The sequence below is a fragment of the Perna viridis genome, chromosome 6 (genome assembly GCF_037379345.1).
Source record: "Perna viridis isolate PV_CMFRI_1.1 ecotype Kerala chromosome 6, ASM3737934v1, whole genome shotgun sequence".
NCBI lineage: Eukaryota > Metazoa > Mollusca > Bivalvia > Mytilida > Mytilidae > Perna > Perna viridis.
In genome coordinates, this window is record NC_142450.1 from 15,827,966 (window position 1) to 15,972,144 (window position 144,179).

The following is a 144,179-nucleotide window of genomic DNA, read 5'->3' on the forward strand; positions in this document are numbered from 1 at the left end:
TTACAAGCTCCATCGGTTAGTTAAGTTTGTGTGATGTCTTGTTTTCCTTATCTTCAGTTTTCATATATAATACGTTTTATTCAGTTAGTTACATTATGAATGTAAATAGTATTTGTTTCCCGTTTTAACCTTCTGACCACTTTTTTTTGACATATTTGATCTGTCTTATTGTGGAAGCTTCGATATTGTTTTGCCGACATTTCAATCGTATTGACGACACGTTTATTGACAGAAAACGATGAATGACTACTACAAGATGTAAAGTCAAATTAAATCCATCTGAGAGTTAAGAACTGAAAATAAGCGTATGATACGGCAGTCCCTAATTGGAAACCTACTGATGAATATGTTGTTAAAACAATCACTATAAAGTACATAGGAATACAGAATTTGAGATCATAATATCTAACAACTTCAAAGGTTGAAGCAATTTTAATAAGGCATTCTTCATAATATGATGCAACATGTATAAAAAATATGCTAAGAGTGTAAAGTAACATAATTACTAAGAGTAATCAAGGGAACCAAGGAATCAATAGAATGCGAATCAGGGACAAAGACCAGACATGAAAAAACAGATATACACAACAAAGAACACGCAAACAGTGCTTAATCACACATACAATTTTTTGATAATATCGCACACACACACACACACACACACACACACACACACACACACACACACACACACATTTGCATGTGCACAGCGATATATTAAATGAATATTGAACATTAAGGGGTAAAATGGTAATGCATAAAAATAACCCCAAGAAGAATATGTGCTCTAATACGACGTCCTTTAAAGGCTTTGAGACAACAGCTGTAGTTGATTGCAGATTGCTATATGAACATCACGTGACTTATTCATGGGCGTGACTACTGTGTGTGTAAATTACTGCCCTCCTTAATCATGTAAACAAACACGCGTATAATTTCGATGTGTATGAGCTCTTTGCATTCATTTCAGTATTCATATTTAATAAAATGTTAAAAGTTATATTACAGTCTGTAAAAATCACTTACACACGTACACGGTAGCACTGGCCGCGTGCCACGTGCGCCATAATGTAAGAAAACAAAAACAATACAATCGTCAGTGAATGAAACCCTGTGTTAACACTGTGACCTTATAATGCAAACAACTATTGTTATATTTAACATCGTTCTACTAAATTCGCCCTTTCTTTCATTGTAAAAAATACAAAACAAAGTTTTTACTGGCTACCATTTCAACTGAGATAGCGTTAAGTAAACAGCCAAAATATGGACAAATATGGCGGGTCCAAAGTTACCATAATAGGTTATGAAAATGTATAAAAGTATCGTAATTGTCCTATTAGAATCAAAATAAACCACGGAAACTTCATTTTATCATTGTTTTACCACATGACGATAATTTATGCCGATATTTTACCCCTCACTATCGCTCGGGAAAAAATAATACGGTATAAATGGTCCGTCCGTTGAGGTTCCGTGATTCATGTCTTAAAAAATTCTAATGAAATGTACAAATCACAAACTACAATTTATAATCAAACGATTCGGGTCATGTGTGCACATGTGTGATTACATTCATGCAATTTGAATAATAATAAATAAACTACATCAAGAAATCTGCACTATTACTTTCATAAGTTGAATTAGGCAAAAATGTTCAAGGCACGAAATAAGTACATATATATATACACTTTAAATGTCACAATAACTTAATGCTTTTTCAACAAATGTCAACAAATCGACGTCTTTTCCGACATTTCTTTTTTTTTATATTTCATAATTCATAGTTTTTTCTACGTTTTGTTTTTAATAGGTGGTATAAAACACATGCATAACATTTAGGGGACTCCCTGATGCATCAAAAAACACTTTGTAATGCAATTTCAAATTTACTCAGAAAGATGATTACGTTATAGACAAATTGGTACCTTTTTTAAAGGTAAATAAATGGCAAACTTTGGGTAAGCATCATAATTTGAGCACAACCAAATTTGCATAAATGTAGTATTTTAGATGAAACCTAGTATGTAAACTGTTTTTTAAACTGTTCAAAGCTTTATCCCTCAAAAACTTTTGCCCTTATAATGTACACCTTAGGACCCTTTGTTTTATATATATTATCTTAACTTTCTACAGCAGTCCTTTTTGCACTTAATGATCTCGTCGATTGCAATCGTTTAGGTATATGTTAAATATGTATTATCTAAGACTGTTGTCATGTTCTTTTATTAGATATTCATTTCATGTTTTAACATCGTTGGGACTTCGTCAGACACTTCTATATCAATTTTATTCATTATTAGCTAATGTAAACGCTTTGTAAGGAACACATTATCAACAGGAATATGCTTCGCCAATCGTTTCATGTATTTCTGCTTCTACGAATCACTATGATACTTTATTTTACTCTATATCAACTTCCATACTGTACATCATACAATATCCCTGTATATATAAGCAAAGAGTCTTCAACATAAACCCCATAACGTTAAAAATAGAAAAAAAAGGCAATAACTCCAACATGGCTTAACGGTTGTGGAGATGTATGCGAAAAACTACTTTCAGACCCCTATGGTCTATGTTAGTAACAGCGGGCACGTTTTTCGACAAATCAAAAAGTTTGGTTCCAATTGGCCAAGTAGTGTTAGAGGAGCTTAAAAGTAAGCGATCTATTACAATTGGTTTAATAGTGATCCATGAAAGATCGCAATTATAGTTGCACGGATCGGCTCAGGTACTGTAACTGAAACTCGTGGAAAAAATTTTTTTTTTTTCTCAAACGTCTTCAAAACTGTCCTTGATTCTTTAAAATCATGAGTGATGTACAATAGAAATTCCCACTAAAGTATCACTATTTTCACAAAATTGAAAAAAAAAATCGGCAAAATATGAGATTTTAACCAATTTCTACACATTCTTACTTCTTTAACATTTTCTTTTGTGATTTTTTTACCGTGGAAACATGAATGTTACCAGAAAATCACCCATAACATGTCTTCCATTGAAAAAACAAAAAAAATCATGGGTGTTGGCATAGAGGGTTAAAAGAGGAAAGGTGGCTTAGCATTTATTTTCAAGAAAACTGATAAAATGTTCGATAGTGTTAACTTCACAGCATTGTTTATGTGTGAACTATATTGTTTTATAAGTAATTTAATGTTAACTTGATGAGTTAATTAAATGAAGACAGGATGTAAAAAAGACACTCGTGCCATATTTCTCGATCGGCCCGTTTACAATTTTAATGATCCGAACATTGATATCCTTCTTTAAAAATCACATTTTTGCTTAGACTACTCATTGAAACTGTTTGAAAGTTGGTTAATATGTTCACAATAATTCTGTTCTAACGGTTGAACAGAAAGAATATTTATATTTTTGAAAGTAACAAGAGCAATTCGCCAGGTCCTCCACCTCGCAACAAAAGTGAAATTTTATGGGATAATATTTCCTTACCCCATTAACTTTTAACTGTCCAAGTGTGGTGAAATTCTATGACGACGTTCACAACTAACGCTCTGGAAATCAATTTTCTCCCCCGAAATTACATTTTGTTAAGTCCATGTGACGTTGACCTTTAATCTACTGACCGAAAATTCAATAGACGTCTTCTGGTCCCCATTAGCCTTCCACTGTCTGAAATTCTATGAAGACCTTTTCTGATGGCACTCCAATGACTTACTTAAAATGGTTCGATCAACAATCTACGGAATAAGGATTTCTTTTGATTAATGTAACTTCCGGTTTTAAGTGGTTTGGAGTAGACCAACAAAGAGTTTGGAATGTACCTACATGTGTGAATATAAATAAAGTTGACGAATTTATCTCGATATTGAATTGGCTTTATGTGACCTTGTTTTATGCTAATCACCGTCGATACAGCGACACATTTAATTGAAATCATATCTCCGTTTTGGTTCTGATCTATGAATTATTTATAGAATTGGTAATTTAGAGACTTTCGAAAACATAACCTAATCGAAACACCATCTTAGTGATTGATTTATGTGATAAGAAAGTAATAAGAGGAAGGCGACACCTTATGTGCTCCCAAAGAAACATATGAATTCAAACACCTGTCCTTTCATAATTTTTGTCAGCCCTGTCATATTTAACTTCAACATTGGTACAAATATGTCATGATATATAGTTTTTTATTGTCCTTAACCATTCTCCTATTGCCATGGTGTGAAATATATGTGGGCCAAAATGTCCTGCTTTGGTAAATAACTGTGGTTGACATGGTCCGAAATGTCTTAAGGTCGAATTGTCACGTATTGACGTCATTTTCATAAACATTCGTTTCGATGTTTTGACCATCCATATCTTACAAATTCGATTTTAATTCAAGCATCGACGCTAATTTATGTTTCCTAGACTGGTGTGGGCCTCAGTCGCAATTACCAAGTATACGGAAATGAAGCGGCTATTGTACTGTTTTTAAGCACCTAATTTAGTATGCACAAACCAGATATTAATGATTTTTATGTCCATAAGTATGCAGGACCCAGTTGATTATACAGCCATTTAATAATATCGACATAATAACTAACCCAGTTATTCAAAGGTACACGGTAGATGAATAAAAACATTTTTCCCCAAAATACTTGACATGTTTAGACGGATCAGTAACTAAAAGATAAACAAATACTTTTTTTTTGTTGAGTTGATTTTTTCACATACGCATGCTTCTGTTAAATAAATTGGAACGACATTTTTATATGTAAAGTGTAACACTTTCTATTGCCATTTGTCGAATTATCTCCCTTCATGTATTGTATGCTTTCTATTTTTTATTTAAATCGCCTATACCCAGATCAATATATGAAAAGATCATAAGGGTTTTGACTTTTTGAAAATAAAAAAAAAGTAAAAAATCCCTTTTCTTTTTAATGCTGTAATTTTATTAAAGCATTGCATCCCAAAATGGTTTTAAGTAATCTTTAATATGTAAAAAAAAAACCGCAAAAACTTACATTTTAGCAGGGTGTGCACACCCTTTTATTTTTATTTTTATTTGTTGCAGAGCCTTTGTTAGAGTTTTAAAAATGGTTTTAGGTAGGCCAATCAACAAATTCAAATGCAAACATTTTTTCAAACGTTATAGTAAACCTCTTTTAAAAATAAAAAAAAAACGAGTTAATGCTTAATGATAATCTTACAGTGGTTACACACCACTACAAAAAAATAGGACGCTGCCTATGGTAGAGATTGTTCATATTTTAGAAAAAATCTACAGAACAAACAGCTTTTATCAATCAACACATACAATGTTTTCAAGTTAGAAAGTTATTTATGTGTAACGATCTGTATTGCTGAGAACACTATACATTTAACTGTCTGTAAAATCAACCGAATCAAACCAAATCCAGATCTATAACTCAATGCCAATTCATATACAGTCTATATGTTTTTTTTCTTTTTTTTTATCTCGGTAGTGCAACAACCTTAGACAAACTAAGATTTGTTATGACTTGTGAATATCGCAACATTCAAAAGTACAATCAAATATATTCCTAGCACCCGGACGATAGATCTAAAAGTCACCTTGTCGAGTTTTTTTCCAAATTAACTTAGAAATTCAAACATTAAATATTGGAGTTAAACAAAATTTCAATCTACTCTGATACCATTATATATACTATCAGTTTTTTTTTCTATTAGATGCGTGTACAATGTATATGTATGCTTTAACTTTAACATCATACAATTAACTTTCCATTTCTTAAAGGCATTTTTTTTCTCACAGTTTCCTACCATTACTTATCTTTTGTAAGCCTTAAAGTGTGTTTGACTGCTATATTCTAGAAAACCTTTCTTAAATGACAGAAAAACAAACAAACAAAAAAAAAAAAAAAAAAAAAAAATTAAATAAATAATGAAAAAAAAACAGCATGCAACAGGGAAAGATCCTTTTCTGCGTAAAATGCTAGACAATGAAATTTGTTTGCGTTTTCATCACCTATATTGTGTTCATTTGCTTTTCTGCTGCTTTCATTACCATGTTTATAATTGTTTTTTCTTGCAGTCCTGGACAGCCTGCATGCCATTCATCTGAAAACCCTGCAATTTTTGACTGTCTTAGTATAGTACTCGCGACTGATTAAAATTATTTGGTAGTGTTTTCAAACCTTAAGATTCGCTTAAGATGGACAGATGGAGTATTTTCAAGCGTTTGCATCGAAGCAAATTTAGTTGCATAAATGAAATCGTAAACATTTGTATATTTTTGCTACAAGAGCCGTATCAGGACGATGAGTAAGTACTTAGAGGTGGTCTAAAATATCGTCTGCATGCTTTTATTTTAAATATATAAAAGACGTTATGAATCTGACATTTGTACGTATGCATGATATGAAAATCCCAGACACCAGAGGGTAAGATTTAATTGTTCTCTACTGAGGTTTTGCTAGGTATTTGAGTCTCAATCAGATATAATCAATTTACAGTCATTCTTGATTAAATTATTATTCTAAAAGAGTTTGTAAACACACATTGGTAAGATTAGGTCGGTCACTAACTTTTGAAATTTCGTTTTAAAGAACATATTCGTAAATCATTTGGTGTTTCGAAAAAAAATATGTTGTTCTTGATAAACAAATCCACTTTAAATCCACTCTGTTTTCTTAAACATCGCAGAAGGGCAAACGTGTGCTACACAGAAAAGCAGGTTTGCGATACGCTTGATTTTTTCAGTAAAAACATATATGTCACATTTAGAGGAGCCATTTTTTCAACAAGTTGGCATTCCAATGGTCTCATCATATTTCTTCACAAATGTAAATAATCATCAATAACAATTTTATTCTACAATGAAATTCTATTTATTTTATACTGAATTTTATTGCCTACTCCAGAATTTCTCTGAATATTGATATGTCGGGTTTTGGTTCCAATTAATAAGATATCAATAAAAAAGTATGTCTTGCGTCCTGAGGAATACCACAAATCAGACCTCTTACAGCATTGTTATTTAATTCATGCATACAACAAAAACCTTGTACAATGTCTAATTTGTTTTACCTCTTTGGTGATACCAGTTACATTGTTTACATTTACGTGCGAGTCCGAATGAAATTCAGACAGTCTTATTCGTGGTATAGAAAAAACCAACCGAACAAACTAAGCTTTTCTTGTCTACGTTGACTATACTTTTGAATAAAAATAATCCTTTCCGTATTCAGATTTGTACTTTTGAGAAAATCATAAAAACATCTACGAAAATCAACCAATTAATACCGAGTCGGGAACAGTAACTCTTGCAAAACGCCAATTCATATACTGACTTTATAATTTTTATCTTAAAAGTGCAAGAACCATATGACTAACTGAGACCGGTTTTGTTATCTGTAAACATTAGAGAATTGGAAATAAAAGGGAGTTTGGCGGGATTTTGACAGGCATGAATCAATTTACCCTACCGATGCACCTGGTCCATGCTCCCAGTTTAGAGTGGAGTCCGAGTTGCTCATTTACTTTTGTTACTTTGTATGTATTATTTTAGTTACTTTATGTTCTGTGTTGTGTATGTCTGTTTTCCATGTCTGGTCATTGTCCCTGGATCACATTCTTTTGATTTTCCGCTAGAATTTTGATTTCCCAGATTACTCTTTCACATTCAATCTGATATGTCTTATATTTATAAAGACTACTACTTAATAACATATAAATTTAAGTTTGAATATTTTACCCAGCTACACGTTGTCATAATTCTTTTGTTATTCCTACATAATTGATTATGTTCAAATCCCCTTACACTTTCAATTCAAAGAACCTTCGGTTTTATTAACATTTCACTTTTGATAATTGAATTGTATCTAATATCGATGAAAATGACAAAAAAGTTAAATTCTTAAGTTCAAGTTACTAATTTTTATTATTTGCTTATTAAATAAATGTATAAAAAATGTAACAAAAAAAAATGTAATGGCGATTCGATTCTCTATCGATCACTGTCCAAGTACAATATTTTTTTTTTAAATACATAGCAGATGATATTTTGTTATTTTATTCCGGTTACTCAAAGAAAACGTTTTACGGGTTCGTAAGAATTATAAACATGAACAATTAATTCTGATTCTAAGCCACTTTTTGAAACCCTTTTGGAACCATATGTTTTAAATCTCTTGAGTCGTGCTTGTAAACATTTAAACATTATAATTATGCTTTATGAGTAAACACATGATCAATGAAGCTATTTTTTGCAACATTTTAAAGCAATACATTGTACAGGAGATTGTTCATTTAAAACTAATTGCCAACTTTATAGGTCTATATGATGAAATGTATAATTATTCATGCCAAGGAGATAATTCACATGTGAAATCCAATAGTTGTTATTTGATATAATAATTCAGTGTCATAGACAGAGTTATTTCTACAGTACCTTATATATATACATATATATATCATTATATCCGTACCATGTTCGATCATCACCATTTTCTTAGTGCTCCAATCCTTTGAATTATACAAATTTACAATTTATTTGAATCCTTTTTTATTTAAAATAAGTCATGTCAAAGACATTTCCGTACAAACATTCTGGTGACAAGCCCTAGTGAATTATGTCATCAGCAAACTGTGTTTCAGATGCACAAATTTAACTGACATTGTTTAGAAGACTAAGTTCGAGTTGCACACTTACTTTTGTTACTTTGTATGCATTATTTTGGTATTTCATACTTTGTTGTGTGTGTCTGTTTTCCGTGTCAGGTCTTTATCCCGGGATTGTGTTCTTTTGATTTCCGCTGCAATCTTTGTTCCTTTGGTTACTCTGTCAAGGGTTTGGCAGCCGATAGCATAAAAAAGGTATTAGCCGAAGAAAAGGTCAGTCTCGAGGATATGAAATGAAACATGACATAACTTTGAATGTAGAATATGACTCGATTGCACTTGACCTTTCCACAGTTTACAATCAAGAAGAGGCATTAATACCGTACGCTGAAATGAAAGAGAATCCTTTGCCCATAAAACAGTGGGAATATCTGATGGGTAATTTCAAGACATCCATCTTCATATTCAATTGTGATTACTGTTTCCACAACCTCTTTCACCAGACTCTTTGTGGGCCATAAACGGAGTACCTTATATTTATATCAACTCTGCCTTGAACATAATTTCAGTCATATGAACATGGATATTGCATAATATAAACAGGGCGTAATTTACCGTATGCAGATAAGACCGTGTGCAGATATGCACGTTTTGTTTAAACTTTTTGAATACATGAGGTCCGTCCCTCATTAGCAAAGGTTAGAATCATATCATTTAGTAAAATATGTACTTTCGTTGCCGACAAATCCTCTTTTATTGCGGTTCATCCACAGATAGCCTGGAATCATTAGGCGAAACTATATGGATTCTTCCAGTTTGAAGGGACACGCTTGGTTTCATCACCAATTTCTAAACATAAAATGCTTGCCACATGCTTTGACAACCAAGATGCTGTTGTTGAAGCACGTGACAACTATGTCCGGGTAGAAAATCTACTTGCCAACTTTCTACGTTTGTAAAAGAGTAATCAAGGAAACCAAAATTCCAGCAGAAATCAAAAGAAGTAATCCAAGGACAAAAACCAGACAAAAAATTATTGAAATATGTTTTTCGTAAAAACATATTGAAAGTGCTTTGGATTTCAGCCATGTAACGTCATTCCGACACGTAAATGTTGTAACTGCTCGTTAATCTTTGTTCAAATTTAGTCATATTTTGAGACAATAAAATAACAATAAGATAGAGGGTTACGTAGAATTTTCAGTAAATAGCAGAACTGGAAACTTGTAAAACGGAATAAACGCCTTTAAACATAGTGTAAGCTAACGCAAGTTATGTACAAACGACAGACTCTTAAAGTATACTTGAAGGAAATGAGTTCCCCGCATGGAAAGAATTGGGATTGATTTTACATACGATTTGGACATAACTTTTTGGAGATCTCTTTTGGAGCTGGCATGTTAGTTATCTGCTAGTAGCCTGTAGTTTGTACATTTGTGTAATTCATATTCATTTTCTTTATTTCCGTTGTAACAAGGATCTCAGACCTTTTAAACTGATCTTTAGGTGTCCGTAATTGTGTAAGACTTTTTCCACAGTGACTAGATTTTAAAGGTGAAGGGTTGTGATCACACCAAAGTATTTCAACTCAGCCGCATTTTGTGCGCCTATTCCAAGTCAGGAATTTCTGGCCAATGTATGTATTGGTTCGTTTCACCTTCAGTTTAATTTATGTTACATGACTATATAGGGGCAACTCTTTCGCTTTATATGTGTATAATATTGATGGGGACATCTGCAGCATGCCCTTTGGTGTGAGGGCTTCCTCGTCGTTCATTGGGTGGCCTTGGGTTGATATTGTTATCCAGATGGGGTTGTTGTCTCTTTGACATATTCACCATACCTATTCTCGTAATATACCGGGTGTAACGTAATGTAACGCCATGTGCACTAATAAGTTTACAGTTCATGTTTTATTATAATCAACAGTAAATGCGATCATTTAATATCAGATTTTACACATGGCACGATTTTCTATAGCATTTATGTTGACGACTTTTTTAAGGAGTGCTTATTTTGTATTTAATGGTGAGATACAAATATTTGAAAAAGAAATCAGATTGTTTACATATTTTAATTTGGAAAAACGTATTTCATATCAAATGAAATACATTTTTTTTAGATTTTTGTTTTTAGTTTTGTAAATTAATATTTGTCATCCGGGAAACACACCAAAATTATGTCAGCTCGTCAACTGTAAAAATCAGATGCTGTTCGTGTTTATGATATAAAATTGATAGACATCTACATTTTTATATGCATTAAATTATATCTAGCAACAAGCAACTCCATTATGTATGCAAATGTGATTGCATCTTGTGTGCATTTAAATTAAGGTGTTCTTTTAACTTATAAAATTCAATTATGTTTAAAATAACATTCTTATAGAAGTTTCATTCTTTTTTGTTTGTTTAATTACCCGTGTCTGTTTAAAGTTTACAACCTTAAATGGTTCAAAGCACTTGGTCTATGTCCTCAACTTTTGTCAGATTGTTCTCATCAGTGAAAAGTTACTGTGTTGATTTTTCTTCGGAATCTTGATCTTGTTGTTTCTGATTGTTTTCCGGGCCTTCACGTTTTATTTTTGGTGTGTTATATCACTGCAAAACGTATGTACATATGTTAACAAAGATACATCTCGTCCTAATGAAAGATAGGAATTATAAAAAAAAAAATTAAAAAATAAAAATAAAAACAAGCAAACAAAACTGTATCAAATTATACAAGAGAACCAAATACAGCATTTTTTAAAAATAAGTTTGTTTGATCATATAGAAAATCAATATACATTATGTGTATTGTCAAATCATTGGACAAATATTTAAACACAGACATGCATACACACTTTATACATAGAAGAGGCATGTAAAAATCTTGAACGTTCACAAACACGTTTCTTCTAAAAATTTACCTAAAATGAAAGGGCGACACAATCACGTATTGAAAAACAATCTCAGAAATGCATCAACTTCTATTTCGATTTTATATGAGACAACTGATATCTGAAAAGCGTCCAATGAAGAAATAGGAGTTAAAATAAATTCCATTATAGTATATCATGTGTTCGGTCCGGCCATTTCTCGTTCCGACTTATTACATACCATGTATAAAACATAGGATGTTTTCGCTTATTTTTTTTTTGTAAATGGCAAGTAAAAGAGTAATATATACAATGTGAACGGAACTGCATATATTATTTTTTGATATAATCTCATGCCAATAGAAAAAAAGCAGGACTGTGGAAATTTAAAAAAAAATGTTTTAGATACCAAACAACCAAACATCTCAATAGGCAACATACCTAACTTAAACGTTAAGAGGCGGGGTTTTAAAAAATATATGGTCGATAATTGTAACCTTTACACAGAAGAGTGACGTTGTACCCGGACATTGAAAAAGACATTGTTTATACATATATATGAACTCAAGTCATTGACGATGCTCAATATTCATGGATAAAATGTTCAAATTGGTTTCCTTTGTGCTTATAATTTCATTTGAATATTTGAAATTGTGTAGCTGTTTCGATTTTTTAAGTGCTAGCGGGTAAGAAATAATAATATTATTTTCCCCCTGTAATAGGTAAAAAAAACACCTTTTTTTTGGTTCAAAGCTAAAAATATTAATGAGTTTTGTTGTATATCAATAATATGTGATCAATTTTAAATTCAAATGATCTGTTAAAATCGTTACCTAAAGCTGTTGAACTATAAAGTAATAATTATTTTAAAATGATAATGTAGTATCCATAAAAATTTAAAAAATCTTGCCATAAGAAGGTTTCATTCTTTTTGTGGTTGTCTTTCAAACGTAAAAGAAGTATTACAAAATATAAAAAATGTGACTGCCTAAGAGTATCCATTCCTTCAATGTTATGTTATTTCAACGGCGACTCGGTTAAACTTCTCTATACGCTTTCAGATTAAAACAATTCGTGCAAAAGTACGAAAGACTGTTCAGCTTTTTTCACAGATAAGTAAATGATGTCGTGTTATGATACTTTTTTGCAAATAAACATTCAATTGCAAAAATTGTTAAAAAGCGGACGAATTAAGTTTAAATGCATATGTTTCATCACGACAAATACAAAATTTGTAAATGCAGCTACACGATAGTCGTGATTAAAGATCATAGGAAATTGTCGTAAAAGGTAATTTAAGGAAAGCTATATAAAGTGATTTTAAAAGTTCAAAAATTTCAGGCCATTACACGACGCGGTATAATTAAATATATCCTCGATATGTTAGTGTGAAAAGGTTGGTCTTAATTCATCCATGATCTGAATCACTATGTAAATTCCTCTGTTTAGTATGAGAGTACAAAACTACAATTATACCTAAATATGTTTGAAGAATGTGAATGGTAGAATATACCAAGTAGATGAGAAAACCCTTAATACACCAAATCCTGAAAGTGTTATATTTCCAAAATTAGATTTGGAAACATATTGTTTGAATTCTCCTGTCAACCATAATATATTACAAATCCTGATAAATGGCTGTATATATTTAAAAGCAAACGCCAAAAGAAACTAGGAAATCACTTTTAGCAAAAATCCATAACTGAGAACATTCTAAAATGGTCTAGATATTTTTAATTGAAAATTTCCTATTATAAAATCTGGACGAATGCGATTTTGTGACGATTTGAAACACCTATTATGATATTTAACAAATTAAAAACTAATTGTGTAAGTATGTCATGGTATTTCATTTCTCCATCACATTTCTTAATGGTTTACGGTCATATAAGTACGGTGCCTCTAATACTACAGGTTCATTTTTGTTATATCAGATGAAGATATAAGCTGAGGCTGGTGTAACTAGTAAGAAGACGAAGTTAAATATATTGATTTTGTCAAGTAACAGACTCAATGCCTTTTGCAGTTTTACATCAATTAAGCTTACGGTTTATTCATAATTTAAGAAAACGTTGGGACGCGAGCTGTATACAAAAAAAAAAACACATCCTTGCTTTGTTGTATTACCTTGGTATTACAAGTTAGCTTCCTGTCAGGCTAAAATCAGGCTGTAAATGCTTCTAAGATCAAAGGTTAAATACGCATTGATAACCATTATGGGGACTTTGCCGTCTATAAATGAACATATCACAGAAATGTTCAGTAAATCTGAAGTACACAGAAACCGGCCTGCTTCAATTAGATATCACCTTAATTCTATTTAAATCCAATGTTTTTAAACCTATGTAATCGAATATTTTTTATTTATACTGGTTTCACAATTAGTAATAATAGATATGTATACATACCACCTGTAATACTTTTGCCATGCAAAAGTTAACAATTAAGGGTTGGTCATTCTAACCTATAAACGTATTTTTTTATGCTTTTGTTATTTAATGATAGGTGTATGTTTTTTTTAATTAAGTGTTTTCCTACCTTGTTCATATGTTTTAAAGAGAAAAAGTCGAGAGGAATGAAAAGTTGAAATGTGTAAAGACGCTTTTTGGTAACTTTTTATCAGTGCGCAATATTTCAGTTCTATAATTAGAACATTCCGCTGATAAAAGTCTGATATACATAAGTCATTTGATACACTTCATGGTCATCTACAGCCCACAAATGAAAAAAAGAAAATACAATGTAAACAAACCTCTTTCTTTCAGTGATCTTCTATAACTCGATTCTCTATTTGATGTGTGCAAATTAATTTGTTACTTTTTGTTAATACAACGATTTGGCCGATAAATGCTTACCGTTTTATTCGAGTTCTTCTCCGTTTCGAAGGTAATACTTTTGGGACATATCAATTATCAAAACTGAAATACTTTGATGTTTATCATTTGGATATTTACCTATAAATTTTCTTTACAAACGTAGTTTTAACATATATTTCAATCAAACGCAGTAATTACACACTCCACTCTTTTATTGAAAAAAAATCACTTTTTTACTGACATTCAATAATACATACTTTATTTTTTTCCTTTTCATAGAATTGTGTAAAGGTCTATCAAAGTTTTTCATATACCTTGCTCATGTCTCCATTCATGTCTCAACTCATTACATTTACATTACTGCAGACATCAAAGAATCAATTACTGAAATATACCACATACAACTTATTTTCATTTATGGGTAATTGGAACAGCCGTAAGCTTAACCATAACTTCTGAATTTACAATAATTGCCATTTTAAAATATCATAATTATTGACCTGATTAATATATATCCATAAAAATATCTATTTCTGCTAGAATCTTGGTGATTTTTTTATAACTCTTAGATAACAATTTTTTCAAACAAAATTGAATGACGCATTTTTCATTTATGTGAAATGAGTAGATCTGATAAAAATTGGAAAGGCCAACAGAAAAAAACTTACTGGGACATTACCCTTACACCGAAATCATATTCACAAACTGAGAAGAGAGGGGAAAAATCAAGTACAAACCGTTAATAATAAAACTTATTGCGATGTACCTGATGGTACAGGCATTTAAAAGACGAAAATCACTTTTTTAGGCTAGTCAAACCTCCTGCTTCAATAGTGACCATAACGTAAAATACAATTGTTTATCACTTGACAATAATGCAATATTTTTTTTACATGTGTCTGCTGTTTGTTTTCACCGGTTCCATGCATTCTTCCAAATATAAATACAAATGTTTACCAAGTCACTAAAAGAAAAATAAAACATACTTTTTGCTTTTTTATTCAGGTATGAAATATTAACTGGAGTCATTAATAATTTCATAATGTTTATCACTTAACTTATGTGCTCAGTTTGCGGGACGAGCTGTTACACATCATATATATATATATATATAAAGCCCTTTGTATCATGATAAATTTTGACAGAATATGTGGCAAATATGTCCGGGCAGAAAATGCTTGGTTTCTTCGCCGTTCAATGACGAAATTTAGTGGCCTTGGAATGATATTTTCATCCAGATAGGGTTGTTGTCTCTTTGACATATTCACCATTTTGTCATTATATACGGGTGTGACGTAACGTAACACCATATGGACTGATAAGTTCACAATTCATATTTTATCATAATCAACTGTAAATTTAATATCCGGTTTTACACATGGCACGATTTTTCTATAGCATTTATGTTGACGACTTTTTGAAGGAGTGCTAATTTCGTATTACATGATGTCAGACAATTTTTGGAAAAAAAAACAGTGTTTATATATTTTGTTTTGAAAAAAAAACGTCTTTAATATCTAATATAACTACATTTTTTTAGATTTTTGTTTTTATTGCTGTAAATTAATATTTGTTGTCCGGAAAACACACCAGAACGAAGTCAGCTCATCAACTGTTGAATTCAAATTGTGTTCGTGGTTATTAGATAAAAGTGATAGATATCTACATTTTTATGCATTAAATTGCGTCTAGCAACAAGAAACACCATTTATGCATCTTTTGTTTTTTTTAAATTCAGGTGGTTTTTTTTACGTGTAAAATTTAGTTATGTTCAAAATCATCATTTCAGAAGTTTCAATTTGTTTTTGTTTTTGTTTGTTTAAATACCTATGTTTTATTTCTGTTTAAAGTTTACAACCATACCATGGTTCAAAGCACTTGGTCTATGTCCTCAGCTTTTGTTGTGGTGCAGATTGCTCTCATCATTTAAAAGTTAGTGTGTTGAATTTTTCGGATCTTGTTGTTTTTCGGGCTTCGTTTTATTTTGTTGTATTATATCACTGCAAAACGTATGATTATATGTTAAAAAAGATATACATCCCGCCCTAATGAAAGATACAGTACAGTTAAGTATGAAACAACATCATTTGACAAACATTTGAACATAGGCATACTCTTTATACATAGAAGAAACATATAAAAACCTTGAAAGCTCACAAACAAGTTTATACTAAAAACTAACCTCGTAAATTAAATTCTTTGTTCGATCGGACTCACATGTTCATTGGTGGCGTCACGATATCGCGGGATCAGAAACACCTTTTTTTTCATATATGTGTTAACGTCCATAGTTTTCTGGATCATTGATTTCATTTTACATATTTTGACTTCCCTTCTATAGCGCTTCTTTTTTAAAGTATATGAAACATGTGCAATATAATTGTTTTTTTATACCTTATTAGCGAGCAAACATCTGCAATACGTGTTACATTCTAACTTTCAGAGAAGAAAAAATATAGCTGGTAAAATAAAAATATTAAAGAAAACAAAACAAATAAATAAATAAATAAATAAAAAGTCCCATGAAGAAACAGGAGTTAAAATAAATCCCATTGTAATGCAGGACATGTTCGGTCCGGCCATTTCTCGTTCCGACTTATTACACAGATCTTGTACCGCAGAAATTAAAAAAAAATTCAGATGCCAAACATCTCAATTAGTAACACTCCTTATTCAAACGTGAAGAGGCGGTATTTTAAAAACTATATGGTCGCCAAATGTAACCTCGTCACAGAAGACTGACGTTGAACCCGGACATGAGAAAAGATATTGTTTACACATATATCTGAACTCAATTCATTGACGATGTTTTATATTCCTATATAAAATGTTCAGACTGTTATCATTTGTGCTTATAATTTCATTTGGATATTTACATTTGTGTAATTGTTTAAGTGGTAGCGGGTAAGATGAAATTATATTTTTTTTTCCTGTCATACGTAAAAAAAAACAAACAAAAAAGGCTAAAAATATTATTGAGTGTTGTTATAAATCTATAGTAAACGATCAATTTTAAATGCAAATGATTTTTTTAAGTTGTTTCTTAGCGGTGTTGAACTATAAAATAGTAATCATTTAAAATGATAATATAGTATCCGTAAACAAAATTTTTGCCACAACAAGGTTTTGTTCTTTTTTTCCATACGTAAAAGAAGTATAGTTAAATATAAGAAACTTGACCACCTAAGTATATCCATTCTTTCAACATTTTGTTCTTTCAACAGCGACTCGATTAAACTTCTCTGAACGCTTTCAGATTAGAATAATTCAGTAATAAGCAAAAGAAGAGAAGACTGTTCAACTTATTTTCACAGATAACTAAATGTCCTCATGTTATTATGTTTTTTTGCAAAAGATTTACATTCAATTGCAAAAATGATTAAAAAGCGGACTTATCTTTATGATAGAAGAGGCAAAATAAATTTAAATGATATGTTCCATCACGACAAATATAAAGTTTGCAAATGCAGCTACACGATAGTCGTGATCGTGATTAAAGATCAGAGGAAAATTATATATGTAATAGAACATTGTCCTAAAAGGTAATTTAAGGAAAGCTATATTAAGTGATTTTAAAAGTCTTAAAAATCAGGCCATTACAGGACGCGGTACAATTAAATATATAACTAGAGTCCTTTGTCCTTTATAAAAGAACATATCACAGAAATGTTCAGTTAAACCTTTTACAAAATCTGAAACACACGGACACCGACCTACTTAGGTAGTTTTTATTTGGACATTTACATATAAATCATCTTACAAAAATAAGTTAAACACAAATTTCTATCAAACGAAATAACTACCCACTCCACTGTTTTATAGACAGAAATCACTTTATACAAAATTGACTTTTCTTTATTAATTGACATTCCACAAAATGTACTTTCTATTTTCGTTTCCATGCTATTGTGTATAGGCCTATCAAAGTGTTTTATACACCTTGATCATTTCCCATTCATGTCTCAACTCATTTTATTTACTTTACTGTGGACATCAAAAAATCAATTATCTGAAATATACCACATACTGGTACAACAAATTACCATTTTAGAGTAATTGGAGCAACTGTAAGCTTAACCATAACATCTGAATTTACAATAATTTCCATTTTAAAAAATCATAATGATTGACCTGATTATACCCATTAAAATATTTTCTTGGTTGATCTTGGTACAATCAGTGAAGATGTTTTCAGTAGAAAACACTGAAACACGCGAGTAGTAGTGATCTATGGGCTTAGTTCCCATAGTTCCACGACTCTCATTGCTAACAGCTTAGCATTCGTTCAAGTCCTTTGCATATTGCATGTCACAGTACCTATATTGGGGAACAGAGTATTGAGAAATAGGGAACTTGGAATGATACACGACGAATGTGTCATAGGGAAATATGATGGGGTGAAATATAAAAAAAAACCGCAATCTTAAAACATAATTTTTGATGTATCAAAAAAAGAGTATTGCAGTAATTGAATTTTTAATATGTTTAATCTTCTTCTTTTGTCTACCCCAGGCATCACGGCGGATGCTTCACGAATAGCAATGGACGCTTACCGTACGGTGCATCTGGTTTAAGCTCCAAGTTGAGTCTAGGTTACTCATTTACTTTTGTTTCTTTTTACGTGTTATTGTGGTTATTTCAAGTTCTTTGTAGAATTAAATTAAAATGTCCATTCCAAATGTTGACTAATTAAGTTTGTCACCGAAATGTTAAATTACTTTGGTAACAAATGTATATTTATATCCAGTTGCATGTTTCGATACCTCTATGTGTATTGTTTTCTAATATAGTACTAAGTGTGCACATGATTACGCAGATTTTTGTTTCGTTTATCGTTGTATTGAATAGTTGGGATTTTTTTTATTTCAAAAGATCAGTATCATTTTTATTGAATTGTTGTAATCCAGCACACTCTATTTCCAAACTGCCTAATATATTTGGTGTAATTCTTTACATACTGACTATCTAATGCAATTGGATTTATAACCTAAATTGTGTGATCTATTTCGCATTTCGCATGATCACTGACATTTTGTTTAAATCATTTCTTGTTATCTCTGGGTTTCTGATTGGATAAGGGATTAATTTTAAGACCATCCATTTATTTCCAACACATGGTTAAACAGCATTACAAACGTTACCAATCGATTTCGTTTGAAATAAACCCCAAAATAAACCAAACCTATTAACGGTTTCACATAAATCTGTTTATTTACTCCATTTGAATATCGCCAATAAACTCACTTTGTAACTATTAAATTTCAACATAAATCTTACTATACTGTAATAAAAACAAATGGGTCATTTAAAAAATATCTCCGAAAAAAGAAAGTTACTTTATCACTAAATCAATCCAACACCTTTGTCATGCATGATGAATGCAAGTTTTTCAAAATCGAAATCAAATTAGGGAGATTATACGTTTTTTCAATTAGTTATAGCTGTTCTACTAAGTCGAATATCTACGATTCGAGGTGTACGATTTGTTAACAATATCTAAATGATTTTTTTAACAATTTCTATTATATAACCCTTTTTTAATATTACTTAGGATAGTTTGGCCTTAAACTGTTCTCTAAATGCTTGGTAAAAGACGTATCAAAAGATGCCTTAGAAATTAGTGAGGTGTTTTCTCTAATGAATCTTGTAAAATACTAGTACTTTGTTTTCTAAAATTAGTGTGGAATGTACAAAGAAATCCAACTGAACTCTTTAACTTTATTATGGATGTATCAATACATATTTTGTTTCCATGTTACTAGTTTAATATTGGATTGTATGTAGCAAAAGACATTTACGCCAGGAAAAAAACGGCACGATGTATTAACGGCAACAAGGGCATTTGTCGGCAGAAAATAGTTATGCAAACATAAACGCAGATCAAAAACGCGTTTGGCATAAATAATGCAAAATAAAATCTTAAAGAACAACCAATTTGTACTTTTAGTATATTTTCTATCATTTCCATCGCCTCGGTAACGCCCACTTCCTGTAAACACACTTTTTGTAATACGACAAACATTTGTACTACATTTTGTAAATAAAAACGTAAGTGCATGCTTGATAGTACATGTTAAAATAGACATGAATCTGACATAAAATTGAAATAAGATTATTTTCCCTTACCGAACAATGCATTACAAAGTTTTTAGACTGTATACATACATGATCACCCCTCATAAAAATAGAGTACGTCTGTGACTAGTGGCCTGTTTATATCTTTAACTATATATCTATATATAAGGGAGACAAATCTATTCCCTTAAACTATCTCTTACCAGTTGTGTGGGAAAAATTATGGAAAGAATAGTTTATAAACATGTTTACAACCACCTCGTCAGTAATAGTCTAATCTATGAATACCAATCAGGGTTTCTACTGCAACACTCAAATGCGCACCAGCTATTAGAATTGTACAACACAGTTCTGAACTGAATGGAGAATAAAAAATACAGTTGTTTCGTCTTCTGCCATTTTTCTAAAGCTTTCGACAGAGTTTGGCATCGTGGTCTTTTATGTAAATTAAAATTGTATGGTATTAAAGTAAATTATTAAACTGGTTAGAAAATTATCTTTCTTGTAGAAACAAAAAGTAGTGAACAAATCTGCGTCCTCTTCCTTCGCTACTGTTCTAGCTGGAATCCCACAGGGATCTGTACTGGGACCTTTGCTATAAATGATATCGGGGACAAATTATCGTCTCTAACGAAATTGTTTGCAGATGCCACGTCTTTTGGTTACTCTAATTCCAGTCTTGAAGACATAGAAAATGTAATTAATCACAATTTAAGAGAGTTGAATGATTTGTCCTCTAAATGGCTTATGTCATTTAACCCAGATAAAACTGAGATTATGCTCTTTTCTAAAAATGAATTACATGAGCCTTTTGCTGTCTCATTTAATGAGGTGCAAATACAAAATATATTTACTCATAAGCATCTGGGAATAACATTTTCTGATAATGGTAAATGGAACACTCACATTGATAACCTTATTCTAAATGTATCCAAACACTTGTAAGTACTACGAAAATTACAATTTAGATTAAGTAGAAAAAATTCTCGGTAAGTGATATCTTGTCTTTATACGCCACATCTTAGGATATGCCAGTGAGGTCTGGTATAATTGTGGTATCGCGTACTCTAACAAGCTGGACAATTGCAATTAGAAGCCACGAGGATAGTAACAGGTCTTCCAGTATTTACGCAATGTAGATACTTATACCAACAAAAAGGTTGGGAAAAATTGTCTGAAAGGCGAAAAAAGAGAAAATTACAAATGTTTTACAATATACAAAATGGCAATGCTCCAGGCTATCTCCGCGAACTTTGCTTCGGACTATCTCCGCGAACTTTGCTTCAGGCTATCTCCGCGAACTTACACCCCCCCATCTTGTTCAGAGTACAACAGTCTACCCGCTACGGAATGGATCTGATATTATATTACCATTCTGTAGGTTATCAGTAACCATATGCTATAAGAGAATGGAGCCGTTTAAGTGAAAGACGTGCGAAATGTGAATTCAGTATCAAGATTCAAATGTGCAATCCGAAGCAAAAACACCTTGCATAAACTAGACTTTCCACAATATTTAGATTACGGCCCATGTAAATTAAATATCTGTTTGACCCAGCTACGATGTTCTGCGTCTTTCTTTAACTATGACTTACACAGAGTCCATATTGTAGCTGATCCTGCGTGTAGTTGCGATGCTCCCATTTAAAGTGTCTTCCATTTTTTTTCGAATGCCAAAAATTATACAGAAAACCGTATTACACTATTCGAGAGTTTACGCTTAATTCCTCTAAGAATGGATGTCTTTTTTATTTGATTTGTTTAAATTTTATTTGTGTTTTAAATGCTTGAATTACTTTTAGTGCTTTATATAAAAGCTATTGCATGAATGTTACTTTATCTGCATTTTATGTTTGCTTTATATGCTTTAATTTTACTTACAAATTGCTGTGCTTGAAAACATTATTTATTCTTTGCATGATGTGCTTATTTTCTTAATGTGTTATATGTATTATGCTTGTCATATATGTATGTCGGATAAAAGCTCTACAGAGCTTATGTTGTTTTGTTATATGTATAATCTACTTTTATTGAATCTTTTATGCTTATGCTTTATGCTTTGTTTTACTGCTTATCAGGGGCAGTACTGATCTAACATACGAAGAAACTATACTTATGTTTGATAGTGTCTTCATATTTATTAAAAGGTCAAAAAGATTTCTGACCTAATATTTTGGAGGTAAAATCAGTGTCACGCAAGAACAGCGCATCCACCCGTCCACTTTATGTTTCTCTTTAGTTTTGTACATATATTTCTGAAACTTTGGTGTTTTTTTTCACCTTGTACTGGTGTTGTAAACTAAACTATCTAAAACTATTTAAAACAAATTTCTTACAAGACTAAAATTCAATTATTAAAAAATTGCAATTCGCATATGTTAGCGTTACCTTTTGATTACGATGGTGTGGCAACTTTATGAATCAACAGTATTTGTATAAGTAAGCAAATACTTACACGGACTTTATACAGAGAAATAGAACAATTTGCTGTGCATTTTAAACACGATTTTGGAATCAATATGGTTATAACATCGTTTTAATTTTGTAGTTTCAATATGCTCCTCCCCTTTTCAAACATAGTTACTCATCTATTGAAGTGTCAAATGCCGTTTAATTAACTTCATTTGTATTCGTTTAACAAGTATTGCCCCTTTTTACATCCCTTCATTTCATGGCCTTGTTCTTTGAACTCAAGTTAAAATCACTTGATTTGAAATAAATTTTACGAATTTCTATAACTTTATTTCTGAAACTTCAACGATTTAATTTCGAATTAAATAGTTGTCTAAGCGGGTCAGAACGTATTTAATGCACATGGTAAATTTGTTTGTTTAGATCTATAGGAAAAAACGTTGGAATTATTTATGATAGCTTGTGAAAGTTGTGAATTCGCAACCCCTTTAAACTTCTCATGCATATTGTAGCTAAAACCGATAATATGGTAAAATAATCAAAGACTTTGGATGACATAGATACTGAGTACAATAGATTTTATACATACTACTCTATATTTTTTTGAATGTTTGCAGCCATTTGCGAACTGAAATCTCTCCAAAACCCCACCAGAGCATCTGTTTTGCTTTGGTTTTCCATTTTTGCACATACTAAAAAATGATATAAGTTACATTTGCATTTCTAACGAAATAATATGTGGATTTGATATTTCAAAAATAAAGAAAATTTGAAATAGCACTATACTGGATTCGATCCACTGAAAATTCAAATCAAATCGGTCGTTGGTCAGCCTTATCGATCAGCGATCATGCAATCTTCGGACATCGATCCATCAAATAGTTGGGCGGATCGGTTCAGTGACTGTAGGGGTTTTAACTGAAAAGAGTAATATATTCAAGCTGAAAACAAAGAAAAATCTTATCAGAAAGCCATTAAGACAATGGGCAATACATATAAAAATAAACAAAATGATATAACAGGAATGCACACAGAAAAAAAAACGAGCAGCACATAGCCCATTAAAACCGGAAGTAAACAAATGTGTTCTGGATGGGTTAATAGCTTGTTTTGTTTGTTTTAAGAAAACAGTCGTGCTGTGGAACGTTTTGCAGTTCATTTTACCGAATGCCAAATGAGTTATGTTTCTTATGTATTTTGTACTTACATATGTAAACAATAAAGATTTAGTTTTAAAAGGTCAATTGAATGTGTTTCTTTTTCTTTACGCACTACTAAACTGAATACTATATTCTAATCTCCTGTGAGGAATAGTTTGTCATAAAAAATCTATCTATTGTTTTTACATTTGCCTTTAATTACAGAAATAATGTACATACCACGACGAACTATATCAAAGTGAAGTACACCGTGAGTTGTAGTTTCTGGAGTTGGGGTAGATGTACCAAATACAGGTTAGTATACCACATATCCAACAGTAGAAACACGTACGAGAATTTAAAAGAGGACAATTTTTACCACTGAGAAAATTAAGAGAAAAAGAAATGTTGAAGACATACACTGTAACGCAACACAGGTATTACCCTTGGGTTTCTGGGGATGTCTCATGTCTCTACCCATTTCATGGCCTTTTATCTGTCACGTTCTATCCTATCCATTATATGTCTTTTTATTTCGTTATTGTCTTATCCATCTACACCATGAAAACTGATTCGTTCATCGTGTCACTGTTTTCTTTCCTCTTACTCTATCCCGGACTTGACTTTTTATGAGCAACTCGGTGTGGGTGTTTCTAGAAAAGTAGAGGACGCTTACCCTACTGGTGCACCTGGTCCATACTCCCAGTTTTTAGTGGAGTCCGAGTTGCTCATTTGCATTTGTTACTATGTGTGTATTATTTTAGTTACTTAATGTTCTTTGTTGTATATGTCTGTTTTCCATATTTGGTCTTTGTCCCTCGATTACTTTCTTTTGATTTCAGCTAGAACATTGGTTCCCTTGATCACTCTTCCTAAATAATTAATGACTTTTTCTCGTGTCTTTGTTTTTATTTTTTTTTTTGGTGTTCCAAATTTCATTTTCCATTGTAGATTTTACTTTCACCATTTTAGTTTTTTTATAGTGTTTATCCCTTTTCAAATGAACGTTTCTATTTCAGTGACGTAAAAATTATGCTATAACATCAAATGTTCATTTCTAGATCATTGTTTTGAAAGTGAACAGTTTAAAAGAGTAATTAAGAGAACCAAGGTTATAGCGGTAATCAAAATAATGGAATCCAGGGAAAAAGACCAGACATGGAAAACCGACGTACACAACAAAGAACATAAAGTAACTAAAATCATACATTAAAGTTGGGTATTTGATTATAAGATCAAGGGAAAATTCTATATTTATGTTACAAGATATGTTTACTTTTTATCCACAGGACAAATAAAGAATATTCATACAGCTGTAAAACAGGATGGAAACAAGAGCAATTTTACTCACCTGGCTGTGATCTAGGTAATGCACTTTTAAGTCGGCAATAATTGCAATATTTATTCTACTGCAAAGAAACAAGAAAATTAACTCTAAACTCGATTTTTTAAAGACAAAACTCAACCTGTTTCGATTATTGCAAAGGAGTAATCAAGGGAACCAAGGTTATAGCTGTAAGAAGAAAAATGTAATCCAGGGACAAAGACCCGACATGGAAAACAGACATGCACAACAAAGAACATGAAGTAACTAAAATCATACATACAAAGTAACAAAAGCAAATGAGCAATTACCAGGTGTACAGATAGTATAAGCGTCCTCTGCTTTTCTGGAAACATCCGCCGAGTTGCTCATAAAAAGTCAAGTCCGGGATAGGCAAACGAGGAAAGGAAAACTAGAACACGTTGAATAAATCAGTTTTCATGGCGCAGATGGATACACCATAACGAAGAATGGAATTATCACTTTACTTAGTCCTTAACATATGTTTCGGTATTTGGGGACAAATCTTGTTTCTTTTTCGTCAAAAACTGAAATTTGGTTATAGGCACACCCGAAAAAATCAAATAAGTAAATTCATGCCATTAGTCATTATATATCAGCTTCAGGTCCGGTAGTTGAAATGGTGAAATAACCAAAAAGATGGCAAATAAAAAAAAAATTCGAAGATTTCTCCGTTATTAGGCAAGACACATCAATATAACTTTGCACACTTGTGTTTCAATGTAGCTGGAGCATTTTAAGACCACTAGTAAAAATCATGGAGTTTCCCTATAAATGGTAAACATTGATTATGATTATAAACGCACGAAACTATTTCAATTTTTAATTAGATAAAATATATATTGGTAAAAATTCAAATTTATTTATTTTACACATTTTTAAGTTCCTTTTCATTGTCAATTTAAAGCGAGTGGTTAGTTAAATTTGAAATCTCCTAGCTCCCCTATACAGAAAACATCAATACTAGTGCCTCCTTATTTTTACATTGTTCAACAAGCACTTTTATTTTTTAAGTTTAAAACTTTTTGGCTAACATACAGAAATATAGTACTTATATATATCTTGGAGACTAGAATATGAACACATGATTTTAAAAACGAACGAGGAAATGTTATTTTTACTGTTGCGTTAGTTCCTTTTCGCAAAATGTATTACTAAAGGTATTAATTTTAACACTGTATATAAACTTGATTTGATACAAGTTCTGTTCTGTTGTATTTTTTGTACATGTAGATCTTAATGACGCAAGAACAATGAATTTCCGGACAAACTGGCGTATAGAAATGAGTACATTGCGTTGAAAAAAGTGCTGAGCATACCTTTGTATTTAATTCTTTCTATTTGTGTAATAATCCAGGCAACTTTCTTAATTTAAGTCCTTCTTTCGTTTTTTTTTTTTATTTCAGCAATTTGTGCTGGTAAAACCGATCAGACTGGTGCATGCAATATTTATTACTCAAATGATTATCAGTACATAAAGGGTAAAGGTATGAAACGGAGTAGTGGCGGAATATGTTCCGCTCCAGAACATTGCAGTAATTGTAACGATGGATTCTACTCTGACGGTAGTTATTGCAGAAGTGAGTATGATTACCTTTGTTATCACCGACTTTGTATTCTGCCTCATAACTTAATTTATCCAAGGGAATTAAAACGAAGCTAATTTATTTTGGCGTTAGCAATAAGTATCAACTGTTTAGCGACTACAATTTCTCTAAGCAATATATACGGAATTTATAATGAGGATCAAACAAAATTATCTTAAAGCCGAATACTCGACCGGGACATAAAACATTAGTATATACCTAATATGCTTCTATAAAATGTTTAATTAAATACTTTTTATGCAGGCAGAGGTTCTATTACAAAATCAGCACCTACTTAAAGAGAATTCTGAATATCATGATTACAACTATACCACTACAAAGGCGTATCCATTTCACTGTATAATATCGTTTTTTAAAGACAAATCTATATTATTCATAGAACTATAAATGTTTTGCATTTACTTTTTAGTATGTAAAAATATTGACCATTGTAACCACAGACGCTGCACCAGTAGTTCTGATCAAAAGTGTATGTGGTGTGATGGAGAAATTACAAACAATCCTTACAAGAGAGCTTATACCAGGCACTTAGATATTACCAAATGCCAGCGTAGGTCAATTTACACTGATATAACAACTGAAACAAAACCTTTTTTTTTAATTTATGAATATTAGAATTCTATGTACTAATCTAAAACCATTTTGTAAGCATTATAGGTTATGATATTGTTTTCGTTCTGAGTAAAAGTTTAATTTTAGAGGTTATGAATTATGTAACATGTTTTTACAATTGGTACATTTGTTCAGTAAATTTAAACTTATTTTTTCCTGCAAAGAAACTAAAATCAAAACTTTCCCCCAGTTCAAATCGGTTTAAAAGTCTTGAAAAAAAATAAATACATCGGTCATTCACTCTACGCATATGTTGAAATTTGTCTAGTCGCTAGAACAATGTATATTCAACTTTGAATAAGAATTTGGGGTGGCGATATATATAAACATTGCTATACATTTCGCTACATATATGAGTTATTTGTTCGAAAATTCTTTCGCGTATTGTATGACATTTACAGAGGTAATAATATGCTCATATATGATATACTGTATGTGTACACACATTGAGACGTTCGGGTTTCCTGCACCCACGTTTCAAAAACTACACGATAAACGAACGCTCCACACGTGTATTCAAACGCACGGTAAATAGACAATAAAAGTGCTCTGACTTGACAAAACACACGAACACAAAATGATGTACGAATATTAAAAAAACCCAGAGCAAACGCATGAAAAACCATACATTATACTTTCTTGGAAAGCCAAAACGCCTCAAGTAGTGTATTTATTTACAAACTATTGTATTCCTAATTGATTTTAATATCGAACTTTACAGAGGCATGCTCGTGGAGGAGCGACAGTACCAGATGCTATCCAGGGACATGTGCAGATGAACTTGCCACTAAATGTACCTGTGCTGAAGATTTTAGTGGCAGTCATTGTGAAAATAGTATGTAAAACAGATATAGAAAAAATGCGATACAAGAAAATTTGTACCTCATACCATCAAAATGATTTGTGAGGTACATTTTTCATGGTGGATTTTGTTTGAAAAAATGTACATAATACATTAAAATCTCTCATTAAGCTTGAATAGTACAGTTAGTAATAAGAATTATCTATAAATAAGTCCATTTTCAGTGATTTCATGCTCACAAAAATCTCATCCGTCAACCCATCAAATACGTATTAATCCGCTGGCTTTTAGTGTCTATTTACTTTCCAGGATGTGAAAAAGATAAGGCTTGTACATCTATTTGCATAACTAGTGACAGACAAAAAAAGAGAGCTTGTTATGCGATGCGCAAGAAAAAATACTTCATACAAAAACAAAAAATATGGAAACAAAAAAAAAAAAACGTTTCTCAAGGATTCTGACCAATCCGTTACTTAATACTTAGTTCAAGTTGGTCAATTTTTTAAAACTCCACCAAAACATCACCGAAACCGTTTTATACATATACGGTAGGTTTATTTTTCATGTCCTATATAATACGAGAATAGTTTTAATGCGAACTTTTGAATTTACAAAAACAAAAAACAAAGACAAAAACAAAAACAAAAAATAATAATAAAAAAATAAAAGGAAAACATTCTTTTTTAACTTAAACTGATAAATAACGCTATATAAATAAAATTTTCTTTTCAGTTCTTAAAACTCCTGCCATAAATGAAAATTACTGCCAGTTTTCTGACACACAGGGGTATAATGTTGTTGAAAATGACGGGAACTATATAAAAGATGACTATCCTATCATTTGGACAAATTTTGTCGGATACACAAAAATAAAAACAAAGATGTCAGCCAAGTATACTCAGCCATCTGACAACCGGGATTCCACACATTATGTTAAAGATTTTAGTGTTGGTATTATAGAAGAGAAAGTAACACTTACTTATTACAGAGGTATTATAGCTAATATTGACGCATGTGCTATGCATAAGGTCACACATTATACACCTGGTCATAATATATGTGTAAATACCTCTTAATTTAAACAAGTATTTTAAATATGACATTTTTGCATTTGTAAAGGAAGGCAAAAAAAAGGCGAAAAGAAGTAAATCCATATCCTACATAACGGACACAGGAGAAGTTGTCAAAATTTATAAAATGAACTGCAGAGAAAGAAAAGGCAACTAAGCGGCGAAAAAAAATGTCGATGTGTAAAATCGAACCATTCACTTACAAAAAAAACCCAAAGAACTTTTATGTCAGGTTTGTGAGTAAAATCACTTACAAAACAAATAAAAGTCCGATTTTACACATCCATGAATTCTGGATAAAACAGGACTTTTATTTGTTTTTTGAGTGAATGGTCCGATTTTACACATCAAAAAATTCTGGCAAAATAGTGTTTAATCCTTACAATTCTAATCCCTTACTGTCTTAAATACAACAATAGTTTTTTTTTTTTTCTTGAAGGCTCATTTAGTGAAATTGACACCCGATACTGACATTGCAAATGGCGGCATTCAACCGACAACGTGACATGGTTGTCAATTTCAATATTCAAAGTATTTACGGGCTTCTGATAACTATATTCTTTAAAAAATGATGTTTTGAATATACAATGTCGAAATTGAATGGATTAAAGATTTTAAGGCTCTATCTTTTGTCGAAACGATGGTCATGATCATATGTGGTACACATATTGTTTATGATATGTAAATAAAATATACACTGTTGTAAAAACTGTCATCGCCGAGGTCGTAAAAGGTGAACAACCAATCATAATGCACGAAAAATGCTTATGCTAATAAGATTGGAATTATATTTTGTTATCATGAACAGGTAGTGTGTAACATCAACAATGAGTTATTTGTGCACTTAGAAGTTGAATAGGTTGCTGCTATGCAGCGTCCTCTTTCTGTAAAAACTGTGACAGGTGCTGCTGGTGGAACAGGACATGCTTTTCCGATGCACCTGATATCACTCTCGGTTCATCATAGGGGTCATATAGCAAGTGCTTTAGTTTTTTCCTTTGTAATTGTATTTCATTCGATAAACGTTGTGTATGTACATAGCACATGTTTCTTGTCCTTGGGTTTGGCCATGAGTTTGATTTGGCGTCTCTGATTCGACCCTTTATTTCGATGTTTCGGTGTATGGTTTGCCGGTGTATATTAGAACAATAAAAATGTTACGACAAATGAATAGAAATAAAGAGTCTCCAAATGAAAATCAACAACGAATTTGATCCTTTTAAAGTTGGTTAAGATATTAGGTAGATATATAGTAGAAGGTCTGGTGTTCTTATCTCGGGGTATTTTTGATGGGATGAAAATTAACACTAAATCGATATTGGTCAATGACAAATGAGGCACACTCAACATTTTTACAATTCAGTTGATTGACTTCCTGGCTTAAGGATTTGAGTTTGTTGAATAAGCCCAATAAGAGTAATAGAAGGAGAAGTTTAGTACGTAGTGCAAAAAAGAAGTAAAATAAAGAAAAATGTAATCCAGAAGCAAAGAAATAAAAAGAATGTAATCCAGGAACAAAGACCAGACATGGATAACAGATACACACAACAAGAACATAAAATAACCATAATTAAAACATACAAAGTAATTAAAGTAAATGAGCAACTCGGGTTTCACTAAAAACTTACACCAATTTAGTGCCAATACATTGTGAGTCATAATTACATCTTTATATATTCAGTTAATTCATATTTGATGTCCCAAGGAAGACTTAGATTCTCGAACAAAGGATCGAGAAAAAAATTAGAATCTTGACTTTTTGACCAAGTGGAATAAAATGAGTGTACTGAAAAAGAATCCAAGTACATTTTTTGGCGACAAATTGATACGTAAATGGGAGGTATAAAGGCACCTGAAATCATTCATGAAGTTGATGAGTGGAAGGGGTGCACGGTTGACTCTCTAAACAAATGGACTATTTTATATAGAGTTTTATAATGAAAAAAAGAAGTTACATGTATATAAAAAGGGATTCAGCAGACTAAATATGATATCTTTCGCTTCCATAAAAATGAAGACCTTTTGTAATCGAAGTATTATTGGAATCATAGTAACTATACTTTGAAAATATTCCCATTATCTCGAAGAAATACTAAGACAAACTTGATTTACAGAAACACCACCGTGTACAATGTACATATGGTTCAAACCATTAATTTATATTCATATGTAAGGAAATTTATCACCTGTTTAATAGTCTATTAATAAGCTTTCTCTGCGATGACATGTTCGTAAAACTGTTATTGTCATCTGAATCCCCTTTTCATCTAGATTCCATTTTCTTTGTTGCAATGTAGTAAAAAATCCACCATCATTGATCATTTGCAGTTATGAAAATTAGCATTGTATATTTACCACAATACGGTATGCTCTTTTCCCCGCACGCCAATTGTGTTGAAAAAAAGGTACTGACAAACACACTGTTAATTATATTGTTTTGTAAAAAAAATGTAATATTATATTCCGTTTTTTTTTTATACAAATGGAATATATATGATTAACGGTGAAAATCATTGTAGGTAGTAATGTCTTAGGAGTAAAGAAGAAGACTTGTAATGGAATGGACAAAAATACACCACTTAATAATAAAGAGTGTGATTTTAGTTTTAATTCCTGGTCAGGCTACCAGCATGATGACAAGTAAGTTATAGCTGTCAGCGGGAATTTTCGGCTTCTCATATCAAAGAAGACTGGGATATTATAATTGATTAGTACATAGTCATGGTGTAATGGTGTCTTCTTCGAATGACAACAAAATTATTTCTACAAAAGTTTATACAATTACAACAGGTATTTTATAATTGTTAACCTGTATTAGACTAAACGAAAAGATATCAAATTACGTACATATTTATCTCAGGTTTTTGTTGGTTTTCAACACATATTTGTTACTTAGAATAAAAAAAAACCGAATATAAATGAAAAAATGTATAGTTGAATTATTAGTGGTTCTGCCTGAGAAAATAATTAAAGATTGATTACTAAAAATTAACTGTTTGTTACAAGAAATTATACATTAACAGTAAAAAAAAACAGATATCCAATGATATTACGTAGTAATTAATGAAATTCATATTTTATTGAATTTTTTATTTTTTCTGATATGTAAATTAGCCTTTGGTTTAAAAAAAAACTTGTCCCTATTACTTTAATATGATATGAAGATGACAATCATGTTACCACATCACTTAAAAAATCACTTAGTCGGGTTTGGACGAGCTTACAGTAAATAAATTATGCGTGTGCATGTTAATTTCGGTCATTCCTCTGGTTTTGAGTTGACTTCTTTTTCAAGTCGGTACGAATAAAAAGATTTCTGCAGCAAAAACAGCTTCGGACAATAAGGGCTTAATCCAAAAGACTGTCTAAATGTAATAGTGTTGTGATATCAAAAGGTGTAGGGACATTAAGCTCTGAATATGGCCCGAAATGTCAATTTCATTGTTATAACATAAACATTATGGACATGATAATGATGTTGCAATTATACGTCATTTAACAAAAACTGCAGTAAATTGTACGTTTTGATGGGTTTTTTTTCGACCATATTTGCATCCAGAAAACGATGTCATCACCCAAGGAACAAGATTAAATTTTCACGTATGATAGACTATATAATAATGAATGTATTCAGTATATATGAAGTTGTTTTATGTGTGTGGAAAGCATTTCCTTGACAGAAATATTACAAGCAAAAACGTTCAAAATTCTGAGCGTATTTAAATTTGGCATACAATATACTTCTTTCATCAGTGGTAACATCCCTTCAGCACCTGCGTATCGAGTGTTCATATAACAACTCATACATTATGCCAGAACTTGCCGAAACTGCGCAAACTTTTTGTATCGCGCTAAACTTCTAACAAATAGGCTTCTGGAGCAGGGTTATGCTGTTACAAGATTGAAGTCATCACTACAGAAGTTTTATGGTCGTCATCATGAACTCGTGGATCGCTACGGTGTATTCATCTGCGCCATGAAAACTGATTTGTTCAACGTGTCATATCTTACCTTTCCTTTTTCGTCTACCCCGGACTTGTCTTTTTTTAGCAACTCGGAAGGTGTTTCCAGAAATGCAGAGGCCGCTTACCCTATCGGTACACCTGGTCCATGCTCCTAGTTTTTTAGTGGAGTCTGAGTTGCTCATTTGCTTTTTTTACTTTGTATGTATGTTTTAAGTTACTTTATTATCTTTGTTGTGTATGTCTATTTTCCATGTCTAGTCTTTGTCTCTGTATTACATTCTTTTGATTACCGCTATAACCTTGGTTCCTTTTATTACTCTTTGATTACCGCTATAACCTTGGTTCTCTTGATTACTCTTTGATTACCGCTATAACCTTGGTTCTCTTGATTACTCTTTCGAGCAATTTATTTCTGCTTTGATTTTAATATCAGAATTTTAGGAAATAAGAGCATGTAATGCCCTTCTTAATTCATAAGGTATCTTATGGCTTGCATTTCTGAGACATCTTTTTTTTCAAATTTTAGAGTCATGTTCGAAGTGTCCTCAACCAATGGAGGATATGTAGTGATAGCTGATAGGGATGCCGATCCCTTCGACAACGTATTACATAAACATTACTACAACGGTCAGACTTTGACGAGAGACTTTGAGTTCCATTGGGATTTGGTTAACCCATACCATTGTTCAGAGGCGTCTGGATCGTCGTGTGCTGCTTTTGTTTCATTGATAAATGGTGATATTGTTGAAAATGTAAGAACAGTAATGGCATGTTTTTGATAATTTTCAATCTCCGAGTCCTACATGTATTTTTTTATGAATGGCTATCGGGTGTATTTGACACACTTTTATTGTCCGGCGATTTAAAGAGTTCTTTTCCAACCGTTAATACAACGCAACTGCGGACCATATAATACATGCCTAAATTAATTATGGTTTACAGATATTGCTTGCATATATTTTAACAGTTAAGCAGATATTTTTTCGCCTTTTCATTTAAGAAAATTTTGAATATTAATGACTTTGGCTAATTATAGTGCTAACTATCAATCTTTCTGAAGTTTCGACTATCAGATTTTTACCATCGACTCCAATCATTACAGATTATTAATTAATATCATCTGATATTGGATTAAAGCTTCTGATAGTATTAAACTGTAAAATTATTATGTCAAAAGTTGAAGCTACACGTACATTGCTCCTTTGTGACTAAACCCCACAAGGAGACAATAACTATGGTAGCTGAATTGGTGACTTTTCCCAACAAAGTGGTAAATACCATCATCATTCTGTTCACTCAAATGAAATTAAAAAAAATAACTATCATTGTCATGTATTGCTTTTGAAATGTAAGCTAATCTTCTTTAACTGCAGCCCCATTTACATGCACAATTATACATACCTGTACGTATTATTTTTATGGTGATTCTAATACACTCCAAATTAGTAGGAAATGAATCTTGTTTGTCGTCTTTTAAAGGCAATATGTCCATCCATTGTGAAGATGTGTCAACAGAAGACTGAATATTGACCGTTTGCTTGATTAAAAAAAAACTCCCTTCAATACTATTTAAATACTAAGCAATTTTGCTTTTACACACATGCCTAAATTTGCATATGTGCAATTTTACTCACATATGTAACATGTGTACATGTAAATGGAACTTAAGCTCATATTTCTTTTTTAGCCGACAATTGATTTTACATGGGATGGCTGGGCAGATGATCTATCAGGTTTATATTATTATGAATACGATGTGTTTGACTTGGGACGTGATGGAACTTCTTTGATTGATGGAGCTGGGGCTGGTGGGAAAAAAATTGATTCTGTTACGAATATAACAACAGCTACAAATTCGGTATGTTAGTAACCAGGTAATATAGTATGTATGTCATAATTTTGTATCAAAAATCGATTTTGAAGTATACGTGTAATTTGTTTCGTTTCACAAACTGTTATACTTTTCATATATAGAATGAGAAGCTTATTAATTTAGAAAATGCGTCTGTTTTAAGGCATCAATAACGCTTACAGAACCAGGGATGTACTCCCTCCATTTGGTGGCGTATGACAAGGCAGGCAATCACAAAGTTGGCAGAAATTTGTTCTTATTTGATGATCAATCCGTTGTTGACATTGACGATTCTGCTGAACATACTAGGTGTACAACTGCCTCTAAAGACACTGAGTACACGTGGGTTGTCGAGGATACTTCTGATATAACCTTTGTATGGCCAAGTCGTTTCATGAATGTTCGCCATATGAATAACTTTTGGTTGAATAAAGTGTTGACTTATGGTCCAGTCCCCGGTGTGACTATTTATGAAGATTTGTATGGTAACAGGACCAATCATGCCATTAAGAATGTTAGAGGTGAGTTCACTATTTTATGATATTTTAAGATGTGTTCAAGATGTGAGTTACTTTATATGAAAAATAAATGAAAAAAACAGCATGCCTCCATCGGGCTAACGTCGGCTGATGTTTTTGTTTGTTTGCAATTGCATGGCGTTTGCAAGACGTTTCCCTAAAGTAACAGTGCTTGGTAATGGATTTTTTCTTGATTTATTTTTACCGTAACGGGTTATATTTGACAAGCAAAATTAATGCTAAAGCATGACGTTTAAAATTTTAAGTATTTCAACTGTATGATGTAGAAGATTCTACATTGGCTCCACGTTGGTGATACTAGGTATATTAAAAATAACCATGAATTTCATGTTCCTCTTTAGATAGTACAATACAGTTCGGTCATTTCTGAAAATATGGTCTCATTTTGTTCAAATAAAAGTGTTTTTAGGCAGTCTGCATCGAAATTTCTAGTGTTTTGTCGTAAAAAAAGTGCATATTCTTGAAATCCTTTGTATGTGTATGTTCAAGCCATTTATAAGTAATTTAGTGATTATTGTAATAAAATCCAGTAGCCATGGTAAAATACTGAGAAAAAAATATTACTGATTTTTAGTACAAATCAGGGGTGCCTTTTCAAAACTAACAGACAAATACTATGTTTTATAAATTATCAGGCACTTAGACACTACCACAGGATGAAGGCATGCATGGAGTAGGTGGAAAAAGGGTAAAAAATTGTAAGACCCTTTACGATTCATTCCCTCACAATTTTAGTTCCAAAAGTTTGTGCGAAATAAGGTATTTTGAAAATCAGCCGTCTGATGCTGAGGAGAGAACCTAATACGGCAGAGGACTGAAACATACCATTCTTCATTTATATCATACCTGTTTACCATTACATATATTACATCTGTCTATTTATAAATGCTTAACTACATTTAAACAAACTTCAAATTTGTGAGCAGACCGTGAGCCAATATTGAACTAACGTCGAAACAACATTGGCAAAAAAAATTGCCAACACAGCTTTTATATCATTCTTGATGTAAAAATGGATGTGAAATTCAAGGAAAGTAAAATAAGATGGAAAATCCGGAATAATTTTGGAGTATATGTTACGTTTGCCAAAATTGGCCCAACCTTTTTTCATGTACAGCACTTTTTAGCTAACCTGGGTCGAAGGGCAGGGAAGCTGTTGTCATCACTTGATGTCCGTTATCGTCGTAAATAATTTTATTCAAAACTCCTCTCTTCTTAAGCTACTGGACAAATCGGAACAATGCCGTTAGGTTGAGCAAGTTGTAAGAAGTCTAACGCGATACAAAACGTTTGAGTAGTTACGGCAAGCTCTGGCATAACGTTTGAGTTGTGATATGAAAACTCCATACCATGCCGTAACTATATATGCAGGCTTTTTTTTTTATCGTGTTTTAAGTCTTACAATTAGGCTTCTGGAACAGGGTTATGTTGCTACCAGACTGAAGTCAGCACTACAGAAATTTTATGGTCGTCATCGTGAAGTCGTGGATCGTTGCGATGTATCCATCTGCACCATGAAAATTGATTCGTTCAACGTGTCATTGTTTCTCTTTCCTCTTTCATCTACTCCGGACTTGTCTTTTTTTAGCAACTCGGAAGGTGTTTACAGAAATGCAGAGGCCGCTTATCCTACCGGTTCACCTGGTCCATGCTCCCAGTTTTTAGTGGAGTCCGAGTTGCTCATTTACTTTTGTTACTTTGAATGTATATTTCAAAAACTTTTTTATGTTCTTTGATGTGTTTGTCTGTTTTTCATGTCTGGTCTTTGTCTCTGGATTACATGCTTTGATTTCCGCTAGAATCTTGGTTCCCTTGAATACTCTTTCAAAATTGGTCATAACATTCCGACAGTTGACTGTATGCATGTCCAATTGCAAGGTCACCAGATACAATGCCTTATTTTGGCAAATCCTACATTTACTTTTTCACAGCTGTGGTTGATTATAAAGTGGCATATGATGTCTTCAGCGGCCCAACAACCATGAAAGATACTCGTGTTTCGACCTCGGTCCCTGAACTTTACGATCAACAAGAGACACTGTCTGTTGTGTGGGGTGATGGTGACCGTTTGAACATGACTGTAGTGGCTTATGATGTGTTGGGAAAAACAAACCAGGAGAGTGTTACAGTTTACAGAGATGCCACACCTCCAGTTATTAACAACCTATGGCTTACCAAAGGGGACAGACTAAATATTTCTGTCCATAGCCTGGAGGAATTCAATGAAATGACGTAAGAAAATGAATTTATTGAGAGTATATAAATACATGTAATTGAAACTAACTCTTTAACCATTCAAATGGTCCATATATTACTCTATAAATTGTAAAATATCGTCATCTGGAAATGATCATCTCGAACAATTCACAAATTAAAGGAATGCCTACAGTTGTAATACTGAGTACTTGATTACCCTTACTACTATGGCAAGCCAAAGTGGACAAAAATGAGTATTTTCTATATTAAAAAAATATTTTTTAATATTACAAATTCACAGTTTCTAATATTACAAATACGATTTCTTACATCACAAAACATTTTTTAATAACAAAAAATCATTTTCAAATGAATCAAATCGTTTATAATATTAAATATAATGATTTTGTAATATTACAAATTCATTTTCTAATATTACAAAATATTTGATTTTTTGTCCACTTTGGCTTGCCATATACTACCATCTAATAGAAAATCGACTCGGATACTACTCGTATCTCAGCGGTGCCATATGAGTACGCCTGTATACGCCTGCTGGTTAAAAATACGCCTGCAGAAGGAATGATGGCCGGTATACCTGTAGTACCTGCATAGGTCGATATTTTATGTTTATTGTTTATTGTTGGGGTTTAACGTCCGAGCAGCAATATTTCAGCTATATTCAGACGATGAACATGAAATTGATGATAAAATGAACATGAAATGATGATGAAATGAAAAAGGGATGGGACACAAGGACAATGGGGTCGACAAATTTTGATTGCCACTGGAAATAGGGAGAGGTGGGTAGGGTCGGGCAATTTAGCCTCCTGTGGCGGAGCCCTATTGTTCCTACTCCTATCGAATACCACAGTAGGGTTCTTTAACGTGCGAGGAACGTGGCATCTTTCCCAACACAGTGCACCACTATGGTTTGCGGTCAAGTTTTTCGTATTATAGCCTGACAACCCCAGCATGTAACACGCCAGGGGTACCCCATTCCACCACCTGGGGCACACATCCCAGCTCTGTGGGCAGAGCGCCCTAGCCCCGGCTAGGGTTCTGAACACTATTTACTCGCCTTTTACGACAAGCTTAGCGCTGCTGTGGGCCTATTCTTTTAACACTCGGACCTGCACGGGGCCGATGTTTTATGAGATGGTGGTGCAAGACATTTTCCATCAATGAATGGGCCCAGAAACTGACAAATAGGATTTTTAATCAAATTGCCAAATATCAATATGATACTCTTTGAAACACATGTACAGCATATCTAATCCCAAAAATTAATGGTATTGTACATGTATAATACAAGAAGTACTATCGAAATTGGAAGCCACAGTTCTACAATGTGCAATACAGTCAGTGTTTAAAAATGTATTTTCAAAGACCTGTGATCAAATTACTGGTCTATGGTCCATCGTATTTTGAAATTTGTTATACAGCAAATTTTGTTATTTATGACAAATTCTGACGAATTAGCTGGAAAATAATACATAACGAATCATGCCGTATTATTGGTTCTCGAGAAAAAAAGTGGGGTACGTGGTCGAAACCATGGGGCCCCTAGTGGCTGTGATATTCTGTGTAATTATAACTTTTTTTCGTAAATGATCCGTTTTCTATCGAAGATTAAAGAAAAAATGAAACAAATATAAATCAGAAACCTGCTCTGTTTTAAGATTTAAACGCACACCCAATCACAATTTTCACACCCAATGGATAGGAATAATTACAGAAAAAGTCATTATTTCACTTAAAGTAATCCTGTTGAAGTGAAAATTAACACTCTTCTTAATCCTTACTTGCACATGGAAACAATATTAAAATAACGCTGCGACTGTCAGCCTTTAGACGAGTGGGTCGAAATGACATTGAGTTGTTTCATTCTCCTGTATCTCACCTCCCTTTCCCAGTATTGAAACCTAGAAAGACAAGGTAATCTCATCTGGAATCCATTTCTGGAAGAGTAGTTCCCAAAGAAAAATATGTTCCAAATTTCCAAAATATTATATTAATGGTAAGATACTCACGAGGGACTGGAAACATTGTCTATATATTTGTACTTGTACTTTTTTTGGGGTCAAGTACAGTGCATGGTTAAAATGTAAATTTGTAAGATGTAGGAAACCTCTCTTCACTCTACTGCAGAAAATTTGTCATATTGAAGTCGCCTCATGGACTTCCAAACAATGGAAACTGTAATGGTCCTCATGAAGGGTTTCATGATGTATTATTTTTTGATTATGTATAAAAAATCAATATTTTGTAATATTTGAAAATGAATTTTTAATATTACAAAATTATTTTTCAATATTAGAAAAGATTTTTTAATATTAGAAATTCATTCCTGATTTAGTGATATTATAAAACATCATACATTTTGTATTATTACAAATTGAATTTGTAATATTAGAAAGTCACTTTGCAAAATTGGTCACATTTTTTAACATTACAAAATGATTTTCTAATATTAAAAAATTGTCATTGAATACGACAAGTCCATTTTCTAATATTACAAAATCAATTTCAAATATTAAAAAGTCGATTTTTAATATTAGAAATTCAATTGAATTTTTAATATTAAAAAATGATTTTTTTAGTATTAAAAAAGTGTTTTTGATATAGGAAATATAATTTGTAATATTAGAAATGGACTTGTAATCATGCAGTCGACTCCCTAAAAGTGGATTTGAGTCCTACATGTCCAGGTACCTATCCTTGTCAGGTGTTTCATAGATTTTTGTGGAATATTGGACTTTCCTCCCCATGGCCACTAGCCTGGCAACTTTGCTAGAAGCTCACATTAGCCAAACGGTCGTAAATCTCACTGTTGAGTAAAAGGGCTCCTCAGTGCTTATGCTAATTTTTTACTTGTACACACGTACATTAAATAAAATTTACTTTACCTACCTTTTCCTTTATCCTTATTTTTCAATTATTTTCTTTGTTTAGGTAAAAGTGCTTATAAATAGACAAATTGCTACATTGCATTTATAATCATTTTTAAATTGCATGTAGGGCAAACTATGTTTTTGTGATTGCAGGGTTTATTTTCAACAGAAATTTGTAATTTATAATAATATATTGTTGTTTTCTGTTGTTGTGATTTCTTACATGTACCATTCGATATTACATGTTACATAAATAAGATATATTGATTTTGAAATTTTAATTACATTAATATGATACAGTTAAGTTATTATTTTGTAGGAAATCAATGACTCAGTCATTATTAGTTTATTAACAAGTTTAAAATTGTAAAGATTTTATTATTATTATTATTATTATTATTATTGGGGCACAATGTTTACAAATACATGTACTTTATAATAGAAATGCTGTCCTGATGACAGTAACATATACTCTTTGAATTTTGGTATTTTCTGTTGACATGACTTGACTCTGCATCATATTGGTGGTGGCCCGTGGTTCTTTGATTTTCTTACGTAGAGAGGAAGGGCCAAAGGCACATGTAATTGAGAATTCAAGTATGAAATTGGGACTTAAGGTAATAATCTGTAAAGGGCGCGCTGGACTTAGTGCAGGTGGTGTTATATCTCACAGCGGTACGAGTTTGAGTCCCGCAAAGGGAACGACAAAAATTTGCTTTGTAAATTTGACAGTCCTAACATCGTTGGGAATTTTTCAGACCTTCTATAAGTTTACGTTATCTTTCCTGTATAGGAAGGCAAAGATTTTTATACATATTTAAAAAATGATTTATAATGAAATCCTTCATGAGGATCATTACAGTTTCCATTGTTTTGAAGTCCATGAGGTGACTTCAATATGACAAATTTTCTGCAGTAGAGTGAAGAGAGGTTTCCTACATCTTACAAATCTCCATTTTAATCATGTACTGTACTTGACCCCAAAAAATACAAGTACAAATCTATAGACAATGTTTCCAGTCCCTCGGTATCTCACTTCTAATATAATATTTTGGAAACTTGGAGCATATTTTTCTTTGGGAACAGCTCTTCTGGTATTTGATACCTGATAAGGTCTCACTATCCACTTCTAACGTTTCCATTACTTTACATGTTAAAAAAGTAATTTTCAAAGTTTAACTGTGAATTCCCAGGACAAATGACATCTTAAAGTTGCATTCCATTGCACAGCTTGGAAAATAAGGCTTTCAAATCATTATGCTAATGGTACCATGATTGTAGAAATTCTCAAAATTTACTTGAATAAATAATACTGAAAATCCACATTTTTACTTTTTCTGCTGACTAGCACCTTGGAGGCAAATTACTCACACATATAAACAATATTCATACACTTTTGTAGTAAATTACAAATATGATTTTAAAGTACACATTATCAGCTTTATTTTGGCTACTTTTAATCAGAATACACACAAATAATGCACTTACAATGCATAGGTCTAGGTTCAGTGTGTTTTTGGTACTACATAGGAATGGCCATTTGTTTCGAAAGTTGTTAGTGAGACCTAAGATTTCTCTGTCTTTCAATTAAAAGTAACCGTCTGCTTAAAGATTAACTCCTCTGCCTTTCTGTACTCTTTTTCAATCCAGGGTATTTTTTAGGCAAAGTATCAAGGTAATGGTTTTCATAACAATGTTTTTGGTTTGTATATACAGTTTGTTGAAGGCTTTTTCTGTTTCAGGTAAAGTATTACTAACTGATATTGATAAAATGAATAGAAACCGAAAAACAAAAAAAAAAGAAAAGAATTAAATTTTGCTTTAAGCCTGTTCCTCCACTTCTGTATACCAGGGTATAACCTTTTATTTTACACTTCAGGATAGAATGGGAGGCTTTTGACATACACAGTGGTTTAGATAGTGTTAACTGGAGACTGTATGACCACAAAACTGGAGATGAACATGGATATGAAGATATTGTTGCCCAGGGAGAAGCTGTGGTTAGTAATAAACTATGAAACATTGATCAGAAAAATTTCCACATGTATGTGTAGATGTCACATAAACATGGACAATATCAATAGTTTAAAATTCCAATTTTGTGTTTTTACCATTGGATGACTGAATTTCCTCATGCATGTACTGAATAAATTGTTTTATATTTATTGGAAAAAGAGGTTATACTAACTGTTTAAAAATGCTGTTTAGACCAGAATTTGAGCACTCTCTTTATATTTTTTTTACAATATTTGGAAAATATAAACGTTTTTCATAATGTACTGGGTTTGGTTGTTTATCGTCAGTACTAACCCTGTATTAAAATGCACTGATCATTTGATTTAAATTCAATCATACTTGTATGACTGATCAGTTGTTCAGGATTTAATATACATGTATCTCTAAAAATATATCAAGCAATGATGGAAACATGCCACTTCTGTCTATTTGTACTATTTTTGCAATTTTAAATATTTGGTTAAATACTTTGCAATTCTAAAATAATGTATTGGAGTTTTTGAAAAGGGAAGGATAATCCAGATAAAAAGGGTTTTCTAGCACATTAAAGTCAATAAAAGGAGAAAGGAAATATTGGCCTAAAATACAACTATAAATTGATCATCAGGTTTCTGAATATTTTTGCATGAAAAGGATGAAAGAATTGCTTAAATTTAACGAAAATGAAGAAATTCTGTTAATTTTTTTCAGTCATATGTTACTAGGAAATGTTGTCCACACCCAAGAATCAACTTCATATTTAGTGAATCCATTCAATACTACATACATGTATTTTATGATATATGAAAATATAAGGTTGTTTCTATGGTGTAGACCGTAATAGATTTAGTTCAAATTCGTAAGATTGTTAGTCACCATAATTATGTAGTTGATCATATCGGGTGCCATTTTGATTTAAACAAATTCACAGGAGTTACGTACGGGACCTGCAGTTGTATTTGTACAAGCAACACATTGTGGACACAATAATAAATTCCTCAGAAACCGCTCAAAGGATTTTGTTCAAATATTGTTGGACTGTCAGTCACTATACACATGTATGTAGTTGTTCATATTGTGCTGTGATTTTGATTCTATTAAATTTACATGAGTTATGGGACTTTTGCACTTCATCTTCTTTGTGGCTTGCAGGGTGCACATGGCAATCTTGTAAACAGTTATAATGTAATTACAACGGAGTTGATATTTTTGGGCTGAAATCATGACCCATTGCCTCTACAACTTTGAAGCATATCATGCAAGCATTAATATCTAAATGCATTTAGGGAAAAATGATGAAAAAGGGCAGGGACTTCTAAAACTGAATAAAAAAGGCTTTCTAAAGTGGTCTGTCAGGAATACTATTAGATATTGAAACATCTGCATGACATATTCATGCAAAGATTGAGGAATGTGCCCTTCTGTTTTGGCAATTGGGGATTTCATCCAAAGAGGGGAAAAATGAAATATAAATTAAGTGTTTTAAGAAAGACATGTTTCTTACTTTTGTTGTTTAGTATAACATTAAAGCATTTTGCTAAAATAAGGCAAATTCATGACCTTACAAATGTAGATAACACAATAATTTCCTATTTTACTGTAATGCATAATCTTTTTTGTTGTTTTTTTCTTTAAAGGATCTTGATAAATGTCAGACCAAGTACAGCTCATATGCCAGGGGAGCTAACTGTTACTGTACTGCTTTCATGGGTTGCTTCCATCGTCATTTTCAAGTAAAACCAAAAATAAATAAAAATGGAGGACTAAAAGTTGGTAAAGACAGAGGAAACCATGAATATGATTATTACATAGAAGTCAGTGTTACAAGTAAAGCTAACCTAACCACAGTTCTTACTAAAAAGGTTGGTTTTTATGACATAAATTGGGCATTAGAAGGAACACCAACCTGTCTGTCTGTTTGTCTTTCTTGTTAAACAGTATGTGTTTTTGTTCTTTTTTTGGTTTAAAATAAAATAATTAAACTCAGAATGTAATATCTTTTCTGACTGGTTTAAGTTTTTGGGATTATATCATTTTAGGAACAATTTTACCCTCTTATTTTGATGTCCTATACATCATTGTTTGCAAATTTATAATCATTCAGTTTAAATAGAAAATGAATGATGGAAATATTAGTTTCTTTCTACTGAAAATAACATAAACATGCATGTGTGGGCAAGTTATACTTCAAGTTACTCCTACAATGGCCCCGTGCAGGTCCGGTTGTCAAAAGAATAGGCCTGCAGCAGCGCTAAGCTTGTTGTAAAAGGCGACTAAATAGTGCTCAGAAACCTAGCCGGGGGGCTAGGCGCTCTGCCCACAGAGCAACTAAGATGTGTGCCCCAGGTGGTGGAATGGGGTACCCCTGGCATCTTACATGCTGGGGTTGTCAGGCTATAATACGGAAAACCTGACCGCAAACCATAGTGGTGCACCATGTTGGGAAAGATGCCACGTTCCTCGCACGTTAAAGAACCCTGCTGTGGTATTCGATAGGAGTAGGAACCTTTGCGCTCCGCCACAGGAGGCTAAATTGCCCGACCTTACCCATCCCCCCTTTTTCTAGTGGCAATCAGAATTTGTCGACCCTGTTGTCCTTGTGACCCATCCTTTTTTTTATCATTTCATGTTCATTTTATCATCCATTTCATGTTCATTGTCTGAATATAGCTGAAATATTGCTGCTTGGACGTTAAACCCCAACAAACAAACAAACAAACAAACTCCTACAATGTAATCAGTTGGAATTCTTTTCCTCCATTTACATGTGATTTGTAGCTTGCCAGACAACCTCTAGCACTACAGGAGTAACTTCAAGTGAGTAGTCCACATATTGAGGTTATTTTTTCTGTATTTAGAAAAGATTACAAGCTTTCCTTAAATGGTGTATTTCACAACAAAAAGTGTTGATAATACATGTGCAATAAATACAAGTTCAGCTTAGTATTATGTATTATGCAAGATAACTAAAGAATAAGGTGGACATTCAATATGTTTTATCAACTTTCCCAATCACCTAAATTATTTCAGAAAGATCTTTATGTGGCTAGAATATACTAATGAGAGATATGTCTGATGTTTAGGAAGTACAGTTGAGTTTGAGTTTTTTGCGTACTTTATATCGGAGAATTTAATACAATTTAGTTGACTATGCAATTAATGGGAGGCGATGAATCAGTTGATTTTGAATCGATGTAGTGTTAGACCTGTTTATCCCTACAATTTCAGCACAGTTTCTATAAATTTTGACTGCAAGTTACACTCTACAAATTGTGAATTGCTCCATAGTACCCATGTTAAAATGACACAAGATTAAAAATTTAACAAATCATTTTCATGAAATACCACTGAAAATATGCTTTGTCTTAAAGCATTAAACAGGTGTGTGGTGCTATGCCATAACAATGTGGTGTAAAATGCATCCATGTACCATTTTCATTTCTTTACTCTTGTGAATAAATGTAATGAAATTATGATAAACCACTATAGTTGAATTCCATTGAATAATATTTCCTACCACTACTGATCAATGTACAAGCAGTTTTTTTTTTTTACAGTTTCCCAACCAGAACCACCTTCTTTATTTTTATTGGTTCTCTAATTACTTATAGAAGTTACTGAAAACATTTCTTAAGGTTTTGACAAGAAATGAACTTATTACTATCTGCATAATTCTGAGATTGGCCTGTACTTATATATGTAGCTTCTTAATATTTATTTTCGTTTACAATGTATATCATAAATAAGTTTAGATATAAGACCATTGAAAATAATATCAGTGGCGGATCCACTGTGAAGTGATCTGAATTTGCTAGGATGGTTGGGGCATGCATCTTTCCAGCTACATGTATCTTATATTATATTTTCTTTTCAGATTACTATAGACATTAGCCCACCACATGCTGGAGTTGTCCATGATGGTTTGCCATCAGAGAAGGAGATAGACTACCAACAGGGACTAGAACTAAAAGCTTACTGGGATCAGTTCTTTGACAGAGAGAGTGGGGTCTTCTTTTACCAGTATATCGTTGCAGATAGCTGTTCTAATAAGACTGATTTTAATCTTAATTTAACTTCAAATCCTGATGTAAGTATTGAAATGTTCAAGTTGATTTATGATTATATGTAAGAAAGAACAAAAGACTAATGATTTACTGAGGCTTATTGTAATGAATTTACGACCAACCATTTATCCAGGTGTTGAAAAGTTGCTGATTCTGACCTATGTATGTTTGTTTGACAGTGATCCTTGTTTTTATACCATCCACTTGCAAAGTAAGGGGTATAGTGATAATAATGTCCATCCTTCTGTCTGTCCTCCTGTCTGTCCTTCTGTCCGTCCTTTGTTTTGTCCTGTCCATCCATCTGTCTGTCCTTCTGTCCATCCTTCTGTCTGTGCTTCCTTCCTGTTAGTGTTCTAGGATTTTTCAAAACTTTAGGTTTCCACAGGAAAACTGTAAATGAAGATTAACTTTCCAACACTTAAAGTTTGCTTTCGAAACTTAACATATCCTTTCAAAAATTCAACCTTTCTATTTGCCAAAGGGAAATATATTGGGCATAATAGTCAAATTTCTCACACCAAATTTGCACTTGCCCTGAGTGACAGGAAAGTGGAATCCTAGAACACTGCCTTCTTTCCGTTACACAGAGAGGTACCCATCTCTTATCTGTTACTCCTTCTACGCTGCTCTATGGAATTCAGTAAAACACATAATCTTTATTTCATATTCCCATTCTGCACCTCCTATTTTAGATTTTTATCGAAGTAATTTTGGAGTTCAAAAAGTGCATTTTATCAAGTATATGTATAATTTAATGAGCATTGCTCACAGTTTTTTAATATTTTACCTGCATCATTTGCACCTAAGGTGAAAGTAGGTCCTGTAGTCACTTGATTACTTCTGTCATTCATAAAGAATGCTTTTATCTCTGTAAATCAAAAAAGTTTTTTTTTAGGTTTGGATGTTTTAAAGAAGGGGCAAGACAACAACTTGAAATTTGAATCCCCTGAAATAGTCTGTGTTGAATCCTTTTGGGATGAATATTTCATGAAAGCTATAGATATGACTCTATCATTTAAGGGCAGGACATCTTTGCATTCTTATATTATTTAGCAGGATTAGTTGATCCTAAATGCAAATGAAATGGTTTTATCATCAGTCATCCATAAAATTTAGGAAAGTTAAGCATGTTGTGTGCAGATATTGGTTACAGTGAAAAGTTAAATGAACTGAACCCCCAACATTTGGACTTTAAAACTGGATTGGTTTAGACAGATGTTTGGGTCACCATGTTTCGGTATACATTTCAATTGATATAAAGTTACTTTAGAAAAGTGTCTTGTTTAGACAGGTTTTGAATTATTTAGTTAGTTTTGACAGATTTCACTGTATTTTTCAAAACTTGGATGAATGTAATTTGAACCTGGTCCAGAATAGTTCATTAATACTAAATTTTTTGTAGACTTAATCTTACCAATAAATTACAGATTGTAGAAACTTACAACACGTTTGGAACCCATACAGCCGGCAGTGATGGTACCTACTTCTTCACTGTTGTAGCTTACAACAGGGCATTAGACCCCTCTGACCCAGTCTGCTCTGATGGTGTAACGGTTGATAGTTCTGTGCCTGGTGTAAAAGAAGTTGTTGTAGATGGCGCTTTGATCACAGGAGGTCTTATTAAGGACTCGACCAGTACAGATTACTACATATTAGGATCTGATCGTGTTCGAAGGGAGGTTGTAAATGTAACTGCTGACTGTGTGTAAGTCTTACAGAAAGTTTTATAGTAAACTTAATGAAGAAACTTAATATTAACGAACAGGGTTAATTCATTGAGTATTGCCTAACTGTTTAGGGGTAAAAATATGAAAAAAGAAAAAAAAATTATGTGTTTCTATTAAGATAAGATGATATATGTGAAAAATATGATAGTAGAAATTGTTTTACACCATAAAGTTATAATTATGTTGGTAACATGCTATTTCTGATATTTGTTTCTCATGAACAGGAGTAAATCTACAGCTCTGACCAACATTGATCTGTTCCCGTTACAAAGAGATGTGAAAGGTGATCCTGTAAAAGTTGATGGCGATGTTTTCTGTAGTAACTCAAGCTCTGCTCCAAGCAGTATAGGATTATCATTATTCAAATCATCAATGGTAAGTATATTAGTTATGAGGTAAAGTAATGAATGGTAAGCATTTTGGTGAAGTGGTGAGGCCATAAATGGTGAGTGTATTAGTTAAGTGGTAAAGTGATAAATGGTGAGTATATTGGTGAAGAGGTAAAGTAATGAATGGTGAGTATATAGGTGAAGGGGTAAAGTAACAAATGGTGAGTATATTGGTGAAGAGGTAAAGTAACAAATGGTGAGTATATTTGTTATATGGTTAGGTAAAAATGATGAATATATTGGTTAAAGACAAAAAACCTGAAATTGAAAAAAAAGAAGATAAGTTTTTTGCCAAGAATGCTAGCAAGAAATATGCAACTAATGGAATGCTTGAAAAACTACAAGTATTCACAAATTGCTTGTATTTAATGAGTAAAGTGATCATTCATACTTGTAATCAAACATATTGCACTCAAAAATCACTCTTTAAAGTGGTTTCATTCACAAGGATATGTGCTAGTTTACAAATGATTGTTAGAAAATTATGATAGATCATGTAGATGGATTCATGGATAAACACAAATTCAAGTGAATAATGTGTTAAGTTTTGAGGTTTGTAAGAATTCGTAAGAATGATTTTTGTATGTGAAGTATTAATAAAATCAGCTTTAATGAATAGAATATATATATATATACACATATGCCTTCATGGTGGAGATTACACCCTGCTTAGAAAAATGAGAAGTACATAGTGTACTCTTACAACATAAGGTGATGGCACCAAGTCAGATAATAGTTTGCCAGACAACCTCTGGAATTCTAGTGTAGCATTAAGTGATAATGCTATCCATACCAGTATGTTCATTGGTCTGTTCATCAATCCATTCCCTGTTTTTATCTGCAACTTGCCAAAACAGATCAATTGTATTTGAGTAAACTGATACTTACAATACCCATGTGCATCTCCTACTGGTATTTTGTTTTTATTTTGACCACTGTATACAAATATATAGTTTAATAGGTAATTTTCTCAAATACATATATAGAAGAGTAATCAAGGGAACCAAGGTTATAGCGGTAATCAAAATAATGTAATCCAGGGACAAAGACCAGACATGGAAAACAGACATACACAACAAAGAACACAAAGCAACTAAAATCACACATACAAAGCAACAAAAGCAAATGAGCAACTCAGACTCCACTAAAAACTGGGAGCATGGACCAGGTGCACTGGTAGGGTAAGGTCCTCTGCTTTTCTAGAAACACCCGCCGAGTTGCTCATAAAAAGTCAAGTCTGGGGTAGACAAACAAGAGAAGGAAAACTATGACCCGCTGAATAAATCAATTTTCATGGTGCTGATGGATACACCATAATGATCCACAAGTTCATGATAACGACCATAAAACTTCTGTAGTGATGACTTCAATCTTGTAGCAACATAACCCTGTTCCAGAAGCCTATTTGTTAGAAACTGCATAATGCACTTTGCTGGTCTGTGATGTTAACACATTGTAGATATTTGATTTTCCAGATGGAGATGTCATGGACACCTGTAGATATCCCTGCCAAGGTCTATGACTATCAAGTTGGTTTCTCATCAACACCTGGAAGTGCTGCCCCAGATATTATGAGTTTCGAGTCGACCAAACAACATGCTCACCACCGAGTGATGCATGGAAATGTTCCAGATGGATCTCAGTTTTATATCATTATCAAATCTATTAGTAAATCCAACGTAGAGGGTTTAACAGTAAGTCTGAATTAAGTTCTGTCGGACCCTATTAGATGGGGATCCAGGATTTCAGTTTAAAGGGGATATAAACATAATCAAGTTGCCAAAATAAAATAACTTCTTCAGCTAGAATGACCAAACCACAATATGTAGTGAACACAAAAATTTCTAAATTACGTGGATATTCTACTTAGCTAAGTTCTGTTTTACTTCACTTATAAAGTATTCATACATGTATGTACTTCTTTATTACAGACCATTGGACCATGTTTCATGGACACAACACCCCCAGATTTTGATGACACTAATGGTGGCATTACTACGACACTCTCAGGGGATTACCTTATGGCAACTTGGCCCCCAGCAGCTTTTTCTGACAGTGAAGAATTGTTTAATCTCGATTACCAGTTTGCCATAGGTAAGACTACTGTGATGGTACTGGGTAATGGATATTATTAGTTTATATCAATTTTATTGTAATGACCAAATTTTGTTAAACCTTTGATTTTTAAATCTTTGGATTTTATTCTTTAAGTTTTCCTGAAAATCAGCACTAAAACATCATAGAAGTTGTATTAATAGCAGTTATTAACTTTATCCATTCAGGTCATAGTCCCTATGGAACAGACGTACAGAACTTTGAGCCTCTACGAGCAGGAGGGTCCTGTACTCTATCTACACCCCCATCCTGTACAGCTGCCAAGATCTCTGATTTAGACTGGTACATACATGGACATCATACTTACTATATATCTGTCAAGGTGGAAAATACAGCAGGACTAAATCTGATCCAGACATCTGAATCATATACCCATGATGTACAGTTACCATCTATGGGTGTGGTCATAGACTGTAATACACAGGTAGGCTCCTAAATGTAAATCAGACTCCAGATCCATTCATCCATGATGTACAATTACCAGCCAAGGGTGTAGTTATAGACTGTAATACACAGGTAGGTTCCTAAATCTATATCAGACTCCTGATCCATTCGCCCATGATGTACAATTACCAGCCAAGGGTGTGGTCACAGACTGTAATACACAGGTAGGTTCCTAAATCTGTATCAGACTCCTGGTCCATTCACCCATGATGTACAATTACCAGCCAAGGGTGTGGTCATAGACTGTAATACACAGGTAGGTTCCTAAATCTGTATCAGACTTCTGATCCATTCACCCATGATGTACAATTACCATCTAAGGGTGTAGTTATAGACTGTAATACACAGGTAGGTTCCTAAATCTAAATCAGACTCCTGATCCATTCACCCATGATGTACAAGTACCATCTAAGGGTGTAATTATAGACTGTAATACACAGGTAGGTTCCTAAATCTAAATCAGACTCCTGATCCATTCACCCATGATATACAACTGCCTTCAAAGAGCATTGTCATGGACAGTAATACTCCAGTAAGTTTACTCCTAAATCTAATTCAGAGACTTCAGATCCATACACCCATGATATATATAACTGCCAATCAAGCGGGTGTGTCTGTGATGCACAAGTAACTTTCCTCCTACATCTTAACCAGATCTCATATACAATGTAACTTCATTTACTCCAAAATAAAAAACACCATCATGGCATAGATCAGGATCAATTATGACATGTGTTCAAATGCATTACAGTTATCTCCATTCTTAACCAACTGTTAAATAAATCTGTGAAAATGGCAATTAAAAATTTAAAAAAAATATGTCTTTGTATGCACACACATCAATCATAGAAGTAATACCTTCAAATGTTCAATGTTATCCAATGAAATTCAATGTGTGAAGTGTTCTGAAAATTTTAAATGCTTTCTATGTGTATTTTGTATTCTATGTTATTATTCTAGACATTAAACATTAAACATGTAACATCAACATCTTCATGATCAAATTTATTTATTTTCAGGACTTTTCAGCAGATATTCCACTGAAGGCAAGTTTTTATATCAATTTTAAACATTGCTTTGTGAAGACCCAGGCAAGTCCTTTTAAAGTTAAACAACAAAAAAATAATTTTAAATTTTTGTTTCATATCAATCATGGTTTTGACTCTTTATATGCATTGGTGATTGTTCCACAACATGGCAGAGTCATTTAATGTTCCCTTAGATGCCTGACTTTTTTATCTCATTGTTGGTCTCAATGAAGCATGCCCTTTTTTTTTTTTATCTCAGAAAGATTTTTGAATTGATGTTTTTGAATTATTTATTTTAGGATATAGAAGATGAAGATTTTCAGGCTGATACAACTAGTATGGCTGCTAGATGGTCAGGCTTTGCTCATCCACATGTAGATGTCACATACAAATTCAGCATAGGTACGACCTCTGGTGGCAAGGATGTGATTTCTGACAAAGATGTTGGTTCTAGTTTATCTCATCAGGAAACTGGGTTGAGTCTTACACCTTATCAGGTAATAATAGTCAAGCATTTTAATACATCAAGGTATTTAGAAAGGTTCTGTCTGTTTGACTCTCACTACTTTTAAAAAAAACTGGCTGATTTTATTGAAACCTTTAGGATATTTCAGTGCAGAATTAACCTGATCATGTCAATTTGGCATTTTAATTTGATAATTTTGTAGAAGTTAGTAGCCTAAGATGACGTTTTACCATCAAACTAAATTATGGTTACATAACAGATCTTAATTTATTCACGTCACATGAAGGAACCAAATTTGTTCTGGTCCGGCATTCATTTGTCAAAAGAAGCATTTTGAATTATGAAAAAAAGATTTAAGACCAATCAATATGATTTGGACATACAGGTTTGAATAATTGATATGCAGTATTAACCTCATCAACATGCCAAAAGTTGTAGCGTTGATATGATATGACCAATTTTGAAATGCTATTTACGTGTAACAGGGGAGTCATCATAGGCTATGATGATGTTCATGTAATTTTAATCTCTAGTTTACAAACAACAAACTGACAGATAATTGAATGAACAACCATGAAAAACATCTTCTTTAATTCTTCCAAGTAACAATAGAAAACATCTCCAAGCTTTATTCTTTCACAGCATTATGCTGTGACATAGATAAATTTTAAGAGCTATTTAAATGTTCAAATGTTACAACATTGTCATATTTGTAATATAGCAAAGTTGGTTAAGGCTAAATTGAGTAACCTTATCTTTAACTTTTGTAGAAATATTTTGTTACCATTGCTGCAGTAACCTCGGTAGGAAGTACTGTAGGGTCATCTGATGGTGTTACCATAGTAACAGAAAATGATGCTCTGGCAGGAGTTGTTATTTATGATGGAGAACCATGCAATACCACAGGTAAGTAAACAATGGTTTCTTTATTGTTAAAGAAAAATATCTTGAAGCTGGATCCACATTTATATCTTGATGCTAAAAAATAAAGTAGTGTCTAGGGTGTTTCAAGCATCATTATGTCTGTCTGTCTGTTTGTTTGTCTGTAAGTCAGTCTATGTAGCATGTTTACCAATATATTTTGCTTTCATCGATAACATTGAAATGGCTTTTAAATCAAACATTTAAGACTCATTTCAAAGCATGCAAAGTATCCCAAACTCGATGTTTACAGTCACAACAGGAAAAAGAAATGACTTTATGAGGAAACATTGTGGCAGAACTACATTTGTAAGTTGTGAATTTATTAATAATTAGAATATTTTATTTTGAAGATTTTTTGTTCAAATGTTCTTTTTGAACTTAAAAATGTTTTTGATGAACTATTTAGTTTCATGATTTTGATTTTTTGTAGATTTGAACTTGGACCACCATGAAGTTGTAAGTATAATGTTGTTGGCAACAGAATGTTATTATACTTTACCCAATACATCAGTTGGACTAAAGATAAAACTCTCAACACATTTTTGAACATTTTTCAGTAGAATCCTATTATTAATTTGATAAATGCTATAAACTGGGAAATTTTCACACAGTTTATTTTGCAATAATTTTCCAAATCATAAACTTACATTCTGTGAAGAAACATTTGGCAGTTTTATTTCCATGTCAAAAGTTTTTCGTGGGATTAGCCCCCCGTGCAGGTCAGGGTGTTAAAAGAATAGGCCTGCAGTATCGCTAGGCTTGTCATAAAAAGCGACTAAATAGTGCTCAGAACCCTAGACGGGGGCTAGGCTGTTCTGCACACAGAGCAACTGGGATGTGTGCCCCAGGTGGTTGAATGGGGTACCCTTGGCGTCTTACATGCTGGGGTTGTCAGGCTATAATATGGAAAACCTGACCACAAACCATAGTGGTGCACCGTGTTGAGAAAGATACCACGTTCATCACACGTTAAAGAACCCTAGTGTGGTATTCTCCTGGAGTAGGAACCATAGGGCTCCGCCACAGGAGGCTAAATTGCCCGACCCTACCCAACTCTCTCTATTTCCAGCGGCAATCAAAATTTGTTGACCCCATTGTCCTTGTGTCTCATCCCTTTTTTATTTCATCATCATTTCATGTTCATTTTATCATCAATTTCATGTTCATCGTCTGAATATAGCTGAAATATTGCTGCTCGGGTGTTAAACCCCAACAAACAAACAAACAAACAAACGTGGGATTAGCATAGATACAACTGACCACACATATTTTACTGTTTACAGTACTTTGAGATTTTATAAATTGATTTTCACAGGGTCATTAGCCAAGGTCTCAGAGTCATTTTCTACCTTTAAAGGGAATGCCCTTGATACTTGCATAAAAATATGTCTTAAGATAAAGAACAAGTGACGTGTATCACTGATATATCATTTCTCTGTAGGATAACCGTCTACACTGCCAGGATGATAGATCAGTACAGATGTCTACTAATTCACTAAAGGCCTACTGGACTGTACGATCAGATATTCAGGCTTATACTACTGATGCCTATGTTGCTGTAGAGAGAAGATCAGGTGTTGGAAGTAAGTGCAGTCTGATTTGCACATTTCTCTCGACAAGCAAATATATCATAGCATAGATGAATTAACTACAAAGTTTGAGGCTCTAAGGTAGAAATTGCAATGTTTATTTTCATGACTGTAGAGAAAGGTTATCAACTGTGTATTGAGATGGAGTGTGTTCTTAATCCTTACAAAAACATCAGTAATAAATAACTCTTTCAAATACATCCCAGAGTTAATTATTTATTGTACCATCAAAACACAACTAATAAATAAAATTGCTTACTGTCAACAACACTATATATTTGTTTTATTTTCTAGTGATTGTTTATTGTATTCATAAAATTGTTGGAATGCTTTGAGTTTGAAAAAGATACATCTTGTATTGCAAATCAACCAATAAACATGTCAGATAAAGAATTCTCTTTATTACAGACACATGGTTGCCCTTCTATGATTATGTCCATCTGTCAACAGTATTTGATGTCAGCTTGGATCACTTGACACTCAGCCCTGGCATTATGTACAGAATAACATTGAAGCTGTGTGCCAAACATTTCTGTTTTCAGCCAATCAAAACTAATGGTGTCATGGTGATAGCCAATCCACCTATATCAGGGGAAATAACTGTTGACCATTTCAATATTACTGAAGGTGGTGGTACTGAAAAGGTAATGTCTGAGATTATGGATAAATGAGTGTCAAAAATGTAGTTTTTGCAGTCAAAGGTGCAAGTTTTAAAACATAAATAATGCAAAATTGCAAGAAGAAGGGAATTGTAATCAAAATTCTTTCATTTTAATGTATACAGATGGAAAGTGACAAAAAAAAACATTGGACAGATATGTTGTCGTTAAAAAATTCCGTCATTTTGTAAACATCTTCCTGTATAGTTGCTTTTTAGAACAATAGGTCAAAAGCCAAGGTCACCATTTCTTAAAATGATCTTTTTGAAGTAAGAAAAACAGACCCTAAGTATATCTTTAATTAATTTTTAGACATATATTATAGACATATTTTTAAGCTTTATTGCTGATAGCACATTAATATGTTCTTGATTTTTGTATCTTCAATAAAATTAAATACTAGTACACATACTAAAATACTATCTAACTTTAGTGAATCCTTTTCGTGAAACAATTAGGCAATCAATAATGAAGGAAAATGAATCATGAAATAATCTATTTCTTCATGAATACATGTTTAAGAATTCAAGGCCCAGTTTCATTAAATATCTCAAATTGAGAAATTCCTCAAATACTTCCTCAACTTTAATTTTGACTAATCAGATCAATTGCTACTCTAGATTTTAGAAAAAGACTCCAGTGACTTCAGGAAATTCTCAGTTTTAACCTTTAAAAGAACCAAGGCCTGATATAACATCTTTTTTTACTTCTTATTTTAGAACTGTTTTATGGTTAAGTAATGAGATCAATCTTGTTAATTATTTCAGCTGAAGGTCTCATTCACAAAATTCTATGACCCTGACATTGAGGACACAACAGAGAAATATGCCGCTGTAGACAGATATGAGTTTACCATCACTGATAACTCAGTACATGGAAAGCCTTACATCATGTGGACAAAACTGGTTAATTTTACTACCAATGGAGACCAGGTTTGTAAAGGAAGAGTAGCAAAAAAAACTTTTTCAAAAAATTTGTAACAAAATACATTACATAAAAAAGAGATGATCTATACATTGAATTAATTTCCAAACTTGGAATTGGATTAGTGATCTTCAGTCAAGATAAATATATGATTTGTAACTCACCATTCACATTTTCAATAATACATGTATATAGTTGGCCTTTTTTAACTGTTATTCTTTGTAAGAATCAGGCAGTGGGTGAAATCTTATTCAAAATGGTATCTGAAATGCAGAAAATGCATTCATTTCTTTTTAAAGTGTCTTTTAAGGTATAAATAAAATGAAGTGCATTGCAATTTCATTATTAAGGGGAGATAATTTACTTATCTCCTATTATTCTGTTGTAAATTTGAACTTGCATATCTGCATTCTCTGAGACTTATAAGACGCCCAAACTACCAATCATCTTCAAAAGACCATAAACAATAAGCCCACATTGTCAAATTTATGTGTTTTTTCTGAGCATGATTCATTATTTTTTTTCTGAGTATGATTCATTATTTTTCAATTTTGCCTGATTCTTACAGATTCAAGGACTTCTAAAACTTAAAATAGTCCTTTCTTTAACTCATCATATCATTTTCAAGTGAAGTGCAACTTTTCAAGGAATATATCTTACTTTTGACATGTATACACCATTATAGTTCATTATATAAACTTTATACCTGTGTCTTTTAAGCAACTCTTCACAATTCATATGTCTATTTAAGTGCTTGTAACTGAATTTAATAAACATTTTGTATATTTTTTTTCTTCATGAATATTCTTTTCTAAAAAAAGGGGGTTGGCATGTAATGTGCTTACACACAGCTCGTTAATATAAAAATAAATTTTGTGCTCAAGTATGTATTCATTGTAGATATCATTTAAGTATGATTTAACTGGAGAGATGGACTTTTCTCGATGTAAGAGAATTTCTGTGAGAGGATATAACTGGGTCAGTCAATATTCTACTGTGTCAACTGAGATAAAGGACTGTGATGCCTATAATCCTATACTTGTTACACCAAATATAGTAATTGATGCAGTGGGTGCTCCAAATGTTTTAGGTATGTAACCTGTTAAGGTTTTCATAAATTTAAAAATCCCTTTGCCCATTGAGTTGCACATTAATTCCTTTCTGTCAAAAATATTGGATAACTCGAACCCATTTCAAAGTCCCAGCAATACCTCCATTCATTATTTAAAACATGATATATATACAACACACAAGTGAAATGAAAGGCATCACAAGGTGCCTTGTAAAGAGAAGTACATGTGCATGTACAACAAATGTTGTCAATGCAGAAAACAATTGTTGACCAAACTACTTTCGGGTTTTACTAGACCTCAAGTAACTCCAACCTCAGAGAGTAATAACATTTTTGCCTGGTTCGTTCGACTTCAACTTAACGAGATTTGACTATCTTTATTCCATTCCATATTATGTTCATGTAAACACTCACTTATGAATATCATTATTGATTTTTACCTGCATTTGTACAATGTTGTACTTGCCTTCTATTTTAGAAAGCCTGGGTACTTCTCATAGTAATGCTAAAAAGGAAATCAGGATTTTTCAGTAAAATTTTCATTATCATGATATGATTATATTTCATGCACATGCATCGATTGTAGGGGACTTTTCAGTTTCTTACTGTTAGTGCAAAAAGGCCTCATGGATTTAATGTCATCAAATTTTCATCTTATCCTGAATTCAGATTTTTAATGTGACCAGGCCTACTTCTTTTATTTTTGATATCACCTGGCAGCCTGCTTACACCAAGTCATGTGTTATTTGATGGCATTAAAATGAGTAACGAATGTTGACAACATGCAATATGTCAAAACATTGTTTTATAGATAGCGTAGGTATGCCAATATACCTAGAACAAAATGCTTTATGGCTGGAACCAGACAAAGATTACACACCATACAAGAATCTCATATCTGCTGTGTGGCCAACGTTACGTCACAAAGATTATACCTATGCTGTTCTTGATGCTAAGGCCATTGATGTCACCACATACTATCGCCAAGTCAATCAGCTGAGTCTCAAGAATCCCTGTTCTCATCCAGATAATATTAAATGTGGTCATACAAGTATGTAGAACAAAAAACTACATGTACTAAGGTATACATGTTATTGTCAGGTTTGTAAATATTATCAACATTGTGGAGCAAATATTGCCAAATGTCCTGAAAATGTCTGACACAATGTACAACCTTAAAGCTTACTTGGTTTAAAAACTTTGGTTCCCTTGATTACTCTTTCAAACTTATTAACTCACCTGGCCGTAGGCCATGTGAGCTATTGCCATCACTTAGCGTCCTTCATCACTGTCGTCGTCATCGTTGTTAACAATTTCTTCAAACATCTTCTCCTCTGAAACTACTGAATAGATTTGCATGAAACTTATAATGACTGTTCCTTAGAGTATCCTGCACAAAATGACTATGGATTTTTGATCGGTGAAAAAACATAAAACACTAAAAATAGAACATAGGGGTCAGACAGCAGGTTTTTGCGTATATCTCAAAAAATGTTTAGCCAAATTCTGACACAGGTAAAAGTATTCAACATGATGAGATCTATCTGTGGTCAAATTTTGGTGAAAATCTGTTGACCCATGTTGGAGTTATTGCTTTTTTTTGGACGTTTTTTGCTGTTTTTGATGTTATTACTTTCAAAAATCTTCTTCTCAAAAACTACCTTACAGAATCCAATGAAAGTTGGTTTTTTTAATTTTTTGGTTATCCCTAACAAAATGACTGTTTGGATTTTTGATCTGTTAAAAAACATTGCTACCATTCCTAAAAATAGAACATAGTGGTTGTACAGTAGTTTTTTGCATATATCTCCAAAACCGTTAGATTTGGACAATATCTTTCAATTGTTGAAGCATCCTTATTATAAGGCCTACAAAAGTCTCTGAGGGATCAAAGTTGCAGACAATGCCATATAAGGGTTATTGCCCTTGAGAGGTGAAAAATGACTTTTTTTTAAGTTTTCAGCCTATATCTTTAAAACTATGATATATAAAATGAAACTTTCAATTGCTGAAATGATTCTTATTATAAGGCCTACTAAGTCTCCAGGGATCAAAATTGTCAAGACGACTCCATATAAGAGTTATTGCCCTTGAAATTTTAAAAATTATGTTTTTGCAGTTTTCAGTCAATATCTTGAAAACTATAATAGATAAAATGAAACTTTCGATTGATGAAATGATCCTCATGATAAGTCCTACCAAAGTCTTCATGGAGTCAAAATTGTCGGACAACTTCTTGTAAGAGTTATTGCCCTTGAAAGGCAAAAATTTAACCAGATGAGCGATTCGGGCTCCTGGGAGCCTCTTGTTTATTTTTTCAAACCAAAAATGTTATTTGATCAGGATCATTGAATAAAAAAAAATATGCAACTACATGTACTAGCATGTCTTTTTTTCAGGATGTCAGTTTTTTACCATCTTTAATTTTTTGTATAGTTTAAGAAGCCATGAAATATAATGCAAATCATATCAATAAACAATCTCATCTTAATGCTTCTTATTCCAGCCAATGGATTTGTAAATGTTGAGTTTACTGGTAATGAATTAGTACATGGCACTAGGTACACAGTTTGTGTGTATGCACCATTTAAAAAAGTACAACATACAACATGGGTTGAAGATTTAGATGAAGTAAGAGCCTGTAGTGACGGTATCGTGGTTGATTTCACTCCACCATCAGAAGGACGATTATGGATTGGGGACAACCCAGATGTCAGATATCAGGTAATTTCTTATCTATAAATGAGAGACATGATAAAAAATTCAAAGCTTTGGACGAAGAATTCATAACTTCCAGATACATGACTTTCAAATCCATGTAACTGAATAAAATATAACTAGAAGTAGAGGTGAGCAGCTACCTTTAAATGGTGGCAAACAAAGAGCAGGTCTATTTTTTTTAAAAGGGATGACATATTTTGTAGATGTGCTTGTACATGTACATGTATAATATCCCATTTTATGGTATTAATGGGGCGAATGGGGACATTTGGTTTATGAAATATTTAATTAGTACAAGTTCTCAATCGAACCACAAGTGAACATGGAAATTTTGTGTCCCTCTGGCTTGGCATTATGAATGCAACCCCTGGAAACCACTCGAAAAAATATTTGTTAAAATTTTGTAGGAATTAAAATTTGGGATGGAGTAAACTGGAAGTTCATACTTTTCAAGATGGTAGTGGTTTAATTTTGTCTTTATAGGAAGATACATATAAAGATAATCATTTTGATTATCTGTACATTTGTTTGTCTGTCTGTCAGTCTGTTTTATCTCAGACTTACGTGTTTTGAAGAACATTAACTTACTTCAAACCGTTTATCCGGAAATAAAAGACACTGTCAATCTGCATTTGAACCATATTTTAAGGATACATTCCTTCATTCAACCCTTTTGAATTGATCTTGCAAGGATATCATAAAAAATGCCAAAGCATGACCAGTGTTATCCAAGGATTTTTTGTTCAAGATAACCTCTTAAATGTGTTGATGAGTCAGTTTTTCTAATTTTTAATCAATTTTCACACTTCTTGACTGGTGTGAAAAAGTATTCTCATCTCTAGAGAGTTTTTAAGTTCTCAGGGGTTGACTGACCGAAATAGAATTTGTTGTTGTGTAATTGTATTGCATTGTCTATAAATAATCTCACTGGTCGAAAGCAACGTTGTTACGCTTCAAACTTTGGTCTCTAATAACAACTATTGACATCATAGATAGACGATAGCTAGAATTTCCATAAGTAAACAGATTCTGAATGATGACAATTTGTTTTGAAAAAAATTTAAAGAATCAGACTACAAGTTTAGCTCATTGATTATTAAATTTCTCGATAAATCAGTTTTCATAGTTTTAATATCTTGGTAAGCCTCGATATTAAAAGTATGAAAATTTATTTTTGTCAATGCGAGAAAAAGAAAGTTTGGTAAGGACCCCTTTTCACCTTATAATTTGTGCATTTTTAAAAATTTGATTAGAACTGAATTCTAGGTAGAAGTAGTATAGTAAAATGGTCACAAACACTGAATACAAGCTGTTTTTGATGAGATTTATGACGTTATTCCAGAAATAACAGTATGCATTTATGTAACTTTTATAAAAACCATAAACTTCTAATTTGTTTGCAAATTTTAAATGGTTTTTGAGAGGAATGGAAGTGGCCACATATTTGTTCATTCAAGATATTTTCACATAAGTTGTAACTGACAGTTATACACAAAATATATGAAGCATGAGAATGAACACACATGTGGCTGTTGTTAAAAGATGAAAAAAACTGCATAAATTCTGGTGCTTTTCAGCCTTTTTAACAGATATTCCCAATTTCAGCCAAGTTTGAAGGGTACATATAATCATATATGTTCAAATTATTACCATAAACCAATCAAATTAACTATAAAACATGTTAAAGAATTGGAGCAGCATCATGAAATTTTCCTCAGGTAGACTTTGATTTTGGGGTCAAATTTTTCCCTTACTGAACCAACTCCTTTCCATAATCAATTCGCCATCAATGTAGATTCTATATTAACACATACTTTGTCAAATATTTGTCTTGAAAATATTGTTTTCTTTACAGACCTCTTCTACTGATTTATTTGTGACTTGGGATGGATTCCATGATGTAGAGGAGTATAACACAGGACCACATGCTACTGGTGTAATGACATATAAACTGGGAATAGGTATGTGTAGAGGAGTATAACACAGGACCACATACTTCCAGTGTAATGAAATATATACTGGGAATAGGTACGTATAGAGGACTATAACACAGGATCACATACTTCTAGTGTAATGAAATATGTACAGGGAATAGGTATTTATAGAGGACTATAACACAGGACCACAAGCTTCTGGTGTAATGAAATATGTACTGGGAATAGGTACGTATAGAGGACTATAACACAGGACCATATGCTTCTGGTGTAATGAAATGTATACTGGGAATAGGTATGTTAAGAGGACTATAACACAAGCTTCTGGTATAATGAAATATGTACTGGGAATAGTTATGTATAAATTCTTAAAATAATGAAATATATACAGGAATAGGTACATGAAGAACCTTTTAATGACAAAATATTTGCTTGGAATAGGTACATGTATACAAAGAACCTTTAAATGACACATATACAGGAATAGGTACATAAAGAACCCATAAATCATGAAATATATATACTGATAAAAGGTATGTTTGTAACCAATATATGTCTGGTGTGTTTCATGAAATGGTTTGAGTTAATATTTGTATTATTGGCTCACCTGGCCAAAAGTGACCTTGTTGTGGACAAATTTTCAAAAATCTTCTCCTCTGGAACTGCTAGACTGACAGATTTTAAACTTGGTATGATTGGTTCCTAGGGTGTTCTGCACAAAATGATTGTTGGGATTTTTGATCCATGAAAAAACATGGCCGCTGTTACTAAAAATAGAACATAGGGGTCAGATGACAGTTTTTTGCAAATAACTCAAAAATCGTTGACTTAAGCAAATTTTGGCATGAATAATATTGTTCAGCATCATGAGACGGACCTATTCCAAAATTTTTAAAGTGATTCGTCAACTGATGTAGGCGTTACGGCCCCTGAAACAGTTTTTTTTTCGCATTTTTCGCATGTGCAACTTTGAAAATCTTCTCAAAAGTTGGCATATATGTTGCTAAGGGTATCCCACACAAAATGACTGTAAGGATTTTTGATCCATAAAAATAATTCAAAAATTGTTGCCTTTAGCAAAATTCTGGTTCAGGTCATGAAAATGCTATTAAAATCATTGCCTGCATTTGACAATTTAGTTGATTCTAATTTAGCCTGTCTCATTCCTCAAATTTTTTCAAATAAACAAATGGTTAACAAGGTGAGCGATTCAGACTCTCTTGAGCCTCTTATGTATATCTTAAAATAAAGTTGAAAAATGATTGATAATAATTTTAAATGCAAAATTAAGAGTTATTCTCATTATTATTTGTAAACTTCTTTTTGATTAAGAGCTGCCTGTTTAATCCTTAAAAATGTTTCTGATTTCAGGAACCACCCCAGGTGGGAATGATGTGCATGCCTTTGAAGATGTTGGTGTGGTACAGCACAAAGCTCTACATAATCTGAATCTTCAGAATGGATACCAGTACTACGCTACACTGAAAGGTATGGATATATCATAGGTTTTATGTGAAGTGTGGACATCAGAATGGATACCAGTACTACACTACATTTAAAGGCATGGATATATCATAGGTTTTTTGTGAAGTGTGGACATCAGAATGGATACCAGTACTATGATACACTTAAAGGTATGGTTATATCATAGGTTTTATGTGAAGTGTGATCATCAGAATGGATATCTGAGTACTACTCGACACTTAAAGGTATGGATATATCATAGGTTTTATGTGAAGTGTGGACATCAGAATGGATACCGGAGTACTACTCGACACTTAAAGGTATGGTTATATCATAGGTTTTATGTGAAGTGTGGACATCAGAATGGATACCAGTACTATGCTACTCTTTAAGGTATAGATATATCATAGGTTTTATGGGAGTTGAGGTCAGTAAGGTTAACTAAAAAGGAAAAAGAAAGGGGTGTTGTTAGATCATATATGCAGTCCCTGAATTTAATCATTATTGAATTTAAATTTGATTAAAGTGATTTCCTCCTAGGATTGCATTTGATGTTAATTGTGATATCTGCTAGATTGTCAGATGTTTTTTTTTCTAATTTCAGCCATTGATTTTGCCAACAGAGAAAGGCAAGCTGTGTCAGAGCCTATAACTGTGGACTATACATCCCCAGATAGATCTAATAAACCTATAACTCTGGACAATGCTCATATAACATCTACCACTGAAGTCAGTCCATGGTATGTATACAGTCCCAGATAGATCTGATAGACCTATAACTCTGAACAATGCTCATATAACATCTACCACTGAAGTCAGTCCATGGTATGTATACAGCTTTAGATAGATCTGATAAACCTTTAACTCTGGACAATGCTCTACATCTATCACTGAAGTCAGTCCATGGTATGTATACAGCACCAGATAGATCTAATAAACCTATCACTCTGGACAATATTTGTATACACTCCTTGAAACGATCACATTTTCCATTTTAGCGTTCATGCATCGTTATTGTGCACTCGCACATAATTTTTCCTTTGTTTAAACACGCAATAAATGCATGATAGAAGCGTTTGTGTAAAGGTACATTAGGAGCATTTGTGTAAACTCATGATGGGAGCATTTGTTTAAAGGCACGATAGAAGTGTTTGTTTACTTTTGTACATTTCCTTTATTCATATGTTATTTTTAGATATATTTTTTGTATTTTCATTAATTCTATTTTCTATTTTTTCTTTCTTTCTTATTTGTTATTTATTATTTTTCTTCATTCAATTATCATGCATTTAAATGCAAGCAATGAGAATTCATGTATCATGTGTTGAAATGTAGGCTACATGTAAGAGCATTTGTTTATCATGTGTTAAAATGCTTGTTGGGAGTGTTTCTTTATCGTGCATTTAAATGCACAAGTGGAGCATTCATTAAAACACACAATAGAAGCATTCATTTATTGTGTGTTTGTTGAGCATTTATCGTGTATCATGCATGCTGGAAACTTAAATGTCTCAAGGAGTGTAACATCCATCACTGAAGTCGGCCCACGGTATGTATTTCAGTTATGGCTACCCACTACTTTCTTTGAGAAATTTAGTGGAAGTTGTGCCCCTTTGAATGGAAAAAAGATCAGAAATGTTATTCTAAATCATTTTGTCAACCTAACTCTGCAGATTGTTTTATAACTCCATTACTTTTGTTCATTCTCATTATGTATTACCTTTTTTTCCAATGTGATTCCTACTTATTGAATAAAAAGATGGAGTAAGAATGGAATTTAATATTAAAAACTCATAGGGGAACGAGTTTACATTCAAAAGTGAGAGGTTCTTGATATTTCCAAGTTTCAAATCAATGTTTCTACATGAGGAAAACCAAAAGTCTAAAGTGAAGTGTCAATGATAGTTGTTATAGGCCGAGACCCTGGGTAAATGAAATATCAAAGGGTCTTTGTCAGAATTTAAGGTCCCAGACATGACCCAAAATTCTTGGTTAGGATTAGTTTCTGACAGTTGTATATGGATATAGCTTTGTAAAACAAACGACTGTGAAAGTACTTTAATTCATGTATACTAATTTTCTTGGATTAGGGAAGAGTAATCAAGGGAACCAAGGTTATAGAGGTAATCAAAAGAATGCAATCCAGGGACAAAGACCAGACATGGAAAACAGACATACACAACAAAGAACACAAAGCAACCAAAATCATACACACAAAGTAACAAAAGAAAATGAGCAACTCAGACTCCACTAAAAACTGGGAGCATGGACCAGGTGCACAGGTAGGGTAAGTGTCCTCTGCTTTTCTAGAAACACTCACCGAGTTGCTCATAAAAAGTCAAGTTAAGAAACGCATGTTTTTGGTTTAGGTTTTCAATAATCCAGTACAGAAATCTCCTTTTTGTTGGGAATCAAATTTCATAGTTTGAACTACCCATGAAAACCATGAAAAATTCAAGTACCCCAAGAATAATAGTACTTTCACAGTAATCTATCCATTGATAAAAATCAGCTTGTGTACACAAGAGGTTATTTTGAAAGAGTAACTGGTGTCTGAGGTGTATAAACAATATAGCATAAGTGCTTAGAGTTCTTAAGGAGGTCTCATAAGGATTTTAGAATTTGTGTGAAACAAAAAAATTGTTGTGTATCTACACTGAAAAAGTTTTTGTATGACTTAATTTTATATCACCACTCAAGAAGTGAGTGGTTTATTGGAAGAATTGTCTGTCTTTCCTTCTATTAGTCATTACTTCTGTTTGTTTGTTTGTCAATTTTTTTTTTCAGGTCCCAATTAATCAATAGATTTTAAATTTAGTGTCTGTGGTTTTATATTGATAAGGCATTTGTTGTGTGTGATTCTGGTTACTGTCCTGAGTGTCAAAGTCCTGTTTTATGGGAGTTTAATTATATGGAATGGTAGAGAAAAGTTTTGTCACAAAAATCTTTGCTGCCAATAAAGGAATTGGTTTCAAATGTGATATCTGGCTTTATATAGATGGACATACAGTCTTCCTATATGGGTTGGGATATACCCAGCACAACAATATTTGAAACTACATTTTGTTCCTTATTTCAGTTGGAAGGGTGTGTTTACAGATCTACAGAGTGGAATAGACTATTACATGTGGTCTGTAGGGTCAGAGCCGGGCTATACCGATATGATGTCGTATATTAAAGTAGTGGATAACGAATGTGGAATCACAGATGAAAACAATCCACTTGATCTGAAGGATGGGCATTATTACTACATTAATGTTAGGGTAGGTCTAACATTTCAGGCACATAAAACTTGAATTTTTTTTACTATATTATATTTATCTGAAAGTACCAGTAGCTTATATTATTCTTGTAAGCAGCAAGGTTAGAAGCTGTTTAAGAAAAAAAATGACAACATGTATTAATGAGATTAAAAAAAAACATGTATAGTGTATACCTGTAGAGATTTTGTCTCAAAACAAAACTTAAAAAAAACTCCAAGAAAACTGAGGGTGCATTCATGTGAAATGTCAATTTTTTATATGCCAAAAAGGAAGTAATCATGAAAAGATATCAAAGCAATATCCTTGGGAAATTAACAGGAGTTTAAAAACGTGTTTTTGCCTTTTCTCTACATAACCATAAAAACCTGCTGTACCCATTTTTTTATTTCATTTTTCAGAAATTTTTTTTTCATTAATGAAACAAAAAACATTAAACAACAATATGGGTTGTTTTAAATCCAAATTTGGGATTCTGAATCATGAAATACATATATTGTTTTGAAGCAAGGAAAACACCTGAACATTGTAGATAGCCCCCAAAATCAATCTTAGTCTTTACTTTGCGGTATACAACATTCTGTTACAATATTATAGAGATCCATGTTCATATATAAGTTTTAGTTATGAGTTATGTATTCTACATGTTCCCTGAAATGTTTGCTTTTATAGGTTTCACAACTTACCGACCCACAGTGAACATCAATTCAGTGTTGCAAGTTCAAACAAACATTATTTTATTAGTTTAAACCTTACTTGTCTTTAATGAAACAATTCCCTTGCAGGCATTCAATAAAGCAGGGTTATCTGCTCTTGCTACATCCTGGGCCTTCAGGGTAGATTCTACACCACCTACAGCAGGTCATGTATACGATGGAGAACGAAGTCAGTTGACAGGAAATGAAAAGGACATTGATTTCCAAACTGAGACCAAAGTTTTACATTCGTACTGGGAGGGATTCCATGATTCTCATTCTACTATTAGAGAGTATTACATTTCTATTGGAACATGTCATCAGTGTGAAGACATCCTTCCTGAACAGGCTATTGGTATTTCTAATGGTGGGTATATTTCTGCACAATAAAACTATGACTTCCTCATTTTGGATTGAATATCATAAAGGCATCTACCAATTTTCACACATCCTTTTCCACAGGATACCATTATGCCCCTTTTGTAACTTGTTTTGTTTTTCATCTGAATGACTTGCTTTCATTGCAAACCTTTTTGTTTTTCCATCAGAATGACTTTTCGGATTTCCTTTTGCAAAATATTGACATTGTAAATAGTTGACTAAGGGGATCAACTGAATTTAAAATGTATATTTTTGTCCTCTGTGACACATCGCTAGCGGACATAGAAATGCCAAGCGTCCATCCATACATCCATGTTTTTCACACTTTTTTTGTAATGCTCCTACCAAATAAGTTTTTGGTATATAGTTTGTTATGTAGATTTACAGATTAATTTCGGCTTTAGTTATGGTTAAATGATTTTTACTGAAGTTACGGCCCTTGGACTTAGTAAATTTCAATGAATTTACAGTTTTTCCGCACTTTTTTTTCAGTAATGCTTTTACCAATTGATTTTATCTTTTGTATGTTGTCTTACTATGAGAAGTTACAGATTAAGTTTGACTTTGGTTATGGTTAAATGATTTTTACAGAAATTACGACCCTTGGACTTAGAAAATTTCACTGAACTTAATGTTTTCCACACTTTTTTTGTAACGCTTTTATCAATTGATTTTATCTTTTGTATGTAGTCTTACTATGAGAAATTACAAATTAAATTATGGTTGAATGATTTTTATGGAAGTTACGGCCCTCGGACCTATTCCGCACTTTTTTTGTAATGCTTTTACCAATAGGTTTAATCTTTTGTATGTAGTCTTACTATGAGAAGTTACAGATTAAGGTGGACTTTGGTTACGGTTGGATGATTTTTTTAAAACTTTTTTTTATGTGGGGGACTTTGGAACGCTGTTCTTTTTTTTCTCAGATGAAAAAAATTAAAATCAAAATTAATGCTTCATTTAGAAAATTTAAAATAAATTCTTGATAAAAATTAATAACTATACAATATGTCAGTTCTTACATTTATTTTGTCAAGTTTAAAGAAAGATTCTTATGATGAATGTCTAATTTTCCAGATTTTATTTTAATGCTCTGCATGTCAAAATAAAGATACATGTACTTCTTTCATAATAAGTACTATGTCTATAATATAAGGTAAAAATTCTTTTTCATGTACATTTTTTTGTGAGTGAATTATTTTTTAGTGGTTCATGCTAAAAACCTTAATATGACATTACAATGTATTTTTTACATTTGTTTTACTTCAATTAAAGTTATGTCAAATAAAACAATATTCTTAAGAAAATTAACTTTTTTGTACCAGAATTATATTGATTTCAGATTTTACCCTAGAAAACATCCACCTTGGTCCGGGCCTGAGGTATTATACCACAGTGACAGCCTGTAACACTGCTGATATGTGTACCACTGTGACCTCTGATGGAGTCATTATTGATAACAGTACTCCAACAGCTGGCTTTGTACAGGATGGAACTGGTTTCTATGACACAGAGTACCAGTCTATGAGGTAAACAGTATACAGCTTAAATGATAAGAGATCCTCATTTGTTTTTATGTCATTTGATATTGTTTCATATAAAAATACTAAACTTAAAACAAAGTAATGTCCTAGTGTTTTGCTTTGCTTTTTGATTAAGCATTTCAGTCCAACTAAACTGTTCATTGAAATTCAAATATTTGAATAAAGCTTTTTAGGGTTTGAAATCTTAATTAATTTTTTTTCCTTTAACAAAAGTTCCAAGGAGGGTAATATACTGGTGTAGTGGTTAGTGTGCAGGGCTTAAAGTGACAACAGACTGTAGGTCAGGAGAGATATTAGGTGTGACCTGCCGTAACTTAAGGGTTTCACTGATTCTCCTACATGAAACTTTTTCCTCCCTAACCAAACTGGCTGTCTTGAAAATTGTTAGGAAAAACTTCATGTTCTACTTTCCTTCTTTGGTTTGTTTAAGGCCAGGATATTGTTAAAATTTCCAAATGATTAGTATTTAGACTTGAGAAGGTCAAATAAATACAGAACAAAGGCAGGGTTGAAGTCAAGTCAGAAAATGTCACAGTGAGCATTATAAGGCGAGATGTAATTTTCTCTCGAGATTTTCAAATGGGACATTCTTTTGTTTGTACCTGTGTCGTTAGTCAGTTTCATTGCACTTCATAATTTGCAAATGCTGATATTTTTTAGTATTGGGGCAGTATCCAGAGATAGAAAATATTATGCAGTATGAAGAATGGAAAAATAGATGAAGTTGTTGATAAAACTTGCAGGTTACTCATTTACTGGTAAAAAGTAGACATAAAATCATGTTATAACAGTTGACATGTTGTATTATGTTTTCATCAAGATCTTCATAAAGAGTTTCCAAGGATGACAATATACATGTATGATTACTATTTTTCCCAAAATGTTATTAACAATTTGCGTTTTTTTTAAGGAATTACATATCAGCCAAGTGGAGAAGTTTTGATGACCCTCAGTCAGGTTTAGCAAAGTATGAATGGAGAGTTGGTACCAAACCGGGAAAGGAGGATATTATCTCCCCTGTAGAACTTCATCTCACACAGGTGGCAGCACTGTTGAACTCCACCCACAAACTTGTCAACCTGCCAGTCAACCAGAGAATTTATGTGACAGTAAGAGCTTTCAACAAAGCAGGTATGCAGATTATTTCCAAAAAGATGATTAGTTTCTTTACATGTACTAGTAGAATTTAATTCTCAACTGGCCTTACATGTAATACAAATCATCTATTGATAATGCTTTACTCAGTTTAAAAACTGAACCTGTATACTTATTTCTTATCTACTTAGAACAGGCAACAGAACACTAATCTACTCTCACCCTTTGTTACGTATACCAATAACCATATGTATATATTTATTGCAGGTCTGTGGTCAGAATCCTCCTCCAATGGTTTCCTGGTAGATGACTCCGCCCCTATTATAACCACACGCCCTACATTCTCAGAAGACTTTGGTATAAATGGATTGACACAGATCTATAAGACTTCAATGAAAGTTGAATGGGAGGTTAAAGATGAACAGTCTTATATCAAGAGACAGTATCTATCTATCAGTTCTCATGTTGGAGGGGAGTTCATGCTGTCTTCTCAGTTGGTAAGCTGATCATATTAAATTGACAATATTTGGTATTGAGAATTAGTGTTTTAGATAATATATTGACATTGTGATCCTAAACTGTAAATATTTCATAGTTTTTTCGGTATTTTGATTGTTGATTTGGCAAACCATGAAATTTGGTTGCAAACAAAAAGAAAATTTTACACACCGTTTGTATGATGGAGTTGTCAAACACATGAATTTAAGAATCTACAAACTGAAGTATTACTGTGTTTCCTGAAATTTCCCTGATGTTGTATTTTTCAAGGATTTCTCCTGTTTTGCATCATCAGGAATCCTAGTTCTGATTTGACACAAAATATAAGGAGCATGACCTTTGTTCACTGGTAATGTAAGCAACTCTATTTTTCAAAAAAAAAAATGTTGGCAACTTCTAACTTAAAAAAAGGATACATGTGTTGAAGTGATACTGTGCTGTATATTTTATTAATCTTAGTTCTCCCTCCTCAGATGAATGGTATAGCCAGATCCTACGTATTTACTGGACTAAATCTACATGATGGAGTTACTTACTATGTTACACTGATATCCTGTAACAGTGCAGATATCTGTGCCATGAGTTCCTCTCAAGGAATGTTTGTTGACAGTTCTCCACCATCTAGAGGTAGAACTTTTACAAGCCTTATGAAAGGATATTTAACTTTCTTGATAGCATTGTTACTAGTGAAATAATAATATTTTTTGTCTTTTAGATATATATTTCTGTATATTAGTTTTGACTCATTGGTATTTACTTTATTAATCCAATAAAAACAGAAAAGCACCTCTGTCATCATTATTTGTCCATGAACAAACAAAACCATTATACCAATTATGGGGAGTAATTTAACAGTCAGAAATGCTTCCTTCCCTCATTAAATAGCCTTATAAGCAAGAAAATAATTTTGAATTGCATGAGTAAACAAAGGTTATGTCTCCATTCAGGGATGTTTGCTATCAGTACTGACCATGCATCAGATCCTGACCTTGATCGACATGAACATGGATGGATGACGTATGGTATTAATGCTGTATATCTGGCCTGGCTTGGCTTCAGTGATATACACTCTCAAATAGACCATTATATGGTTACTGTTGGGTCCACATACATGGCAAAGGATTTAACTAAGGTTAGTTATCAATGAAAATATACGTGCTTTTTTGTGACCTAATTGCACCTGTTACATGTATTGGTATTAAATTTTATTTTCAAATTTCTTAAAAATCAAACAGACTGTATTAATTTTTGCAGTTGTTAATTTTTTGCGGATTCTGTAAAGTGAATGTATTTGTTGATATCTATATTGGCTGCTTAAAAAATGATTAGTGTCATATATTTTTTCATCCTTTCAGTCCAACCCAAAAATATTGAAAATTAGTACCCAGCAAAAAAATAATTCTTTTACAGTACTAGTAATTATTTACTGGATAAACTTACTAAACAGATATGAAGGTATACTGTAAAAGTATTCATTTATGTGGTGTACTTATTTTTACAGTGGACAGAAAAGTGTAATAAATAGTACCATAAAAGTAGTACAAATGTGTTTAACACAACATAATAGCACTCATGCTTTTTTGAAACCATGTAATTGATGCCTGCAAATGTATTCACTGAACAGAACTCACAGATATGTTTACTTGACAGAATCTGCAAAAAATTAAACACTTACAGTTGACTGATTTCTGAAATAACAAATAATGTTTGTAAATTGCTTTAATTTTTTTTTTAGGACCATACAGTACAGTACATACACAAAGATACTGACACAGATCACGGAGATGAAGGGAAGGTCCAGTTGTATGAAATAAAAACAGAAACACTTACTAATTATGATGTAGTGTTTATAACTATCTGGGCTGTCAATAAGGTTTAGTTGACTAATTATTATCTCTCAGTCTTTTCAACAATGCCTTCATTATATAAATCTGTCTTTCCCTCATAGGCTTCATATTTCGAAGACAAGTTTTACAATTATTTGGCCAGTTAATGATTCATTAGGGGATATTAATGACTAAGTAATAACTTTTAAATGGAATGATCATTTACAAAGTATAGACTATGATAATGTCTGATCAATGACAAGTGAAGACTATGTAATTTTTGATCAATGACAAGTTTAGTGTATGTAATGTATTATCAATGACAAGTTAATACTATGTAATGTCTGACAATGACAAGTAAGTCTATGTAATGTCTTATCATTGACAAGGAAACACTATGTAATATCTGATCAATGACAAGTTAAGACTCAATAATGTCTTATTAATGACAAGGACAGATAATGTAATGTCTAATCAATGTCTGATCAATGACAAAGTAATAAATATTTGATGACTGAACAATGACAAAGCAATGATTAATTAGTGGTTGTAACAACAAAGTAATGCCTTCATTTTTATTTGAATTATGACTAGGCAGTGGTTATTTGGTGGCTGGTCATTTACAGAGTAATGGCAATTTGTAACTGGATTTTGATATAGCAATGACTTCTGTTTTGTGATAAAATAATGATCAGTTGGTGGTCAATAAATAATGATTTGTGTCTTAACCAAAGCCAAAATAAATCTTAAAAGATCTAAACCAGACTTACATATATTGTATCAGTTTAGAATGCAAAGATCACTTGATTAGACCACACATGTTCCTAAAGTAAACAAATTCTTCAGCCTTACAAACATTCAACATAGATATATTGTACTATATAAAGAGGTGTACTGGTTCAATGATTACGATGCTGTGTTTCAGCAACTTCAAGGCTGTGGAAAGGGGAAATTCAGCAGTTTTAACATTTTCAGGTTGGCCTACGAAGTGAGATGATCCACTCAGCCTTCACCAAAACACCACCAACGACTCTAGATCTGGTCAGAAGATGTGATGCGTTGTCATGTGAAGGTCACTGTGTCTGTGCTCCACAGGATAAAAAATGTCCCTATCAACCCAGTCTGGGCAGCTGTGTGGATGTGTCTGCAAGTTAGTAGAAGTTTTGCCTTTTAGCTTACCAATTTATCCATCTATATATATATATACATATTTTACTATTTAATTTTATTTTATAAAATTTATAAATTTGTGTTTGTATAATGTATATAGTGCTGTCCTCATCCGTAACATCATCAACTTCTTCCACAATCACTTTTTTCATGCAATAACTTGAGTGTTGTTCAGTTGATCTTTATAAAGTTTTATAACAAGGGTGTCAGTAACTAAAGTGATGTTGGTTTTATTTTGGAGGTTATGACTCCAACTATTTTAAAATAAGGTGCCCAAGACAGGTATTTCATATAATTTAAATAGTGTGGATGTTTATAATATTGGTCCACAATATTATATGCCTGAATGGTCAGACTGGGATTAGATTTGGTGGTTAAGACCGGAACATTTTAGAAATTAGGGGCCAAAAAGAATGGCCAGAAACAGACAAGATGATAACTTGGCTATTAACGAATGGACTGCTTTGAAATTGTATTACAAGGTGCCATTACACCAAATGAAGACTTGGATTGACCTGTATCAAATTTGAATGGTGAATCCATACTTGCCCCAACTGTTCAGAGTTCAACTTTTGTGGTTATACAAAGCTGCACCCAGCAGAGCATTTTATTTAAAGCATAAAAAATATGATAACTGATACCGTAGAACTGATAATGAAACCATAGTATTAAAAAATGGAATAAAAAATCATGGATAAACAGCAAAAAACAAAAATGCGTTTAGAAGGCATGCTATAGCTATATATATATAGGATGAAAGGTAAAAACAAAATGTAAAAAATAAAATATGTTTGTAGATATTTTCTCAAGCACACAGTACTCCTTGCTACATATAGTTGATACCAATGGATACTACACCAGTGATCAGGCTGTGACTGCATCAGATAATGTACTCAGAGCTGTCTGGCTGATATCACAACAAAATCCTTCCAAACCAAAGTGGTAAGCTACTGTACCTGAACCCATTCATGCTACTATAATTAATATCGGTCATCTATTGTCTATCAATCATGGATTAGCCACACTGATTTATGAAAGTGATGATCTCTTCCATTTTTCACCACTGATGAACACTGATTGGCTCATATATTTTAAGGAATGGTTAATTTTGTTTTTCCATTTCACCCAAATTATACAGAATAAAATAGATGTAGTCATGAATTTGATTACTTCGATTTTATATTTGCTTTTTTTTAAAAACGAAATACAAGTGGGCAATATTTTAACATGAAAATGATGCCGTTAATACTGTTAAACTTCCTTTTTTCTGAACTATTGGAGCATTGTTTGACAGACAGAGTTATGTCCCTTCATTTTTATTCAAATTTAGGTTTGCAGACTTGTTTTAGATATCTGATTTGTTGTCCGGTGAAAATAAGTTGCCTTCAGTTTTAATTTTGTTTTGATCATATAATTTAAGACAGAGTTGTAGGCTTTGAACGTTTTAATTTCTGTCAATATGAGAATAATGTCTAGTGAAGTTCAGTTCAGTCGGAACACTTATTTTACATTTTTAATGTATGTAGGTATGAATGGAGTGCAGGTTATGCCAACAAGTCTTCACCACAAGGAATATTTGATCCAGCTGAAGAGAAGGTATGGAGGGATGCAGGGCAACTGACTGAAGCTGTGTTTACTGTACCTAAAGGTAAAAAATGCAAATACCAGATTTTTTTTATGAAATGTTTGATACAGGTGTGGATCCACAAATTTTTAATAAAAAAGATTTTCAGGATATCCTAAGTAACATACAAAAAAAAAAACTTCATTTTCCAAAAACATTACAATTCTGACCCCGTACAACACTTCTGGTTCTGCTATTGTGAAGGATGAATTTAAAAAAAAAAATGTATTATTCTGTGCAAATGAAGTTTTCGGGGTACATAGATCTCTACCTTTTGTCTGTCTGTCTGTCCACATTTCTTGTTAGTGCACTAAAAACCACTAAAGGGTTTGTAGGAATGACATCATATATTCGTATGTAGACGAAATGAAGGAATATGATTATTATTGGAGGACTTCGAATAGAAATAAGTGACCTAAAAGGTTTTTACTTATAACAGTTAAATCCATTTGCAGGAGGTATTCTCTTTGTTAGCTTACTCACAGTATTTCTAATTTTCCTTTTAATTTGAAAAATACTGTGAATATTTTTAGGTTACATTATATATTGTTTCTTTCTTAAAGATCAAATTGATCCATTTAAATGTTATACTTTTACTACAGTTTGAGGGATTACGGTTCAGAGTGAAAATACATCAACAAATTAGTGTAATGTCGTGATAATTTCTTTTTTCCCATTGTAAGAGTTATCAAGGGAAACAAGATTCAGCAAAAATCAAAATGATGTAATACACAGACAAAGACCAGACATGGAAAACAGACACAAACAACAAAGAACATGAAATAACCAAAATAATACATAATGTAATAATTGTCATTTTTGCCCAGCTAGCTCATAGTGGCTTAAGCCCATGTCTTTGTAAGAGACATAATTTACTTATTTTATTTTTCAGATAAACATTTACTTAACAACGCTCTAGTCTATGCTGTGTTTTTAAGAGTCTGGTATTCAGCTACAACATATGCTGTTTTTGTTACTGATGGTATAATTGTAATGACACAGGCTCCTGCTTTAGCAACCGTCAGAGGATCTGCAGTACGTGTCAGCTATTGTTTGTTATCTATCTTTTTGTCATAGCATGACTTGGTCTTTATTTTCATGATTTTCACCTTTAGTTAAAAAATGATTTACATAAATTACACACTTCAAGATAAATTAACTTTTATAATCAAGGGAAATTACTTAGTATTCGCTCAGCTTTAGAAAATTTTGTAGAACCGGGTATTTGAAATATCAAATAGATACATGTACATGTAGGGCAGTCAAGGGAATTATTTGGTTCCAAGGCAATTTTACAAAATCAATGAGGAATGAATTCTTTTTAGAATTTTATAGTCACAGATGCATATCAGGTATGTGACGGGGGTGATTCTTATATTGTTCATGGTGAGAGTGGTGCCATTTTTATTAAAATGACCAAAAGACGACTACTTTGATTCAGATGTAATTTTTGTTATGTGTCAAATATTTCACTGCATTCATGATCAAAAGCTTTGTAAAGCTTAAATACTTGTCCCAACTGTTCAAGGTTTGACCTCTTTGGCTATTATCAAGCTGTGCTGTGCAAGGCATTTTATTTCTAATCATTTTAGTGAGTTAGCTGTATAACACCAAGTTTTACAGATTTTAGTATTTTGAAATGTTATTTCAATTTATCTGCTATTTATTTTGGCAACTTATAATCAATTTTCACATGTATTTTATAATGAAGGGACATAATCAGGCTGATTTACTTATACCAGCAAAAATGAATATCTTTATATAATTTAATGACATACTTTATTTCCGTTTTGTTAATTAATAATTTTTAACTAATAATTCTGAAGGGAGGTCAGTTAGCTGGCAAGTCTTTGTACTTTGTCTTTTGTACTGTATACTGTGATTACTTTAAAAATGATTTTTCAGTTACTGTAACTATTTAATTTATGCTATGAAGTATTGCTAAAACAAACAGGTTACAGAGAAAGTTCAAGGTACCACAGTAAAGGATGATGATTATATGAGAATTGGTAGACCTATCTCGTACACATGGAAAAATAAATTCTTAAAGGCTGAAGCTACAATAGAGAAATACAGACTCTACCTGAGTACTTTCCCAGGAGGTTTGTAAATTGTCGTATAATTCAGATAGATATGTTATAATAAAAGGTTATGCCTGTTTTAGTTGATTTATTTTTATGCTTATGAAGCATCTTCTTTAGTAAAGTACAATGGTTTCTGTTGGGGTCAAAAAGGCGTTGCAGCCATAATGATCAAACTTGCACAGATGAAATCTTAAATGATGAAGAATGTACGTTTTAAATTAGAGTTCAAAAGGTCAAAGGTTGATATCAATAAAGCTAGATATTTTGAAGACAAGGACCTTTACCCTTTGTCTTATTGACAAATCAAAAACATTAACTTGTATTTAATTTTATTTTTTATTTAAGGTTATGATATTCTAACAGTCAATGAGGTGATCCCAGGAACAGCTACAGGTTTTAACATGTCCAGAATCAACCTGACACCTGGTGTCAGATATTATGCCAATGTCATTGCCTATAACTACGCTGGTGCCCATACAACATCTTCCTCTGATGGATTCATTGTAGATCATATAGATCCATTTGATGGAATTGTCTATGATGGATTAGGTATAAAGCCTAAAATTTATTTTTGTATAACTAATTAACATTAAGTTTTGTTAGCTGATATTGGCAATAGTTGCCTTCCAGAAAGAAATTTAAAGAGGGAGGCTGCAAAAGTGATAAGGATACTTTTTTCTGTTGTTAGAAGCCAGAGAAATGAAGATGGGTGATTTATTTGTTTTCAAAATCAAATTGAATGGCAATTAAAATGGGTATTGAAACATGTGGTATAACCTAAAAACAAAAGCAATTTTTTTTTTTAGTTTGTCTTTTAAAATAAAAAAAAATTACCTCTCTATTTAATATACTTTTTTTTTTAACTACAGGGATATTGGACCAGGAATACAAAAATTCTTCTGATACCGTTTCTGCTCACTGGCATGGGTTTGTAGACACTGAATCAGGTATCCAGTCCTATTTCTGGTGTGTAGGGGAGACAACTTTTGTACACAGGACATATGAGAAATCTGAATGTAGTATCTTACCTTGGACAAATGTAGGGCTCCATGTGTCAGCATCTAGAAATTTGTCCTCTGAAATATCACAAGGTAAGATTTGTAAGGAAGATATGTTTTTTATTGGAATAGAAAAGGGAACAGATGTGTTGAAAAAAACACGGTCGTATAACTCCTATAAAAGTAGTAAATACTTACAGAGGTCACAAAAAGGTCTTTAATAAGTTTAAACACACCTTAACGTAAGCTCCAAAAGGCCCTGACAACATAAGGAATAAAGTCCATAATAACAGAATAATGACACTCCTGCAAAATAAACTAAAAAGTCAAATGGCACGAAGACATATTAATGACCAACATTAACAGTAGGGCCGAATCATTAATTTCTGACCAAGTATTTTGTATCATGCTACAAACTACTGTAGACAACTTGGAAATAGTGGACAAATATAAGAAATTGATGAAATTAGATTAAGGCAACAAAAATAAGACGGAAAAAATTAATGTTTGTATATAAAACCTTAGGAAATAGCAAAATCTTGTCTTTTCACAATGATTGAAAAAAGTTAATTATCACTATTTTGTTTAAAATCCCTTTGATCTTGCTATACAATAATTTTCAATCTTACACCAGTCGAGTGAGAATAACAATTATTGCTAGTTTCTATGTCCTTGTGTGACATACAAGCAACAGTGTAGGAATATTTTGATGACCCAAATAACCATCTGATTGTTTACTGCGTATGAAATAATGTATGAAAATATTGTGGCAATATTTTCTAGTCTGCAATGGAAAATGATTTAATACAGTAAATTACCCAATTAGAAAGAATAAATCCTAAAATTAATGAACAAATTTTAAACACGATCGTCATAGTTAACCGATTTAAAAAAAAAAATTATATTACATCTGCACAACATACGTGACGTCAGGTAGCACGTCACTGAAAAATAGTCTTGAAAGGAAATTTTGCAGCGTTTATAAAACTTACATATATAGGTCAAAGAAAACTGAAAATAAAAGAAAACTATTACCTTACAATTCAGCAAAACAGCGATAAACAGATTATTAAATATTTTTTCAACTTGTGGGAGTTTCTCATGCATGAGAAACTCCCTCTTGTTGAAAAAATATTAAATAATCTAATAATGTCAAAAATCAATATGACGCTTTTATAAAATGTAGGCTGAATTTTGTCTATAAGTATTTTTTTTTTCAGGTAAAAAGATATACAATAAAGTGTATGCAATAGATGAAGTTGGAAGGAAATCATCTGTAAGTGTATCAGATGGTGTTATTGTTGACAAAACTCCACCAATAGCTGAAAAATTTATGCACAATGACAGAAACATTGTTGACAATCCATCTTTTGAAGATACAGGAGGTGATGAGATAAAATGGGAAAACATAAGTACTACAGATATATGCATGGTATCCAGTAATTACCATCCATTACAATGGATACCAAACGAAGTATCTTGTTTAGGTGTAGTCTCATCTGATGTCAACTTGGCCATTGATGGGCGGTCATTTTTATACATCCGTGGAAGTGTTCATCAAAAGCTTTTCAATGCTACCAAAGGCACATTGTACAAAATATCATTTTACTCAAGTCATTTGCCATCTGCTGATTCTGTCAGTGCAAATAAAGAAGGATTTCTAGAACTTGGGGGTGTAAAACATGTTTTTCTAATTTATACAAAACCTTACAGAAAGGATGGACATTTAGAGAGTTCGGGTCGGGAAAAAATTTCTTGGCATCTCCACACATTTTATTTCAAAGCAACAGAAAACATGGTGAACATTTCTATAGGTAGTATTGATGTGACAACTGGAATATTTATAGACGACCTTTCTGTACAAGAAGTGACCTTGACAATAGCTGCTACCAGGGGTCAAGTTATTGGTCATGTGGTTTATTTACATGAATGGAGTTCTATTCATGGATCATGGAGTTTTGTTGATCCAGAGGCACCTATAGTGGAATATTCATGGGCAATAGGTAATCATTTAAATAAAGATTAAAGGTTTTATATACCTTGTATGAATAGTTGCCAAAGGATATTGGACTGTTAATGTCTTAAACAGACATTTTTTTATAGATGTGTTATCAAACATGGAACGTACATTGCTTTGAAAAAGCTAGGATCGAATTGAATTTCAAGGTTATTTGTCAAGGTCACAATAATGCTAAATTGTTTCACCAAAATGAAATAACATCATTTATAAGGTAATTGATCAAAGATTAAGGTTATGAAATTCAGTCAAGTCAAGTCTAATGAACTCAGAACTTTAACCTTTTTCTTTTTTGCAAAACAGGTTATACTGCTGGTGGTACACAGATACAGCCTTTCAAAAGCGTTGGTTTGATGAACTTTGCCTTCAACAATAATATAACACTCATTCATAATGCATTAATATATGTGACGGTGATTGCTACAAATGCAGCAGGGTTAAAGGGCATATCTTATTCTGACCCAATACTAGTAGATTTGACCCCACCTGACATTAAGTTTGTCTATGATGGGGAAGGTAAGTAGTAATACTGTTGCCTTCTGCAATCTTCAATATTTTTTACCATGTTGACTGTATGGATATGGTGGGCATCCTCACACACTTAGTTTTGGTGGTATAACATGAGTTATTTTTATGTATCTTCTTCATTAGTGGGGGTCTCCATACTGTAAATGCATTTTCCATTGTCATGGTGATAAACAGACTATGGTGTGGTTCATAATAAACAATGCTATTTTTTAAAGTTTGACAGCATGTATTTATCATTTTTCACCTGCTGTTGCCTTTTATTTATATTATGCTATCTAGGAAAATTTATCATTTTTCTTCATTAAGTGTGAAATGTCACAAACTTAATATACACATCAAGCCAGAACAGGTGAAAGTGTTTAGAACAGTCTCATAATTACCAAGGTATTTAGCCTTCTTCATTAAGTAGTTTATTGTCAAGTCTAACTATATTTTGTCTATAATTGTCTGTGTGTATGTCAGATTTACTTTGCCCCAACAAGCAAATGTTTTGTTGGTAGACCTTGTTTATCAGCCCACATATCTAGTAAGAACAATTCCTTTAAACCGAATAATAAATTGATGAACATTTATAGGTAGGTTCGGCCTCATTGGTTGGTGTGTTTGAAGGAATGTAATTATTGTATGATCACCAAAGGGAGATAATCCAATTCATTGCTTTTAAATTTATGTATATAAAGCAGGGATATTTTCATGTGAAAACTTTCATCAAGCATGTGCACAGTCTTCTAAAGACCGTGAAAGTACTATTGTTCATGGTACCAATTTTCATGGTATTTTGTGGATAGGCCAAAACACAGGAAACCTCAAAACCGTGAATTCAAGAATCCATGAACTTGTGTTTCTACCCTTATCCATCAAGTTAATGGTATTCATGAATTAAAGAACTTTTTTACCTACAATTTTCTTCTTTGAAACTGTAAAAGTACATCAGATCAGAAGATAATTCCTGGTATAGCATGATTTAGAAATATTTATCAGCATCATTCTTTTTATAGGTACTGATGAAGAAGCTTGGGAGTTGAATGAAGTGATTGCTAACTGGGATGTAGAAGATCTGGAGTCTGGTATACAACAGTGTCAATGGGCTATAGGTAAATTGAGTTATCTCCAATGTCAATGGGCTATAGGTAAATAGAGTTATTATCCCCTATCAATGGGCTGTTGGTAAATAGAGTTATATCCCCTATCAATGGGCTATTGTCTCAATTACAACTTACTGGTCAAATGACCACCCCTATATGTAATATCAAAACCACACTGAACTAAAATATATGTTTTAAAATTGCTTATTCTCTGTGTATGTTATTTATGTTGATCAATAATAGTCAAAATAAAGCTGAGAATTTGTACTTAAGATCAAATTTGTAATTTACTACAAAAGTGTATGAATATTGTTTACATGTATGAGTAGTTTGCCTCCATGGCAGAAAAGTTAAAAATGTGGATTTTCAGTATTATTTATTCAAGTAAATTTTGTGAATATTTCTACAAAATCATTTTGATAAATTTTCTTTCATATATCATACTGAAAATCCATACAAATTTTCAAGCTTTCTGCTACTAAACAGTTATTTCATATTTAAGTGATTCGAAGTCTCAATGTTGTATGTCCATTTAAGTACTTGAAATACATGTACATGTATATATACGAAACAGTGATGTTTAGTGTTTCAGGAATGATTTCTAGTTTTTCGTCTAACTCAATAAAACCTTGTTGCTTTGTAGTTTTCTCATATTTTCAAAATCTCTTTCAGAGTGCACTTATTGTACAGCTAGCTTACATTTCTCACACTATTCATTTTATTGAAAAGTGGAAGTTTTAGCCAGAAATTAGGATAATTTCATGTATTTATTATTTCTCTGAAACCGTCCTGAATTAGTACTTATGTTTTTCAGTATTCACATGTGATTCTTTTTTTACATTTTATGAAAGCTTGGTTTACATTTTATGTTATAAATTTACATGCAATTATTGGAAGGCTAAATATTCATAAATTGGAAGCAAAGCAGAGATTAGAATGTGATAGCTTTAAAAACTCATCATAACATCAATTTAATCATATGTTATCATTTCTTAAAAAAAATGTAGGTTACAAACCTGGAGGAAATGACCTTATGGCTTACATGCCAGTAACTGCAAATAGAGGGTATAAAGAGTTCTCGTACGATGTACTGACTGGCAGAATAATTTACACTACTCTTAATTGTGAAAATAAGGCAGGACTATTTTCTACATTATCGTCCAATGGAGTAAGGATCTCAAACCAGCCACCTTCTGTTCTGACTGCAGAAATTATGATGTTCCCTGTATCTCATACAGAATTCACTCCTGATAGAGGTTTCCAGGGAGTGAATGACAGCTTGAGGATGAAGTGGACAGGTTTTACTGATGATATTGGAATTGAGAGATATAGGGTAATTGAAGTTTTTGTATATCTGGCTTTAAGTGGTTGTATATAGTAATCATGATGTACATCAGTTTATCTGTCTACACCATTTTCATTAAAAGTTTTCTATGCTGCTACTTTTCACAGCTATTTGATAGTTTTGACACAAGCCTAAAAAAATAATCAGGGGAACCAAGGTTATAGTGGTAATCAAAAGAATGTAATCTAAGGACAAAGACCAGACATGGAAAACACACATGGACGACAAAGGACATAAAGTAACTAAAATCATACATACAAAGTAATAAAAGTAAATTAAAGGTATGCCATATAGTGAGAGATTTTTCAAAGTTCAAAGCATCATCAAGTTCCAGTTTTATACACCTTGTTTTTGACCATTTGATTTTAATGCAAAATTTCAGTCTTCTCTGCATTGCAAGTAATTAAAAACAACCAAACTTGATATTTATACTGACCACTTTGCAGGAGGTATATTATGATCATGCAATTAGGTGTCCACCTTCAACTCTTTGATACTAATTTCTCTCACTTGGAAACTTCATATCACAGCTGCTTAATATTTTGAAAGAAGTTCATTGAATACACTACACCATTTCAATGGATTTGATTTCAGTCTGAAGTGACATTGATTTCCCGTTTGACAACTTTTTAGCTCACTTGGCAAGAAGGGCCGTGTGAACTATTGCAATCACTTTGTGTCGGTAGTTGTCGTCATCCTGTGTCATTAACAATTTCAAAGGTCTTCACCTTCTTTGACAATACCAGACCAATTAGAACCAAACTCAGTATGGTTCTTGCTTAGGGTGTTCTGCATAGAAATGATGCATGATTTTTGATTGGTTGAACAACATGACTGCTGTTACTAAAGGTAGAACATATGTGTTGCACAGAAGTTTTTCACAGATATCTCCTGAATTGTTAGGTTTAGCAAAGTCCTGACATGCAGATTAAAATGTTCAGTATGATGTGATCTTCCTGTGGTCTTATTTTTGTGTTTTGTGTGAATCTGTTAAGCCAAGTTGGAGTTAATGCCTCTTTTGACATTTTTTGCTATTTGTAATATTGTAAAATTTTGTGAAAATTAATATGATTTATCTGTAGGTATGAGTGCAGGTATTATCATGCAAGAAAAAAACATGGCTGCTTTTAAAATGGTCTATAGAGCCTCTAGTTTTATATTTTGACCATATGGTTTAGTGGTTTTGAGAAAGGGCTATTCTCAGGACTTTCTAAAGATATTCAGAATTTGAATGAGCCTTTAAATTGGAAGCCTTATAATTTTCTTTTAGATGGAAGGGCCATTTTTAGCCAGAAGATCATATGGCCAATGGCCCCTTGTGTTCTCAACCTATGATGGTTACTGTGTATGGGGTATTTAGTGTCCTTTAGCTTGCTTATCTCAGTTGTTCTACTTTATCTTTGTTATAATAGAAGTTTTACTCTTTGTTTTCTTGTATGCTTAATTTGATTTTGTTAAAATGAGTGTTATTGCCACCTTTTTTTAGCTCACCTTGCCAGAGGTTTTTATTGTTTATTGCATATATCTCCAAAATTGTTAAGTTTAGCCAAAATCTGACTAGGTGAAAGTGTTTAGCATGACGAGATCTGTTTGCAGTCAGATTTTCATTGTAATTTGTTAAGCATGTTTGAGTTGCCCTTTTTCAACATTTTTGTTCCTATTTTTAATGTAATTCTTTTAAAAAATCTGCCCTTCTAACACTACTTGACCAATTGGAACCAAACTTGGTATGAATGTTTCTTGGGGTATCCTACATAGACCTGATTTGGAGATTTTTGATCTGTGGAAAAAAATGGCAACCGTTACTAAAAATTGAACAAAGGGGCCAGACAGTAGTTTTTCTTATATATCTCCAAAACCATTGAAATTATTTCAGTTGCTCAGTTGCTGAAATTACCCTTATTACAGGGCCTTCAAAAGTCTTCAGGAATCATAGTTGTCAGGCAACCCTTTTTAAGATTAATTGCCCCCCGTTTTTTTTACAGTTTACAGCCAATATCTTGAAAACTATAATAGATAGAAAGAAACTTTCAATTGCTGAAATGATCCGCATAATAGTTCTACCAAAGTATTCTTGAGTCAAAATTGTTGGACAACTCCTTATGAAATTTATTGCCCTTTAAAGACAAACTTTAGCAAGTGAGTGATTCAGACTCTTCAGAACCATTTGTTTACAAAACATGAGCATAATATTTTTTTCAGTACATTTATTCCTGTTTTTTTTCTCATATGTGTTGCAGTGCTAAACTCAAGGTTCTCTATGTGGTGTACCCAGTACTTTGAAGAATTTTGCACAAACAAAAGCTTACTTGACAAAAATTTAATTTTATGACAAAAGACACTTCATATGTATGAAACAAGCCTTCCATATATATATGAAATTATCCTTTCTGTAGGTGAATTATAAAGGTGACAACACCAATGAGCTTATGTTCTTTGCTGATGTTCAAGATGTCCTTTATGCACATTTTACAAAGATGACTTTGACAGAAATCAGCCAGAACTTCTCCATACAGGCCATTAATAAATTATTCAAGAGAAGTGACAAGGCAATTTCTCAACTAACTGTTGATACTACTCCTCCTAGTGTTGATGGTAAGTTCAAATATTTTTGATACAACCCTGAAAAAGGTTAGATAAACATTTATGCAATTTTGTAAAGTATTTTCAGTTAAATGATTGAGCATGAGTGTTGATGTTAAGTTCAATGCACATTGATATGTGTATTAATAGTGTGTGAGTATGTTGACAGCTAGAAGAATGATAACCTTTCTTTAGTGTTTGACTGTAAATTGAGACTGAGTGTTGTGAGGTGGCTGGATGAACATTGATAGAAATATTATGTCTGGAATTAAAGCTTGTACTTTTGATTCTGTGCCATAGAATTGTTACAGTCAGTAAATTGATGGATTGATGGCTGAAGATTGAACGATCCGTGAAAGATTGATAATCAATGACAAATGACCAAACTTATTAAAAGCCGATCTCCCGTTGTTCCTGGTTTTTGTCATGTTGTGTGAGACATATCAGAAAACCTTGAGCGATGCAAAATTGGCTTTTTATAAGATCACCCAATTACTAATCTTATTGTAAACTAATGGATGGTTGATCCATGTAAGCTTCAGAATTGCAGAAAGGTAACAAAATGCTGTTTTAATTTTACTTCCTGTATGTCATCAGAAAAAGCATCTGTAATTGAAAAAAGTAACCTAAATTAATGTCTTAGTTCATATCATTTTGTAAATTTGTGTGAAATGGAAAAACGAAACAAACTGATATGTAAACTATATTTACTGACCAGCCGTCAAGTGATGTAAAAGGAAGAAATCACTGGTTTTACAAATCAGGTAGACAGATGAATGACTGATCAGTTTGAATGACTGATCTGAAACTGATCTGTGATCAATAATGAATTGCAATTATAGATGCATAAGTTGGTCTGGTAACTGTAAGTAGGTTAGGAACTTTTTTTTAGCAAGCTGGCCATGATAAGGCCTATTTTTTTTCAAGATTCAGATTGGTATTATAATGATAATTTATTTCTGATTTGTGAGCTTCCATTATATTATATTGTTTGGGAATCCAATAAGGAGGATACAGAGACTTTGAAAGGACAGTGATTGATGTATTTTTGTCACATTTTTGCCCAAATTTTGCATAAAGTGAATAAAACTTTCCAACAAAAGGAGGAAGGTCTGACCTCTTGATCTGCCATCATCAATAAGATTTCTGCTACATGTTACAGATTATTTGCTTTTATCAGTACGTATGTAGTGGTTGGACAAAAATCACCTCAGAGAACACTACTGTTGAAAATAAATTTGTTGAAATTTTGTTAAACAAAAAATCATGGTTGCCAGTAGATTCTAGCAATAATTTGTTTGCCTTAGAAATTATTAAGAGAAAGATGAGTGAACATTGATACAACTCTCAATAGTGTACAGCTGTTTTTATTGAAAACCATAAACCACAATTTGCAAAATTATAAAAAATAATAAAACACTGAGGCCTTATTTCTTATAATTCACTTGGTATGACTTCTTAGTACTGGATCAATTTAGACTGCTGAATTTTCAATAATGTTTGTTTTAAGTACTTGTATACAGTTTATTTTTGGCTTTAGATCCTTTGGGTCTTATGCTGCAAATTCTGACATTTACATGAACCAATTAAATCTGATTAAATCAATGATCAGATCAGTCACCAATCATTGGTCATTAAGTTATCAAATGGTTGCTCCAATCAGTTCAGGGATTGTTGGAGTAACTTGGATGAACATAGTTTACATTGATTTTAAGTTTGTGCTTTGCATTGAAAAAGTTGTATGGAATACAAATTACCATACAAGTTTTGTAAATCCCTGCAGAAATAGTGTTGCTTTTTAGTGTAATGATTGAAAAACATGTTTTAAATAACATCTTTTTACAGGTACTAAGTACATGGATATTTCCTGGGTAAATCAACAAGTCATTGTGTCTTGGGATCAGATATTTACTTCATTAGGTGATATATTCTACGAGGTGTCAGCTGGTTCCTCAAGTTCTGGTGTTAATATCATACAATGGCAAGAAACCAACCAGACCAGTATAACATTTGGTATACCAGCATCTGTATCAACAAAATCAGGGTTACCAGTCTATATAACTGTGAGAGGTGTGTCTGATGGAGGATATTCTGCTGTTAAAACAGGAAAATTTGTTCTTCCTTGATAAGATGCGTAACTTTTTTTTTTCAGCTGCAATTAGGAATGTACATAATAAAGCTTAAATATTGTTTTTTGAGTAGATGTTTAAATGACCTTGATATTAAAATAATGTTTGGGACTATATGCATGGCTTGCTGTTAAATCTTAACAAAAAAATTTGCAAAAATATGCATTTCTTAAAACATATGGTTGTATAATGGTATCATGCTGTTGTCAGTATCATTCTCTGGCATCTGTAGACATTTCTTGTCTGGCCAATAACGATAACAATTTGAAATGCTGTCACAAGGTTCCATACCACAGATGATGTTTTATACCAGTACCTACCCCAAATGTTCAGTGATTGACCGCTGCAGTCACATCAAGCAGTGCCCAGTGCACCATATTATTCTCAAATGATGAATTATCAGTTGACTTTTTGACTTTGCATTTTGTTAATTCACATATACCTGCTTTTACTTTTAAAAACATAATGTCTGGTTTTCCCAGATCATAATTAAGATTTTTTATTACATTTACTATGATGTATTTTAATGAAATATTGAATACAATATAGTTTGTAATTCAACTTCTTTTTTTATATGATATATATTAAAATTTATAATGTATGATATTTAAAGTTTTTTTTGGTTATTGATTTATAGAACTATTTAAAAAATCATTGAAAAATAATGCCTACAAGGGAAGTAAATGATTTTTAGTGGATTTATTTACATATTGTGCTGTATACCCCCTGTACCTTTATGGTTACAGCTTCTCTAAACTTGTACTAAAAGATGATTTTACACCATATGTACTCTAAAGATTACTGAACTCACATTGCTGTTTTGATTCTGATAATTTAATTCATACGTAAATGATTCCTTATTTTACCAACTAAAGGTGATATACATGATGTATGACATTTCGCAGCAATAGTTTTCACTTTTACTCTGTTCTGAGTAATTTCAGCTTTCAGTCAATAAAACAATTTATCAATTTGTATGTTTTATTTCAGACGGTTCCATTTCAGATTTACAATTATTGTATTTTAAATTTTAAATTGAAATGATTCGTAGAGCAGTCAAATGATTTATCATTAACATCAATAATAGAAGTAGGACATGGCAGATCAAATCCCCTGAATCCCAACTTGGTTTGATTTTTTTAAAAATTGTGTTAATCCTTTAGGAAAAAATGACAAGCACTTATACACAGTAAATTCTGGAATTCTCTTATATGCCTTATGCCCAGTGGTAAATTCAGGAGGTTCTATGGGTTTGAACTGTCTCTTTTGTTTATTTTGTGAAAATAAATTAGGATTTGGACAGAAAGGAGCAAACAATAGACTTGAACCCCCTCTGGAAATTTTATACAGGATTTATTTAATTCAACTATGATATCAGTGACAATACACCAGGACTGATGTCTGAGTAACACAAGATATGTCTGTGAGGTAAATTGTTTGGCTACGTCTGGCATGAATTTGTTAGTTCTGTGACCAAATATTGATACATTGTGATACAATCCGTCCAATATATTTAATACTGTGATCATAGTGAAACATTTATATACATGCTTTGTATTGTTAAATAATTCCTTCATTACATGTTAAATATTTTTGTATTTGTTGATGATTCCTTCCTGATTAAACTTTCTTGTTGCTAATAAAAACAAACTTTTAATACATTTGTTTCGTTTTTTTATATAGTGGATGAATATTTTTTTGTTCCTTCTTAGTATTTAATAGAACTCATGTGAGCTATTGCCATCACTTGGCGTCCATCGTCTGTGGTAGTCGTCGTCGTTAACAATTTTTCAAAACTCTTCTCCTCTGAAACTACCTAACCAGTTGGAACCGAAGTTAGTATGAATATTCCTTGGGGTATCTTACATAGAATTGATGTGGGGATTTTTTATCCTTTGCAAAACATGACCGCCGTTCCTAAATAGAACATAGGGGTCAGACAGTAGGTTTTTGCATATATCTCCAAAGCCTATAACCAAATTCTGATGGGGTAAAAGTGTTCAACATGATGAGATCTATCGGTGGTCAAATTTTCATTTTGTCAAGCCATGTTGGAGTTGTTGCCTATTTTTTAATGTTATTTCTTAAAATCTTCTCCTTTGAGACTACTTGACCCATTGGTACTAACTTGGTATGAATGTTCCTTGGGGGTATCCTGCATAGAACTGATGTGGGGATTTTTTATTCGTCGAAAAAACATGGCCGCCGTTACTAAAAATAGAAAAAAAGGTCTGACTGTGTGTTGTTGGCATATATCTCCAAAACCGTTAGGTTAAAAAAACTATTTCTATAGGTGAAATGACTCTTGTTATAAGGCTTTCAAAAGTCTTAGGGATCACAGTTGTCAGGTGACTCCTTGTAAGAGTAATTGCCCTTGAAAGAGGAATTTTTATCAGTCGTTAGGCAATATCTTGAAAACTATAATAGATAGAAAGAAACTTTCAACCGCTGAAACGATTCTTATGATAGTCCTACTAAAGTTTTCTTGAGTCAAAATTGTTGGACAACTCTTTGTCAACTATTTTGCCCTTTAAAGACAAACCTTGATCAGGTGAGCGATTCAGGCTCCTGGGAGCCTTTTGTTTTATTCAACCGGAAAAACAAAATCGTGAAAACCTGTAAATAACAATTGTGGAGTGAAGTCAAAAGCTTATTATTACGAAAGCTGTACGTAGACAAAAATAACAAGGAACTTTTTTTATAACGAAGATCGCGCTAAAGAATAAATAGCTACCTCAATTAAACAAATCTCGAGATCTTGGTTAAAATTAAATTGTCATCTCGATAAAATGAATTGGTTTTATCCTTATCTTGATTTATTATATTGAGATCATGATAAACAAATTTGTTATATTGCAATATCGGTAAAAATATAGTTATTCCGATAAAAGGGAATGGTTATATGTTTATCTCGATTAATCAAATTGAGAGCATTATCAAACAAATTTGATATCCTGAGATATCAGTAAAAAGTAAATAGTTATTTTGATGTAATGTAATGATTATAGCGTAATCTCAGTTTATTACATTGAGATCATGATAAAGCAAATTTGTTGTTTCGAGATAACGATATAGTAATCCAAATTACCACCTAGATAGCAAACTATGGATATGTATTTAGGAAATTTCTTTTTGCGGTTTTCGACATAGTTCAGCATTTTTATCTCGTCATATTCACACTTTTCGAAGCAACTGGTGTTTTGTTGCATCTCAGTGTGTAAAACCATTTGAACACACAGTGCTACTTTTTCTTAACCTTAAGTTTTGGGTCGAAGAGAAAACAGAGGTCAAAATATTTTCGTCAATTTATCGATTAAAATCAAACACTGTTTTCCTGAAAACTCATACCGGCTGTGTTTATTTCTCTTGCTTTCTCAAGCTACAAATAAAAATGGTTCGTGTTATTATATTTGTAAACTCTGCAAGTCTTAAGCTTCTTAACTATATGTCGAGGAAACACAGCTAAACCGTTCATATTTTCATACGACTTCTATTTTTTCCGGTTTTGTTAGGGTATCACACAGTCGTCACTTCGTCTTCGTCTGCGTCTTTAGCATCTGTTAACTTAATTCGTTTTATGATAACTTATCCAATTGAACACGTAAGGCCTAGGGGACATGGCTGAAGATCCTATAGTTTTTGGAGATTTTTGCCCCATCCATGGAAAAAATAAGGGCGAGAGGACAAAAATAGAATTATCAGTAGTATTGATAGAAACAATTTATTGCTATTTCGAATTTTATTATTAAGATGTCATTATGTCTCTTTTGAAATTCTGTATGTTACAGTGTAGACTTATCTATATCCGGTTTGGGATGAAAGGAGTGCAAATTGGGCCACTCCAAATACAACAATTTTTTAGGTACCTGATTAACATCCCAGCCTCCGTTTTTCAATCAGACTTCAGATATATCTTGTGGTTTTAGAGTAATAAGGGACCAAAGAAGCCATGCCTACCCCTCCTTCCCCACCAAAAAAAAAAAAAAAACACACAAAAAAAACCCTTTTTTTTTAGCTCACCTAGCCCTGAGGTCATTCGTTTCTGTTTTCCGACGTCTTCGTTAACACTATTCCAAAAATCTTCTCTGAAACAACTGAGCTAATTTGAACCGAACATGGTATGAAGTTTTCTTAGGGTATTCTGCAAAGAAAAGGCGTTGGAATTTTTTCACCATCGAACACATGGTCGCCATAACTAAATATAGAACATAGGAGTCAGACAGAGGTTTTACTCATATATCTAAAAAAACTGCTAGGTTAAGACACATTCTGACTAGAGTTAAATTTTTTAGCACAATGAGATTTATTTCTGGTAAAATTTTAACGTAAATCTGATAAGCCATAATGAAGTTATTTCCATTTCTTCGACATCTTTTTGCTTTTTTCAATGTTATTACTTTTTTAAAAAATCTCATCAGACAGTATTGGACAGTATTGGACAGAATTTAATAATAAAAGAATAAAAAATTATATCATTGTTTCATAATGTTCTGATTAGTGAATCATTATCTTACTTATTGTCGAGCCTTCACACCTTTTTTCTCTCATTTCTTTACTACTGACAACTCCCATAGCCTTTAAATTAAATACATTTGAGTATTCTTTCCTTATGTGGAACCCTAGCCTTTTGTTCAGAATACAACCCAGACTGCCAAATTCTACTCATACCTTTACGATCTGACGGCGTTGACTGTAAAACTCGGCCATTCTCAGCCTACTCATTATATAACCATATTTCTTACTACGAATTTAAAATTCTAACCAAAATACAAATCTAAATTTTGAAATCAAGACTTATCTCAGACATAACGGTTACTCTGTCAGAGTAATGAATATCCCACCACTGTCATCAATTGTGTCACATGTACCGAGCGTTTACATTAAAACATTTTGTTTCTCATTTCTAAAATTTTCAAAGGGTTTTCTCATGGATCTTCATTTCTTTTTTAGTTAAACACTCCTCCACATGAGAACAGTTAAACACGGTGATATATGTATTATATATTCAAAATTAAGCAAAATATAGTCAATTCGAAATATAAACTCTTCAGTGGGTATGGTCAATGAGTTCCTTAAAACATCACTTATTGATAAAATTGCTTAAGTCCAAATAATACTTAAAAGACGCAATTAACTTGCTCTCTTTCGCTTTGCGTGCGACTTAATTTCAAACAGGTTACTTAAAACTAAATTCTACTTCTCTTCAGAAGTATCAATTTAACACAATAAACTTTATATCGCAATTTAGACAATGCCTAAGCTCTATGACAAATCTGATTAAAATCAGCCGTCAGGCAATGTAGTGTATTCTAACAACTGATTTTAATCATATTGGCTCTATGACCACAATATCAAGAAGAGAGAAAATTACTGGTTGCAACGTCTTTTATATGCCCAGGTCACAAGAACTTGATGAAACAGTATATTAACGCCAAAGGGGTGCAGGCAAATTATCGGCCATACCAAAGAAATAATGGGTTTATCCATGTCAAATTAACAAGTCCAACTTATTGCATTTATGAGCAACTCGGCTGGTGTTTCTAGAAAAGCAGAGGACGCTTACCCTACCGGTGCATCTTGTCCATGCTCCCAGTTTTTAGTGGAGTCCGAGTTGCTCATTTACTTTTGTTACTTTGTATGTATGATTTTAGTTACTTTATGTTCTTTGTTGTGTATGTCTGTTTTCCATGTCGGGTCTTTGTCCCTGGATTATATTCTTTTAATTACCGCTATAACCTTGGTTCCCTTGATTACTCATGCAAACAATACAACTGAAACCCAACTGCAATAATTAAATACAAAATTAAAATAACTACTTTACCAATAGCATTGAATCTCTGATATACTTTATAATGCAACACAAGTATCACCTTAAAATTGTGTAGTATTCCTTTAGGAGACTGTATAAAGAATCATCTATTTTTATGGTTCTTGCAACGGTCAGCGTAATTATTTCAGCTGATGTTTTCGTCTATAATAGCCGTCATATAATTTATCTAAATTTAAACCCAATTGGCAGCTGATCATAGATCAATGTTAATACAATTCTATGTGCAATTTGTTTAAGATTCATTTTATAAAATAAAATTTATTAAGATAAAATTGCGCTTTCTGCTAATTTTTTGTTGTTGATATTTTAGCTGTATGGTTGCAGAGTAAAAAATGTAAAAATGAAAATTAATACCTATATAAGTAGCTTGTAATAGTGAACAATATATGATTTGAACTTTCGAGAATATAGAGTCAGGTTAAATATAAATAAACCCACATGCTCTAAAGCGCCTGGCTCGATAATTAACATGCCTTTTTTTGGCAATGTTTTTTCTTGTATAACAACTCCTAAAGCTTAAACCTAAGGAAAAATCATATCAATTCTGTCCATTAGTTTCTAAGGAGACATTCGCTTAAAGCAATAATAATAAAATTATTGACAAAAAACTTCGAAAAAACCAATAACTCTAACATGGCTTAAAAGATTTACACAAAAATTTGAGTACAAATAGATCTCATCATGCTGAATGATTTCAGTTTGTCAAAATTTGGCTAAGCCTCCACGTAATATTTTTTAAAGATGAAATGCGAAAATTTTCTGTCTGACCCATATGTTCTTTTTTTAGTAACAGTGGCCTTACGCATGTACTGTAACGGATAAAAAACCCAAATCAGTTGTATGTAGAACACCCTAAGGATTATGCAAACCAAGGTTGGTTCTTTTTGGTCTGGTAGTGTCAGAGGAGAATATTTATGAAAAAATATCATTAAAAATAGCGGGAAAAACGTCGAAAAAGGATAATTACTTCAAAATGACTTGGCAGATCAACACACAAATTTGACCAATAATAGATTTTATCAAGTTAAATATTTTTATGAGGTTTTTTTTTGTTTGACCTAACGATTTTAAAGATATATGCGAAAAACATCTGTCTGACCTCTATGTTCTATTTTATGTAAAGGTGGTCAGGTTATCAGCGTATCAAAAATTCCCAAGAAAAACAAAGCCGCTTTTACAGATATAAAGTGTTGCATATTAAGCCAAATTAGAGATATCATCTCTATAGAACGAACACATTGTCCATCGACCTTAACATTTTTGCAAAAGTTATTTTATTGTTTCCGAGCTTTCAATGGATAATATGATTTGTATATCAAAAGGTTCAGATAAGGAAAAATATATATGACTCATGTTAACAGGTGTTCGATAAAGGCTCCTGTGAGCATCTAATTTATACCGCATTAAGTGTTAATCAATTTATTCAGTGTCATGTTATTCATGGCTATTTATAAATAGGAAATAGGATCAAGTAAAGGAATATGAACTTTGAGAGATGATGGTAAGACAAATGTATTCGATATGAAAATGTCCAAGTCTTTGTTTGATAAATGAAATCGGGTTTTAAAATTTAATGGTTCCATATATATTATCTGAGTTTTATTTTTAGCGTTGTCATCAAATAAATTTGATTCTACATTGAAATATCTGGTAAAAACGGATTTTCATACAAGAGGTGGTAATGATAAATAAAGTCTGAAATTGTCTTTTCGGATAACAACAAATGACTACATTACTTTATAAACAGCATTCAGTTGTTTTGAAGTAGGATCTAAAAATAGTGAATGGTATCTTTTGCTTAAACAATTTTGAAACACAAGGAAAACTTAGACTATCTACACTCACGAAATGCTATGGATATAGAAGGATCACTCGATGTTAAGGCGTAATAGTAGCGAATTTCCTTTCACCACTAATAGTGGAAAGACTTTGTCGAAGTGCGAAATCGTTTGTAAGGAAGATAAAACTGCAGGTTTGTTATAAAAGCATTTGTTAACTGCTCTTTTAGATAACAACTTAATGTTTCAGAGATTTTAATAATCCAATACATATGCCATTGCAAGAAAAGGAAATCTTAGACACCCGAGGGTGAGCTACCAGGTGTGAAATATAGGTTACTTAAAAAAAGTCATTCGATGTAAACAAACAGAAATAATTCTCGATAACATTATTATTAAAAAGAATGAATGTCTTACATATTGGTAAGACATGATTATTCAATAACTCTATTTAGATGTGCAATTTTTCTCAAGAGAGCACAAGTCATGTTCATTATATAGTATATTTTAACAATACTTTAAGTATCTACTAGGAATATATATGAGTAATGAGTTTTATTGAGAAAAAAAACGGGACATTTAACGAGAGGGAATGTGATCATGAAAACAAATCAAGAAAAGCGTACATCGGCAAATGTCAAAGCCATACAAACGCACAATAAACACACATTTGATGTAGGCACGATAATATTACCACATATTTCAAACATCATTCTGCTAATTACATGAATTAAATGTAAGCATCATTTAAGGATACTTAGTGCATATTTGAAAATACCTGAAACCCCTTGTTTCGCAAATGGTAGAAACTCTGGGTGAGAGATCTTTTTCTTCGCTAGTGTTGGTTTTTGGTACTTCTTGTAAATAATTCTTATTTCGATTTTGATCTTCCTATGTACTTGATTCTAATGCTGCTGACTCCTTGAAAAACATGTGTTGCATATCGAAGTTTGCTAAATATACGATTGATGTTTTTGTATTTACAGAGCACATGCTATATGTTTACTATATGTATATGTTATATATAAATTTTTCTAAGACGTTTATAAAACATTCGGTTAACCTACATAAGCCAAGAGTAATCAAGGGAACCAATGTTATGGCGGTAATTAAAAGAATGTAATCCAGGGACAATGACCAGACATGGAAAACTGACATACACACCAAAGAACATGAAGTAACTAAATCATACATACAAAGTAACAAAAGTAAATGAGCAACTCGGTCTCCACTATAAACTGGGAGCATGGACCAGGTGCACCGGTAGGGTAAGCGTCCTCTGCTTTTCTGGAAAGACCCGGCGAGTTGCTCATAAAAAGCAAAATATATATAAAAATAAGATGTTAAAGTCATGAGGGGCTAACATAATTAATGCTGACCTGTTCTGCATGATCTATGTCCTTTGTAGTTTGATTTTACAAGAAGTAGTTTCCATTGCTATTGATTGTTTTAATTTTGTACATTATTTCATGTATATTAAATAAATAATACTAACAAAAAAAAACAACCAAAAAACAAAAACAAAAAAAAACAATAATAATGTACGACCAACCGCCAAATGATAGATGGAAATACATCGCACTTAACAATTTGGATCAAGTTACCATTTTGTTTAAATGCATTTTTTTTAATGAAATGAAAATTATACGGAAATATTCTTAACTATTTGTTTATTCCTTTGAAAAAAAATGGTATGATACAACCCCCAAAAAATCAATTTGAACAGCTTAGCTTTTCCACAAATTTACTTTGCGTAAATATCTCCCGGTCTAGTACATGTTTAAGTGAGTTTTAATTAGAATTACACATAAATTGACTGCAACACATTTAATACATATATATTTCAGATTCTGCCATACCATGTGCTTTTATATCTTATATAAAAGCAATTACCATCCGCATACTTCCTTAACCAGTAAAACATGTAGTTCATGATTTCGATTTTAAACTTTTGAGACACAACTATATAAACTGTATATTAAATTCACACTTTACTTTATCGTATGATATTTCTATATTATTATAGTTCCAACTGTATTTCGATTTGTATTTGTGAGAAATCAATATAAACAAGTCAACTACGACATAAATAAACCACATTAAGAACGATAACAATTGGAGCGTAAACCAAAAACAATTTGCACAGCTTTCTTGGCGTGAGCATCATTACTTTCAGTACAACGTAACACTGCTAGCTCTCTATCTAGACGAAGTTGCCCTTAGCAATAGCATCCTATGATTCATACCTTGAATAAACTTGTGTAAGACATAGTAATTACAGAAAAATGTTTTTAAAATTACATATATAAATTGACATTACCACGACTTTTATATGCAAGTTAAACTTGTGAAGTGCAGCTTTGCAATTTTTCGTGGTTCTAAATGTCATCAATGTGTTTGTGTTATGTGTAGTAACTACATCGTTATTGTTTTTTTTTTTTTTTTTTGTTTTTGTTTTCTACGTAGCTTGTAATAGATCATGAACTAACCCATGTTCCATACAAAAATGTAGGTTATGTGCCAATAGTATTACATTGTATTCACGTGTATTGAATTAAAACATCATGAAAAGTATTATAGACACAATAGAAGAGCAAATATATTTCGAAAATTAGAATAATATTCTAATTTTGGCAATACGTTTGAACAAAAATGGTAACAACAAAATTACCGAATACTAACCAATTCATAATCAAGTCAAGTCCAAAATAGATATTACACCACCGGAGCAGCAATTGTTTATAACTACTTTATACATTTGCTTGCAACCACCTAGAGTTTTGTATCATACAAATGAGCCAGATGGATATAAGCAGACTTTAATACGCACACTAAGGTCACACATGATAATTATATGATATACAGTGACTGCTTCTTATATAATGGATTGTGACTACTATATGAAACACTTTTTTCGCCTTTCCTGTTTCGTCTTACCTGGACGAGCAACTCGGCGGGTGTTTCTAGAAAAGAAGAGGACGCTAACCCTACCGGTGCAACTTGTCCTTACTCCCAGTTTTTAGTGAAGTCCTTGCTCATTTACTTTTGTTACTTTGTATGTATAATTTTGGTTATTTTGTGTTCTTTGTTGTGTTCGTTTGTTTTTTCATGTCTGGTATTTGTGACTGGATTACATTTGTTTGATTTCCGCTAGAATCGTGGTTGGCTTGATTACTCTTTGCTTCAAAACCTAATTGGGTTAACATTTATTAGAACTAAAGTCCAAACTTTTGCAAACAAAAATGAATATAATAAAATGAAAGTAGTGTTGTCCTCAAATACAGAATGTAAAAAACATGAAACGAAGCTATTACAACTTCTGCAATAACAGAAACATGAAACATATCAACAGGCAAAATATCAAACTTAAGATGCCCCTCCTCATTGCAATAAAAAATACAAAACAGCTACTAACAGCCTAAATAAGAATCAGGCAATATGTAAATCACAGTGAAATAAAACAAAAAAGTATTTCTATGAAATAGACGAAAGAACGAACTGTTGTTTCAATCGACTATAAAAGTTGTGCCCACTTTGTCAAATTCAAATTAATTTGAGCATGATTCACGTTTTTACAAATTTGCCTGATTCTTACAAATTCCAGGACTATATTGCATGCGGGTATAGGAAATCTAAACAAAAATTCAAAATTGAATGGAATAATTTCTTATATCGATTTAAATTTTATGCTTTCATTCATCACTTGGAATTATGTTGGAGAACATTTAAAAGATTATATCTTCAGCAGATTGTGTCAATTACCTTAGTATTTTTTTTTTTTAAATTGTCTTGTCTTCCAATATTGTAACAAACAAGTTAATATTAATGAACGTTTTTTTTTCTTAACCTAAGCAGAAAAAAAATTATCTGAAATATTTATGTACAGTGTATTCAGAAGGAAAGAGTAAAAAATGGAACCGAGATTCTAGCGGAAATCAACCAAAAGCTAAAAACAAAAACAGATATGGGTATCAAGGAAAGAAGTTCAAAATGCACTGGATCAATTATATCTATGAATTTATATTCTTTATCATTGTCCTTATTATTATATTTTATATAAATAAGACATAAAGGATCTACAGACTTAAAAAAATAAGACTAAAACTGCATATTGAATAAAAAATCAAAGGGAATAACTACCAGAAACATGATAGTTCGATTCCATTGTTTTATGCAAAATAAGCCTTTTTTTCAAATATGTACATGTATGTGATAGAGAAGACTACAATTTAAGCTATGCTATTTTGCACCGATGAAGTTTTGTTTTTTTTTGTGGATCCTAAACAATTCGAAAGATCTTTTGGAGACATCACTTCAGGACCATTATAAGAATATAATAGCATTATAGCCTATGATTTTTCAACACTGTATACTTCTATTCCCAATACTCAGTTAAAATCTCGACTAAAAACATTATACATTGTTGTTTTTTCAAAAAAAAAGATGGTACACCTAGATACAAATATATAGTTCTTGGTAGGGATTCCTCATACTTTGAAAAAATATTCCAAATTACCTTCCAAATGTACAAAGGAAGATGTTTACAATATGCTGGAATTTCTAATCGACAACATATTTGTCCTGTGTGGTGGACGTGTTTTTCAACAAACAGTCGGCATTCCAGTGTGAACAAATTGTGCTCCTCTACTTGCTGACCTATTCCTTCAACCTTATGAGGGTGACTTTATAGCTGATCTGATACGAAAGAAATAATATCTTTTGGCTAGACCCTTAAACTCAGTTTCTACTATATAGATTATGTATTATCTTTAAACAATTCTAATTTCGGGGATTCGATACATTGCATCTATCCCAAACAACTTGAGATAAAGCATACTACAGACACTGTGAAATCGGCCTCATATCTTGACATACACTTAGAAATCGATCGATGGTAAAGAAAAACTATTGACCAAACTTTACGACAAACGTGATAACTTTTCATTCCGAATTCAGGTCTTTGTCCCTGGATAATATTATTTTGATTACCGCCATAACCTTGGTTCACATGATTATTCTTACAGAGTTACATGTATCTCCCTTAATTTTGAATTCTACAGTGCATTCGACATAAATTGTATCTCCTATGAACAAGAGTTATATGAAAAACTGAATGTTAATTTCTGTTTAATATGGCAATTCAAACAAAATATCAAAATAAAAAATATGTAGGCTTTTTACCCATGTATCACATTTGCACGATTCTTAGCTGGAGTGCTACTTAACTTTATTCCAAACAGTATCCAAGGTAAGCCAAGATTTAAATCATAGATAGTAAAATACTTATTAAGTGCAGCCAGAATTACTGCGATTAGTGATTCATGCATTTCTTAATCCATGATTAGAAATCCTTCAGTAGACCTTATATAAAAATATTCAAAATAAAAGTGCAAATGAAAGTAACACTTCAGACTTAAATATTTTACTCTACAAAAATACGGGAAAATTACCATTTTCTTACAGAGCAGATAGGTGATAATAGTATTGCTGCATGGGCATATTCTAGCAGGTTTGCGGTGAATAATGTTGGAACTCAGGCTGGACATTCGGATGAAGGAGAAGTAAATATCCACAGTGGTAGGTTCTCATATAAATTAACATTTATAATCTCTGTAGTATAATTGCCGTAAGTAAGAACAAAGAATGAATGTTGAATGACATCATGAGCAAAAATACAGTAGAAAACTCATATTCAATATTGAAATATTATTATGCAAAATATTAGTTAAAGGCGTCATCGCCTTGACTTTTTATCAAGAGACGGTTGTGGTCTATTTAATATGAGACAAGCACAAATGCAGTTGTTTAAAAAGATACGAAATAATGGCTAAAAACAAATGTATATAAAATTTACAATAAGTTATCTTATTGCATGGTGAACATTACATACCCTTCTCCAGTCAAAATGTTTTTTTTTTTTGTTAATTTAATACAATTCTATATGGAACTGGGAATTGGATTCTCTTTTAATGTGTATTATTATTTCGTTTGTAACATTTCTGCATAGAAGTTGAACACCTGTACTATGAGTAGGAAACATATCTCATGCCATAGCCTACATTTATGTATTATCTTTGAAAAAAGGTTTTCTTTAGAGAACGAAAGCCTTTGGAAACACAAATTAATTATATTTGATCTTTTTGTTTGTTCGTATCTTTTTAGACTTGCAGTTGTTTTAAAGAATTTTTTTTAAGAAAACAGTTAGAAAAAAAATCAAATGGAGATAGTTCATAGATTTTGCATCAATAATTTTTAAACGAAAGTGTGCTTGTTTGATGTGTGCATGGAATTGTACTTAACCTCATGATATGTGATAATGTTGATTGAAAGAAATCAAAAGAAACTTTAAATTTCGATTTTAAACTTTTTCTTTATTCAAGATAAGATTTTGATAAATTTCAAATGTGTATGATAGTTCATTTTGAGGTTATTTTTTTGTAAGGTTCTACTTATATATTTCTCTATGAAAATGTCATAAACATGTAATTTGTATAAGTAATCCCTAAGATTTCTTTCAACGTCATATTGATTTTTTACGTGTTTGTCTATAGTGAAAAAGGTGAAACGCCACCATCCTAAAACTCTATAAAACTAGTAAATACGTACAGAAACTAGCAAAACTTCTACAATAAATTTTAACACACTTTCCAGTAAACTCTGAAAGACCCCGACAGATAAATTAATGACCAACATTGACATAAGAGCGTAATCATTCATTTTCAACCAAGTACATTGTGTATAAAGCTGCAAGGGCATCAAACAACCTGGAAATGGTAACAAGCATCTGAAATTGACAAATTTAGATCAAGGCAACAAGAATCAGCGAAAACAGGCTTTATTCATAAATTATTTGTTGACAATTTCGAATTTGATCAAATAAATCGCGCGATCATAAACAACGCAGGGCAAATATGTTTACTCGAAGATTTCAGAAGAAATAAAATGTATATCTCTTATAACTTAAGTTTAAAAAATGTATAAAATGTATAAATGCATACACAAATATATATGTGTATGAAATCACGACGCTTCCAAATTATAGAAAAAATGAGTTCAACCGACAAAATCAGTATATATTATAGATAAAAATGTATTAACAGTCACTGTAGTAGTCTCAAGCAACGAGCCAAGAAATAAAAACAGTCAGATTGCTTACGATTTGGTTATGCTTTAAGAATGATCAGTGATGCGTTCCAATCAAATCTGACATTTGACAAAGAACATAAGATATCTAAAATCATACATACAAAGTAACAAAAGCAAATGCGCAACTCGAACTCAACTGAAAACTAGGAACATGAACCAGGTGCACCGGTAGGGTAAGCGTCCTCTATTTATCAATAAAATGACATAACATTCATATTTAACGAGTATAGGGAAAAGAACCGAATAAAGAAGCACTTAAAACCTTGACTTACAATTATAATAAGTATGAATATATAGATAATATACTCCTATATATAGAGAAAACATCGACAAGTTGTTTTTTTTTCTGTATGCCTTTAGAATTGTAGATTAGAGGCAGTTTATATTTACATTCAATCTCACGGTTATTAGACATATGAAAAAAAGAAAAAGTACATTTTCATGAAAATAAAATGCGTTTGTTTGTTTCGCGCTTATTCATTAAGTCCATATACAATGCAAACATTGCTAATGGTAAAGTGACTCAAGGTATAGAAAAAAACATGCTTTTTCAGTCTATCTATGCTATCCTTTCACATAATGGTGTTCATTTCTGCATTCAGAGCTGCACTGAAGATCATACATTTTTCTACTACTAAAATCAACCAACTGAAACCAAATCAAGAACGATAACTCTGGCAATATGCCAATTTCACTTGTATTCTATATAATAATCCTCTCAAAAACGCAATGACCAAATGAAAAACTAAGACTGGTTATGTAATCAGTACCTGTTTTTGAAAAAAAGAAATGAAACTGTATTCGGTGAGTTTTTGATATGCATGAATCATATTCTGTCTGATTTTTGGAAAGACTGCTACTTAAAAAAAATTGTAATTAGTTACTAATGTGCATTAAAGTCTAAATAGAAGTTTCACTGCTATTCGTACCATGTTTTCTGTCTCGACATACACAGTTTGTTGTGTCATACACATTGTGGCTTTATATCGATATGCAAAAATGCAGTTGAATTTACAGAAATCGTTTAATGGGTTGAGGAGGACTAATTCATTTATAGTATTATTTGTTACAAATAGTTCAGCAGATATCTGATTTTCATACTCCACCATTTAAGTGTAAGTCAAGAGATGAAAGATTTTTCGTTCAGTAAGAAATGTTTTTCTCAAAAGTATTTGATAACAGTAAAGTAGGCACAAAATCAGTCAAATGATAATCAGAATGCTTAGCCTATAGAGAACTCGACCTGTTATAAATATTTGTGGTGTTTACTGAAGTTTTCTCTTAAATTGTTGAACACATACTTTTCTCATTTTAATAATTTGATAACATATACATGCATTTTCTTGTATTCTCTTTTGTGGTCGAATTTTCAGTATATCATCGCTACCGTAAAAAACACAATGACACGACTGTACAATGTACACATGTGCTAGCAATTTAAAATTTATGATTTGTTTTATATCATTGTCATTCATAACCAAGTCCTACGGGTTTATAAGAAGGGATCTATGCTTCTTCATTAAACCCGTTGATTAATGCTTCAAGGACGTTCTTCACTATTACTGGAAAACGACATACGCAGCGGCAGTCATTTGACAGTCTTTTTGAAATTCTCTGACATTATTCAAATGACACGTCGTATGACAATTGGACAACGTCGGTTAAATCATTAATATTTTCCCGACTTGCAAGATTTTTGCTTTTTCTGATAAGGGTGGCTGCAGCGTCTAGAGTAAATTATGAAAGTCAGACGCTGTTTCGGAGCTTGCCAGCACTTTTGTCAATTGTCCAATAAACAAGAACTGACTCTACGTCGTTTTTGCGGTTTTATAATTTAAGTTAACTTAATTGAAAAACAACTAATTCACAGTCTTTTGAATCAATCCTGTACTTTGCAGCAAGACATTTTGAAACAACGGTATCAGCGACTCTGTAGTATGCGTTTTTTTCTTCAAAGACATGTCTCATTCTTATTTATGATATTGTAGGTTGATACCTTTTGATGCAGCCAATCTTACTGAGACAGTACTAATTAAACTTCTGATAGGATTTGTGATTATAAACATAAATCGTCATGACAACACACAAAAACCTCATATTGTACTTTTCACGTGAAAGAATTTGGATTATATAAATATGACGAGAAAAAAGATGTTTTAGGCGTTTCGAATGAATGTTTCCTTAAAGACGACCATTGTTGAACACATTACTGAATATACTATAGTTCAAGGGCCACATAAGAAAACCACCGAAAACCCTTGCAGAATTTATAGGACTACTTTGAGCAAATAAAATACATAAAGAGAATGAATATGAAGAGTAAACTAAAGGGACATCCCCACTGTGATAAAACAAATGTCAGCTCAGGGCAACCCATTGGTCTTCAAAAAAATGACAAGGAAACCCTCATACCACAGAACAGTTTGCTGCTGACCCCAAAACGAATTCATACCGAGGAACAGCAAAACAGTTGCCCCTATATATTCCACCACCAAAAATAAACTGAAAGTGAAAACTTACGATTTGACAACAATATCATGTGATATCGAAAATGTTGATGTCGTAATTGCCAGTTTTATAAAGATTTCTTTCGCCAAAATCCGAAATAATATTACAAATACGAACAAATCGAACCCATTGTGATATTTAAACAACACATGATGGTGACAAGGTGACTTCACCATCTAAAACGAATCGTAAACAAAGAGGGAATGAAAATCCCCCCTTTTCTAGTAAATTTTATTATAAAGATTACCATTATTGATATGAGTACTTATATAAAGAAACGACCATTCTTTTATATCAATATTTGCTTTATTCATAGACAGTTCTGCAGCATATAGTATTGAAGTCGTTGGTGTTAAGAGCCAAAAATATTGTCCAAACATCTGAATATGTTATTACATTTATCTACCTAATGTTGTTAACAAGAAATTTGTTTTTCTTTTCTAGCGATAAACTGCTATTCGTAAAAAAACAGAAAGGGGTAGAAATAAGTGGTTCACAATTGGTCCTATGGAAATTCCGACTGCTTCACGATAAATGGTTTCGCCAAAACGTCCAATTCACGTCGTTTTTTTATGTTTTCGTTATTAAAAATAATCTAACAATTTCGAGCAAATGTATTAACACCCGATTTATCAAGAGTAAATTTGATAAGATATATTATTTTTTATAATTTAATGTCATTTAAAAAAAAATAAGTATTTAATTTAGAACACAAACCAAGTCAAGCGCTTCAATTTTAATAGTCTTGCTTTGACTGGTTTTTTTAATTTTCAAGAGGTCGGTTACACCTAAAAACGTCAGAAATTGTAATTAAATGTGAAGTCTTTCAATTGCTTAAATCAAACAATGCATCAATAAACATTGATAGCATTTGCATAAATCTAAGTGTTTTCAGTACATTTTCGAGTTGTAAAATATTCAGGATGTATCTCGTTTTATGTTTCTCTTTGCAGCTAGGTGTTTTCCTGGACCACAAGTTGTAATTAAGAAGAAACCCCAGAATATGTTTGAAGTTATAATATTATTTGTAACAATCAATTTTAGAAATACTTGTGATATTTCATCACCTGATTGACAATTCTGTTAAATATCTAATTTATCGAATACATATATGTTTCATCAGAACAGAAAACTCAGGGGAAGAACTTTTGCAAATTTGATATACATAATTTTAAACAAGGTTAATTTTGTGCAAAATTAAACCCCAAAACAATTAAAAGTCTGAAACGCCCCTTTTTCTGAAAGACCTACGGAACCCCTTATTTGAAAAAAAATCCCTAGATCAGCCACCTGTATAAACTTTAGAACACCAATGGTGAGTAACCAAATGCTCGTTAAACCTTTCTATTATATTACTTGTGGAAACATTTAATCATAGAGGAGACTGTAGTGTATTGAAATTCATAATCTTCAACGCTTTTGTTGTTCAGTTCTTGTTGTAAATGGTGAATGATTATTGAAAGCGCCATACATATCTTTCAAAGTCGTAAAAATATGGAAACAAAGCTATATCTGATGATTGTTAACTTTATTCTAAAATGTATTCAAGGTAAGCATATATTTACATAACAGGTAATGACATATTGAAATAAAAAAAATAATAATCAAAAATAATAAACTCCGGTCTTAAATTAAAGGAAAATATGGTATGGAAGCCACTTTTGGTCAAAATTTAAAGCCAAATTCAATAATAACATTTGATTTTGTTTAATATCTAGTCAGATTACTTATATATTTCAATCTATGGGATTAATAAAAAAAAAAACTTATATCCGTAAATATTTATAGTGTTAAAGAACGAGTGAATAATTTTCTTACAGGGCAAGATCTAAAGGACCTCTGGATTCATACAAAGAATAAAAATGACAATGATGCGTGGTCAAATGGCTACTTGTACTATACAAAATTGTCTGACTATGATATATTCCCGTCAAGATATCATGAATTTAATTTTAGGGTGAAAACGTATGGTTCACAATGCAAAATGGCGTTTGTTTTACTCTCGCCCTCGACAGAACTTGTTTCAGAGGAATATTACGAAATGTTCTTGTCAGGTGTTGGACATATAGCAATACGTAAGAAATTATCTCGTGTAACTGACCATCAATTTAATTACGACGAAGAATCGTTTACATGTACAGACTACCGTAATTTCAAAATTAGTTGGAATTCAGAAGGACGTTTTCAAGTGATTGCTTCAGATGACATTATTGCTTTAGATTGGACTGACTCATCCCCTCTCGCCGTGAATGGTGTTGGGATTAAGACTGGATATGGAGATGAAGGAGAATGGATAATCCACCATAATGGTAGGTGGTCGTTTTAGTATAAATGTATGGTTTTAAATTCCATTAAATTAAATTAAATTGTATTACACTATCCATTAGAATCATGTACTAGAATCTGTAAAAATCGCACAAAATTGATAAGATAATATCACGTACATGTAATACAAATGTAATAGCTAAATATCTATGATGATATTTAATACCGGCTGCAAAATGAACATATAAACCATGAAGTGAACGAATATTCGACAGTATCAAACAAATTTCCACATGGCTATGTAAGGTGCATGTACAAACAGAAACAAAAATCAAGAAATTGTTTCAGTCCTTAAATGAGCATGGGCAATTTTTTTTTAAAAGCAACGATGAATCGATTAGGTAATCACTGATGATAACTTTGTGTACACGAATAATAACCCCAACTATTTAATGCAAATCAGAAAATGTTTTCCTCTAAAACGGAATTATTACTAAAACAAAGGTAAAAAATTGCTAAATAATAAAAAAGTATACTTTAACGTTGACGTTATATATTTAGATTTTTCCACAGTTTTGTCAATATTGTTATCCTTATTTTTCTTCTTGACATTTAATAATGTGAATGAAATACTGTTCATTTCGTACTTTAATTTTACATGTTTTAACGTTATGCCATCTTATAAACATGCATTTTTTTCATGTTTTAAAATTCTGCACCACTTGCAGTGGGTTCATATTTTTTTGGCAAAAAGGTAGATATCTAGCTACGACATAGAGCGCAAATCTAAATTAGAGATATCCTTAACGTGTTTTTTTTTCATATTTTCTGAATAAACATACGTTGCTCATATTTAAATAGAAAATTTATTCAAACGTGAATAAATCTATAATCACAACAATCTGATTGTTTGTTTCAGGAAACTTCAAGGGTTATTACTGTGGAAAGGAGAAAACACATGGTAATGTTTCTTTGTTTCGGGAAACCATTGGCATTCGAATTCTTAGCTGTGCTGCCGAATGTAGTAAGACCGTCCAATGTCTTGGTTTCAACTACAACTCGAAAATGCAGCATTGTCAGTTGATCAAAACTGGAAAGCTTGTTTCTAGTACCATATCAGTTCAATGGAAATTTTATACGAAGTGTTTGGATGAGAAGAACATCTGTCAAGCTTGTTTTAATGTTTAAACCATTGATTTAGTACATAAATTAATTATTGCGGTGTTAATTTCTGCGATTTGGAGAAAAATCCTGCATAAGTTATGTTAAAAAATCCGCAGTGCGATTTTTTTATTATTGTTTTTTCACTTCGCAGTAGCTATTCACTTAAATATAATTTCAATATAACTAGCAAATGCATTTTTTGTATCTCAAATTTATTTTTTTTATCTTTTAAAATCTCGAAGATGACAGTTTTTTCATCAGTTAACATTCCATTTACATATCGTTAACAGTCATGTCTACCAAAAGACAGACCCGAATTAAGGCGTAAATTGGCATGTTCTGATTTATTCTATTCATTTATATCATAAAACAACAACTGTACAGGAATATGGTTATAAATAACCTTTATTTACGTCGTAAATTTAAATTGACAACCATGTCGGTTGAAGGCCACCATATCAGAATGAAAGTCTAAATAAAAATAAAACGATAAGATTTGGATGAGATTATATATAGGAATGTAATACTGTTTTTTTTTCCTAGAAATAATGCAATTGTAAAATCGAATCATTCTCTCAAATAAATGATATGAAAGTATTCTCTTCTCCTTGTTTTGTGAGTGATTGGACTAATTTTACGCAGTACTGAACCAGGTACGCAGTAGATAATTTCATTTGCTTAGTTTATAATTTCAGGTACCAACTGTTTCTTCTTTTTGATTATTATTTTCAGTTTAAGGAATTTTTGTTATTACTTAATTTAATATGTAGGACTCACAAACATGTCTGATCTCACAAACGTGTCCGATGATATGTCACAAACCACAAATACAGTGTCGAAATAATAGACCTTCTCCATTCTTCATGAGCAAAGGAAATGACCTTTGAACCCAACAGATTGATTTACTGTCCGATTGGAGCAACGGATAGCAGTAGACTTCAAATTCAAGTATCTAACTTATTGTAATCGTGTTAAGTACAATTAATAGTGGTACCGCGCTGTTGGAGGAGTAATCAAGGGAACCAAGGTTACAGCTGTAATCAAAATAATGTAATCCAGGCACAAAGACCAGACATGGAAAACTGACACACACAACAAAGAACATAAAGTAACTAAAATCATACATACAAAGTAACAAAAGTAAATGAGCAACGCGGACTCCACTAAAAACTTGGAGCATGAACCAGGTGCACCGGTAAGGTAAGCGTCCTCTGCTTTTCTAGAAACACCCGCCGAGTTGCTCATAAAAAGTCAAGTCCGGGGTAGACAAGCGAGGAAAGGAAAACTATGACCCGTTGAATAAATCAGTTTTCATGGTGCTGATGGATACATCATAACGATCCACGAGTTCAGGATGACGACCAAAAACTTCAGTAGTAATGACTTCAATCTTGTAGCAACATAACCCTGATCCAGAAGCCTATTTGTTAGAGTTCTAGCGCGATACAAAAAGTCTGCGTAGCTTCGGCAAGCTCTGGCATAACGTGTGAGTTGTGATATGAACACTCCATACGCAGAAGCCGAAGGGATGTTGCCACAGATGAAAGGAAAGTTGACAATTCTGAATGAAAAATCATCACGTTTGTCGTAAAGTTTGGTCAATAGTTTTCCTTTACCATCGATTTCTAAGTGCAGGTTAAGATATGAGACTGACCACACAGTATCTGTAGTATCCTTTATCTCAAGTTATTTTGGGTAGATGCGATGTATCAAATCCCCGAAATTAGGATGGTTTAAAGATAATACGTCATCTATATAGCGGAAACTGAGATTGAATGATCTAGCCAAACAATATGCTTTCTCTCTGATCAAATCAGCTATAAAGTCAGCCTCATAAGAGTAAAGAAATAGGTCAGCAAGTAAAGGAGCACAATTTGTTAACATTGGAATGCCGACCGTTTGTTGAAAAACATGTCCACCACACTGGATAGAATGTTTTGGAACATTGCTTCTCCGATATTTGCTTCTCGGTTGTTGGGAGAAGTCTTGAACAAAGATGATATCAAATGAGAACCGGTATATCGTTATAGTATTCTATTTTTTGTTTATTTTTTTTAGATTTAATTATAAAGGATTCTTTAATTGTTTCTGCATTTCAGCGATAACTTTTATTGTCAGCTAGTCCTATTCCTGACATGCACTCAAAGGGTATATTCCAACCAACAAAAAAAAAAAAAAAACAAAACAAAAAAAAAAAGAGAAGCTCTTGATTTCATGAGTATCCACAGTTATGTAAGTGTCATCAGGTCGTTGCACATTTTGTTAGCAAAACAACTGCAAAGACATTTGCAATTTAGACGCATCTTTTTTGCGACTATAGCTTTGATTTAGTTTAAAACTAAAATATTTAAATACAAACTTTTTAAGATTATTCAGCAGCTCTTTGTAATCATTTCTGTTTTGGTTAACTATTCTGCGTATAATATATATATTGTATACAGGTATGAGATTTTACAACTTAAAATTGTTTTTGTATGTTTGTTGGTTGGTTGTTTTATGTCATTACAAAACGCTTCGGGACTGGAAAATAATTAATATAAGTCATACATTATATTAGTCACACATATTTATTGGGAAGACATTAAGAAATTATCGTTTTTCTATATGCTTCGAAAAAAAAATTAAACGGTTTTGCTAGATATTAGTAAATCAGAAATGGTTTTGGGATCGAATTAAACTTGCTTATGAGAGGGACCGCGTCATTGTATAGTGTACTTATGCCATTTCCAAGACGTGAATGGATGACGCATTATTATCGGACCGGATTGTGACATTGAACACTGCTTTGGAAACAGACATGAATCCAAATCTATTCTCACATGATTTTGTTGGACACATAGCACTTATTTCTTAAGTTAAGTTAATCACATATATTTATTCAAAAGTTACGGCCTTCGTAATGGGTTTTTAAGACCACATTCACGTGTATTATATTTTATTTTGGTTGAAACGACTTGGAACTTTAATTCAACCTTTTATAGTATACACAAATGAAAATAATCGGTTTTTAGTCATCTACTTACATTTGTAGCAATGTTTTTTTTTTTTTCAAGTTAATTGAACATAATACGGCTGTGATATGTATTGAAATGCTCTTATTTCATCCATTATTTTTCATGATGAAATATTTTAAACCCTATACGGTTTGACGATGTTGTATCCAAACAGCTCTTGCAACATTTTTTTTACCTTTTTTTGGTCCTTAGTATTATACTATCCGAAAAAGTTGCATGTCAAAAAATGATCTTGCTTTGTTTTCAAAATTTAAAGTTTATTATTACATTAACAATTTCCTACGTGACTATATGCTAATGCCAAAGACCAAAGGTCCCTGAAGAGATTTACAAATCCAGTAGTTTACCTGACCTCGAAGTATATCAGATTTTATTTATCAAAGTTATGTAAGTAAGTAGCATGGCAAATCGTACACATTATTTTAGTGTATATTTTATATCATACTTTAAATTGTTTGTTTTGTTTGTCTGTTTTCATATCTGGTCTTGTCTCTGGATTACATTCTTTTGATTTCCGCTAGAACATTCTAAAATACCTTCAGCATTGAAGCTTCATTTCTTGTATTGCACATGTGAGAACCTATCGATGATGGATTCGATTTAAATTTCTCTCTTGATAATTTTGGTTTTGAGTACTTCATTTATACAAATAGTTTTTAGATTTATATATTCCTATATTTTTTTCTTCTAATGCTGCCTATTAGAAGTTACTCCTAGAATCACATGTACATTCTTTCGAAATTTGCAATATCAATAATGTGATTTTTTTTAATCAAATAAAAATCATGTACTTTTAATAAATAAAATATTTTATCCTTGTAATTGTTAATGTTGTTAACTGCAATTTAGTTTGGTATTCTGCAGGCAATTTTCATTCAAGCATGAAACTACATTAGTTTTTCACTAAAAACTGTAAATTAAATACAAACTAGTCTCGAATGGAAATCTTATCTCAAACATCCTACCAATAATGACAATATTTGATTCATTAAAATACTGTACTTGTAAATAATTCCTATACTATGAAATTAAGTAGCTGCCTTTGTAAGAATCATGCAAAGTCTGAAAAATGTGATACACCGCGAAAAAGGCTACATATTTTTCTTTTTGTGAATAAGTTGGTTTATGGGTCTATACTATGAAATGTGTGATAATTATTTCAAATTTTCCTGCTCTTAGGAGATAATCAACATTGAAAATCCAATGGATTCTGTTGTATTTGAATGTCATTTACAGAGTTATCTCCCTTAATTTTGAACACTACAGTGCTTTCTATCTACTTTTCATCTCCCATGAACACAAGTTATATGAAAAAAACTGAATGTTAATTTCTGTTTACTATGGCAATTCAAACAAAATATCAAAAATATATGTAAACTTTTTTCCCATGAATCACATTTTGCATAATTCTTAGCAGGAGTGCTACTTAAAAAAGATATAAAATCATGTTTTTCTTGGTCCTTAGTTTTTCATCACTAAATTGAAATATATGAATACTGATAGATCTTACATAATAAATAAAAGCTGAATGACTATGTGGATGTAATTTATCACACAATAGCAAACCATATATATTTAAGAACAATTGGGAAACATACCAAATTAAAGACGCAAAAACACTTCGACAATCGAACTTGAACAAATTAAATTGTAATGTAATTTTGATTACAAAATAGAATGATTATCAAAAAATAATAACAGCAATATAATTGTCAAATAAACAAAGGAAAAGACCTCATGAATGTTACATAATTTCTTTTTTCTGTATGCATTCAGAATTTCAGATTTGAGCGAGTTTTACATTAATTTTCTCAAACCGATGAAAACTCAAATAAACTTCACTTTCTTGATAGTACAATACGTATGATATATTTAGAACGATTATTATTTTTGCTCAGTTAGAAATATTTTTTTCTCGAGAATCGGACATTGTCAAGTTTCTTTAATAATGAAAGCTATAGATCGTTCAAATGTTTACACAGAATACTTAGGCTTTGAAAGATACATCAACCTGTAGTCTTCGCACTGTAAAGGTCACTTGCGTTTTCTTCGGATTTTTATAAATTGTTCTTTTTACCATCACGCAAATGAACAAATGTTCAATTGATGGATGTTTGCCATCTTTATAATTAATCGCCAAGTGATGCAAATGAAAAAGAGTCTACAAAGGCTACATTAGTGAGGCCAGTTTATTTATGTCTTAGAGGTTTATAAAAATCGATTTTGTTTCAAACATTTGACAGCAGAGTAGGTTGCCTGAATTCATCATTTAAGTATTCATTAACAGACCTAATGAGAAAGCTCTCTTCTTTTAGCATAATTTATACAAAAAAACTCTAAACATGTACCGTACATAAAGCAAATCTGAAGGACCATTGATAAAAGTCGTCACATGAATAAAGAACCTGATGATTTTCACTGTTGTCCAAATTTATTCTTTTAATTTAAAGGCGTCATACGTAGGTGACTTCATCGGCTTAGTTAAACATATTATTCAAAGTGATGGAACATGGTTTTAATAATTCGTAAATGTTCAAAATCTTTATCACGAAGTATCGTTATCAGTTGTTTTAAGCATATTTCATTTTTACCAAAATAGCATTGAAGTACGATCTAACAAGTCAAAATATAGGTCAATACACAATCTTACTTGTTTGGTGTAGCTATGCACGATGAAACCATAAAAATAAAAAAATAATACTATGTAATAATTCATAGCAATTCTAGTCTTAAACGTTCTCACAAATTAGTTTATCTCAAAATAAGATCATAATTTTCTATACATGCAGGCTAGTTCTAGTATCAAATTGAAGTGCAGATGAATAATTGATTGTCCTAAAAGCGTCTTTTTACAAGTTTCTTTTATTTTATTATTTTGTATTTCTGCATGTACACCAAAGCAAAATCTTCGAATATATCTAATTTGTCTTTTAAACATATATAAAGATTAAAAAGACTCATAAAGATTTTGGTCCCCGTGCAGGTCCGGGTGTTAAAAGGATAGGCCTGCAGCAGCGCTAAGCTTGTCGTAAAAGGCGACTAAATAGTGCTCAGAACCCTAGCCGGGGGCTAGGGCGCTCTGCCTACAGAGCAACTGGGATGTGTGCTCCAGGTGGTGGAATGGGGTACCCTTGGCGTGTTAAATGCTGGGGTTGTCAGGCTAAAATACAGAAAACCTGACCGCAAACCATTAGTGGTGCACCGTGTTGGGAAAGATGTCACGTTCCTCGCACGTTAAAGAACCCTACTGTGGTATTCTCCCGGAGTAGGAACCATAGGGTTCCGCCACAGGAGGCTAAATTGCCCGACCCTACCCATCTCTTCCTATTTCCAGTGGCAATCAAAATTTGTCGACCCCATTGTCCTTGTGTCCCATCCCTTTTTCATTTCGTCGTCATTTCATGTTCATGTTATCATCAATTTCATGTTCATCGTCTGAATATAGCTGAAATATTGCTGCTCGGACGTTAAACCCCAGCAAACAAACAAACAAACAAACAGAAAGATTTGGAAAGTTGGCATTTTCAACAACTTGTTTGATAAGAACATTTGATATTTATCAAACCATGCTACTTGAGAAGATGAAACGCATAATTTGTTATCTTATAAAACATAAAGCAAATTTACATAGTTTTAACTGTTATATTTAAGTGACAGTCTTTATAAAAGGTCAAACAGAAATTAGTTTATGCATGTCAAAAACCAACACAATTAACTTTTACATACTCTCTCTAAAACGAAACGCAACATAGGAAAAAATAACATTTACTGCACCAATAAAAATCATTATTTATCACAGAAAGAAGGTACATAGAAATCTGACTTTCCTTTGTATATTTTGCTTATCCTGCTGTAGTGGCTGCTCAAGAAGCCAAGGAGTTGCCGGTTGTGGCTGGCGTAAGCGCACACGCCGGTACAATTCATCCAACAGATGCTTTATAACCGGTATTCGTGATTGTTTGCAGGAACAGTCCTATTCCTTAGGTGGAACAACCGGGTATAGCGATCCTTGGCTACAGTTGGCGGCCTGAACGGTGTCTGTCTTGTGTACTACTCTGCTGCTGGTATCATTCCCATAGAGGAGATATCGTACTGTGGTGAACTGTAACGTCTGGCAACAGCATTCTGTGGTTTCCCAGCCTGGAGTCGTCCGATTGCGATATTATTGGTAGCAGCGTCTAGCGTCGGCATAGCGAAATTGTGGGTAGCAGCGTCTTACGTCCGCACAGCGACTCCTTGTCATTATATCATTGAACGACTGCGTTCGAAAAAATAATACAGAGTTTTCATACCCTAATTCTGCGCTTCTAAATAACTCATAATTCGTTCGTCTTGGTCGTGTATTGTTTAAAGAAAGCTCTTTCTGTGACACGTTACAGAATTTGGCCTAAACAGCTACCAGTTATTTGAATTTAAATGATACATGTACGCATTGAATACCTTAAAATGGGCTTTAAAATTGATAAATTCAATATGAATTTAATAAATGAACCCATTTAAACGAAGAAATATTTACATTTTTACAAAAAAAATCTACTTTGCGTTTCTTTTTTATGAGTATATTTGAAAAACAGTGACATACCATAAATTGTATAACCAGTCCAGACTTTTCATTTGGTTGTTCATCAACAGAACTAATGAGAAAGCTCTCGTCTTTTATATATAAATCTGAGAGTTATTCTAAGTCGATCCTTTTAAAATGAAATGGAAATTGACGTTCATTTCACATCACGTTAATGTTTATAAATTTTAATGACATTGGTTATTGTATTATGTGACTGTTGTTTTCCGCTAGAATCTGGATTCTCTTGATTACTCTTTCAAAGCTCTTTAGTTCACAGCCATGGAAAAAAAAAGTGATAAACACATAACCATCATTTCGTGCAACAAATAGGCTGCGTCTATTTAAAAATATGAAGAACCTGTTTTCCATGAAATGTATGATCAGTCTTTATAGCTGTGGCACAATTAGAAATGGTGATAGGAATTGAGAATGAAGATTGCTTAAATTGAACGGTAGAATTCGAGTAATATTGTGTCTAGCTACCGTATAGCGGGACATTTTTACGAGGTTATAATCTTCGCTATATTCGCGAGGTTCGGGGAATCGCGAAAATAAAGATCTCCAAATTTGAGTCCTGATATTTCACAGGTATCTCCCATAGACCGTATATTTCATCTACCCCCGGTACTGATGTCTCATAAATTATAAATTTAGGACTTTTGGATTATCGACAAGTGAACATGTTTTAAAACTATCTCATACATGTATCATTTTTTAATATCAGAAATTGTTTGTGGTTTAAACAGTCAACATGTCCTTGTTGAAATTTTTGACAAAAGACTAAGAAAAGAATCAAATTCCTCATGGACCGCAATTCAATCAAACTAGGAAGTTGTTAGACAGTGCGAAATCTCCAACGCCATCTAAAAGAGGATCATATACAACGTATTCTCCGAAACAGAAATTTGATATTGGGAAAGATGCCACCGAAAATGGCAATTCTAGGGCTGTGACAAAGTTTAGTCCGCTTTTCGAAAAAGTTGAGTGAGAGCACTGTGAGGGGATTCAAAGCGCATTATTTTAAAGAGACAAAATCGGCTAAACGGAAACTCATAGATTCTGAAAGTTCTATTCATGTTATGTCTTCTTCAAATTATAAATATTTTACGAGTAATTTATAAAGAAGAAAACAAATACAATGTACAAATACAAATTGCATACATGCAAATCCGGATATTCTATCATACCGTTCCACAATCGATTAGAAAATTATAAAACTTCCGGTTCATTTACATATTTTACATCAATAAAAACTACGATAAACACCTTTTGCTAGCTACGTTACACGCATATCAAGTAAAGGAATGAAGATATTTAGGTACAAAATTTATTTCCAACTAGTTATGAACACGCAAAAATTAAAAATCAAAGATGAGCCTGAATGAACATACACGAGAATTTTTAAGTAAAAAGCATAGGGCACCGAACTTGTTTTGATATAATTGAGGCTTGGTAAAGTCAATATTTTACTACATTTTATATTGATTATTTTGGAAATTTTCAATATTTCGCAAACTGGTAGATATAAAAACGCTTAACTGATATTTTGTTCTTATTTCAAAATGAAAAAAAAATGATGTTCACGAACTCTTCCTTTTGTAATATTTAAAAAGCTAAAATTTCTAATGAATTTCAGTAGAACATTTACCTGCTAAAAGACACTTCTTTGAAAAAAAATCTTGTCCATTATCTCCACTTGAAAGAGGCTTTACGATAAAAGCACACACGCAGGTACGCACGCACGCACGCACGCAAACAAAACACGGACACGCGCACACACATTCACACTCATTTTATAAATAAATAAATACAAAAAGTAAACTGTAAGCGCTTTAGGTCATACGAATCTTCAGATAGTTATGTTATTAAGCGTTGTTGTTTGTCATAGGGCATTAGATAGTTACGTTGTTATAAGGGGACGGCAAGTTTCCGCTTCATATTTTACATTATATTTAGAGAAGGTTTGTATTATTGTGTCCATTGGGTATTTCTTATCTCCGGGTCTTTAAAGTGTTTCTTTTGTACTTTTTCCCCGTTCAAATATTGCAGCCCCAGTTTAGCCTAAATATTGTTCCCCAATGTGATACATTTTGAGCAGTATATCAGGTTTCGTTTTTTTACATAAAGATAGAATTAAGTTTATAAATACATATAAATATTTACATCACGCATTGCAGAGATTTCGTATCAATTGACAAATCATTATTTGTATTCATTTGACACGTTGAGTCGGATCTTCATTGTGCTTACTCAAAGAAGCAACAGGGACAGATAGGCAAGTGGTCCCTACTTGGACCCATTATTTGATTTGAGCTGATATGGTGTCACGCTATCTTCTAAAAGTAATCAAGGGAACCAAGGTTATAGCGGTAATCAAAATAATGTAATCCAGGGACAAAGACCAGATATGGAAAACAGACATACACAACAAAGAGCATAAAGTAACTAAAATCATACATACAAAGTAACAAAAGTAAATGAGCAACTCGGACTCCACTAAAAACTGGGATCTAAATATCATCTTTTTTGCAAAGAAGTCGTATATATAACTTCAGAAATTGACTCGGTCATAGATTCTTCCCCCGACGTCTCTCAGACGAAGCCAGCACGCTTCCCTTTTTAAAGGATAATCTAAAATTAATATTTCTTATAAAAAGCATGTTTTATATATGTTTCATGTGTATCTTATTACTGTATGTATCTTATAAACCACGGCTTAAAACAGAATTAAATCTTATCATGAAAAATGTTCAAATAATCGTAAACAAAATTTCGTCAACATTTCATATGCTTCCGCAGGCATTTTGTAATACTAGAAAAATAATAGAAGTAATCAGGTTTGTCAGAGTCACCATGGTCGCTTTATCAGTTGATCTACGTTTATATAGGTTTATGTTAAGTGATGAAGCTTGTAATTGTCAAAATTGTTCAATTACGCGAGGTTTAGTAGTTCAATTTTATATTAACGCACTTCGAGAACGAGAATTTATTTCCTCTAAAATAGATACCTCAGTAATTGTGAATCAGTCATGCATCCTTGGAGATAAAGATTTAAAATTGGTAAAACATGCAGAAGCGGATCCAGACACTTTGAAAAGGAAGGATGTCAGCCGGTGTTCCTCAGAAAAAAAGATAGGACATTATTGACTTTTACTTTTTTTCAATTTTACACTTAAATAAATAATATTGATAATTGTTAAAATAAAGATAGTGGAGCAAACCCCCTCTTGATCTGCTTCTGTCATTGACATCCTAGAAATAAATAAAATTAAATGACTCAAGATAGACAAAAAATAAACAATAAAGAAATAAAGAAAAAAACCGAAAACAAAACAAAACAAAATGATAAAAAAAAACAAGGATTATCATCAATCCCCCGCAATCATAACAATTATTGAGAAATATCCAGAGAAGTCTTCAGAGCTCGAACCTATATCGACTTATCTTAAAACAAAATGTCAAAGCACTTCACAACAATAGTGATCCGATCATTAGATGAAGCGTGGGTACCATCGGTGTTCGGAAAGGCCGTTGTGCGGCCGCTATTAAAGAAACCGGGATCAGATGTCTACATCATGAAGAATTACGGATCCATTCCTAATATGCCGTATATATCTTTAAAAAATAGTGGCAAGTCGTCTCGAAAAACATCTAGCATGTAATTCACAATTCATTGCATGACGATTTACAATCAGTAATTCTACATGACTGCTTTGCTCCGGAAACAGCATGACGTTCCATTGGCTATGGATAACAACTCGGGTGCTGTTCTGGTAATGTTAGACTTATCGACAGCTTTTGATGTTATAGACCATCCTATTCTGATGGAACGTCTCCAAAATTCCTATTGAATAAAAGAGAATGCCTTAGCATAGATACGTTCTTATTTAAATAATAGATGCCAAACTGTGAACATCAGTAATGCTCAATCAGCCGAGAAATAGCAAGAAAATGAAAACATAACCATATCACACCTGTACTTATTTCGCTACATCGGTTACCATTGGTTAACTTTGATCGTTATATTCATTACTTTATCATACCTTAATGATCAGGTGTACCTGATTATGTTTCAGTCGTACTTCGTTTTAATACAAAGATTACACATTGTCTCCATATGCTGCTGAAAAAAGATGTGTCTTAACAAGTTTTTTTTTAATCTTCAGAGACGGCACATTATACATTGCTATAAGTCTTAGTTCTAATGCGTAGGGTCTTTAATAGGTGCCAGTCCTCACATCGTAATGCTCTAGTCGGCTGATATGAACAGACGAGTTCCTTCAAGTACACAGGTGCTGAGTTGTTGAGAGCTTTATAAGTGTACAACAGAATATTAAATTGACTTCGATATTGCATATTTTATTTTCGTTTCATTATATGACATTACATATTTTTCGTGATATTTCATGAAACTCAGGGTTTGTAAGATTTTCCTTACTACTTTTGTTTGCTAATACGTTTAGTAGCCTATTATTTTTTATTATTCAGACCCTTCTATAAATTTTTCAGACTCTTCCATAAGTTTACGTTACCTTCCCTGTATCAATTTGATCCGATGGAGCAGTGTAGCGATTAGAGTCGTCACATTCTGAGACGTTTGTATAATATTGATTTGTTGTGACATGCATCATTAAATTTGATCTTCAATCCAACATAATGACACCTAGATGACTGTCCGTACTACCATACATCATGTACTATTTTACAGCCCTAGATTAATCCTACGAGGAGGAATGACCCGGCCAGCGAAAGCTATATATTTATATAGCCTAGCTGACCGAGTGTTATAGGGCGCTTGACTTAGTGCAGGCGATGTTGCAATAGATGTCTCAGCGGTACGAGTTCGAGTCTCGTGTAGGGAACGACCAAAAATTTGCTTCGCACATTTGACAGTTCTAACATTGTTGGGAATGTTCCAGACCCTTCTATAAGTTAACGTTATCTTCCCTGTATTATTTTGATCCGATGGAGCAGTGTAGCGAATATATATATATATATATATATATATATATATATATATATATATATATATATATACACATATATACATATATATATGTAGGCATTTGATATTGCATTTAAGTGTACATTTGTTAAGTTTGATCTTTCATGTTTAGCATAGTTATTGCAGTTTGTTTTGTTTTGACGTCATAGACAAGGAGAAGGGGAACATTTTATTTGGATAAATGTAGTGCTTTTCGATTACTGCCATGTTGTTTTATGTAAATTTGTCTATTTATTGTCATTGGTGCAAGCTTTAGGAAAAACAATTCTTTGGAAGATAGAAAAAATGAACAAAACAAGACTTACACCAATCTGTTTTCATTTCGCACGACAAATATATATTATGTACTTCTTATACATGATATTTTGTATAAAAAGGATTATTTTGATATTGGTTGGGCCGATGGATGAAATATGCGGAAATGATTAAGGCCATAAAACGTGGTGTACACCACAGTTTCATTAGCTGGGATCATTAATCCCATTTTTGCTCCTCTTCTATATCTTCCATACATTGGGTCACCATACAAACAACCCTGTAAGAAAAAATGTAGCAATTGAATACCGCTAATGTGTCAACATAATTCTAAAGAGATGCATTGATTAAATTAATAAAAAAATAAAATCAAAAAATAAAAAACAAAACAAGAACAAAAAAAAAAATCAAAAACAAGAAAGAGAAAAAGAAAAAAGAAAAAGCAACGTGAACGTGTGTCTTATATTTTACAAATGTGGATCGATAGAATTAATCGTTGTATTATATGGTATAGTTGAAACCGGAAACGCGCCGACATAACACAAGTTAATACCACCTCACAGTTTGTTTTCATTCCCGTTACATTATTTTAATAACCTTCTACTACAGCTTGAACTTTCTTGTTATACGATTTGATTTTTCCTAATATACAATCCGGATTGTTATGGTCCGATATGTCCTTTGGCCATATTGCTCGACTTTCGTCATGTAAAGCTGATTTACGTCTATTGTGTGAACATTTTGGTGCCATTATACCGTAGACTGTTTGGACATACCTACCTTGTAAAAAAGCTATGATTAAATTTGTATTTATTCATCAAAGCTAGCAAATGTTTTCCAAGACTCGTTCGGTTCTTAATCGCTTTTACAAAACATACAAAATGAAACTGCCATAATGTTATTTTGAAAACCTGAGTAATGGTGCAAACCGGATATTTTTTTTCTGACCATATGTATAGTGAATCCGGTTGTCAAAAAAAAAAACATATGCTCTCCCAAATGCTGAATAGAATGTTTTAATGTACCAATTTTCCAATCCAGGTTATTTCCTATTGAATACCTTCAAGTAGCAGGAGAAAATTTACTCATATGTATCGATAGTTTCTCTTTTTCTATTATAACGTTACCTTGTGAGCATTTTCAAAGAAAAGATTCAACGTTGTTATATTAAAAGGCTTGTAGATAGTTTCATATGCCGCAAAATTGTAAGACTGGGGATCACCACCGTCACTGTTAACACTTTTTACCAGAGATTCATCACCGTTCATCCAATAGACTTTACCATTGTCAGCTTTATCTACAGTAGTAACAATATTATTGATTGATTGATTGTGATTAAACATCCTGGAAGAAACTTCATGCATCGCAAAACAAAAAAAGATTCATCAATCGAACAAACCCAATTTATATAAGTCCGGAGCGATATTTCAACAGCACGCAGGCACATCAGCCCACTCGAACCAATCATATTGACTCAAAGCCAACCGATTGTCACTCGATACCCTCCATACGATGCACCTGATGGACCAGCTGAAAAAGTGACTACAATTTTGTAAGTGTTTGATTTGACTCGGACGACTTCTCGTTCAAAAGGCCAGTACTTTAAGAATAATTTACAAGGAGTAGAAATGATAAATTGAAAAGATAATCACACTCGCGCAATCTTCAACCAAAACGATACATCATTTTTTCTGCGACTTATATGATATTTATCATTATCATCATTACTTTTTTAAATTTTAAAACTTTAGTTCGTTGTTGAATAACCACTCGTTAAAACTAGATGTTTTCTTTTTAATAATCGTGAAGCGAATTTCGATTGATGTCTCTTTCTGAATCACTATTCCAAATTTTATATCATGCACACTAACACAAAAACAATATTTTATGTCTACTTTGAAAATGTTATGTAAATACATACTAGTATCATATTAATTGATTGATTACATTTGTTTATGTAAAGGAAGTTATTCCATCGAACAAACATTGGACTAACATGATACGCTTAACCGGGTGTTTATTGTAGATGTGTCAACTAAATCGGGTACATTATTTTTCACTAGTACTGAACAACAAGTATCACTATAACTCCCTAATGTTGTGGGCTTTACGAAAAGCAAATACCTTTTTAGTCTACTTCATGACTAGGCCGGGGCCACAACAACGACTTTCCAAATCTAGTGTTTAAAGCCAGAATTAGTACGTCGCAAAAAATTCAGCTATATAGGTTATATGTTATTATATATGGTAGCTTAGCTTACAGTAATAATATAGGTACTCAACCTGTAAATACACACTAAAAACTTACCAATTGCATATACAAATGCACACAGTTTATCAGTACCAGTGTCACATGTGTCAATTGTTACTGGAACTGTATTGAGACTCATATCAATCTGTTTAAGGTCATGATATTTACTCTTGCCAGATGGTAAGGTCATGAAATATATCTTCCTTTAAGAAATATAAATTATAGAGCCTAGTTATTAGTTTGCCCACCATAGAACTCAAACGTTATGACGGAAAATAATATAAAATAACATAAGAGAAAATGCATACATTATACATGACAATATCTCATTATTCTTTCTTTTCTAATATATGATATAAAAAGAAGATATACAAAAACCAACGACTAAAATAACAAAAAAAAATAAAAACATTTTATTACTAAGGGTTTTTTTTTTAACGTTCTTCACTACCCTGTCGGGTCTCGCACTAAACCTCCTTTATAATCGGCTGTCTGTAATGTGTGTCATCAATGTAAGAATGCAGTTCGTAGATACTCCTGTTGATTTAGATGTTGCATAACAGGACAATAGTTGGTGTTTGTGTTAATGCACAATTAATAATAGATGTATAAGATGTTCATCTAATGTTATCTAAAAATTCATTTTTTTTTATTAAAATTTACATAATACGTCACATCGATGCATATTCTGTCAGTCTTTTGACATATAATCCAAAGGTAATTGTACATATCTGCTATAAAGACACCATACAAGTACCTATTAAGTGGATCCAATTGCAAGACAGAAAAGCGGTCAATATATTGGATGCTGAAAAAAACTGAAACACCACTGCCATCCAAGTTAGATACATAGATATAACCGTTTTGGTCATGTGTTGTTTTCATACTTTGCCAATATAATTTGTCATTGACCCAATCTACCGCAACTTGAGGTTCTGGACCAGTTGTTACAATAATTTTTTGCTCACTGAGACTTCCATTTACAAGCTTTGCTGACATAATTTTCCCTCTGAAACACGAGAAAAGACATCATCCATTTTAATTATATCCAGTGTTTTTGTGTGTTGTATTGATATTAGCAATGAAATGGAATAGATGTATAAATGATGTATTTGATATATATAATTTGCACAGCTTGCAGTGCGCCGGCCCCTTTATTCACATTCGTTTTTTTACAATTATTTCGTATGTATACTTCAGCAATATCTTATTATAATAAAAAAAATTACATAACTGCAAGATACGATTAACAATGCTGTATTAGACTGTTTTGTACTCCTCTTTTAATTTCTAGAGAAGCGATAACCAATTGTTTATATTCCATGTATTTAGCAGGCTACAGACAAACCTCCTAAAAATATAAAAAATCTAACAAAGTCGGTATTTATTAATAAACACGAATAATTTAACGCAGCGATTATATAATTGCCAAATACGTTTGATTTTAATAATGTAAATGAATGACCGACTGCTACTGTGCAAAACGTGCTTACCATCAGTATTTAGACTGAATTTTTACATCCCTTCATCTCCTGCGTATAGAGTGTTCATATCACAACTGATACGTTATGCCAGAGCTTACCGAAATTATGCATACTTTTTGTATCGCGCTTGACTTCTAACAAATAGGTCTCTGAGTTATGTTTCTTTAAGATTGAAGTCATCAATACAGAAGTTTTAAGGTCGTCATCATGGAACGCTACTGTGTATCCATCTGCGCCATGAAAACTGATTTGTTCATAGTTTTTATCTTTCCTCTTTCGTCTACCCCGGACTTGACTTTTATGAACAATTCGGCGGGTGTTTCTAGAAATGCAAAGGACGCTATCCTTACCGGTGCACCTGTTCGATGCTCCCAGTTTTTAGTGGAATCCGAGATGCTCACTTGCTTTTTTTACCTTGTATGTTTGATTTTAGTTACTATATGTTCTTTGTTGTGTATGTCTGTTTTCTATGTCTGATTTTTGTCCCCGGATTACATTCTTTTGATTACTGCTATAACCTTGGTTTCCTTGATTACTCTTACAAAGGGTATCTGAACTCCTTTTACAGTACCTGTATGGGATAAACTTCCCATTTTATGGGGTATGCGGCAATGGGGTATGGGGAATGAGACAATAGGGGATGAGTCAATGGGGAATGTGTCATTGGGAATGGGGTAAATGAATAGGGCAATGGGAAATGGGGCGAGGGACTAATTTTGATCGGTCAATCAAACAAATTGTTCTGCCTTTTTCCGCAAGCGACTTATCTATCATAATTGTATGATAGCAATACAAAATTTTTAAAAAAGGCTTGTTCTAGAGTCATTTTTAATGATTACAGGTGTCGCAGTTCATTATTCATTGACTTTTTTTTTTTTAAATATTAACCGGAAACCATATTAAGCAATAATAACAAGACCATTTAAAAAAAATAAAATGTTGATTCCTTTCCATTGGCAGAAATATGTCATTCGTCGCAACCTCGAAAAGGATAACAATATTGCCATTTTTAATATTTTAAGCAAGAATTTTATACCATAATTGAAAGTAAAATTGTTCGCATCCTTACAGTCTGCAGAAATATGTCATTTTTGAGAAATTGAACTGAAATAAATTTATCGCAGCAAAGCATATGATGCATATTTTGACAATTTTTACATTATAAACAATGATATAAGACCATAAAGATAATTTCATGTGTTCGCACTCATTCAATTTGCAAAAAAATATCTCATTTTTAAGAATTTGGTCAGAAATATATGTATCACAGCCATCAACATAATAATGATATAGACAATTTTAACATTTTTTTACAATAATTTTAGACTAACAGTTATATTCAAAGTGTTCGCACAGATACACTTTGCAAAATATGTCATTTTGAAGATTTTTGACCGAAATATGAGTGTCACAACCACCAACCGGATACAAATATTGGCAGTTTTAATATTTTTAACAATAACTTTGGACCATTATTTAATTTAAAATTGTTCGCACCCTTACAATCTGCAGAAATATGTAATTTAAAAAAATGATTGAAATTAATGTGCCACAGCCACACATACGATGTTTATTTTGACAATTTTAACATTTTAAGCAATAATATAAGACCATTAAGGATATTTCAAGTGTTCATACTCATTTAATTTGCAAAAATATCTCATTTCCAAGAATTTGGTTTGAAATAAATGTATAACAACAATCAACAAAAACCTTGTCTGGACAATTTAACATTTTTAAGAATAAATTTAGTAATTAAATTCATTACCAATTTTTACATATATCTATAGTTTTAAGAATATTTTACATGCTTATTTCTCATGGAGGTCGGAGTGGCGATAATACATGTAAACAATGCAAATATCGCGTGATTTTGTATTTCTCGAATTCCCCGGCGAGATTCTAAAATAAATATTGATTTCACAAAACTTTCTGCATCCTAATGCTTTATATGTGTTGGATAAAACATGTACTTTACTTTTTCTTTTCGGAATGGGGAAAAGGGATTGGACAACATGAAATAAGTCGATGCAAGCGGGGATGGTGTAATGGGGAATTGGGCTAAAGGGAATAGTGTATGAGACAATAGGTGAATGGGTTATGAGGCAATGGGGAATTGGGATGGTTGCAAAGGGATATTGGGTAAGTGGGAAGTCTATCCCATACAGGGACTGTAAATATATATATATATATATATATATATATATATATTTGAAAATAATACATTTTATTTTTCATTTTTCAACAGAAAACAGGAAAGACATGGGAAAAGAATGTAGAAAAACTGTATGAACATACATTTTTATTAACATAATGATTTTATCGATATGAAAACAAAGTTATTCAATTATATTAATAGCTAAAATGTTGAAAATTTAAATGTAAATTTAAATTTAGTTTGAAAATTTCAGTATTTGATAAGAAATATACAATGGGTGGAAGGTGGTTTTTCTATGGGGAACAGGATTTTTTCCGGTGATTTCACCATTCAAGAGCTATAGACGGGTGCAATGTACAATTTATGTCTTCCAACGAAAACCCACTGTGTTGCTTATTGACAGTCAATTAAAGCAAGGAACAAGAAACTATTTGAAATGAAGGAACCATAATATCGGTTAGGCCAAAAAAAATAAAAAATAAAAAAAAAATATGAGTGTTTCCTGTTTCGTCTGAAAAAAGAAATTGGGTAGGTTGGTAGGTTTTTTTTACATTTTCTTTTTTTTTTAATAATAATAAAGAAAAATAGTGTATGTCTAAATACAATAAATACCAGTTTTAAACATGGTAAATTTCGATATGCTGTACATGTGTTTAAAGGAGTAACAGCTTATCAGCAGCATTAAAATCAAATATTTAAGGAAGATCATAATCAAAATATTGATTAAATACAAGAAGTACTCAATATCTTTAAATTTGGAAAACTTCAAGATTTCATAAATAGGGTAGATAAAATGTGATATAATTCGTGATGTATGTGATACATAGTGTAAACCAGCAGTTTTCATCTATGACCATAATTTCTTTTCTCTTATCCATGCGGTTGCATTTAAGGAATTTTAATGCCAATAGACTAGTAACTTGTAGATTGGATGCGATCTGCAGCATGTACGCCGCCATGTTTGGCTATATTATAGGGGGTGCTCTGGCTTCCAAAATTATGTCGCCAGGAAATTTGCCAGCTGCCAATTTTCAAATATTAGAGCCAGAATGGGTGCCAAAATAATTCATTTTATTTGTTAAGATATGACACTTAGTTAGTCCACTGATGAGTTATCTTTTTCAATTCAACAAAATATCCCCTTCATTCATGACATACATGTGCCCATGATTCACTCTAGATGTATGTATAAAGCAGGTTTTTATATGCAAAATAATAAAGTATTACACCAGAAACAGGTGGTTTATTTCTATCAAGGACTTTATATTACTATTATTTAAAATTGTGATGTGATTTCTTATCCATAAATTTTCAACAAACTGGATTATTTTATCAAGTGATAAAATTTCTGGCAAACTACCATGGACCATTAAATACATGTATGTTCCTTTTAAAGTATCTATTGTACTCCTACTTGATTCTAGAATCATTATTACTTAATGCCGTCAGTATTTCTTTAATAACATACATATATTATTGGGAATCCCTGTTCTATTTGTTTACCGAATTTCCCGCCAAAACGTGTAAATAAATGTTATCCATTTTCTTTTATCAATTCTTGCATTTCGAAGTGTTCAAGACACTTCCTGATGAGATAATCATTGTTAATTGGATTTAATTTATTATGTTATTAGATAAATCTGATTCGAATTGTATCATTAAATTTGAAAGGGCAGCAAAGCCTGTATTTGGCCACGTGCACACAGCCATGATTGTTTTTACCTTTTACCGGATTAGGAGTTTGATTGTCTCAATAATATATTTACATCTAATGACATCTCCTATGATGGTATTGTGAGTCCCAATTACCTGGTCTAATTTACATTTGATTGGCTTCAGTCGTAAATTAGTCATGGTCATTAAACTCTAACCAGGTGTCAACACAATTGTCTTATTAGAGAAAATATCCGCTGCTGTCAAACTTTCTATCAGTTTTAATATACAAAACCAGAGAAAATCGTCAACAGTTTGTTTTTGTCGCCAGATCTAATAAAAATCGCAAATTGCGACATAGGCGTAACCCTTCTCCGTATCCATTTCAATGCCAATGGAGTGATCGTAGGGAACGTAATAAAACGACTTGATCATTCGGGTAAACATTGGCGAATCCAAGCGCGATCCATGTATAAAATGCCAGAAAAAAATCCGCTGAACTCCAGAATTTGCTTTTTTTTTTTTGCCGTAGTGTTATCACGATAAAATTCCGTGTTTACGCAAAAATTACATATGTAAATAAGCCTTATGATAGATTCAAATGTATGAACTTACTTGGTCGACACGACTACAATAGCGCATAAAACAAATAGCCCAAAAGCCTGAACGATTATGCCAGTATATGTAATAGATTCATTGATATAAATAAAAAAACAAAAACAAAAACAAAAACAAAAAAAAAACAAAAAAACAAAAAAAAACAAAAAAACAAAAAAAAAAAAAACCTATTGGTAAACGAAATATAATAACTTGCCTGTCATTTGAAACCCTTTCCTCGTAAGTCAATCCCAGGAAGATCAACTGCTTTTCATAATGGAAATCAATAGAGACCATCCACATATCGTTTGGATTAAGCTTTAAAAGATGCCCATTCAATGAGTTTTCTTCAAACAGAAACATTCCATATCTGGTAATGCCTACTAATGGAGGTCGGTCTATAAACATAAAATAAAATAAATATAATTATCATAATATATGAGATTGTTTTACAACATAATCTTCCCTCATCGAACACATTAACCATTACACAACTGATCAAAAACCAAGGTATTTATTATTTCAAACTGTGGTTACTGTGAAAGCAGCTGTACTGTATACGGTGCATTGGTGAATTATGATTATAAAATCAGCAGATATTGCCTGCAGCAGTATAACGATATGTGTATGTTTTTAATAGTTTCACATTTACTAAGATTGTGTTTCTTCATATCCACAAAAAAACATTTTAAAAATGAGCTATGAACAGTTTGCTTTGTTAAAGAAACAAAACTGGATCCTTACTCGGCATCACAATTTCACTTCCTGTCAGACTGACATCAGGGTCTAAGTTCTTATAATGTTTTATTCAGATTCGAATTGATTAACATTATAAGGCCGTCGTTCTTTATTTCAGTAATCATAAAATGAAAACTAAGTACTTACAAAGTGATTGTCCTGAAAGATTAAAACAATTGAATACTTAATATACAAATGACGATAAGAAGTGAAAACTAGCATTTTTGTTTTCCATAATGATATATTTTTAAAATAGGTTTCATAAGAAAGATGACGATTCTACGGTGTTTTTAAAATCATTTTTGTAAAGCGCAATTCAACTGTGATGTAAAGCTTTGGGATTAAAACGGATTGAAAATCGTTTATTTAGATAGTTTTCAAACTGGAAACACTAGTGTAAAAAAGGGAAAAATCAATTTGCGACCATGGTCACATCCCTTTTTTATAGATCATCGCTGTAAATTTTCTGTCTGTAACAGGATGTTGCGGTAATGCAGCAGCACGAATGGCGCAAAATTTACACTCATGTGGTACATTTGAATAATTATAAGGACATTCGTGTAGCGTTAAGAGGTGTTTAATAAGCGCTTTGAACCGATAAATATAAGGCATAAAGAAAAGAGAATTGGAATATTACAAACACACTTGTTTATACACGAAGCTGTGTTTTTAGAGTAAATGATGAAACCTACCTTTACATGTGTATTTCAACAAAATGCAAACCACTGCTACCAGAATCCAACGAACAACCATTCTGAATAACATCAATCTCCTATGTCCTCGACAATCTGTGTGTAATTTCCCCAATTACGTATTTCTGAAAAGCTCACTTTAAGTTTAAACAGCCGAAAATTGCCGATTATAACAGAACATTGTCGTTTAGATAAATGTATTTTTAGCTATCTTGGTCACGTTTCTAGTGTATTTGTATATACTGAATTGATCATGTTCATTTTTGTAGGGAGGGCGCTGAATGTTACAGTTTTTAAAAGTTGTTATTTACAATGCGTTTTATTGTTATCTTGATCAGATTTAATATATTTCACACATAACGATTTTATGCTATACCTTATGAACTAACAGTATGTAGTACGTTTACACTTATTAATTTCAAAAAAGACATCTTTGAGCTGTTGCATATGAAAATGAAAATTGATAATATTATAAGATGGAAACAGTGAAGGACCGAAAAACAACAATATTTTGGCAATGTGCCTTACTTGTTTCGTACAGAAGTTAAGTCACTAGACGTTCTTTTTTGTAAATAAACATTTATATGAACATCATATGATCAAAGGATTCAATTTGCATATAGACGTCAAATGAAGTTTAAATCAAAAGAGAAAGATATGGTGATGTTTTGCGGGAAAATACGGAATATTTTAGTTAATTATAAAATATCTGAAAAAGAAAAAAAACCAATAAATGAGTAATCAAGGGAACTAAGGTTATAGTGGTAATCAAAAGAATGCAATCCAGGCACAAAGACCAGACATGGAAAACAGACACACACAACAAACAACACAAAGCAACTACAATCACACACACATAACATCAAAAGCCAATAAGCAACTCGGACTCCACTAAAAACTTAGAGCACCTGTAATGTAAGCGTCCTCTGTTTTTCAAGAAACACCTGCCGAGTTGCTCATAAAAAGTCAAGTCTGGGGTAGACGAAAGAGGAAAGAAAAACTATGACACGTTGAGCAAATCAGTTTTCATGGCACAGATGGGTACACCGTAACGATCCACGAGTTCATATGGACAACCATATGTATAGAAATACACGTAAATGTTATGCTTATTACATCTGAACACCTTTAACGTCGTAATCCTATTTATATTTGTTTACCGAATCACTCTCCTCATTCTAGAATGTCAATGCGTAAAATGGTATGTGTGTATTTAAATAGAGAGGAACAACATTCAGCACGTTGATTAAGTAGTACTCCAGGTAAGAATCTTGCAAATTTTGATTCATGGTTAGAAAGCCTACATATTTTCATTTTTATATTGTTCAAAATGTTATATTTTACAGAAATTAATATGGCTTTTCATATCACCTGTGCTCTTAAGAGATGGAATTATATGGAATGTGCTGTAAACTCTAAATTAGGGTAGATAACTGTATAAATGACACCATGAACAATATAATCTTTGAATGTTAACATGTGGATAAATTCCTAAGCGCAGACAGATTGGAATGAATTATAATTAACACATTTCATCATATAGACCCACAGAACAACTCATAATAATTACAAAAATAAAAATGTGAAGCCTGTTTTAGGTATATCACACATTACAAAATATGCATGCATGATTCTTATATAGAATCATACTGCTACTTAATCACTTTTTACTGTTGCTAATTTTCATGATGAAACAAAATCTCTTTTTGTTCTTTTTGATTTTTTAAAAGTCGAAACCGGGTCCATGCGCTCAGTTTTTAGTGGAATCCGAGTAGCTCATTTACTTTTGTAACTTTGAGTATATCATTTTGGTTATTTCAGTGAGGAAAAAGTGCTCTCAACAGCAACGTTTGTGTACAAAAAAGATAAGAATTAATTTTCATCATTGAAAAAAATACAGTCGTTTTCAATGCATTCCGTAAATTGTTTTCTGCTTCATGAAATTTTCATGGAAGAGTTCTCGAAAGGTTGCATGCACAGACAAGTGTACTTACGCGTCTCTCTTTGCTGCTCCACTTGCTGTTCAGTAACCTTACCCGCCTTGAAAAAACTATAACCCCAACCGTATTTTTTTCAAAATCGAGGCATAGCTTTTCCTATTTGAAATGCATGTAAACCTGTTAGTTGGGTTTACGTCACATGTCATGCATAAACTATCATTTCATACTTGTTCTGAATTTTGACCGGCTAAATCTGAACATAATACAACCAGAGTTGTCACTGCTCGTAAAGTTAAAAGAGTCGATATGATGTCTTCCCGGAAAACAACTTCACAATTTTTTTTTTATTATTATTGCTTGTGTTATATATTCCTTTTATGTTTATTGCCGATTCCAGTATATATATATATATAATTTAGAAAATAGAAAACTCATGTTTTGAGTGTGTATACTTAATGTTCATTTTGCGATAGATCCAGACAAAAGTCAATACAACAATGTATACATAATTCCTACAAATGTGTACCACATATTACCCAAATAAAGCAAAGCTTGGGTAACAAAATGAGAGGTTAAATTGAGGGCCATCTCACGGTCCCCTTTTTTAGCCCCTGAAAAACATCAAAATTCCTTAAAAACACCCATATTGAAAGGCTCCAGATGAAAAACAAGGCATTTAAAGGTTAATAGCTATATAAATGCATCAAATATCTTTACGATTGAACAAAAATATAAATACTTTTATTTACTCTCGAGGGTGGGTAACTCTGTCGGGTAATGAATATCTAATTTGGAAAACTACCGAAAAGTGCCAATCTTCAGAAAAAAAAAAAAAAAAAACGGAATAGGCATCCCGTTTTCATTCTCAATGGTTTCTAAGTACAAAACCATCACACACACATAACATCAAAAGCCAATAAGCAACTCGGACTCCACTAAAAACTTAGAGCACCTGTAATGTAAGCGTCCTCTGTTTTTCAAGAAACACCTGCCGAGTTGCTCATAAAAAGTCAAGTCTGGGGTAGACGAAAGAGGAAAGAAAAACTATGACACGTTGAGCAAATCAGTTTTCATGGCACAGATGGGTACACCGTAACGATCCACGAGTTCATATGGACAACCATATGTATAGAAATACACGTAAATGTTATGCTTATTACATCTGAACACCTTTAACGTCGTAATCCTATTTATATTTGTTTACCGAATCACTCTCCTCATTCTAGAATGTCAATGCGTAAAATGGTATGTGTGTATTTAAATAGAGAGGAACAACATTCAGCACGTTGATTAAGTAGTACTCCAGGTAAGAATCTTGCAAATTTTGATTCATGGTTAGAAAGCCTACATATTTTCATTTTTATATTGTTCAAAATGTTATATTTTACAGAAATTAATATGGCTTTTCATATCACCTGTGCTCTTAAGAGATGGAATTATATGGAATGTGCTGTAAACTCTAAATTAGGGTAGATAACTGTATAAATGACACCATGAACAATATAATCTTTGAATGTTAACATGTGGATAAATTCCTAAGCGCAGACAGATTGGAATGAATTATAATTAACACATTTCATCATATAGACCCACAGAACAACTCATAATAATTACAAAAATAAAAATGTGAAGCCTGTTTTAGGTATATCACACATTACAAAATATGCATGCATGATTCTTATATAGAATCATACTGCTACTTAATCACTTTTTACTGTTGCTAATTTTCATGATGAAACAAAATCTCTTTTTGTTCTTTTTGATTTTTTAAAAGTCGAAACCGGGTCCATGCGCTCAGTTTTTAGTGGAATCCGAGTAGCTCATTTACTTTTGTAACTTTGAGTATATCATTTTGGTTATTTCAGTGAGGAAAAAGTGCTCTCAACAGCAACGTTTGTGTACAAAAAAGATAAGAATTAATTTTCATCATTGAAAAAAATACAGTCGTTTTCAATGCATTCCGTAAATTGTTTTCTGCTTCATGAAATTTTCATGGAAGAGTTCTCGAAAGGTTGCATGCACAGACAAGTGTACTTACGCGTCTCTCTTTGCTGCTCCACTTGCTGTTCAGTAACCTTACCCGCCTTGAAAAAACTATAACCCCAACCGTATTTTTTTCAAAATCGAGGCATAGCTTTTCCTATTTGAAATGCATGTAAACCTGTTAGTTGGGTTTACGTCACATGTCATGCATAAACTATCATTTCATACTTGTTCTGAATTTTGACCGGCTAAATCTGAACATAATACAACCAGAGTTGTCACTGCTCGTAAAGTTAAAAGAGTCGATATGATGTCTTCCCGGAAAACAACTTCACAATTTTTTTTTTATTATTATTGCTTGTGTTATATATTCCTTTTATGTTTATTGCCGATTCCAGTATATATATATATATAATTTAGAAAATAGAAAACTCATGTTTTGAGTGTGTATACTTAATGTTCATTTTGCGATAGATCCAGACAAAAGTCAATACAACAATGTATACATAATTCCTACAAATGTGTACCACATATTACCTAAATAAAGCAAAGCTTGGGTAACAAAATGAGAGGTTAAATTGAGGGCCATCTCACGGTCCCCTTTTTTAGCCCCTGAAAAACATCAAAATTCCTTAAAAACACCCATATTGAAAGGCTCCAGATGAAAAACAAGGCATTTAAAGGTTAATAGCTATATAAATGCATCAAATATCTTTACGATTGAACAAAAATATAAATACTTTTATTTACTCTTGAGGGTGGGTAACTCTGTTGGGTAATGAATATCTAATTTGGAAAACTACCGAAAAGTGCCAATCTTCAGAAAAAAAAAAAACGGAATAGGCATCCCGTTTTCATTCTCAATGGTTTCTAAGTACAAAATTAGACTTACTTTTTACATCATATATTTTTACGGTTTTATTAGGATTCTGAGGATTAAGTACTTTTTCGTTAATTTTAAAATTGCATATTTCATTTCAAAAAATTGAATCGTTAAACAAAACGTTATCTCCCTCGAGAAGCATGTCTTACATAAAATGCAGTTTTTTATTTATATTAATGCTAATTTACACAGTTATTAAATTTTATTTTCATTCAATACAATGTACCACAATTTAAATAAATAAGTTTACTTAAAATGTATAAATAAAATGAAACAAAGGGGAGGGTTGTCCCACATACACGGATAATTATCATGAATTTCAGTTTGTACGTAATGCACATCAAGAATATTTGGATTGAAAATAGCATCTTTAATTTCTGTCTCGTTGATTACTCCTCGAAACGTCAGTGAATTATGTCTTCCGTCTTTTTTTAAGGGGTGACAATTCGTATAAAATGTACTATAAACATACTTTTGCACTTGTATCGTACTATAAAACTACTTTGTATGTATGCATTTAGTTACTTTATGTTCTTTGTTGTGTGTTTCTGATTTCCATGTCTGGTCTTTGTCCCTGGATTACATTCTTTTGATTACCGCTATAACCTTGGTTCCCTTGATTACTCTTCATCTGCTATAAGTGGAAACATTATTATTATTTAAACTTTGAAAACTTTTTTTCACGGGAACCAAGGTTATAGCGGTAATCAAAAGAATGCGAAGGTTAATTTTATGGTGTGTGTGTGTGTGTGTGTGTGTGTGTGTGTGTGTGTAATGTGTGTGTTCCAACGCATATTGCATTTTATAAAACACATAATCCATATCAATTTACATGTGTGGTTATTCCTTAGATGAACAATACTTGATTTTAAACACTTTCTCCGTATATGCTTTTTTTCACTTTCCTGCAGTAAAATAATAAATCCTGAATATACTTAGTAGAGTAGGTAGTCTTAATTGTTTGTTTTGTTTTGAATTTAACCCCAAACACCCTTACTTTTATCTTATCTCCGACCCAAATCGTGCTGTGTGTTCCTTTGAAAAAAAAATAATTGATTTCAACAAACATAAAAGTAATGTTTTGCAAAAAAAAACAAAACATCATGCATTGACGGCTCTATCAATTGTATCGTTACATGTAAGCAAAATTTTCAAAAGAAATGGAAACGAACAATGTATCAACTTGACATGAAATATATGCGTGACAAAAAAGTATCTCCATCTACAAATGCATACTTTTGGTGCATTTAAAATAATGGTCATTTCTAATAGAGGACAATTGCTTGAATGAATAATATTAGCATAACAGCAGAGTTGATGAACTTGTTTTATCCTTTTTCTTTTTTTGCCTTAATCTTGTAAAGACTTGTACTAAAGTTTTCCGAAAATGTCCTCGCTGACAACAGAAAATGTATAAATATGGAAAAATATGGATTCTTGATTACTAAGTGAAAAACGTTTTTGGTGAACTACTTTAAACTGACTCGTGTTTGCCACCACATTGAACAGATTAACATTTCTACGTTATCGTATTCGCTGTACTGTGAAGAATGATTGTCATATATATGGAGGAAAACATATCGATATGGTATTATAACTACCACTCGTCATAGTTGTTTTTATTGGAAATGTTTGTTATGTAGTATTATGACAGTAGCCTTGAAAAAATAATGTTTGCAGTAAGAGCAAAGTAAAATTATATAGGGGTTTATATTTACCATGAACGTGAATTATACAATTAAATGTAAGTACATGTAGAAAACACATGAAACCTAAACGCATCCGGAGAAACAAGAAATAATAAACATATCAGTGCGTCTCAGCAAAGATAAGGCGGTAAAATGAAAACTATTGTTACATCGTTTCTACCATCATCCTTTTTTTAACAAAATGATGATACGTGTTAGAAGTTTCGAAGGTTCTTTTCACTTTTCTATCGTTTTATTCATTTAAATAATTTAAATTTATAAAGTTTCCCATAATTTCATGTGAATCTGATAGTAATGTCCTATGCACGATATAAGTTTATAGAAAATTTAAATCACTGTAAAAAAGGATGCATGACTGATTCATGACAGAAATTAGAATTGAAAGAAAATTAACCCTTGATTGAAGCACTCAGTATGTTCCCGGTTAAATTGGACCATTAAACTACACGTAATTGAACAATTTTAACATTTATACGCTTAGAGACATAGAGCAAACATTTTACATATAGATCAAGTAAAAGACAGACCAAGATGTATCTTAGGATTATTGTTTCTCTTATTTACCTAGAATTAAATTCCTTCTGCAACGGTATGTAAAATATGCTGTTTAAATAGTGATATGGGGAACCAAGGTTATAGCGGTAATCAAAAGAATGTAATCCAGAGACAAAGACCAGACATGGAAAATAGACATACACAACAAATAACATAAAGTTACTAAAATCATACATACTAAGCAACAAAAGCAAATAGGCATCTTGGAATCCACTAAAAACTGGGAACATGGACCAGCTGCACCGATAAGTTTAGCGTCCTTTGCTTTTCTAGTAACGCCCGCCCGAGTTGCTCATAAAAATTTAAGTCCGTAGTAGACGAAAGAGGACAGGAAAACTATGACACGTTGAAAAAAATCAGTTTTCATGGTGCATATGGATACACCGTAACGATCAACGAATTCAAGATGACGGTCATGAAACGTCTGTAGTGACGACTTAGTAAATCATGCAGCATATTTTTACGTCAAATGCGTTTTCATTCTATTTATATACCATGGTATCAAAATACAAGGTAAATATTTTTGCTATTGAAAAGCTTTTAAAAGTATCATTGGTTTAACATTTCTTTCTGGGCAACGATGCTATGCATAACAAACATTTTGTTACTATTTTAGGACAATCTTTAGGTAAGTACATGTAAACTGTGAATGATGTTACCAATCAGTAAACACTATACAATAGTAGACAGTTCAAACAGTAATTACTGCTAAACATTGTTCAAGGTGCATTTAAACTGATTTAATATTACTTTAAAGGCATATGATTTAAACAGATGTTAGTCGCACAGTCAAACAGAAAACGTCCTTTCACAGCCTTGATATATCCCTAGACAAGTAATATTATGATCCACTTGTCCGGACCTCTTTACCTCATAACTTCGAGTCCTATATCCTTTCCCAACCGAACCAAAGCTATTAAAACTGGGAAAATGAAATGGTCTCTTTCATTCTATGTATGACCACTTTTGAAATTACCAATTATAGTAAACCTTTAAGAATAACAATCGGTATCCTGTTGATTGGAAATTATTCTATCTCCTCTTCGCCAACCATATATACGATACACTGAACAACATTCCATATTTCAAATTGCTCTATGTACAACACTGTTCATATCCTTTAAAATCTACAAGGTAATCCTAGTTATCAGCACTAGCTAGTATTCAATGATATGTATTCATAATTTGTAAATAAATTCAATTAATGTTAAAAACGTAAGCCTAACAAGGTGCAATGTTTTGTCGAAATCTTTTTTTTCCACAGATCGTCCCCCGTTGTTAGCATGTACGGAATACGAAATATTAATGACCGATGTTACAACATTTGAAATGCACTCACTCTTTAAACCTGACAACAGAAAGTCGTCTGGAACAATCACTAGATTTTCTTCTGTCGATTACCACTATGGAAAGAATTTGATTGTCATTGGTCAATTTCCATGGCCATCTGGAACAAGGTTTATTTCACCATGTAGCATAAAATTGATTTTTATGAGATAAATACACATAAACCATATCAAATCAAGACACACAGAATGGTGATTCATAGTACAAAAACAAAGATTTTTTTATTGGCATATATACCGCGTTTTCAATCCCTTCTGCATATAGAGCTGTATGCGTAAGAAATAAATTAATTCATATTCCACTACATCAACAAATCAAGAACTTTAGTTTAAGCTAATTTTTGGTAATTCTTTGTATTTATTATTATGAACACGTTGATCGTTACGGTGTGTCCATCTGCACCACGAAAACTGATTTTTGACGTGTGTTTTCCTCTTTCGTCTACCCCAGATATGAATTTTTATGAGGAACACGGCGTGTATTTTCTCGAAAAGCAGAGGACGCTTACTCTACCGGTGCACTTGGTTCATGCTCCAAGGTTTTAGTGGCGTACGCATTGCTCCAGTCTTAAGATACCTCGAAGTTGTTTTTATTTCACTTTTTTTTTAAATTTTGTTTGACAAATGTCAAATGAAGGTATAAGATATTAATGAAAAAAACGCCATATTTAAGAATTTGAATTTGGTTTTCAGAAACAAAAAATGAAATGAAATACATTTATGCAAGTTTAATGGTAAAAAACACTATGACACACAATTGTCCGACTACATTTCAGAGGACAATGTAGATCACAATTATGAATCAATTGACTTTGAATCAGCCTACATGTACAGAAAATTGTCAAATTGAGATAAATCAAATTTTAAAGAACATTTTTGCCAAAATGGCTATGATTGTTGGAGAGGTTGATTGTAAGATAGTGCTGTGAATTATAAATTGTGTGTTTTGTATAGATGTAAACTAAAATAACATGGTTATTGCCCTATATCTTCACCAATTAGATCGTGCCTTAATGTTTTTTTAAAAAAACTCAAATCTGTACAAAAAAACCTTCGCCGAATCACATTTATACGTTCAAGATTTACGAGTAGAACGTTTAACCATTTGAAGATACTTACTAAGTTTATCTGATCTAAATGGCTAGCAGGATAAAAAAGCTACGTGTACATAATTGTACAGCCACAATATTTTGGATTGAATATGCAAATAATAATGATACATTGACACTGACATTGAAAATTTTAGGGGAGAAATCGCTACAGCTAAGTTGATTAACGGAACATTGATTGAGATGAAGACTATAATTAGTAGTACTGGTAACCAACCAATGGTTGCTGTTGATTGGATAATGGACAAAATATATTGGAAATGTAAGAGGGGTGTTTGTGGACGACATGGGGCTATATATATGGCAAACTTGGATGGAACTGGAAAACAACTTGTACAGAGCATTATCACAACAGACACGTCTAATTTCCAATTAGATCCGATTAATAGGTATAAATAACATGGAATTATGATTTTTTCATGCAATTAGGGGCATCTAGGTGCATTTTACATTCTAAGAGTAAAAACAGATTATTTTATCTCCATCTTTATTCGAATAGTCAGGTAGTCAGATTGAAAAAAAATAATATACTATACTGAGTTTTGATGTGGACCAGAAGCAAGCATGATTGGTTATATATGTTGAAGAACTAACATCTTTATCACTATTTCAAGTAACATGTAAAACCATCAACACATGAAACTTCAAGCTTTGAATTTTACACTGATTACCGATTTTGTTTTTATTCATTTTCCTTGTTGTTCTAATTGCTTTTATCTTTTTTTCTTCGTATGTTTGTTTGCTGTTAGTTTTTTTTTCTTTATTTTTTTTTCAGGAAAGAAAAATTATTCTCGTATTTTGAAAACAGTTAATTGTTTAACTTACAATATTAAGTTAGGCCGAAAGAATGCATGTTGATCGAAACATATTGCGCTATTGCAAATATCACAATGCATATTATTCGGAATTAACAATTGAAACTATATTTTCAATGATATTTTATTTGCTAGGTGGATATATTTGCGATCCAAGACTGCTGCTTTAAATTATTTTTCACCCACATACGATGTTTTAAAACGAATAGACATGGACAATAATGACAATCACCAGACTCTTGACACATGTGACGATGATCTTTGTTTCTTCAGATTTGCCATAGGTAAGGTAGATGTTTATTAGGGGTCTCGTAAGTAGTCTGTTATGGATTAAATGTTAAATAGAAATGATTAAGGTTAAAGGTTCGAGTGTTCAAAATATTTCTTGTTCGGTGTGTGTTCAGAAAGAGAGATTGACTTTGGTTATGGTTGGAGTGGCGATCTAGAAAACAAAACTTAGCCTTTTAAATTGCAACATTATTTGAACTACATTAGTGAGATATAAGGTAAACGTAATTGTGGAGTTTTAAGAAAATTGCAATTCAGAAATTTCTTTTCTTCGCAGAACGATAACACTGCGCTGTATTTCATAAGTCAGCACAGTCAAATCTGAATTAGTGACCACTTCGTCTTTAAAGAATATGGATGTTAAAATTATTTCTTTACAGTAAATTCTACTTCGAATTGATGCATTATATGTTAACCAACAAAGTTTCACAGTTGTTCATTAGTAAGTAATATTTAAAGTATACGAATATGATATATTTCTGTAGCAATTAATGTACGATTAATTGACAAGGGTCACCGTTGACCGCAATTTTGTCTTTACTCATCAATTAATGCAGAATGACTATATGTATCGTTTGCCTTGAAATTATAGATAACACAGAGAATGGTAAAGTGTACTGGATGAACTTCATGTCCTCCACAGTAAAGAGCGTAGATACCAATAATATGAACAACAGAACGTATGATTTCAGTGAGTTTGAGTTCGAGAAGATTCTTTACATCCATAGGAAGATTATAGATACCATAGATGTATCTTTTACAATTGCACATAAGGTAGGTAGAAATAGGAGGTATAATTGTATGCTTTAAAATATTAAAACAAAAATTAATGTATTTTAAAAAAAATGATATAAAATTAAAAAAAAGTAGGCAATCCACTTAGTCGTATACAAGAAGTACGCAAAGCCAAAACTACCGAAATGGGAAGCTGTATCTTTCATCAAAAGGTTCCACCATGTGCAGAAAAAGGAACGAAACTGGTATTTAAAAGCTAAAACATAAACAAATAAACAAACTACAGTATCAATTTTGTTTAAAGTCAATTGTCTCATTATGTAACTTCTTGAAACTTTAACTTCTATACGTCAAATGCCGGTTGTACTATGTCCGTCCATTCGTTCAGATTATTTTGTTGCGCTGTAACTTGTGAACCCTTGATAAATAAACTTCAATTTACACAAGGTTTTAAATAACAGACTTTGTACTTTTAAATTTTGGGTAAATATTTTAAACTTCCCCCAATATTTTGGAATTAGCACGTTTGATTTACTTCAATTTAAACCCAATTTTTTTTTTAATTGCTCCGTCAGTTGGAGTACATTGTCAAGTTTA

At 32.3% G+C, this 144,179-nt stretch overlaps 4 protein-coding genes across 6 annotated transcripts in view; 3 read left to right on the forward strand and 1 right to left on the reverse strand.

Moving 5' to 3' along the window:
* The first annotated feature begins 11,975 nt into the window (after positions 1-11,975).
* Positions 11,976-90,774, forward strand: LOC148613841 (uncharacterized). Of its 2 annotated transcripts, none has more exons than XM_088587476.1 (54): positions 11,976-12,102; positions 24,084-24,173; positions 25,148-25,224; positions 26,610-26,783; positions 27,220-27,360; positions 28,144-28,257; positions 28,957-29,214; positions 31,814-31,934; positions 33,786-34,011; positions 34,947-35,117; positions 35,275-35,632; positions 37,582-37,882; positions 42,620-42,740; positions 44,373-44,597; positions 46,610-46,822; positions 48,227-48,504; positions 48,751-48,901; positions 50,391-50,609; positions 50,847-51,009; positions 51,198-51,454; positions 52,494-52,520; positions 52,802-52,999; positions 53,739-53,874; positions 54,323-54,348; positions 55,334-55,475; positions 55,890-56,125; positions 56,908-57,072; positions 57,965-58,154; positions 58,948-59,187; positions 60,643-60,860; positions 62,713-62,818; positions 64,163-64,279; positions 64,860-64,995; positions 67,335-67,518; positions 68,301-68,577; positions 69,934-70,120; positions 71,046-71,266; positions 71,498-71,727; positions 72,202-72,355; positions 72,676-72,860; positions 73,464-73,601; positions 74,530-74,704; positions 75,522-75,666; positions 76,251-76,372; positions 77,241-77,383; positions 78,303-78,450; positions 78,778-78,981; positions 79,302-79,523; positions 80,651-81,433; positions 81,751-81,963; positions 82,974-83,069; positions 84,068-84,393; positions 86,802-87,000; positions 88,834-90,774. In XM_088587476.1, exons 1-54 carry the CDS (start codon positions 12,008-12,010, stop codon positions 89,112-89,114), a joined length of 10,323 nt encoding a protein of 3,440 aa, XP_088443602.1. In that variant the 5' UTR covers positions 11,976-12,007; the 3' UTR covers positions 89,115-90,774. The 2 variants fall into 2 exon arrangements, with proteins under 2 accessions (XP_088443602.1, XP_088443603.1); XM_088587477.1 differs by lacking the exon at positions 11,976-12,102 and adding an exon at positions 16,986-17,136.
* A 6,750-nt stretch (positions 90,775-97,524) lies between these two features.
* On the forward strand, positions 97,525-110,399 carry LOC148613842 (uncharacterized). The gene is made up of 3 exons (XM_088586509.1): positions 97,525-97,540; positions 102,189-102,302; positions 109,564-110,399. Exons 1-3 carry the CDS (start codon positions 97,525-97,527, stop codon positions 109,830-109,832), a joined length of 399 nt encoding a protein of 132 aa, XP_088442635.1. The 3' UTR covers positions 109,833-110,399.
* A 12,293-nt stretch (positions 110,400-122,692) lies between these two features.
* LOC148613843 (prolow-density lipoprotein receptor-related protein 1-like) lies at positions 122,693-132,434 on the reverse strand. Of its 2 annotated transcripts, XM_088587478.1 has the most exons (7): positions 132,220-132,434; positions 131,675-131,686; positions 131,007-131,187; positions 125,655-125,906; positions 124,955-125,100; positions 123,774-123,943; positions 122,693-122,926 (listed from the first exon to the last, which is right to left on the reverse strand). In XM_088587478.1, exons 1-7 carry the CDS (start codon positions 132,290-132,292, stop codon positions 122,771-122,773), a joined length of 990 nt encoding a protein of 329 aa, XP_088443604.1. In that variant the 5' UTR covers positions 132,293-132,434; the 3' UTR covers positions 122,693-122,770. The 2 variants fall into 2 exon arrangements, with proteins under 2 accessions (XP_088443604.1, XP_088443605.1); XM_088587479.1 differs by lacking the exon at positions 131,675-131,686.
* An 8,091-nt stretch (positions 132,435-140,525) lies between these two features.
* LOC148613844 (uncharacterized) overlaps positions 140,526-144,179 on the forward strand; it is a 4,530-nt gene continuing 876 nt past the window's right edge. The window contains exons 1-4 of the mRNA XM_088587480.1: positions 140,526-140,746; positions 141,882-142,133; positions 142,695-142,843; positions 143,440-143,621. Coding sequence (XP_088443606.1) covers positions 140,595-140,746; positions 141,882-142,133; positions 142,695-142,843; positions 143,440-143,621 — 735 coding nt within the window. The 5' untranslated portion in view covers positions 140,526-140,594. The remainder of the gene's footprint in view (positions 140,747-141,881; positions 142,134-142,694; positions 142,844-143,439; positions 143,622-144,179) is intronic.

Bases quoted from the DNA above. Each gene is read 5' to 3' on its own strand.
- LOC148613842 (XM_088586509.1), top strand. The intron at 102,303-109,563 runs GTAGGTTCTCAT...TGTTTGTTTCAG, and splicing joins AGAAGTAAATATCCACAGTG to GAAACTTCAAGGGTTATTAC.
- LOC148613841 (XM_088587476.1), top strand. From the start codon at position 12,008: ATGGATAAAATGTTCAAATTGGTTTCCTTTGTGCTTATAATTTCATTT. The intron at 46,823-48,226 runs GTAAGTATTGAA...AATAAATTACAG, and splicing joins ATTTAACTTCAAATCCTGAT to ATTGTAGAAACTTACAACAC. The intron at 68,578-69,933 runs GTGGGTATATTT...TATTGATTTCAG, and splicing joins GGCTATTGGTATTTCTAATG to ATTTTACCCTAGAAAACATC.
- LOC148613843 (XM_088587478.1), bottom strand. From the start codon at position 132,292: ATGTTATTCAGAATGGTTGTTCGTTGGATTCTGGTAGCAGTGGTTTGC. The intron at 125,101-125,654 runs GTACTTGTATGG...TATTTCTTAAAG, and splicing joins CAATTGGATCCACTTAATAG to GAAGATATATTTCATGACCT. The intron at 122,927-123,773 runs GTAACGTTATAA...TTTTTCTTACAG, and splicing joins TCTTTGAAAATGCTCACAAG to GGTTGTTTGTATGGTGACCC.